The 116280-nt window shown below is 63.2% G+C and overlaps 12 protein-coding genes and 1 non-coding gene across 28 annotated transcripts; 7 read left to right on the top strand and 6 right to left on the bottom strand.

Annotated features, from left to right (window-relative positions):
- Nucleotides 1–7078: 7078 nt before the first annotated feature.
- On the top strand, nt 7079–15510 carry TALDO1 (transaldolase 1). The gene is made up of 8 exons (XM_036281066.1): nt 7079–7213; nt 10475–10598; nt 13564–13671; nt 13881–14012; nt 14477–14652; nt 14737–14934; nt 15078–15223; nt 15321–15510. The coding sequence occupies exons 1-8, from the start codon at nt 7117–7119 to the stop codon at nt 15351–15353; spliced, it is 1014 nt and encodes a 337-aa protein (XP_036136959.1). The 5' UTR covers nt 7079–7116; the 3' UTR covers nt 15354–15510.
- Nucleotides 15511–15974: 464 nt separating this feature from the next.
- GATD1 (glutamine amidotransferase like class 1 domain containing 1) lies at nt 15975–23461 on the bottom strand. Of its 2 annotated transcripts, XM_036281067.1 has the most exons (8): nt 23380–23461; nt 21690–21766; nt 21037–21142; nt 20661–20768; nt 19519–19613; nt 18648–18741; nt 18306–18417; nt 15975–18178 (listed from the first exon to the last, which is right to left on the bottom strand). In XM_036281067.1, the coding sequence occupies exons 1-8, from the start codon at nt 23441–23443 to the stop codon at nt 18172–18174; spliced, it is 663 nt and encodes a 220-aa protein (XP_036136960.1). In that variant the 5' UTR covers nt 23444–23461; the 3' UTR covers nt 15975–18171. The 2 variants fall into 2 exon arrangements, with proteins under 2 accessions (XP_036136960.1, XP_036136961.1); XM_036281068.1 differs by lacking the exon at nt 15975–18178 and having other exon boundaries at nt 18302–18417.
- Nucleotides 23462–30437: 6976 nt separating this feature from the next.
- On the bottom strand, nt 30438–33063 carry CEND1 (cell cycle exit and neuronal differentiation 1). Of its 2 annotated transcripts, none has more exons than XM_036281145.1 (2): nt 33002–33063; nt 30438–31677 (listed from the first exon to the last, which is right to left on the bottom strand). In XM_036281145.1, exon 2 carries the CDS (start codon nt 31589–31591, stop codon nt 31142–31144), a length of 450 nt encoding a protein of 149 aa, XP_036137038.1. In that variant the 5' UTR covers nt 31592–31677; nt 33002–33063; the 3' UTR covers nt 30438–31141. The 2 variants fall into 2 exon arrangements, with proteins under 2 accessions (XP_036137038.1, XP_036137037.1); XM_036281144.1 differs by having other exon boundaries at nt 32997–33057.
- Nucleotides 33064–33471: 408 nt separating this feature from the next.
- Nucleotides 33472–40833, bottom strand: SLC25A22 (solute carrier family 25 member 22). Of its 3 annotated transcripts, XM_036281170.1 has the most exons (11): nt 38656–38706; nt 37929–38008; nt 37594–37738; nt 37378–37503; nt 37117–37172; nt 36265–36355; nt 35693–35811; nt 35415–35589; nt 35177–35331; nt 35018–35093; nt 33472–34946 (listed from the first exon to the last, which is right to left on the bottom strand). In XM_036281170.1, the coding sequence occupies exons 3-11, from the start codon at nt 37611–37613 to the stop codon at nt 34793–34795; spliced, it is 972 nt and encodes a 323-aa protein (XP_036137063.1). In that variant the 5' UTR covers nt 37614–37738; nt 37929–38008; nt 38656–38706; the 3' UTR covers nt 33472–34792. The 3 variants fall into 3 exon arrangements, with proteins under 3 accessions (XP_036137063.1, XP_036137064.1, XP_036137065.1); XM_036281171.1 differs by lacking the exons at nt 37929–38008; nt 38656–38706 and adding an exon at nt 40796–40833; XM_036281172.1 differs by lacking the exon at nt 37929–38008 and having other exon boundaries at nt 38656–38670.
- Nucleotides 40834–41408: 575 nt separating this feature from the next.
- PIDD1 (p53-induced death domain protein 1) lies at nt 41409–46357 on the bottom strand. Its single transcript, XM_036281125.1, has 15 exons — nt 45998–46357; nt 45151–45564; nt 44589–44798; nt 44450–44504; nt 44100–44301; nt 43897–44022; nt 43622–43801; nt 43394–43541; nt 43146–43281; nt 42914–43064; nt 42713–42836; nt 42524–42642; nt 42336–42449; nt 42041–42246; nt 41409–41785 (listed from the first exon to the last, which is right to left on the bottom strand). Exons 1-15 carry the CDS (start codon nt 46290–46292, stop codon nt 41527–41529), a joined length of 2739 nt encoding a protein of 912 aa, XP_036137018.1. The 5' UTR covers nt 46293–46357; the 3' UTR covers nt 41409–41526.
- A 3374-nt stretch (nt 46358–49731) lies between these two features.
- Nucleotides 49732–51784, top strand: RPLP2 (ribosomal protein lateral stalk subunit P2). Of its 2 annotated transcripts, none has more exons than XM_036281108.1 (5): nt 49732–49816; nt 49997–50120; nt 50665–50713; nt 51471–51569; nt 51672–51784. In XM_036281108.1, exons 2-5 carry the CDS (start codon nt 49998–50000, stop codon nt 51743–51745), a joined length of 345 nt encoding a protein of 114 aa, XP_036137001.1. In that variant the 5' UTR covers nt 49732–49816; nt 49997; the 3' UTR covers nt 51746–51784. The 2 variants fall into 2 exon arrangements, with proteins under 2 accessions (XP_036137001.1, XP_036137000.1); XM_036281107.1 differs by having other exon boundaries at nt 49733–49816; nt 51669–51784.
- LOC118643211 lies at nt 50744–50875 on the top strand. The gene has a single exon (XR_004961966.1). It is a non-coding gene; the product is annotated as a small nucleolar RNA SNORA52 (small nucleolar RNA).
- A 4644-nt stretch (nt 51785–56428) lies between the features above and the next one.
- PNPLA2 (patatin like phospholipase domain containing 2) lies at nt 56429–62056 on the top strand. Its single transcript, XM_036281160.1, has 9 exons — nt 56429–56633; nt 58599–58831; nt 58913–58978; nt 59339–59548; nt 59869–59929; nt 60022–60186; nt 60813–60945; nt 61144–61266; nt 61352–62056. The coding sequence occupies exons 1-9, from the start codon at nt 56429–56431 to the stop codon at nt 61620–61622; spliced, it is 1467 nt and encodes a 488-aa protein (XP_036137053.1). The 3' UTR covers nt 61623–62056.
- Nucleotides 62057–63784: 1728 nt separating this feature from the next.
- Nucleotides 63785–68456, top strand: CRACR2B (calcium release activated channel regulator 2B). Its single transcript, XM_036281116.1, has 10 exons — nt 63785–63826; nt 65084–65259; nt 65336–65447; nt 65902–66079; nt 66517–66663; nt 66768–66858; nt 67006–67098; nt 67310–67476; nt 67711–67782; nt 68003–68456. Exons 2-10 carry the CDS (start codon nt 65110–65112, stop codon nt 68187–68189), a joined length of 1197 nt encoding a protein of 398 aa, XP_036137009.1. The 5' UTR covers nt 63785–63826; nt 65084–65109; the 3' UTR covers nt 68190–68456.
- Nucleotides 68457–69668: 1212 nt separating this feature from the next.
- On the top strand, nt 69669–74389 carry CD151 (CD151 molecule (Raph blood group)). Of its 3 annotated transcripts, XM_036281158.1 has the most exons (10): nt 69702–69763; nt 70257–70397; nt 70730–70795; nt 71622–71706; nt 71832–72023; nt 72361–72435; nt 72797–72901; nt 72997–73155; nt 73295–73381; nt 73471–74387. In XM_036281158.1, the coding sequence occupies exons 4-10, from the start codon at nt 71623–71625 to the stop codon at nt 73528–73530; spliced, it is 762 nt and encodes a 253-aa protein (XP_036137051.1). In that variant the 5' UTR covers nt 69702–69763; nt 70257–70397; nt 70730–70795; nt 71622; the 3' UTR covers nt 73531–74387. The 3 variants fall into 3 exon arrangements, with proteins under 3 accessions (XP_036137052.1, XP_036137050.1, XP_036137051.1); XM_036281159.1 differs by lacking the exon at nt 70257–70397 and having other exon boundaries at nt 69669–69763; nt 71570–71706; nt 73471–74389; XM_036281157.1 differs by lacking the exon at nt 70257–70397 and having other exon boundaries at nt 69669–69763.
- Nucleotides 74390–75335: 946 nt separating this feature from the next.
- Nucleotides 75336–77406, bottom strand: POLR2L (RNA polymerase II, I and III subunit L). The gene is made up of 2 exons (XM_036281148.1): nt 77276–77406; nt 75336–75595 (listed from the first exon to the last, which is right to left on the bottom strand). Exons 1-2 carry the CDS (start codon nt 77368–77370, stop codon nt 75487–75489), a joined length of 204 nt encoding a protein of 67 aa, XP_036137041.1. The 5' UTR covers nt 77371–77406; the 3' UTR covers nt 75336–75486.
- Nucleotides 77407–77662: 256 nt separating this feature from the next.
- On the top strand, nt 77663–97828 carry TSPAN4 (tetraspanin 4). Of its 4 annotated transcripts, none has more exons than XM_036281115.1 (9): nt 77663–77726; nt 82566–82663; nt 86167–86246; nt 94649–94840; nt 95309–95383; nt 96185–96286; nt 96382–96513; nt 96635–96718; nt 97388–97828. In XM_036281115.1, exons 3-9 carry the CDS (start codon nt 86184–86186, stop codon nt 97454–97456), a joined length of 717 nt encoding a protein of 238 aa, XP_036137008.1. In that variant the 5' UTR covers nt 77663–77726; nt 82566–82663; nt 86167–86183; the 3' UTR covers nt 97457–97828. The 4 variants fall into 4 exon arrangements, with proteins under 4 accessions (XP_036137008.1, XP_036137006.1, XP_036137007.1 ...); XM_036281113.1 differs by lacking the exon at nt 77663–77726 and adding an exon at nt 78987–79098; XM_036281114.1 differs by lacking the exon at nt 77663–77726 and adding an exon at nt 79391–79499.
- Nucleotides 97829–99980: 2152 nt separating this feature from the next.
- Nucleotides 99981–115875, bottom strand: CHID1 (chitinase domain containing 1). Of its 6 annotated transcripts, none has more exons than XM_036281121.1 (13): nt 115830–115875; nt 111283–111433; nt 110743–110892; nt 110419–110551; nt 109092–109136; nt 108549–108655; nt 108181–108242; nt 106813–106905; nt 104197–104298; nt 103548–103703; nt 100529–100609; nt 100308–100350; nt 99995–100153 (listed from the first exon to the last, which is right to left on the bottom strand). In XM_036281121.1, exons 2-13 carry the CDS (start codon nt 111400–111402, stop codon nt 100055–100057), a joined length of 1191 nt encoding a protein of 396 aa, XP_036137014.1. In that variant the 5' UTR covers nt 111403–111433; nt 115830–115875; the 3' UTR covers nt 99995–100054. The 6 variants fall into 6 exon arrangements, with proteins under 6 accessions (XP_036137016.1, XP_036137017.1, XP_036137014.1 ...); XM_036281118.1 differs by lacking the exon at nt 115830–115875 and adding an exon at nt 114519–115160; XM_036281119.1 differs by lacking the exon at nt 115830–115875 and adding an exon at nt 114846–115160.
- Nucleotides 115876–116280: the final 405 nt, after the last annotated feature.

Here is a 116280-nt window from a genome sequence, read left to right as displayed (position 1 = left end):
TTTGAAAAAACGTTTGTTCTCTTTTATTTTTTGTTTTGTTTTGTTGTTGTTTTTATCCTCACTTGAGGACATTTTTCGATATTTTGTTCAGATAGAGTGAGAGGGAGAGTGAGAGAGAGAAACATCGACATGAAAGCGACACATCGAGTGGTTGCCACCCGCACAACCAACCAGGGCCGGGGACAAACTGCAACCGAGGTACGTGCCCTTAGTGGGAACCGAACCCGGGTCTCTCTGGACCACAGGCCGACGCTCTAACCGCTGACCCAAACCGGCCAGGGCCGTTTGTTCTCTTTTAAAGAGATTAATGGAGAAAATATCCTTGGGTGAGGATTTTAAAATAATAATTTAGCCCTGGCCGGTTTGGCTCAGCGATTAGAGCGTCGGCCTGCGGACCAGAGAGTCCTGGGTTCGGTTCCCACTAAGGGCATGTACCTTGGTTGCAGTTTGTTCCCGGCCCTGCTTGGGGCCGTGTGGGTGGCAACCAGTCCATGTGTCTCTCTCACATCGATGTTTCTCTCTCTCTTCCCCCCCTCTCTCCCTCCGGCTTTGTCTGAAGATAAATGCAAAAAAATGTCCTCAGGTGAGGATATAAACACAAAACAAATAAAATAATAATTTATTTTCACAGACATATGCTGTTTCCATGTTGAATGCGGGCTCTCCAAAATGCCGCCCAGTGACTTGGTGCTGTGTGGCCGCACCTCCCTTGAGGGTCTTAGTGGGCCTCGGGGTGGGCGGGAAGGCCGGCATGTGAGGCTTTGGGGTCTGGACTAGGCCTGAGTGGGACGCGGCCCGCTGGAGACGTTTGTTTGGGGTGGTGGGCACCTCGGGGTGGGGAGTGAGTTTAGAGCCACTGGGCTTGTTGAGTCTTTACCTACAGTCCTTGGCGACGGTCAGGAAGGTCCGGAAGCCAGGGGGCAGTGCAGCCTTGCTTCCTGGATGTGTCCTGGTCTGCGGCCAGCGGCCAGTGGCCAGCGGCGTGGCGTGTGGATTTGCGCAGTGGCCCGTCACTGTCCCTGTGAAGGCATGGGTACGTGCGTGTCAGTATCTGGTGTTGCTCCTACTGGTCGATATCGACAGAGGGAACCCACGTAAGCAAGTCCTTTGGGCCCTCAGTGACTTGTAAGTGTGTAAAGGTGTCCCGAGGCCCCAAAGTCTGAGACTGGCTGGTGTGGAACCTACAGCAACAACCCCTGCGGGTCAGCAGGGCTGAGCCAGGCAGGGGACGAGCCAGGCAGGGGACGAGCCAGGCAGGGGGCGCTTGGAGGGGACCTGCAGGCCCCACGGTTCTCCAGCGGGCATTCAGACCTGGTCATCAGAAAAGGGCAAAGGGAAACACCTTTCACCTCTCGGAAGGCCAAAAGCAGGAAGCTGGCTGACGCCCCGGGTGGGGACAGGGGCCTGCTGAGCTGTGCAGGGGGTGGCCAGTGCCCCCCAGCACCCTCGTTTCTGAGGTGTACCCCAGGTCCCTCCTTCGGGGCTACGCTGGGGGCGTGGGGATGGGGAGAGGCCGAGGTGGGTGCCATGGGAGAGCCACGCTGGACGTAGACACAGTGTCCACTTAGAGCCGACGTGAGAAAAGTGCTGTGTGAAGATCACCCACAGGTCCATGAATGAAAACCATCGAACATGAGACAGAAAAATCAAATGTTAGAAGAACATACATTTTACAGGAGCTCCTGCAAACAAAGGCCTTTGAAGAGTTGTGTAGGGGCAGGGACAGGATCCAAAAGGGAGGGAATGTCTAAGCAAGGCCGGGGGAGAAGAGAGAAGGTCCAGAGGCTCTGAGAGCAAACAGTCAGCCCGCGACCTGGACGCCCAGTCCCGGGTCCCTGCCACTCATGTCCCACCTGCACCCCGAAGGCAACTGCCACCCTGGCCGGTTTGGCTCAGCCGTTGGAGCTCGGCCTGCGGTCCAGAGAGACGGGGTTCGGTTCCCGCTAAGGGCACGTCCCTCGGTTGCGGTTCAGTCCCCAGCCCTGGTCCGATCTTGCGAGAGGCCACCAGTCCACGTGTCTCTCTCACAGCGATGTTTCTCTCTCTCTCTCCCTTTCTCCCACTCTTTCTGAAGATAAATGGAAATATATCCTCAGGGGAAGATTAAAATAATAAAAAAATAAGTAAATGCAACTGCTATTCTGAATTTGGGGCTTATCCTTCCGACGAGCGTGCTCCCGCATCGCCGGCCGTGTTCTCCCCGCTGCTGCTCATAGCTGCCGTGTGTCTGTCTGTAAGCAGGACGGTCTGACGCTCTGCGCACCAGGAGGCTGAAGCAAGTCCCCACCCCAGGCTGCAAATCAGGCCCAGGCCATCACTGTCGTCCTCTCCAGAACTTCCCACCCTCCCAACTGAAACTGTCCCCCTTCAACGCGGAGTCCCATCCCAGCCCCAGGCACCTGCCACCGTCCTTCTGTCTCTGTGAGTTTGATGACTGTGAGCGGAGTCACACAGGGTCTGTCCTTCTGTGTCCGGCTTATTCACTCAGCACAACGCCCTAAGGTCCATCCCTGTTGTAGCAAGTGCCAGGGTGTCCTCCCTTTCCAAGGCTGCGGGATATTCTATTGTGTGGACTACAGGTCCGCACCAGTTCCAAAGTGTGGGTCCCCCACACCGAGCAGCTCCGTGACGCCAGCTGGGGGGTCTACAGTTCAGCTCAGACCCCACAGGTCAGGGGCTTGGCTCCACAGGACTGCCCCTCTGGAAGCCAGTCGCAAGTCCAGGGTCCCTCATGCTTCTCCCAAGCGCGTAGAGCGGAGGTTCCCATGACCGTCTCCCCAGCTTGGATTACTCTGCTAGAGCCGCTCACAGAACTTGGAAAACCAGTTTACTTACCAGGTTACTGATGTATTATGTTGGCTGGGAAGGACACCCCACACTCCCTCCGGCCTGGCTGGAAGGGCGCCCGCCAGGCGTCTGGACCCACCCTGGGCTGCTGAACTCCAGGGGGCAGACGCTCGAATGCACGTCACACCCCAAGGAGGCACCAGACCTCCATGGGAGCTGCCGCGGTCTGGGGACCCGAATCCACAGCAGTCACAAATGGAGGCCACCTCTGAGGAGGTGTGTTCCCCAGCGACCGGAACTGACCTGGACGGCCTTCTTCTCTACCATTAATTCTTATCTCGCTTCTCTCTTTTCCTTGGAAGGAGTGTGCCCTTTGCACGTCTCCTAATCTCTTGGGAAAGGGGGGACTTGTGGTTGCTGAATCTGTCATCAAGAACGTGAATCTAGCCCTGGCCAGTTTGGCTCAGCGGTTAGAGCGTTGACCTGCGGTCTGGAGAGACCCGGGTTTGGTTCCCGCTAAGGGCACGTACTTCGGTTGCAGTTTGTCCCCGGCCCTGGTTGGTCGTGCGGGTGGCAGCCACTCGATGTGTCCCTTCACATCGATGTTTCTCTCTCTCTCTCTCCCTTCCTCTCTCTCCCTCCCACTCTGTCTGTACAAAAAATGGAAAAATATCCTTGGGTGAGGAAAAAAAAAAAAAAAAAAAAAGAACGTGAATCTACGGAAGGTAAAAACGGCCTTGGTTTCATCGTCTGAGGTCTGAGTCTGGTGCACATTCATCACGTAGACCAGGAGGCTCCATTGGTCAAATTCTGGGTTGTTTTTGTTTCTTTACTGATTTTAGAGAGAGAGGAAGGGAGAGGGAGAGACAGACACTGATGAGAGAGAGCATCAGTTGGCCGCCTCCTGCACGCCCCCCATTGGGGATCACGCTACAACCCGGGCATGTGCCCTGACCGGGACTCGAACCTGCGACCTCTTGGTGCTGGGTCCATGCTCAACCACCGAGCCACACCGGCTGCACCTGCGACATGACCGTGCCCTCTGATCCCTCTGATGCGAGAGGACACCCAGGAGAGGTCCTTCCTGACATCGAGGGACAAAAAGGCTGAAGCCGGAAGACCTGACAGTTGATCAGCGACACTTTCAGGGAAAGATCGTCATCAAAAATGGGGGCTGGCCCTGGCTGGTGTGCTCGTTCAGTGGTTAGCGCGTCGGCCCATGAGCCACAGGGTTGTGGGTTCAATTCTCGATCAAGGGCACATACCTGGGTGGCAGGTTTGATCCCCAGTCAGGGCACATACAGGAGGAACCAATCGATGTTTCTCTCACATCGATGCTTTTTGCTCTCTCTCCTCCTTCCTCCCTTCGTCCCTCCCTTCCATTCTCTCTAAAAATCACTGGGAAAAATATCCTTGTGTGAAGATTTTTTTTTTTGGTCCAGAACCCGAGACTCTCTGGTGGGCAGGCCGATGCTCCAACCACTGAGCCAAACCGGCCAGGGCCTCGGGTGAGGATTAAAAAGGGGGGAGAGGGTGACGAAGACTGACTGAGACTTTATTTGATTTTTATTTATTTATTTATTTATTTATTTATTTATTTATTTATGTTTTATCCTCACCTGAGGACATTTTTCCATTTTTTTTGTTCAGATAGAGTGGGAAGGAGAGAGAGAGAGAGAGAAACATCGACGGGAAAGGGACACATCCAGTGGCTGCCACCCGCACGACCAACCAGGGCCGGGGACAAACTGCAACCAAGGTACATGCCCTTAGTGGGAACCGAACCCGGGTCTCTCTGGACCGCAGGCCGACGCTCTAACTGCTGAGCCAGACCGGCCAGGGCAAGACTTTATTTGATTTTTATGTGTGTGTGTGTATATATATATATATATATATATATATATATATATATATATTTTTTATCCTCACCCAAGGACATTTTTGCATCTACCTTCAGACAGACCAGGAGGGGGAGAGGGAGGAAAAGAGAGAGAAACATCGATGTGAGAGAGACACATCGACTGGCTGCCACCCACACGACCCCAACCGGGGCCAGAGAGAAACCGCAACCGAGGTACGTGCCCTTAGTGGAAACAGAACCCAGGACTCTCTGGTCCACGGGCTGACGCTCTAACCGCTGAGCCAAACTGGCCAGGGCTTAAATATGTTTTTATTTTTTCAGAGAGAGAGGAAGGGAGATAAAGAGAGAGAGAAACACTGGTTGCCTCCCCCACCGGGGATCAAACCTGCAACCTGGGTATGTGCTCTGACTGGAAACTGAACTTGTGACCTACCTGACAATGTTCAACCACCTGAGCCTGGGGAGCAGGGCCTGGCTGGGACTTGAAGCTCACGTGGTCTGTGGGAGGAGCTCAGGCAGTGGGTGGGGTTCCCACACTCAGCTCTTCACGCCCTTTGTCCTGTATGTACTTCTTCACCTGGCTCAACCCCCACCCTACACCTCCCCCCAGGGCCTATTATGCTAGCCCTGCTCAGCTCCCTTCCTCATTTTGATGGCCTCTGTCCAGTCACATTCTGAGGCCAAGCCCCAGCCCCTCTCTCACCCCCCCAGGCGCAGGAGGAACAGGTGGTTGAAACCACAAGCCACACCCAGGTTGGCCACATCTCACAGGCCCTCTCCTGGGTGCCAGCCTAATCCCTGCACCTCCTGCCCCCACTGCCCTCCTCCCCTCTCAGCTCCTGGACTTGCTTCCTTGGACCCCCCTGAAAAAGTGAAGTAGTCAGCAGAGCCCACCTGCCCCGTCTGTGCCTAGGTCTGCTGCTTGTCCCTCCCTTCACCCCTGACACCCTGGCCGGTGACAAAGACCACCCTTGCATGAGTGCCCTGGATCCCAGCCATTGTCCACCGGGGACCTGGCTGGGCACGCCCTTCTCTGCTACAGCCACAGATCCCTGATCCTTCCTCTCCACATAGTGGCCGACCCCCCAAAGTTCGGACAAGTTTGCACTGTCTCCACCCCCATCCTTGCCCCTCCCACCCACTGCAGCTGCCCTGGCAAGGTCAGCACTGAGGTCCACACCCAAGGCCCCACCCGGTTTGGTTCCCCCTCTCCCTGAGCTCCTCCCTGGCTCCAGGTCCAGACTCTCCTGGGCACCTGCCATACACACGTGTCTGACAGAGGCCTTGAGCCAGGAAGTAAAAAGAACTGCAGCCCGCACCGGTTTGGCTCAAAGCATCAGCGGGTGGACCAGAGAGTCTTGGGTTTGATTCCAGTCAAGGGCACGAACCTTGGTTGTGGTTGGGTCCCCGGCCCTGGTTGGGGTCATGCAGAAGGCAACCAATCGACGTGTGTGTGTGTCTCTCTCTCCATCCCACTCTGTCTGAAAATAAATGGAAAAATACCCTCGGGTGAGGATTTTAAATAAATAAATAAAATGAAATATCACTCCTTAAAAAAAAAAAAGCCCTGGCTGGTTTGGCTCAGCGGTTAGAGCATTGGCCAGAGGGACCTGGGTTTGTTCCCGTTAAGGGCAGGAACCTCGGTTGCAGTTTGTCCCCGGCCCCTGCGTGTGGGTGGCAACCAGTCGATGTGCCTCTCTGATCGATGTTTCTCTCTCTCTCTTCCTCCCTCTCTCCCTCCCCCACTCTATCTGAAGATAAGTGTAAAATTATCCTCGGGTGAGGATAAAAACAAAAACAAAAACGGCAAATGCAGTGACTGATTAGGTGCCGGCAGCCCCGGGACACCCTGTGCAGTTAGTGCTACTGAGCAGGTGCAGAAAGCGGAGTGGGGGGCGAGGAAGGACTGGCACATCCTTGAGGCTCTGGATCTGCAGGAGCCTCACCCCGGGCCCCTTCCCGGGCACCAGGCACGTCTGACCCCGGAGGGGGGCCAGGCCTGGGGGGCGCCCTGGACGCCTGCGGCCCCACGAGCGCCGGGGTGGGCAGGGATCAGACCCAGGCCCAGCTGCCCCACAGAGCAGCTGCCCAGTGGCCACAGGGCCTTTTCTCGTCTGGGGGTCGCGCTGCACAGCGCCCAGGCCGCGCCCAGGCGGGGCGCCGAAGCCTCCGGGCGGCCGGGAGCTCCTGCTCACTGTCAGCACAGCTCTGCGTTCCCAGGGCGGGCGGGGGCGGGGCGCGGCCCCGGGGTCCCGGCCGGCTGCAGGCTGCAGGCTGCAGGCTCCGTGCACAGCGGGGCCCGCCCTCCCCGCGCCGGCCGAGTCCCACCAACCAGCGTGTGGGCGGCCCGGGGGCGTGGCTTCCTCGCCTGGGCGGGGCCGCGCCGCCTGCCGCGCGGCTCCTGATTGGCCGGCGGCCGCGGGCTCGCGGGGCATTGTGGGCCGCCGCGCTGCCTGGGTGTCCTCGCCATGTCGGGCTCCCCGGTGAAGCGGCAAAGGATGGAGAGCGCGCTGGAGCAGCTGAAGCAGTTCACCACCGTGGTGGCCGACACGGGCGACTTCCACGGTGAGGCGCGCGGGCCCGGGGTGGACGCGGGCGGGGGCCAGCCGGGGGTTCGTGGAGGCGGAGACGGCCGCCCCGCTCGGGCCCCGCCGCCCCGCCGCCCCGCTGCCCCGCTGGCCCCGCTCGGGCCCCGCCGCCCCGCTCGGGGTCCGCTCGGGTCCCGCTCGGGGTCCGCTCGGGGTCCGCTCGGGGTCCGCTCGGGGTCCGCTCGGGGTCCGCTCGGGGTCCGCTCGGGGCGCTCGGGGTCCGCTCGGGGCACACGGGGCGCCGGGCGCGGCCGGCCGGGCGGGAGCGCGGGCGCCGGGAGCGGAGCGCACAGCCGAGCCCCGCCCCCGAGCCGAGGGCGCCTGCAGCGGGCGGACCGCCCGCGAGTCGGCGGGGTCGGGTGGCGGCGGCTCTGGGTTCGGGGTCCGAGGCACCGGAGCCCGCCCGCGGAGCCCGAGGTTGCACCGGGCGGTTTGGCTCAGCAGCGCCGAGCAGGACACGGCTGGGTGCCGGGCCCGAGGAGCGGACCTGCTCCGGCCCCGCCTGTTGCGCCCGCGGGCGGGACCGGGTGCGCCCGGCACCGCGGGTCGCGCTGGGGTCGTGATGCCCCCTGCGGGGCTGCGGGGGGTCGTTGCCCGGAGCCGGGGAGGCCCGGAAGTAGAGGGGGGCACGGCCGTCCGCGGCTCCCGGACCCCTGCGCAGGCGAGGGCAGCCTCCGCTCTGTTGCCGGAAAAATCCGACTTTCAGGAAAGTCAGGAAGTGGGTGTGCGCACGAGGAAGTGGCGTCCTCCCTTTTCTGCTTTCTCATGGTGACTTGAGAAACAGGGCTTCGTTCCTCTTGGGTAACAGTGAGTAAGACGGTTTCTTAAGTCAGGATTGTTTTTATCTAGCAGAAGAGCAGAGTGAGTAAGCACATTTGGGGGTGAGCTTGGGGCCAACCCCGGGCTGCCAGCAGTGTGTCAACTGTCTGACTAGCTGGGCTTCCACCTCGGGAGCCCAGGGCCCCTTCCCTTCCTGCCCTCGGCGGTCCAGACCTGCAGGCAGTGGCCGTCGTGGGCGGCTCAGGTCTGCCCGTGTCTGCTTTTCCCTCTTAGCTCTCAGTAATCTCACTTTGGCTCTGGTGACAGCCCTGGTCTGTGTCTCTGACACCTTCTGGGGAGTGCTTGCCTTTTTATTTTTTGTTAGAAATATCTAAACTCATGTACTGATATTTTTATTATTATTTTTAAAGCTTTTTTTCCTTCTTCTTCTTTTGTGAGGGAGGAAGATAGAAACATCGACGTGAAAGGGACACATGGATTGGTTGCCACCCACACGACCCAACCAGGGCCAGGGACAAACTGAAACCGAGGTACATGCCCTTAGCAGAACCGAACCCGGGACTTTCTGGTCTGTGGACTGACGCTCTAACTGCTGAGCCAAACCCGCCAGGGCATTATTTTTTAATGAATACAAACAACTTTATAAAAATACATTAGTTGAGCATCAACCCCGCACTAAGAGGTCATCAGTTCGACACCCAGTCAGGGCACATGCCCAAGTTGTGGGCCTGATCCCTAGTGGGGGGCCTGCAGGGGGCGGCCAGTTGATGTTTCTGTCTCTTTCTCCTTCTCACTTCCTCTCTCTTTAAAAAAATCAATAAAGAAAAAGATATATATACTAGTTGATAGTGTATGTCCATAAGTGTTAGTAGATAGGTAGTTGTGGGCCTCGGGTTCTGTGGTTGTTTTATGAAGTGAAGAGTCTCACCTTGGGGTTAGATCCTTACAGATTGTATCTGTAAATACAATCAAAGCCACGGTGCCCTGCCCAGCACAGTGCCCCTCCCGATTCTGCATTCACTTTAAGGGTTCCTGGCCCTGGCCAGTTTGGCTCGGCCGTTGGAGTCAACGGCCTGCGGTCTAGAGTCCCGGGTTCGGTTCCTGCTAGGGGCACGTACCCAAAAAAAAGGGGGCCCCTGGACCTGAAACCCATCTGTTGAATCTCAGGTGGGTCTGTTAACTTTGTTAAAAGTCAGCTCTAGCAGGGCTAATTTTCCACAACAAAAGGCACTGTCTTCATCGCATGGACTGTGGGTTTGCACACGTCTGTGTCCCACCCCAAAGCACTTTTTCTTAACCCGTTATTTTGAAATAGAGACACACAAGAAGTTGCAAAACTAGCCCGTAGAGTCCTATGAATCTTTAGCCCGGCGCCCTGCAGTGGTGACACCCTATGTGACCATAGCGTGAGGTCTGAACCAGGAACTCGGCATGGGCACTGATGACAGGCCGTTCTCCAGTGTTCACCATCCTCACCCTGCATGGGGCGGCCTTCTCTGCGGCAGGTGGATAGCGTGTAGGTTCTCGTGGGAAATCTCAGATTTTTCCCAGGACGTTTAGGACACAGCTGCCCCATGGCCACAGTGATCACCCTCGACTCCTGACAGCCACCCCCTCCCTGTCCCTGCCGGCCCCTAATCTGTTTCCTGTCTCTGTAGTTTTGTTGTCAGAGGGCACTTTGAAAATACTAATTTGGTCCAGCCGGTGTGGCTCAGTGGGTGAGTGTCAACCCTGCACCAAGAGGTCGCCGGTTTGATTCCCAGTCAGGGCACGTGCCCAGGTTGTGGGCCTGATCCCCAGGGGGGGGCATGCAGGAGGCGGCCAGTTGATGTTCTCTCTCATCGATATTTCTAGCGCGCTCTCATGCTCTCTCTCTCTCTCTCTCTCTCTCTCTCTCTCCCTCAGTCTCTAAAATCAATAAAGGGAAAAAAAAGAAAGAAAATATTAATTTGCCCAATAAACTTACTGAGGCAGCGAGTCCTCTGGCCACTCTATACTCCTCTGTCCTACTTAAACGGCTGGTCAGCGGGACCCCCAGTGGAGCTCCGCTGGCCTGGAATTCCTAGTGTGGTCCCCTCAGCAAGAACTGGCATGCCGAGGGTGTTTTGAAGAAAGCATCCGCCAGTCACCATGGCGTCGCTGTTGCTGGCGCTGTGGGGGCAGATGCGCCTGCTGCTGTTCTGAACCCCCAGCTGCCTCCCTCCCTCCCACGCACGTGAAGGGACCCCTGCAGGGCACTCTCCGCCTGGGGGCTAGTCTTGCTGGTGGCTTTAACACTGTGCACACGGTTGCTCCGTGGCCAGCCTTCCAGGACGGTGAGGGACGTGTGAAGTGGGGCTGTATCTCGGCTCGGAAAACGCCCTCGACTCTGTGCTTAGGGCTTGGAGGGGACCTGTCACAGGTCTCAGGGTGGAAGCAAGCCTCCACTTACTTTCCTTCTTTCCAAAACGACCTCTAGCCATCGACGAGTATAAGCCACAGGATGCCACCACCAACCCGTCCCTGATCCTGGCTGCTGCGCAGATGCCCGCCTACCAGGAGCTGGTGGAGGAGGCCATTGCCTACGGCAAGAGGCTGGGCGGGTGAGTGCGGGCAGGGACACCCCAAGCACGGCTGTGGGGCTGAGGGGCATCAGCAGGCCCGGACGGGCCCACTCATCTCCCTCACTGAGTTTCAGTTCTCAGATGTCTTATAATCAAGACAGCTGTGTTTTTTTAAATTCTCACCCAAGCCCTGGCCGGTTTTGCTCAGTGGTTAGAGCGTCAGCCTGAGGTCCAGGTTCCCACTAAGGGCACGTACCTCAGTTGCAGTTTGTCCCCGCCCCTGGTTGGGTCGTGCGGGTGGCAGCCACTTGATGTGTCCTTCACATTGATGTTTCTCTCTCTCTCTTCCTCTCTCTCCCTCCCACTCTGTCTGAACAAAAAATGGAAAAATGTCCTCGGGTGAGGATAAAAAATAAAAAAATTTTAAAAATAAAATAAAAACGTAAAGAAATAAATTCTCACCCAAGTCCTGGCTAGCTTAGCTCAGCGGTTAGAGCGTCGGCCTGTGAATCAAAGAGTCACAGTTTCGATTCTGGTCAGGAGCAAGTACCTTGGTTGCGGTTAATCCTTGGCCCTGGTTGGGGTTGTGCAGGAGGTGACTGGTCGATATGTCTCACATTAATGTTTCTCTCTGCGTGGATTTAAAATAAATTCTCACCTGAGGATATTTTTCTATGTATCTTCAGAGAGAGCAGAAGGGAGGGAGAGAGAGAAACACTGATGTGAGAAAGACACATCGACCAGTCACCTCCTGCAGGACCCCGACCAGGGCCAGGGACCAAACTGCAACCAAGGTACGTATCCTTGACCGGGATTGAACCCAAGACTCTTTGGTCCTCGGGCCACACTCCAACTGCTGAGCCAAACCGCGCCCGCGGACCCCGGCTTCCTTGTGTCGGGAATGGTCGGGTGCGGAGCGCCCGCGGACCCCAGCTCCCCTTTCATGTCAGATCCTCGCCCTGGCGGCCACTGTCCTGCTTTCTGTCACGTGGTGTCTTTTTTTTTTTTTTATCCTAACCCGAGGACATTTTTCCATTTTTTGTACAGATAGAGTGGGAGGGAGAGAGAGGAAGAGAGAGAGAGAGAGAAACATCGACGGGAAAGAGACACATCGAGTGGCTGCCATCCACATGACCAACCAGGGCCGGGGACAAACTGCAACCGAGGTACATGCCCCCAGCGGGAACCGAACCCGGGTCTCTCCAGACCACAGGTTGACGCTCTAACTGCTGAGCCAAACCGGCCAGGGCTGTCACGTGGTGTCTTTTAACAGCTTCATTGGAGTAAAATTCAGTCTTAGGGGCACAGCCCAGTTTGTTTGTTTGTTTATTGGGTTAGTCCTCACCCAGGCTATTTTTACACTAATTCTCAGACAGAGTGGGAGGGAAGAAGGGAGAGAGACCCATCAATTGGTTGCCTCCCACTTGTGCCCTGACCAGGACCGGGGATTGAACCTGCAACCCAGGTACATGACCTTGACCAGGAATTGAACCCATGACCCCTTGGTACACAGGCCAACACCTCTAACCACAGAACCACACCGGCCGGGACACAGCCTTTCTCGTGGTGAATTTACGCTGTGATGCAGCCTTTGCCGCAGCCCAGTTCCAGAACGTTGTCCCTGTGGCCGGTCCCTGCACCCTCCTCCTGGCCACCACACCAGTAGTGGCTTCCATTGGTTTACATTTTCTGGGTGTCATTTTACATTTCATCCGGGTGATCACACACAGCTGAGAACGTTGCCTTTGGGGAACAGTGGCTCTGGGCTGGGATGCTCAGGTGGCATGTGGGTGTCAGACCTGCTCTGAACCCCAAGTCTGCTCAGCCCCCCACCACACACACCTCCTCAGCTGGCTTTGCTGTCCCTTCCCTCACAGGTTGGGCTCTTGTCCCCATTGTATCCGCCCTCGTCAGCTGCCCCACGGTTCTGACCATGACACGCTACCTTCTGCGTGCAGGGGGCTGACAAGGACCCTCAGACAGCAGCCTGTCCCGGGGACAGCACTGGGCACTTCACTTGTCTGTGGGGCAGCTCCAAGGAGAGGACTGTTTTCACGTGTCCAGAGATGGAGGGGGGAGTGCTGCGTGCACTGATGTGTGCACTTGAAGATGGTCAGGGTGGGCCCTGGCCAGTCTGGCTCAGCGGTTAGAGCGTCGGCCTGCGGACCAGAGAGACCTGGTTTGGTTCCCACTAAGGGCACGCACCTCGGTTGCAATTTGTCCCCGGCCCTGGTTGGTTGTGCGGGTGGCAACCACTCGATGTGTCCCTTTCACATCGATGTTTCTCTGTCTTCCTCTCTCTCCCTCCCACTCTATCTGAGCAAAAAAATGGAGAAATGTCCTCGGGTGAGGAAAAAAAAAGATGGTCAAGGTGGGCCCAGCCTGTGCGGCTCAGTGGTTGAGTGTCAACCCAGCACCAAGAGGTCGCCAGTTCAATTCCCATCCAGGACATGCCCAAGTTGTGGGCCAGGTGCCCAATGGGGGGCATGCAGGAGGCAGCCAGTCAGTGTTCCCTCATCGATGTTTCTGTCTCTCTTCCTTCCTCTCTCTCTAAAATCAATAAAGAAAAAATAAATTTTTTAAAAAGATAGTTAAGGTAGTCAGTTTTCTGCTATGTGGGTTTTACTGTGACAAAAAGAATTTTTTATTTTTCATTCTCACCCAAGGACATTTTTGCATTTATCTTCAGATAGAGCGGGAGGGAGAGAAAGAGAAACATCTATGTGGGAGAGAGACATCGAGTGGCTGCCACCCACACGACCCCAACCAGGGCCGGGGACAGACGCAACTGAGGTACATGCCCTTAGTGGGAACCGAACCCGGGCCTCTCTGGTCCACGGGCTGATGCTTCAACTGCTGAGCCAAACTGGCCAGGGCACAAAAAGTATTTTTAAGAAAAAAGGAGTGAAAGGATTCTCTCAAAGGAGTAACAGAATTTGTTTTTTAGAATCCTGTGCACTCGACCCTAACAAATTGCAAACCCATTTTTACCCTTGAATTTCAGGTCACAGGAGGAACAGATTCAAAATGCCATTGATAAACTTTATGTGCTGTTTGGAGCAGAAATACTGAAGAAGATCCCAGGCCGTGTATCCACGGAAGTAGATGCGAGGTGAGGGCCGGGCCCACAGTCCCACCAGGCCAGGCGCCCCCGTGCAGCTCTCTGCCTCCCGCCGTGCTGGGTGGGCCCCTCGAAGGAAGGTGACCGGGAGCTGGGGCTTGTAGCTGCTCTGCGCTAGGGCACCCGCTGCCGGCTTGCTCTGTTTTTTGGGGGGCATCCTGGGGTGAGACTGCACTCACACGGGCCCCTGGCTCTTCCAGACTCTCCTTTGACAAGGACGCCATGGTGGCCCGAGCCAGGCACCTCATCGAGCTCTATAAGGACGCCGGGGTCAGCAAGGACCGGATCCTGATAAAGCTGTCGTCCACCTGGGAAGGGATCCAGGCTGGAAAGTGAGTGTCTCCCTGTCCAGAGGGGGAGCCCAAGGCCGAATCCCAAGATCCTGCTCAGTGACCCTCAGAAGCAAGTGCCCATGACACCCACAGGTGTGTCACCCCCGCCCTTGTTGGGCATGCTCACACCCACAGTTCACAGGCAGGTGGGTGTGCCAGGCACGCGCTCCGTGTGGAAGAGGAGGTGTGAGGAGTCCGACCCTCTGGTCTCGCTGGTGGCTGTGCGGGAATAGTTGTGTCTGGGGGGTCTTGTTTTTATTAATTTTAGAGAGAGAGAGAGAGACATCGATGAGAGAGAACATCGACTGGCTGCCTCCTGCATGCCCCCCACTGGGGATCGGGCCCGCAACCCGGGCATGTGCCCTGACTGCCCTGACTGGGAATTGAACCAGCGCCCCACACCGCCTGGGCCGCGGCAGCCTCTGTCCGCCTCGCACTGCACTGCACTGGGTCTCTGCCCACAGGGAGCTGGAGCAGCAGCACGGCATCCACTGCAACATGACGCTGCTCTTCTCCTTCGCCCAGGCCGTGGCCTGCGCTGAGGCGGGGGTGACGCTCATCTCCCCCTTCGTGGGGCGCATCCTGGATTGGCATGTGGCCAACACGGACAAGAAATCATACGAGCCCTCCGAGGACCCTGGTGAGTGGCCTTCAAGGTACCAGGTCAGGTCTGGGTGGGCAGGGCAGGGCAGGCCCAGTGGTGACTGCCTGGGCTGCCCTTCAGGTGTGAAGAGTGTCACCAAAATCTACAACTACTACAAGAAGTTCGGCTACAAGACCATCGTCATGGGCGCCTCTTTCCGGAACACGGGCGAGATCAAGGCGCTGGCAGGCTGCGACTTCCTCACCATCTCACCCAAGCTCCTCGGGGAGCTGCTCAAGGACAACAGCAAGCTGGTGCCTATGCTCTCGGCCAAAGCAGGTGAGGCCCAGCCCGAGGGAGTGGTGGCAGGGCTGGCCCAGACTCCACAGGTCCGCCTGCGCTGGACGGGCACAGGGCAGCGTGGCCTCGGGTGGGAGTTGTGGGTCTGGGCAGACGTGGAGGTCCCTGGCCTGTCCCCCCAGCCCAGGCCAGTGACCTGGAGAAGATCCACCTGGACGAGAAGGCCTTCCGCTGGCTGCACAACGAGGACCAGATGGCCGTGGAGAAGCTCTCGGACGGGATCCGCAAGTTCGCGGCTGACGCCGTGAAGCTGGAGCGGGTGCTGGCGGTGAGTGCCCCAGGGGGTAGGGCAGAGTTGCACCAGTGCATGGTGGGACCGCAGAGGGCAGCCTGACAAACACCTCCTGGCCCCTCCTGTCCTCTAGGACCAGATGTTCAGTGCTGAGAACGGGAAGTAGCCTGAGGCGGGCCACAGGGCGGTGCTGGCTTTGAACCTGGATCTAATCACACCTGCTAGTGGCCTCTTGCGTTTTTTTAACACTTGGAGGAGGAACCGTCTGTAGCTTTCTGATTTCACGTAAAACTGCCTGATCATTAAAGCAGCCTTGTTTCTGTGCTGGGCTTTGTTTCATGCTCTGTCCCCTAGCCTCCTGGCACTAGCTGTGCCAGCCGCTGCCCATCCTGGGCCCAGCCAAGACGGGGCTGGTCGAGGGCCCCGCTCACAGTGACATACCTTGGCACGAGCATCACGGTCCACTCGCCGCTGGGTGGGGACCCACTTGAGCTCGTGCCCAGATCCCTTGGATGGCCCCCAGGCCCATGTGGGCGGTGCTAGGGTTGGGGATGGGGATGGGGGGCCCCCTGGCTGCACACACGCCATTATCTGCTGCCTCCGGTGTAGACACTCAGGTGGAGGCACTGCCTGGAAGGCCTCCCTTCCACAGTCGGCCAGGCTCCTGTGGGTCAGTGGCGCCACCTGGTGGGCATAACAGGAGCACCAGCCACCCCAACCAGGGTGTTCTGGACACGCCCCGAGCCCTGTGCTGCTCTGTGAACAGATGCCTGTGGCACTGTGTGGACTTTGGGCACGATGCACAGGACTGGGAGGACTTGAGGTGGCCCCTCCCTTCCACAGGAACCAGCCTGTTCTTAGAATGGAGCAAGGCGGGGTGAGGACACTGGGTCTGGGTGACCGTGCCCAGGGGATCACAGGACTCTACCTGCCCAGCCTCCTGGTGTGAGGGCCGGGCTGGCCATTCCCTGTCTGTGGACAGAAACACGTGTCGGGGACTGGCCTGAGACACCGTCCTGGCCACGTTACACCTACGGGTCGGCAGGGGAGCTCCCTGAGCTGGCTGGCCTCCTTTCCCCACAGCTCTCAGGGACAGCGGGCACCATTTGCTCATCAAAGCAGCAGAGCCCAGGGCTGGCACTTCTGGAGTGGCCACCACCCTCCCCAGGGGCTCCAGGGACAGACCCAGCCCATCTAGGACACTAAGGGGGCTGCTGGGTGTCCAGGAGTGGTGGGCAGGGGCATTGCACCCACCCTGACCCCACCTCTACTGGGTGCCTCTTAGGAGTGTCTAGATGGTTCCAGCACTTAGGGGTGTGGCCACCAGCGTCCAGTTTTGGAAATTCCCCAAAAGGAGATATGTCCAGGTGCCTTGTTCCCACCACCAATGCACCGCTGGGCTTTCTGGGCATTCACACTCACACAGACACACACACGGCTGCTCTTTCATCTAGCATGTTTTCAAGGTCCACCCACACCCCCCGCGTTGTAGGATATTGTCAGGATTTCATTCTTTTAGGGCTAAATATCCCCTCAAGGTAGTGATGCTGCTAATGAGGCTCTGTTCACAGGGCTGCAGCTTTGTGCCCACTCATTCCCAAGAGGTGCCGCAGTGGATGTCATGGTCTTACACACCCCTGGGCACGTGGAGGGTCCCAGAAGGCACAGGTGGGGTCAAACCAAGCCCACCCCTGCCGCCTCCCAGCCCCTCACCTATGCCCCATACCTGGTGGGCTCAGGATAGAGCTGCCAAGGGGCAGTGCCTGCTGCAGAGCCCCAATCTGAGCAAGGAGACACGGCTGGTCAGAAGCCTTCAACAGATGTTATTCGACTCTTTATGGGTGATACAGGTAACGTCCCTAAGGGGACCTTTTAAGTGTGTGCAGACGGCCATCACCAGGTGGCAGCACCAGCAGACGCGAGGCTGGTAGCCAGGCCCAGTGGCTTTCCTGGGAAATTTCCTGAGGAGTGTGGAGTGTGAGCTGGGCCTAGGGACACGGTTTCTGTTCCCAGGGACTGGACACTTCAGACCCAGCAAGCCCAACTTGGGAGGGGGGCAAGGGAAGGTGGGGGACACAGAGGGCACCACCTGAAGGCCACAACCCCGTCAGGTACCCCAGGGAGGCTGAGGGTGGCCTGGGATGGCCACGTGGAGCCTCTGCAGGTGGCACTCCGTGTGATGTCCACCCCGCAGCCCTCAGCACAGCTGCAGACAGGGTGGGCAGTGTGGTCTAAGGAGCCCGTGCTTGAAGGTCAGTAGAGTCTCCCCCCATGTTAGGGAGGCAGCGCCACGGCCACATCTGCCCTGAGAGCCCCCATCTGGCACGGGGTCGCACCACACAAGCCATGCACAGGGCAAGGGTAAAGATCAGGGCAAGTTGGGGGCCAGGAGCTGTGACCATGGTTAAGATTCATTCCCCTTCACCTCTGACCCAAGTCAAAAGCACTGAGCAAGCTCCAGCCAGCTGGCCCCTCCCCACACAGCCCACCACCACCCGAGGGGCTGGGGGCAGCAGACCAGCCTGGGCTCAGCCCTCCCCACACAGGAACAGATTCTGCTACCTTGCCTGTCACTGCCCAACCAGCACCATCATCCTGGCTCCTGGGGAGGCTCGGCCTCTGCTCCCAGAGCTGGGTGCACAGGGACTGGCAGAGGGAGGCCCAGTGCTGGTCCGGGACCACAGAGGGGCCACAACCGCGCCCTGGAACACCCATGGCTGACTGCCAGCTCTAGTGGACTGCTCAACATGGAAACAGCCCCACCTGGTGGCCAATGCAGCACCCTCAGCTTCACACTCCCCAAGACCTGACACCCCTTGGGGCTGACCCCTGGAGGCTCCACAATCACACAGGTAAGAAGTCTCGCAGCAGCTGTCACAGAGGCAGGGTCCCCGGAGGCCTGAGGAGTCCAGCTGCCTCTGGGGACCCCTGGGCTGTCTGGAGGTGATGGCATCCACTGGCTGGCAGGCTCCGCGGGGACCATGTCACTTCCTGCAGTATGGACACCAGGCCGAGGCTCAGGCACCGGCACCAGCCTTCACAGGAGCCGGTCCCAAGCCAGAAACCCAGCCACTGCCTGCCCCTCACCCAGCCGCCCCCGCAGCCCTCTGCCCCTCACCGAGCACCGCAGAGGAAGAGCAGGGTCTGCACCGCAGGTGCCGTGGAGCGGGCGTTCTGACCCGTGACGAGGTGGCGGTCCAGCACGACATGTACTGCGCCTGGCTCGCTGGCTGCAGGAGACCCGGGCACAGGCCTCAGCCAGGCCACAGAGGGCACACCCCAGACCCACCCACACCCAGCTTGTTGGGGCTCTGAGCTCCAAGCACTCTGTGGTCAGCAGGCAGGTCCACCTGCCCAGGTCTCAGAGCCACTGGCAGAGGTCTGCTGACTTCTCAGCTCCAGGGAGTTGGCCTGGCCAGTGTGGCCCCCACCGGCACCTGCCAGCACCCGCCCAGCTCACCACTAAAGCAGGCGCCTGCATCCTTCACAAAGTCCTCCACGATCAGAGGCAGGTGGGCGAAGCCAGGTGCCCTGACGAGCTCGTACACAGAGGGCTGCAGGGACGGGGTTCGGAGTCAACAGACAGGTCCAAACCAGGCTGGGGCCGTGCCCTCCACGTGGGACTGGGGTGTATATCACTGCTCCATGACTCAACCTCAGGTGAGGCCCTCCCGCTGTGGGGCTCCCGGGGGCGACAAGCACTGGGGCACATGGGCAGCCAGGATGAGCTGAACCCTGAAGTGAGTGAAAGGCCTGCAGGTGGAACAGAGCCACGTGGCGTGGGGTGTGGGGGTCGGCTGAAGGGCGCTGCGCCACCCATGCTCACCTCCTGGCCAGTCCTCACCTGGACCCGAGCCGGGGACCAGGCCAGTGGCACCCAGCCCCCAGCAGCCAAGGATCAGTCATCGCCACAGGGGTCCTCCCCCGGGTCTGCTCCCTGCTGGCTGCAGCTCCCAGCCTGTCCTGGCTCCCCCAGCCAGCCAGGCCCTCTCCCTAACTCCAGGTCCCCCACCCAAGTGGAGCCCACCTCCTGGTCAGGTGCAGAAGCAAACTCACCCGACCCCACCCCACTCTTGCCCACATCCACAGCCAGCTCTGCAGACCTGGGCTTCGGGGTCTGGCGAGGCAGAGCCTCGCCCAGAGCCTGATGAGCCTGCCAGGATGTCAGCAGGGAGGGGAGGGAGGAAACAGCAGGTAACAGACAACTGCAGGCCTGGTGCCGTCGGGACAAGGGACTGTCGCCCCTGCCTGGGGTGGCCGTGGGCCTCTGCAGGGCCCAGCCATCGCTGTGCCTTCCGCCTGACTCCTGCCGGGCCCTGAGCTGCACTCACCCCCGTCACGCTGTAGCCTTGGAACACCCAGGGCCTATCCTCGCTGGCAGCGCAGCACAGGGCAGCAACACCGTGGCCGACAGCGCAGACGGGCTCTGAAAGCAGCAGGCAGGGGCTGAGGCCTGGTCCAGCCTGGCCCCTCTCCCAACACCCCCCGCAGCAGACCTCCCGGAGGCCGCTGTGCCCACTCCCGGGAAACAAACAGGGTTTCTAGCTCAGACCTCAAGTTCTGGCGGCTGAGAAACAAGCACAAGGTCGCAAGGGCGCAGCAGGGCTATTGGCCAGCTCAGGAGCACCTGGCACTCGCTGCCCCACCACCCTGCTCAGAAGGGCCTGCACCGCACTAGGCTCTCACGGCACCGAGTGGCTGCCCACCTAGAAACCCCCTCCTCCTGACTGCCCACCTAGAAACCCCCTCCTCCTGACTGCGGTGGGAAGGGCGCCCAGCCCTCCTGCCCCTCAGGGCCCCCGGGGGCGGTGCTCTAGGCCTGCTGAGCCCTTGCCTTGGCTCCAGGCCTCCCACCCAGAGGTTGCCTGGCACAAATGCGTTCCCACGGCTGAGGTGGCCAGGAACAATCGCTGCCTATCCGGTGGTGCTGGGGACAGGAGGCCCCGTTCTCACTGACAAAGAACACTGTGTGGAGCCTGGGTTTTTGTTTGCTGGCCCCTAATGGGCGTCCCACCCCCAGGCTGACCAGGGCAGCAGGCCAGGTCTCCAGAGTGGCCTTCCTCCCAGCCCCCTGCTGGCCTCGGTCCCAAGCCTGGACACTGTGCTTTCCCACCAGGAACAAAGCCAACATCCTGCCCGCTCACCTCTGAGGGGCCCAGGGCGCATAGCCCCAGCCCCAGAGGACAGGCAGAGGGCCCACAGGGGTGCTGACCAAAAGGGCGGGGGAGTGCCCACCCTCGTGTGTGTGTGTGTGTGTGTGTGTGTGTGTGTGTGTGATAGTGGAGTAAACTTGACCCTCACTGATCAGAATCACTGGGCTCTCGACATCTGAAGTGACCCAACTTTTCCAGCTCCAAGACCTAAATCCCGCACTCCAGTTACCTCCAACCACACCCCAGGACAGGCATCTTCCTGCCTCCCCTCCCTGCTGGTGGAGCCCTCACACACACTCCCAGGCCCAGGGGTCACCTACTGCTCTCGGAGCGGAAGTGCTGCAGGATCCGGGCCAGGGATCCACTACTGGCCAGGTCAGCCAGGGCCCCGGGACAGCTGGGAATCAGGAGGGCGTGGTACCTTGCACCTAGAGGAGAGCACAGGCAGTCATTCCTCTCTGCTCCAGCCACCAGACACCGTCCTCTGTCACCTTCTCCACACCAGCTAAGGCTCCCAAAGTTCCCAAAGCCCACGCATCATTCCTGCCTCCTCCCAGAGGGAGCTGGAGACTCTGGGCCCAGGAGGCAGGAATGGAGGTGACCAGGGTACTCCAGGAACAGTGAGGGAGTGCTGTGGAGGCCACAAACCCACCAGGAACCCCACATGCCTGCCCCTCCAAGGTCTGGGGCCCTCACCGTCAATAGACTCGAGCTTGGCGGGGTTGGCGTAGGCCTTGAGGCGGAAGTCCTGCACCCAGCGTGCATTGCTCTCGTCCACGTCCACGAAGTCCATGGCCTTGCCCTGCCCGAGCCCCAAGGCCAAAGGTCAGCCCAGGTCACCCCCTGCTGCTTCACAGGGATGCTCAGAAACGCTGACAGGACTGAGGACCAATGGCAGCCCCTCGAGGGCAAAGGTACCCAACCAGCTCATCCCCCTCATTAGAGCTCCACACACCAGCAGCTGATCTCAACCTGACCTGCCCCTCATGGGTGCTCAGGCTCCTGCCTATAAAGCAGCAGCATCCGTCCCGCCCACCAGGGGTGACACTGGAAACGTGGAAAGTGACAGACATCACATCACTGCTGTGACCCCAGGTCTCCTGCCTTCAGAGGGTTGCACACCCTCCTGGTGGAAGGTCTGCGCCATCCTTGATCCGTACAGACACTGACCCATAAAAACCAGGTCTCCCTGCCATGGGTGGCGCCAGAGCTCGATGGGGCCCTGGCCCCTCGGCCCAGGCCAGGTCCTCGGGGTCACAGCAGCCTTGGGCTCGCCACTTCTTCCAGGAGCAACAGCACTCCCCTGGCCTCCCCCCAGAAAGAGATGTGGGAGAGGCGGCTGGACTCACCCCAGGGGTGGCCACCTGCAGGTTAAAGGCAGCACTGGCCATCGTGAAGCAGTGGAGGAAGGACTGGGCCGACACTCCTGCAAGGGCACGTGGGGTGAGCGGGGGGCAACACAGCCCCCCCGCCCAAGGAGGCTGCCCAGACACCCCAGGGCTTCTCCTGGTGCCAGAACCACCCCGAGGAGCAGCCCCTCATCTCCCCTGGTGGGCTCTCCCCCCAGCCTGGCCCTGGCGGCCTTTCCAGGAGGCAAAGCACGTGTGTGGGTCCCTGGCACTCGGCTCATCGCTCACTGACCCAACAGGGACTGAGTTCCCCTGAGTTAGGCCAGGGAGGGCGGCAGGGAGCAAAGCTCCTGTCACAGGAAGGTGGGTGCATTCCGACCCTCATGGGCTGGGGCACCGTCTCAGCCTTTCCTCACAAGGGCTCCTGAATCCCAACAGCTCCCGGCCCTCTCCTGCCCACACCCAGTCTGGAAGGCTCCTGGCAGTGAGGGGCTGCGGACCCACCAGGGACGTCTACTTCTAAAGAGGCTTGACTCACATCCTTCCCCCTTTATTTTAATCCTGGGACCCAACCCCTAAACCTCATGTTCACCTTTATTTACACTTACAAATACACGTTCACTGAAAAAGCCCACACATTGAGCAAAAAGTCTTTTCAAATCACCCGCCTCTCCTTGCCTTCCCTGTTCCTCAAACCCTTGTTCTCCTGCCCCACCAACCTCATCCCAGGGCCCCTGAAGGGACCATGCAGGGCCCACTGGTCCTGCCCACCGAGCCTAGTGGCCTTTTCAGAGCTGTGCCCCCGCCCCATGGCTTCAAAATCTCCTCGTGGCGGCCAAGCCCGTGCGACCCCTCCTCCTTATTGCGCTCCAACCAGCCACCTATGGAAGTAACTCCCAACCTGTCCCCCCAGGGCTGAACCCCACTCTCAATGGCTCCTCGCACCTTTGAACTCCCCGCGAAGGCAGGAGTAGGACCCCAGCTCCTCCTGCCCTGTTCTAGGCACTCACCCTGTGACCCCATGACCCGCAGCTACACAAGAGCAGGCCAGGCTCCCCAGACTGACCCCAGGTCCCAACCCTGCTCCACCTGCCGGCGACGTGGCCCGGGGCTCATCACTTCCCTCTGCGACAAGGGAAGAGGACCCGGGAAGTGCTCAGCACGTCACCAGGTGCCCGTCTCGGCTCATTTCCCCCCTCTGCACCCCCAGGCCCCAGGGAGCGCTGGCAACATCGGAGCCACGGGCCCCCGCCCGCCGCCCCTGCGCCCCCCGCCCGGGCAGGCCCCCTGCGCCCCCCGTCCTCCCGGGTGTGTGCCAGGCCGGCCGGCACGGTGTGGGTGGGCACGGAAGGCAGGCCGGGCCCAAGGCCGCGCTGTCCGACCCCAGCCTGTCGGAGCGCCGCTGAGGACACCCGCTGCCCCACCACGGCCTCCGCGGGGACAGCGACGCCGGCCCAGGGCGCAGGGCGCCGCCCAGAACCCCGCCACGGACAGAAGCGCCCCGGAGCCCCGGCGCCGCAGCAGACGCCCCCCGGCGGCGCCCCAAACACGGCGCCCGGAGTGTGGCTGAACCGCTCGGGGCGGACGGGCCTCCCGCCGAGGGCGCGCTGGACACGCTGGACGCGGCCGGAGCGCTCGCCTCGCCCCCCGCGCGGCCCCCGGCGCCCGCCGTCCCCTTCGCGCGCCTCACCCTCCGCGGCGCCGCTGGCCACGAGGAGGCAGGCGGGCCGGCTCTGCAGCCGCTCGGACGCCATGGGCTCCACGGCCGTCGGCGCGGGCTGCGCGTGCGCGGAGCGTGCGTGCGTGCGTGCGTGCGTGCCCAGCCGGGAGACGCCGGTCACGCGCCGCGGCGGACAGGGGGCGGGGCCTGCAGCGCTGCTGGCGCACGCGCCGTCCGTCCTTCCGCCCCGCTGCGCGGTGTCCCGGCTCCTTGCCCGGCGCCCGCAGCGCGGTGGCCCGGGGCCCGCGGGAGCGAGTCTGGGGGTTGGCACGCTTCCTGTCTCCTCCCTCGTCCTTGCTCAGGCGCCGGGCGAGGGCAGAGTTGGGGGAGGAAGGAGAACCCGGAGGGAGACGCGTGCCCGCTGGACGAGGGGCCCCCGCCCTGTGCTTCCAGGCGTGGGGCGCGCGGTCCCCGAGAGCCCCGGTCCGCCCGGGATGCGGGCGACGAGCGGACCCAGGGGCTCCGTCTGGGGTGGGGGCTGGGCCGTGGGCTCAGGGGAGGAAACCGCACAGTGGTTCCGACGGCGAGGCAGCGGTGGGCGGGTGACAGGCCCGGCGGAGGCTGGACGCTCCGAGCGAGCGGAGCGCTTAGCAGAGACCAGGGCGGGGTCTGCAGGTGTCCCTGGAGGCCAGGTGCATGGGTGCCCCTCACCAGGATGCTTAGGGGAAGACCGAGCATCCAGGGTCACTGGGGTTCAGCTACGCCCCTGGAAGATGGGGGTGCTGACAGGTGAGGGAGGTCAGCAGTGCTCCTGGGCCACGCTGCAGTTTTACCACAGACTGTCCAGAGGCAGCTGCGTGGGCACCTACACGCGGGTCGTCGGTGGATGGCGGGTTCTCTTTAAGGCCTGGGCTGCAGCTTGGGCCTGAGCTGGGTTAGGAGGGTGGCCCTGCCCCTTGGCCCTTACAGTTCCCCTGAAGGGCCCCCCTGCTGCCAGTGTCGAGGGCGGCAGCAGGGTTCCCTGGAGGTCCCGCCAGCCTCTGCTGACCAGGCAACCCTTTGTCATGGGTGGGAACTGCCGAAGTGGGCGCGTCTAGGCCCCTGCACGGAACGCCCCTGCCTGCGCACACTGGCTCGCCCTCTGCCCAGTCCGGCGCACACTCCCTCAGGCCCTGACCACACCCCCCAACACAGCAGCACCTTGCCTCACCCACCATGCCAATCCATGGGTGTCAGACCCCGGAGCTGGAGGGGAGCCACAGCGTCCCCGGGTTGGTTCAGCCCCGCCTGCACTGCCCCAGGGTGCCCCTCAGGCACCAGAGCAGATCCTGGTGCGGAAGCCTGAGTCTCCAGGAGCCGCGTCTTCCCACCTGGGGACTCGTTAAGTCGTTAAGTCAAGTCCTTTCTCTGTCTCTAAGGAAGAGGGTGTCGGAGGAAGCCAGGCCGGCAGTAACCCTGGGGAGCCTGATGTGTGTTCTGCACCTGTGCTCACGGGCTGTGCACCCTCCTGTACACCTGGGATCTGGCAGGATGCCTGGTGGGTGGGTCTCACATCTGAGCAGGGGGAGCAGGCACCCAGACACCGAGTCCAGTCTCCTATGTGGGCATCATCTTTGGTCGATGTCTCGGCACATGATCCCCATCCAGGTCGGCATGTTTGGGTTGCCACTGGCCCCAGCGTGGCCAGGCCTGTGAAGGTGTGTTCCCATGGGGCATTCTGAGTGCTGCTGGACCTCCAGTGTCTTGGTCACCCCTGTTCCCCCTCGGCGACGCCCTCCTTTCCGGAACACACCTGGGCCATAGATAACCAGATACACCATGAGAGTCACTGGGATGCAGGGAGCCTCTATCTGCCCTGTCCCGGGGCCAAGTGTGAGGTTGGGGAGATAGGTGGGTGGAGGATGGCTGAAGACCTGGGAGTCACCGAGGTCTGGCCTAACATCCAGGGTGAGGATCTGGAGCAGTGAGTCACCACCTCTGCCCTGATGGAAGAAGAGGGGTTCTGACACCACCCCCAGCCCATGTCCATATCTGGGAGAGGATGGAGTCTCAAAGCATTAGCCAGCCCTGCTCCCCAGACATACTACAAGTGCATTCATGGGTGAGGTCTCCAAAGGAGTTGCACACTCTTGGGGGTTGGAGGGGTGCTAGAGAGGAAAACAAAAGTGACCCCCACACATGTGCCTTCTTCATCCCTGCACATGATGCCTGTGCCCTGTGGAGCCCACCTGTGACGTGATGCATCAACACAGGGATGGGGGGCCTAAGATGCTGGTGCTCAGAACACAAAGGCTGAGAGTGGAGGTCTCCAGGGAGTCCACCTGGAGCCCCGGTGGGAGCAGGGCTGCCTTGGACATGTCCCCGGAGACTGCTGCAAACCTGAGCTCCCGTTCCCCAGATGTCCTTGTCAGTCTGGTTTGTATTTATAGTGTGCATTTTTTTTTCCTGTTTTTTTTTGTTTTTTTTAATCCTCACCCAAGGACATTCTTCCAGTTATCTTCAGATAGAGTGGGAGGGAGAGAGAGATAGGAAAATATAACTGTCACAGAGACACATGGACTCTGCCTCCTGCATGACTCCGACCAGGGCCAGGGACAAACCACAACCAAGATACGTGCCCTTGACCAGAATCCAACCCGTGAGACCTTGGGCGACGCTCTAACCACTGAACCAAACCAGCAGGGCTATAGTGGGCATTTTATTTATTTATTCTAGAGAGAGAGGAAGGGGAAAGGAGAGATAGAAACATCAATGAAAGAGAACATCGATTGGCTGCCCCCTGCATGTTCCCCACTGGGGATTTGGCCTACAATGTGGGCATGTGCCGTGACCGGGAATCAAACCGGCAACCTCTTGGTGCATCGGTCTACGCTCATCCACTGAGCTACACCGGCTGGGCTATAGTGTGCATTTTTTATGCCCTGAGTCCTTTTTGTGTCGGGTATTTTGTTTAGACCTTAAAAGTAGTCTGTAGCCTCGCTGGGTGGCTCGGTTGGTTGGAGCATCCTTGCCGTACCCCAAAGGTTGTGGGTTTGATTACTGGTCAGGGCACATACCTAGGTTTTGGGTGCAATCCCTAGCCGGGGTGTGTAGAGGAGGAAACCAATCAATGTTTCATCTCACACTGATGTTCCTCTCTCTCTCTCTCTCTCTCTCTCTCTCTCTGCCTTCCTCTCCCTCTAACAAAAATAAAGGTTCCTGGGCATCCCTGAGAGCATTTTTCTTTTTTAAAAATATTTTTATTGATTTTTAGCGAGAAAGGAATGGAGAGGGAGAGCGAGCGAAACATAGATGTGAGAGCAGAACATTGGCTGCCTCCTGCATGCCCTGACCGGGGATTGAACCAGCAACCTTTTGGTGCACAGGGTGATGCCCAACCAACTAAGCCACACTGGCCAGGGCATGAGAGTGTTTTTCATGTCAGAAGGATCCCTACTCTATTCAGGTTGAGGGAATCACTGGAACAGGCTGAGCATCAGAGCCACACACACAGGGCCCAGGGCCTCAGCTCACAGATTCTAATGTGCCCGGGAGGAGACACCAGTAACAGTAATCGGGGAATTTAAAAGAAATGATGAAACAGGAGGTCATTACAGAACAATATCACAGCCCTGGCCAGTTTGACTCAGCGGTTAGAGCGTCAGCCTGCGGTCCGGAGAGACCCGGGTTCGGTTCCCGCTAAGGGGACGTACTTCGGTTGCAGTTCGTCCCCGGCCCTGGTTGGTCGTGTGGGTGGCAGCCACTCGATGTGTCCCTTCACGTCGATGTTTCTCTCTCTCTCTCCCTTCCTCTCTCTCCCTCCCACTCTATCTGTACAAAAAATGGAAAAATATCCTCCGGTGAGGATAAAAAAAAAAAGAACAATATCACAAAGCTGCAGGCATTAACGCAGTGTGGTCTTGACGCCATTTGCAATGTGTCAAAGGCTCACTGTGCAAAACACACACAGCAAGCCTACCGGTAAGTGCGAAGGAGCCATTCCACCGGAGAAAAATGGGCAAATATCACCCAAACGGCCCAGAATTTTGTGCAAAGGGGCGGGTCAAGTCAACGCCAGGGAAAACCAGGAGAGGACGCCGGCGCTGGCGCCATCCAAGACGCTCCGCCCCACTTGGTGTGACCAGGGTGAAGGCAGCGGCGCCCTCACGGCTGAGCCCCGGGCACGAGGCGGGCCGCACAGCGAGACACACCCCGCGTGGCCTGGCGGTGTCACCAGCAGGTGCACACCGAGACCTGTGAAAGCAGGATCTTGAGCAGACAGGTCCACAGTGTCACCTGGTACTAGTCACCACGGTGAAAAGGTGGCAGCAGCCCACGCGTCCGTGGATGGAGGGTGGACACACACTGTGGTCCATCCACACCGTGGAGGATTACTCAGCCTTGAAAAGGAAGCAAGTCCTGCCCTGGCCAGTTTGGCCCAGCGGTTGAGCGTCCGCCTGAGGACCAGAGACTCCCGGGTTCGGTTCCCGCTAGAGGCACGTACCACCAAACAAAAAAAAAGGAAGGAAATCCTGACACAGGCTCCAACGTGAAGAAAACCTGAGGCCATTGTGCTGGCTGAATTAAGACTGTGGCAAAAGGCACTGGCTGGTGAGGCTCAGTGGGTAGCGTGTCCACCGGAGCATCAGAGAGTCTCGGGTTCAATTCTCCATCAGGGTACATACCTGGGTTGCAGGTTCGATCCCAGGTTTTAGTCAGGGTGCGTATGGGAGGCAACCAATCCATGTGTCTCTCTCTCTCACACATCAGCGTTTCTCGCTCTCTCCCACTCCCTTCCACTCTCTAAAAAAATTAATCAGAAGAATATCCTCAGGTGAGGATTAACAACAACAACAAAAAAACTGTCACAGAGGGACACATTCTGTGTGGTTCCACTCATGAGGTCCCTAGAAGAGTCAGACCCATAGAGGCAGAAAGTAGGACCATGTGTGTCATGGTCTGGGGGAGGGGGTGGGACATTTGGGGACAGAAGTCAGTTTGGTAAAATGAAGAGTTCTGGAGATGATAGTCACACAACAATGTGAATGTCACTGAGCTGTGCACTTAAAAAATTAAAATAAAATGCCCAGCCAGTGTGGCTCAGTGGATTGAGTGTCGTCCCATGGACTGAGAGGTCCCGGTTCAATTCTTGGTCAGGGCACATGCCCGGGTTGTGGGCTCGATCCCTGGTGGGGGGGGGCGGGTGTAGGAGGCAGCCGAACAATGTTCCTCACATTGATGTTTGTCTCTCCCCCTTCCTCTCTCTAAAAACAAAAAAGAAAACAAATGCTTCTATTTTTTTCCCCTTTATTAATTTTAGAGAGAGAGGAAGTGAGAGGGAGAGAAACACTGATGAGAGGGAACACTGATTGGCCGCCTCCTGCATGCCCCCCCCTGGGGATCGGGCCCACAACCTGGGCATGTGCCCTGACCAGGAATCGAACCGATGACCTCTTGGTGCAGGGGTCCATGCTCAACCACTGACCGGCCAGGCAAGAATGCTTCTATTTAAGAAAAAAAAAAAAAGTTAAAATAAAATGGTAAATTTTATGTTCTGTGAATTTTACCACAATTTTAAAAAGGTGTGTGCAGGACCCAGCCCTGAGACACGGGGCGCAAAGGGCATCCCCAGGACTGTCATTACTGCTGTGTCTATAAAGTGGTAAAACACTGGAAACCGCCTCAACACCCCTTCGCAGGGAATCCACACACAGAAGGAGGCGGCGCCGTGGGTGGAATGTCGCAGCGTCCACAGGACCAGCCAGTCACGCCCACGAAGCCCAGCCTCACCTCTGCTCCCTCCCCAGGCTCCCAGAATGCCAGAGGGTTTCTGTTTGTTTTAGGGCGCCAGCCACAGAACAGAGAATGGGAGAGGGGCCTGGTGCAGGCAGAGAGCAGTGACTCCGGCCTGGCCAGCCGGCCGGGCTGAGTGGCCGCCTGGCTCCTGGGGGCGGGTGGGCGGTGCCAGGCCCACGTGGTCAGGCTCGGGCCAGGTGGCTCAGCGCAGCAGGAGTGGGCGAGCACAGCTGGTCAGGTGGAGGCTGCTGCACGGTGGCCTGGGCCAGGGTGCCCTGGCCGTTTGGGATGTCCACAAGGAACTTACCTGGACCTGAGATGTGGGTGCACTGGCAGGGTATGCCGCCCCGGGAGGGTGGGTACAGGGAGGAAAGATGTGCTCCGCTGGTCAGAAGGCTGGGGGTAGAGGGCCAGGGTGATAAAGCCAGCCGCATGCTTCTGGGGTCCAGCGGCCTTGCTCCCCCGCCTGGGCCTGACAGCCTGCCTGCAGCTGGGGACCCAGGCAGGCCTGGCCAGAGTGGGCACAGAGAGCTGTGGGTGGGAGGTGAAAATCCCCTGTGCCCAGCAGCCTCCTCTGTGCTGCCCCCCGCAGGGATGGGGAGCTCACTGCAAAGAGGGGTTTAGAAAAAGGGCCCCCCTGGCTGGAGAGGCCAGCCTGAGGAACAAGGCCCCGTTCCCCACCCCATGTCCTCGCTCTGCCCTGTGCGGCATGGCCAGCAGCCTGGGCCTGGCCGTGGCTGCCTGGGATGGGGCAGGCTAGAAGGGGCTGTGAGCAGAGCCCCTGGAATCAGGGCACAAAGGTAACAAGGGAGGGCCAGGGAGAACCCTGCTCTGGAAAGCTGAGGGGTGTGGACATGACCCTCACCCTGAGGGAGGCCTTTGACTCCCAGCCACGTGCAGGGGCAGAGGACACCAGCCCAACCTTCAGACAATAGTTTATTGTAGACTCAGGCCCAGGGTTCCAGTGGCCGGCCGGCCTGGGAAGGGCATGTCAGGTTCCCACAGTGCCCACCGCCACCCTCCAAGGCCTGCCCACTGCCACCTCGCCATGGGCTGGGCTGGGACCAGGTGTGCTAGGGAGGGGCCACACTGCTTGGTCTCCCTGCGGGCACAGCGGGGCAGTGGGCGCAGGTGACAGCCACCCACCAAGTGGTTCTACTCTACCTGTGTTATTGCATTTATACGCTTGTTAGACTCAAAGGACACTGGGTGAGGCAGGAGGGGCCGTCTCCAGGGGCATCTTTGGGGGCGAGGCAGACACAGCTGCAGGGCAGGTCCTGATATCCACCCCTCCCTGCCCCACCCCAGCTGCCCCCAGGACAACTGCCGGAGGATGGGGAGGGGCTCGGGACAGGAAGTGAGGTGGCTCCAGTCTCAGGAGCTCCCCTGGGGCCACGCTGGGTGGACTGTGGGAGCCCCTCCAAAGACTGGCCTTTGGGCTGTCTACCCAGCTAGGGTGTGGGCACAGGCAGAGGCGGCAAGGAGTCTCAGGGCAGCCCCGCGGCAGTGGCCCACCTGGGCAGACACCCCACCCCTCCGGCTGCAAGCAAAGAGCAGAAGAGGGGAAAGTGAAACAGCCACACCCTTTAATGTCCCCACACAGCTGGGCACAGTCAGAGGCCATCCTGGGCCCCTATCAGCCTTGGGGTTCCTTCCAGGACCACTGGGGCTCCCCGGGACAGTCTGGCACACTCAGGGTCCACCCCATCCACTACCCCCAGGTACCTTGACACTGAGCCCTCTGCCCACTGCCACAGCTCCAACCCATGCTGCTCAGAAACCCTGGGGCCCAGGCTCCTTCTGCCCAGAGCTTGGGAGGGGGGAAGTGCTGGGGGCCAGTGAAGGGGGCTTGGCTTCTACTGTCCGGGGCCTGTCCATCTCTCCCTCCGTGTATCTGTGGGGTGCTCGTATATATATTTCCTATGTATGTATGGATAGATAGTCGTGTGTGAATTCGCATGCGCAAGATCCCAAGTCTGTACGGGGAGTGGCTGGTCCCCCACTTGGGTACCAGCCATCATTTTTTCCGGGCCAGGAGGACCACACCAAGAATCAGGGCTGCAGCTGCCACAGCCATCCCCCCAGCCAGCAGCAGGGGGGTCAAGTTCTCAAAGGGGCAGGGACCTCGGCCCCCTGGACCCCCACTAGGGGCCTGGTCCTCCTCAGCCCCATCTCCAGGGCCCTTGGGCTCAGGGGTTGCATTGGGGCTGCTGGGGGCCACAGGGGCTGGCTTCAGGTTGCTGTGGTTGTTGAGAAGGGCAGGGTCTGCCTTGGCCGCGGTCTTCTTGGCAGGTGGCGGAGTGGGGGCCACTGGCAGCTCCGGCTTCTCCACTTGGGCCTCCTTCTTCCCAGGTTTGACTGAGGGGGCTTTTCCGTCCACAGCTGGGGTGCCTCTGACCTCTGCACCAGCCTGGGGCACCTTGGTGTCGGGCTTGGGGCTGCTGGCTGACTTCCCTCTGGACTCCATGATGACGGTGGTGGTGGGCTGTGTGGACAGGCAGGTGACCAGACCACAGTGGTTCAGGACAGCTCACCTCTGGGCATTACATGGGCCTGAAGGGAGACAGGAAGAGGCATTCCTGTCCAGCCCCTGCCGCCATGTCCCCATAGAGACACCACTCAGTCCCCTGCCCCCCCACTCCCCCCATCGCCCAAAAACCCCAGCACAGAATCCTCTTCCAGGACCCAGCCTCCACCTGTCCGTCTCCAGCCACTCCATGAGCAACCCTCCAATCACACAGGAAGGGGCTGTGGGCCCCGTCTGGGTTGGGGGCAGGGGAAAGAGACCAGCCAGAGGCCACAGTGTCCTTGTCTATAAAATGGTCTTGCCTACACATGTGCTGTGTCCATGACACGGGCCCCTTGTAGGGCGGCCCTGACAGGGGAGAGAGAGTCCACCCAGCCAGGAGGAGGTGTTCGGTCAGGGGAGATGGACAGCAGCCAGGGTGGGTCTGGGCAGAGAGGACCATGTATCCATCTCAGAAAGGGACTAGGTCCAAGTGGAGGTGGGCAGGGCAGGGTGCAAACCTGGAACTCGGTTCTCTGGTGCCAGCAGGGTGGGAGTGGGCCCAAGGCCACCAGGACCTGGATTTTAAAAACCTGAAGTATCTCCCAGGAGGGCAGTGACCGGCCTGTGCGTCCTGGCAGACCATCTGCCCTGGAGCCCACCCCCAACACTGGCCTCACCTGCTCCAGCTCAAGGGCACGATGTCCTTCCTGAGCCAGGGGCTGCACCTCTCTCGGGGGACAGAGGGGATCCCTGGAGTTAGCCTAGGGTGGGCACATGCCCTGTCAATCAGCCTCAGCATCTAGGCCAGGCGGAGGACGGGGTTCTAGGAAAAGCCTGGCCCCATCCTTGAGGTACAGGGTGGGGTGAAAGGGGCAGGACTGGGCACCTAGCCACCCACCTAGCCACCCTGGGCCTGAGTCGTCCCTCCCTGCAGACCTTGACACCACCTGTCTGCCTGGGAGGATGAGCAACCTCCACCTCGACCCCCGGGAGAGGGACCCTGGCAGCCCAAGTTCCTCACCCAGGCCAGGGGCACTAACCACACGGAAAGTCGCCTGAAGGTCACAGCATGACGGGGGTGTCCCAGAGAGGGCCCAAGGAGCCCCAGCAGCCCCTCACCCCCTGCCGTCCTGGAGCGCACGCAGCTGCCGGGAGTCAAGTGTGCAAAGGGCAGGTGGTCTGCTCCTCCCACCTACCCTCGGTTATTCTTAGTTCACACTGACGTCACCCAGCTGCCCCCTCCCCCTCCCCGGGGCTGCAGAGCCCGGGAGTGATGACCTTCAAGGCAGGGAACCGCCGCGAGCCCCGCGCCCCCATCGCGCCCCCATCGCGCCCCGGCCCCGGCCCGCGGAGCCCCCGCCACCTTACGCCGCTGCTCCCGGCGCTGCCACCTCGGCGCTGGGCGCTCTCCGCGGGGCCACGGCGGGCGGCGGGCAGCGGCTGCGGCTGCGGATGAGGACCGGAGTTTCCCACAATGCAGCGCTGCGGCGCAGGAGGTGGGGCGGGGGCGGGGCGGGGCCGAGTCCGCGCAGGCTCCGCCCTCCCTCCCCGCGCCGGGCCGACCCGGGGCGCTCTGGGGCCCGAACCCAGCTGCGCTTTAATCCCAACGGTGGTTTAGGGGCAGGCAGCGAGGGGCTCAGGCTGCCCTTCCCGCACCCCCAAATCCCCAGCGCGGGAGCCAGGGGGCGGCCCCCCACAGGAGCCCTCCAGGCCGGGGCGCCCTCAGCGGCGGGCACGCACGGGGCTGCAGGGGGAGCCAGTTAGCAGAGATGTGCCCTTCCCGCCCCTAACAGAGTCTCAGAGAGGAGGCTTCTACTTAGAATATTTATTTATCTCCTTACATGACAAGACAGAAAAAGTCACTTCTTAAAACTCCTCAAAAGAAAAAATATATAAATCTGTAAGCAGCAGCAGCAGCTTCCAAGGTACAGGTGTGACGGGTACAACCGTGAACTGGGGGCCAGACCTCAGCCCCAGGTAGTGTTGCTGGGAAAGGGCCTCCTGGGGGGGCCTGGGTGGTGGGGGACACAGCACCAGCACCAATCACCAACACGATCACGTAGCAGGGGGGCAGGCGACGGGAGCCTGCCTAATTCACAACGTGGGTGGGTCTGGACATCGAGAGGGCAGAGCTGTACAGCGAGGTCAGGGGCTTCGGGCAGAGGTCGGGAGCAGGGTGGGCCCTGAAGGGGCAGCTCTTGGCCCCCACCCCTGCGAACAGAGCAGGTGCCCCCAGGCTCCATATTGGTCTTCATGCTTGCTCTTCCCACTGGCCAATGTCAGACCTGGGGTGCAGGTCTCAGAAGAGGGGTCAGCTGCAGGTGCAGCAATAGGGGGCGTAGGGTGTGCACACACACACACACACACACACACACACACACACTCTGCCTGGCCATGTGGGAAGGGCAGCAGCACCCCCACAGCCCCATTCCAGAGGAGCCAGGCCAGCTTAAGGCTGGTGGGCACAACCAGTTACCCCCAGCATTGCCACGTGCACACAGACCTCACATACTCTGAGCCCCCCAGCTGGGGTAGGGCAGAGGGGCCCACCAGGAGGATTGCTGGGTCCCGCAGTTAGGAGGGTTTCCTGGGAATCAGACCTCAGCATGACCCCCCCACCTGGGATTCCTGGCTCAATATGGGGGGCAGGAGACCCTGATTCTCCTGCAAGGCTGGCCGAGGTGAGAACAGCAGCATGGGGGCTGGACCAATGGACGGAGGGTTGCTCAGAGCCACCGATGCTCAGTAAGTTAATAAATAGGTTTGCGCAGGGTCCCCTTTGTGGGCTAGGGGCTGCGCCTCAGGGATGGGCGGAGAGCCTGGAGGGGAGGGTCCATCGTGCCCAGGCCACACCTGGGAGCCCCCAGCTAGAGACCAGCTCTGTCCCTGGGGGTGTTCAGGCCAGGTTGCAGCTGGGACAAGGCTGGCTCCAGGAATGTAAAGATTTCTGTGATTTCTACATAAATAACACATTGATCCCACTGCTTGTGCAGGCAGGACCCCTCGGGGTCCACGTGTGTGGGCCCTGCACCCCTTCCTCTGCCTCCCCTAGCCACGTGGGGAGGAGTGGGAGAGACTTTCCCTTGCTCAGTCCTGGGTGTGCTGCCCAGCTCCAGTTCCACTCGAGTCCTGCTTGGTGTGGGCACGGGGGGCCCAGGCTCAGGGCTGGGGTTGCTGCAGGAGCCCCAGCAGGGTCTCTGCGATGCCCAGGAAGTAGACCACCTGAGCAATGCCAAACAGCGGAGCGATGACCAGGGCGCGGCAGTAGGCACCCTTTAGGAAGGCTGAGGGACCCTCATTCCGCAAGATCTTCCTGTGGACAAAGAGGGGTCAGAGCTGGTGCCAGCCTCCCCTGTCCCCCTTCTCCCGAGGGGCCTCACCCACCTGGCACAGTCCAGAAACCCTGAATAGGTGTCTTCATTGACCCCACGCTGCAGGGACTGGAGCCTCGTCTTCACCACTGCAGGGAGGTGTGGGGGTCAGTGTGGGGTCTGCTCACCTCCATCCCCACCCCCAGCCTGAGGCCCAGGCCCTCATACTGACCATCACAGGGGTTGACAGCCACGGCGGCCATACTCCCAGCCACACAGCCAGCCAGGAAAGACACGTAGAAGGGAGACTTCTCCCCAGATGCCGGCTGGCCCAGCTGGTTCAGGTTGGCAAAGAGGGGGAAGTAGACGATGGAGAAGGGTACGTCCCTGCAGGGGTGGTGGTGGTGACTGGGAGGTGGGGGACAGGTGGGCCTCCCCCTTCCCTCCTCCTACCCTCCTGCCCCTCCCACCTGAGCAGTGTGGCCCCCAGTCCCTTGTAGAGGCCAGCAATGCCACGGCTCCGGAGCAGGTCACGGGTCAGCTGGGTGGCTGTGGGCCTGGGGACGGCCGGAGCCTCCACTGAGGGCTGGGCGCCCCCCTGTGTTGAGAGCTGGGCCTGGGCAGCCAGTATCTTCTTCTGGGCGGCTGAGGAGAAAGGACAGGACCGCTGGCTCTCCCTCCAAGTGCAAGGTGAGGGCAGGGCGCTGGGGCCAGCCTGCGGCACCACCTGGCTCTCCACCCCCCTCACCGATGCGGCCGGCATCCTGAAGCTGGATCTTCAGCATCTCCATGGGGGTGGTCACGATGACCTGGCAGGTGCCGGCTCCGCACCCTGCCAGCATCTCCTTCAACAGCGTCAGCCTCTGCCTGTCACGGAGGGAGTGAGGCCACGGTCAAGAGTCAGAGGCCCCTCTGCCCAGGCAGCTGCCCACTGCCCGCTGTGAAGGGAGATGGGAGCAGTGGACGCAGACACAGCCCTGTGGGGGTACAGCACCCCCAGCCTCAGGTACCCCTCCAGGCCCGCCAGCAAGGGCCCTGAGCCCGGCAGACAGATGGCCCCAGTGACAGGAAAGCTGGGCACTGCCCCAAATCCCGGCCTACTAGGGGTGGCAGGCCCAGAGCCAAGGACCACTGTCGGGAGCCCCAGACACAGCATCTGCCTCAGTCCCCCCAGTGTGCGGCCGGGGGGAGGCAGGAGCACAGGACAGAGGAGTAAGAGGAGCAGCAGCAGGAACAGGAGGCCTGGCAAGGTCAAGGTGAGGGGCAGCAGGAGAGCAAGCCTTTGTCCTTGGTCTGGAGGCACAGACCTCTCCTCCTCACCCGTCCTTGGAGAGCTGATATCGGAAGAAGTCATTGGCTGCCAGCTTAATGGCCTTCTCGGGGGTGACAAGGGTCAGGTTCACAGCGGCTCCTGTGGGGAACAGAGGGTGGGGAGGCTCTCAGCCAGCACGGCTTCCCAGCTGGCAGAGCCCTACCCCAGCCAGTCCTTGGCACCTCTCTTGCCCTCTCACCCACATTGGTTCCAGGCGGGGGCGGGGACCAGGCAGGGACAGGGCAGAGCCTCTCCCTCCAGGCACTCTGCTCCTCTCCTCCAGTGACCCCCATCCCAGCCCGGTGGGCCTCCCTAGGAACACCGCCCGCGGGACAGAGGCGCTCACAGGGGCGGGGGGCACTGGGCGAGAAGGCACAAACGGACGAGGCTGCGTCGAGCCTGGGGGGCCGGAGCCAGGGGACCACAGCAAGCCCCTCTCGGCAGTCAGGGCTCAGGGCTGCACAGTATCCGGGTAAATCCGGGCTTGGGGGTTGTCTAAGCTGCTTTGCAGCAATGCCCCACCCCCTCCCAGTTTCCCAGCCAGGGTCCTGCCCGTCTCCTGAGGCAGAGGAGGAGGCTGCAGCCACTGTGGTAGAGACAGTGTCCTGCCATGCTCCCTGCTGGCAGTAGGTGGGGGTGGGGGGATGCCCAGCAAGACTGGGGTGCTGAGAACTGCCCCTCTCAGAAATCCCACCCTTGTCATCCAACTCCCCCAACACCAGCACCCAGGGCCCAGCTGATGCCCCCAGGGCAGGTACAGCCAGCCCGCGGGACATGTCCACACTCACACCAAACCCAGGCCTGCCGCCCCACACTATGGTGAGAGGGGGCTGCCAGGCCTGCCCCTTCCAGAGCCTCACCACGGTACATGCCGAAGTAGCCCTCAGAGCGGATGGTCTTGATGAGGCAGTCAGACCTGCAGCCAAGGGTGGGGTGAGATGGGGCAAGCCTGGGGCCCAGCAGGGGCTCCAATCCTGCTCCCAAGGAGCCGCTGCCCCCCGCCTGTCCTCTCCGTCCCCCCTTGTGTTAAACAGGGCGAGGGGCCACAGGAGTGGAGCTCAGGAGCCTGAGGCTCATCCCACCCCACCACAGGGCCCCAGCCCAGGCCGGCGGGCACTCACATGCTGGTGTACATGCGCTGGCCATTCTGCTGGTTCTGCAGCCTCGTCTTGGCCAGGTCGATGGGGAACACGCAGGTGACCCCGATCAGCCCGGCGATGCCGCCATTGATGAGCTTGGCTGGCAGACTGCAGGCAGAGGGGGGGTCAGGACCTGTGGCCACCGGGCAGGGGCAAGGGCAGGGTGGGGCCAGGATGAAGGCGGGGTGGCATTCCGACCTGATCTGCTTCTCAGCCATTTAACCGAGTTCGCCCAGGTAGGAGAGGCGGAGGGCAGAGCTGAGGTGGTGGAGGAGCAGCTGGGTGGGATGGCGTGGGGAGCGCTGTCCGCCGCTTGCTGGGAATTTCAGAACCACCTTCTGTCCTGGAAGGAAGAGCAGCCGAATCAGCGGGGGCGGGGCAAACCACTCAGGCACAGCAGAGGAGTAAGCTCCCGTGAAGGCCCCTCCCCACCACCCACGCGGGACAGCAACGCGTCCTGGGGATGCAGCGTGGGGGCGGCGCGGCCCCACGGGTTCCCCTCGAGGCCCCCACCGGCGGCGTCCTCCCAGCACCTCGCTCACGTTCCCGCTCACGTGCACACAGAGTGCCGTCTTTAAAGGGCCAGGCGCCTGGGGGGAGGCAGCAGCAGAGGCTGGAAGGAAGGGGACAGGGTGCCGGCTGGGTCAGTCACCTCGACCCAGGACTGGGCTGCAGCTACCCCCGCCCCCATCCTTGAGCCGAGGAAGGGGCTGGAGTCTCCTCACAGGCGGCTCCTCCACACTGGACCCCCAAGACACCCCTTTCCCTAGGACAAGCACCATTCCAACCCACGCTGTCCTGCCGCCACCCTCCTCTCCACCCCTCCCAGGGATTTCATTCCCAGGCAGACACACAAGAGGACAGGCCCACCAGGACCTCTGGAAGGTCCAGGGGTGTGTGGGGTAAAGGGGAGGGGCAGCGGGGAGGCAGACAGCAGACCTTCTGAGGCTCCTGTGGTAAATCCCCAGTAGGGGCAGGGCTCAGAGCCAGAGCCAACCCCAGGGGCCTCCCATGGGGGGCACAGCCAATAAAACTGAGCTGTGGGGGCCGCCCAGAATCCGCCTGTTACCAGCCCTTAGCACTGCCACCGAGACTCACCCAGCTGGCTCACACCCGGGGTCCCTCGGAGGACTGGTGACCTTCATCTTAGCTTTCCCAGGTCAGGCCCTCCCTTCCCACACAGCAAGACCCCCCCGCCCCCCATGCATGCCCTTGCAGCCTCAGCCTCCTTCCTGCTCTGGGTCTGCTGGGCCCGCTCACCGGGTCTGCTTGGCGTGCTCCGGGAGGTGCAGAACTCTCCTCTGAGACCACAGCCTCTGGGCTCAGAGATCTAGCCGCGGAGGGAGGTGCCAGCCACAGGGATTGGCCTCTGGGCGGGGAGGGGCGGGAGGGGCAGGAGGGGCGGGAGGGGGGCCACTTTCTCTTTCACTTTGGGCGTGTGAGGCTCCCTGCAGTTGTGGGAGAAGGGATGAAGACTGGCAGTTTCTGGGAGGCAGGACCAGGCCTCAGTGCCGCCTCAACCCACAGGACAGTGGGTCTGACTCAGGCTGACCAGGCCACCTATCCACAGGGATGCCAGCCCCTGGCCGCTGCGTCCCCAGCTGCCCTGTGGGTCCGCAGCTTGCAGGCTGGGTCTGTCTAGACCCCGGTTCCTTGAGGAAGGGGCCCCCTGTGCTCAGGCCCCCTGTGGGCCTCTGCTGAGGAATGGGTGCCGTGGGGTGGAGATGGGTCTGGGCCAGCTCGTGTCTGTGGGACCTGTGTGTCCACGGGAAAGGACAGGGAAGGAGTGGCTGTGTCTCAGAGGCCACTGGCTGCCAACACAGGCTGCTCCCCCGCAGGTCCAGAGGTCATGAGAACTGGCACTCCCAGAGCCCTCTGCCCTGCCAAGCACCCCACACCCCCTGCCAGCACACACACCAGGGCTCCAGTGCCTGGGATCTGCTTCTCTGCACCCCAACCTACAAAGAAGAGTCTGCCCTCTGAACTTCACCCCGAGCTCGCCCTCCCCACCCACACCACCCCACCCTCCAGGTGTACGCAGACCACAGCCATCTCTCTCTGCTGCCCCCCAACCCTAGAGGGGCAGGGACTGTATCCTAGCACCGAGGTCTAGCCCTGCCCTCTGGGGACTGAGTGCACCCTGACTCTTGAGCATCACCAGACCCCACCTCCTACCTGAGGTTAGGGGCACCTAGATGATGGGGGTCCCGGAAATCAGACGATCTATCTCAGGTGGGGGAGGCAGGCTCAGAGGCCTGGAGACCCCAAGCCTGAGAAGGCAGCTCTGGGGCCCCCTGTCCCCACAGGGTGAGCAGGGAAGACAGACAACGTGAGAGTGAGCTGGCTCTGTCTGGGGAAAACTGGAGAAGGATCTTCTACACCCTGAAACCCCCTTTTCCTGTCCTCATTCCGTGGTTCCCAACCAATGCTTATGCTTATGAGACAGCTGTAGAAGGCCCTGCCCTATACCCCGTGTTGCCATAGCAACCTGGCAGTTGTCCGGCGGTGTGGCTCAGTGGTTGAGCATGACCCGTGCACCAAGAGGTCGCCAGTTTGATTCCACGTCAGGATACATGCCCCGGTTGTGGGCCAGATTCCCAGTCGGGGGCATGCAGGAGGCAGCCAATCGATGTCCTCTCATTGATGTTTCTCTCTCCTCTCCCTCTAAAATCAATAAAGGATCAAAAGAAACTGGGCAGCCCCAGCCAGGCCCAGAACGAGGCCCTGGGCTGGCAATCTTGACTGTCCAAGCCAAGTACACCGATAGGCAGGCAAACAGACCTTCTTGTTTCCAGACCCTCGAAGTGAAATCTCCCACAAGCGAAGCCGCTGCACTCCTGAGTGTCAGGGTCTGGAACTGGCCGCTCGCTCCCCATTCCAGTTCCCCGTCGCTGCCCCTGAGGAGACGCTTTCTGCCCCGCCAGCGAGAGTAGCCCCACCCCGCGGCCAGAGGAGGCGGAGGTGGGGGCTGCGGCTCGGCTCAGGGGCCGGCTCAGCTCCCAGTCCTGCTAGACAGGTCGGAACCGGGGCCCAGCCAGCCAAGCTGTCCCCAGCTAGGCGATGGCGACGCCAGCCGCGCACGTGTCCACAGACGTCCGGCGGATTCCCACGTGTGCCCCCCCCCCCCCACGGCCTGGCCTCTGCACCCAGGGCTCTGGTCCCAAGCAACCACCCCGCGGGGACACGTGTGCGCGTGGAGCACGCCCGCCACCGCCGGGGCCGAGCACGGCCTCCCACACCCGGCAGGAGCGGATCCGAGCATCCGCCGGCCAGGGCCCCACCAGAGCCGCCTTCTCTGGGCAGTTGTCACCTCCCCGGGCCAGTTTCGGCGCCCCTCGCCCCCGCAGCCGCACGGCACTCGCGTGGGCTCCGTGCCAGGGAGCGGCCGGCGGGCACTCACCGAGCTCCGCCGCCTCCGCCGCGCTCACCTCCCTGTTGTGCCCGCCGCGCTCCCAGCAGCAAAAGTGCGTCCGCTCCGCACGGCGCCGCGCTCCGCCCCCGGCCCTCCGCAGCGCGCGGGCTCCGGCTCCCCCTCCCGGCCGGCGTGGCCACTGCTCCCGGGTGGGCCACAGCCCCGCGCCAGCCCGCACCCCGGCCCCCGGCCCGGCAGACCCCCGGTCTCTTCACATGGCGCCCCTGCACGGGCAGGACCCAGGGATTAGCCCTGTCGGGCCAGCAGGTGGCCGGCAGCGCTGGGACAAGGGTGTCCTACAGGAAGAGCGATCTGGCCACACAGTGCTGGAGGGGGCTGGACTGGGCCAGCCAAACAGGCTGCCGCACAACCCTGCACACAGGTGACTTTGTATCCAAGGTGCTGCAGACATTACTTTGTAGCCGTGGTTCCTCTACCTCCCAGGAAGATCAGGACCAACAAGAGGTGTTGGGCACATGCAAGGGCACAGAGGGTGGCACAGGGGCTCCCCCCACGTCCCCTGCACCCCCTCCCCTCCAGGGGCCAGGCCTCTGATCTCCACCCAGTAAACAAACCAAGCTCTGAAATAGCAGCCAGACAGTCATGTTTGTTACACTCTGGAGGTCACTGTACCCGTACACAGGGAAGACTTGAAAGTGGGGGCCTCTGAGCACTGGCCAAAGCACACATGGCACCAGCCCAGAGTCAGTGGTGTCTGTCTAGGCCTGGGCAGGCTCTGGTGACTGTGAAGTGGAAGGCCCAGGGGGGGCAAGGTCCCTGGAGGCCAAGCTTGTGCGACGGATGCCATCCTGATACTTGTGGCGGCCGAGCTCCAAGACAGCCCGCACTTCTTCGGCCACATCCCGCCGGTCACTCTGCTCCAGGGCCTGCACTAGGAGCCCCACAGCCCCGGGCTGCCCAGCCTGGCGCTCAGCCCAAGAGAACAGCATATGGCGGATCTGCCCATCTAGGTCGTCCCTGGGGAGATGGGGGCTCAGTGACTGAGGAGCCCCGCCCAGGACCACCCACCACACCCAGGGTCCAGCTCACCCTCCCAAGGTGAGTTTCCTGCTCCCTGGGCCAGGTGTGGCCAGACCATCCCTTTCCTGCCTGTCTGCACTGCCCCCACCTGGCCTGGAGGAACCTCAGCCAGCCTCAGCAGGGCCTTGCAGGCAGTAGGGGCCCAGGCCTGAGGCGGGCCCAGAGAGCAGCCAGCAGCTCCAAGGAACCCACCGGAACTCATGGCGGATGCGCTGCAGCTCCTGGTAGGACAGGCCCAGGTGCAGGGCCACAGCAGGCCAGTCAGGGCCCAGGCGCCCGGCCACATTCAGCAGGTTGCTCTGGGTCAGGAAGCCGGTCTCAGCATCACCCAGGTTCAGAGGTGCCAGGGAGGGGCTAGGCCCCCACGCTGGGCCCAGCCTCTCAAACCTCCGCAGTTTCTGTGGGGAGGAGATTGGGCAGTGAGCTCCGGCCTCTGTCCCCAGGTTCCAACCGGCCCTTCGCCTCCACCCCCCACCCCAGGTCACACCGGCAGCTTGATGGGCAGAGTGGCCATCCACAGGGTGTCCGCGCCCTTCCTCTGCCGGGCCGCCTCTGCCTCCTCAGGGACCTCCTCAGGCACGGCTCCTCGATAGAAGGACACCTGGGGCAGGAGGAGGCGTTTCAGCGCCCTGGCGCTGGCCCAGGCAGCCTGGGGGCCCTACCCCTTCAGCCCACCTGGCCCCTCACGGCCTGAGCCCGCCGGTCCAGGGTGGTGGTCACGTACACCTCCTTCACGTTCTTCAGGTGTGAGTAGAACACGAAGCACACTCTGCCCTGCACGCAGTCTGGGCGGTCTGGGGGTGGGGAGGGCTCAGCAGGGAGGCGGGGTGGACCCAGGGCCCACCTCCGGAGGCAGGGGCCTACCAGCGTCCACGTCGATGCCCCTCTCGAAGGCAGCAAAGAACTTCTCGCCCTCGAACATCTCCACCGTGTCTGAGGGCTCAGGGCCACGGTATCGCTCCAGCAGCCGCCGCAGGGTGGCATCCACCTGGGGGGCACTCGCGGGCTCAGAGCCCAACACCCGGCACCTCCACCCCACCCGGCCCCCCAGCTCCAGGTCCCCACCTTGTTCCGGGGCAGGCACTGCAGGAGGACCTGCTCGGGGTCCCGGCGCCTCTGCAGTGCTATGAGGTTCACGCGGTGCAGCCGCAGCCGCTCCCAGGCCTTCCTCGCCAGGCCCCCCACGCAGCTCTTGGTGGTGTACCAGAGCCAGTACCTGGGAGGGCTGGGGGTGAGGTGGGCTCTGCATGCGGGGAGGGTTGGGGAGCAGGCTGAGGAGGCTGGAGGGGACACTGACCAGGAGAAGTGTGTGACCTGGAAGCGAGCATACAGGTGGGTGAGCTCCAGTGCCACCTGAGCCGTGATGTCATCCCAGGTGGCTGCAGGAGGGGCCCGGTACAGCAGGTGCAGGCGGGAGCGGTCCAGACTCAGGCCTGGAGAAGGGTGGGGGCCACAGGCTGAGGCCTCCCCATTGGGGCTCCCCTTCTGACAACTGCCCTCACCTTCTGGCCACAAGTCCACGCATGCCACGTGGCTGCCTCTCACCTGTGATACCAGGGGGCAGAGGCAGCTGCACAGTGACTGGCCGGAGGAAGCTGGAGGGGCCGCTCTGGGTGAGGCACAGCAGGGGACTCACGGCCGCCTCGGGCTCCTCCAGCAGGGCCCGGAGCTCTCTGCCCGCCATCCGCACCACCTGGGGCAGACAGGCCACCGGAACGCTCACCTGTGCGCTGAGGCACCGCCCGCCACCCTGGGGGACTGCCCTGTCTGTACCTGCATTCGGACTTGGCGAGGCTCCTCGGTGGCTCCAGGGGGGAATGTGACCTTGACCCCAGGATGCCCCGAGGACCATAGCAATGTCCCCTCTGGAGGCACCAGGCAGGCATTGGACACAGGGCGTGAAACCACAAGGAACCATGAAAAGTGGGGAACCTGGCAGTGAGCCCAGAGCCGCTGGGCGTGGGGACAGGGTCAGAGGGAACAGGGTCAGAGGGCGTCGGGGTGAGGACGGAGCCCCGCGCCCCTCCCCAGGCCTAACGGGCCCTCACCTTCGGAGCTGCTTCTTCCAGGTGGGTTTCCAGGTCGCTCCAGCTGTCGTCACTCAGGGTCCTCACCACCACCTCACGGCAGCGTCGGGCCCGCGGGGGCACAAAGAGCAGCCACAGGCCCACCTCCTGCCAGGCAAGGGTGGTGTGAGCACGAAGGCCGTGCCTGGGCCCTCCATACCTGCCGCCACCCACTCTGGCCGTGCCTGCTGGAAGGCCACCCCATGGGGCTGCAGCTCCAGGACACCACTGAGCAGGGAGTCGTGGGGCCCCAGGGGGACGAGGCGCGGCTCGGGCAGCCACAGGCGGTAGTGGACGGTGAGAGAGGAGGCGGTGGCCCCAGCGGGAAACTGCAGGCGGACGCCACAGGCCAGGGTCACAGAGCAGCCTTGGGGGGTCACGAGGAAGCTGAGTGAGGACAGGGTGGGCATCAGGTCAGACACAGAGGCCTGTCTGTCTGAGCCTGGCACCCTGGAAGACCCTAGAGCACGGGTAAGGTGTCCGGCGTGGATAGGGTGGCAAGGTGGACAGCTGCTCCTCTAGCCCTACCCCTCACCTGTCCAAATCTGACGTCAGGAACAGTCTGGGCATTTCCAGGACCACGGGTATCCCTGTGGAAGGGCAGACAAGTTGTTAGGGTGGTGACGGTTCCTGTGTCCTCTCTGCGGTCTGCCCCTCCCCAGCAATCAGCTCACCTGGGGGACTGTGGGAGTCTGGCAGGGTCTCGCCCAAGGGGTTCCCCTGCAGGCGCACAAAGGGGGCGTCCAGCAGCTCGGGGGGCACTTCCCGGAGCTGGTTGTCCCTCAGGTCCAGCCGGATGAGCAGCGGGAGGCGGGCCAGGCCAGTGGGCACCGAGGCCAGGAGGTTGCTGTGCAGTACAAGGAGCCGCAGGGAACGCAGCCCCGCTGTGGGCAGGGCCGGCTTAGGACCAGCAGAGGACCACTCATGGCCACCCTGCCCTGGAGCACCAGGTCAGGCCGGGATGCTCGTGCCACGGCCCTCCAAGAAGCCCTTCCAGGCACTACCCATGGCTGCTCAGAGAGCCCAAGCAGTCTGAGCAGGGAGCCTTGAAGGCCAGGGAAGTGGGGGCCAACCAGGGCCACCTCGGAGGAGCCCAGGCTCAAAGGCAGGCCAAGCCTGTGCGTGCAGGGTCCTGGCGGAGGATGAGAGGGGCTGGCATGAGTGGAGGTTCAGCAGTGGCCGAGGGGCACTCTCCAGCTGTGCCCGTGAGCCACGGAGGGCATGGCTGGTACTCACCAAGGGAGGCCGGGAGGTTCTGCAGCCGGTTGGAGGCCAGATTGAGCTCCTCCAGGCTGCTCAGGCCTCCAATCTCAAGGGGCAGAGCGGTCAGGAGATTCTCAGAGAGATCAAGGCGCTGCAGGGTGGACAGGGCTCCCAGCGCCGTGGGCAGCGTTTGTAGGCGGTTGTGGGTCACGGAAAGGAAGGTGAGGGCGGAGAGGGCCCCCAGAGCCTCAGGCAGCTCTGAGAGGTGGTTGTGAGAGAGCAGGAGGGCACTCAGGCCGCACATCTGTGGGATGCAGGCTGGCAGTGTCTCCAGGCTGTTGAAGCTCAGATCCAGGTGGACCAAGCGAGCCAGGCCTCCCAGGCTGGCAGGGAGCGTGGTCAGGGAGCCGTGGAGGCAGGCACCCAGCGCATCCCAGCGCTGCCCACCTGGGAAGGTGAAAGGCAACTGTGGCTCTCAGTCCCAAGTCCCAGTGTGCCCTGCCTGGCAGGGAAGGAGCTGCATGCAGGGAGGCACAGACCTCCAGTTCTACCCCACGCGGACAAGGACATGCAGATGGAGATACTGGACAGACAGCAGCAGATGGAGGGAGGCAGGGACCTCATCTCAGCTGACAGCCATTACCCATGACCTGCCCCAGGAAAAACATGCACACTGGAGTCTGCTGGGGGACCCCACCGGGCAGCTCCAAGGTCCAGGAGCTGGGGCTCAGCCAGGGTCACACTGGGGGAAGAGAGTTGGGTACAGCTGTTCGGAGAATAGTGATGGGGGCTGGGACCAGGATTTGCCTTTGAGGACGAAGAGGCAGACGCAGGAGCTAGAGATGGGGGTGGGACAGAGCTGGGACCAGGTAGGGCTCACCTTTGAGGACCAGGGAGCGGAGGTGCGGCAGGCTCTTTGGCACCTGAGCCAGGGTGGCCTCCAGCAGCCGAGGGTCTTCGTGGCCACTCAGCTGCAGGAACTCCACCTCCAGCAGCTGAGGGGTCTGCTGGGCACACAGGTGCAGCAGCCTGTGGCAGCCCCCAGGGTACAGGTCCAAGCTCAGCCGATTTCCAGCCAGAAGTGGTGGCCTGGGATGCGCATCCACGGTATCTGTAGCATCCTCTGCAACACCTTCTGCAGCAGCCACCTGGGGCTCCTCCTCTGCTGCAGCCATCACCCACCGGCAGGCCTCGGGGGCCAGACATGTCCCAGCTTGCCAGGCAGGCCTGCTCAGGCAGGGCCCAGAGAGGCTGCAGAATCAGGGTGAGGAGAGGGTAGGAGTGAGGATGGACCCTCCTCCCAGTCAGGGGAACAGGGACTCTGGCTATAGGGAGCCCCTGCGCCAGGCCAGCTGGCCCACAGATCCCAGAGCCTAGGCTGGACAATCATTGATTAAATGGGGCTAGAGAATGGGACCCCAGGGCTGGAAGGGCAGCAAGCAGTGTGAGCCGTGTGTGCAGCAGAGCCTGGGAACCCGCTTGGGGGGGGGGAAGTGGGGGAGTTAGCATCCTAAAGCTGGAAATTTGGACAAGGGACTATAGTGGGGCAGGTCATCCTGGCTGTTCCCCCTCTTGTCCCACCCCCAACCTTCACACGCAACAGCTTTGACAGGAGGTCCCGGATGCTCATCTACCACGTGGGGGCGGTGTCCCAGGCAGTGGGTAACCGTGCCCAAGTTTGTCGGAGAAGTGAATGTGAGAGGGGAGACCTGGGGTCTGAGCTACTGCACCCCACTTCCTGACCCCTGGAGGAGGGCTCTTTCCGCGTCGTGTAGTTCATACCTCGGTCGCCAGCGGAGAGCGGCGCACGGCGCAGTCGGGGCTCAGCCGGCCTTAGGGCCGGTCCCGGCCCGGAGAGTGCATACTCCCCGCACCCCGCCGTCCCCGCTGCGCGTACCTGCGCTCCCTCCCGGCCGGCGCAGGTTCGGGTGCCGGCTCAGTGGGCGCTAAGCGGCCGAGCTCCCGCCGGCGCGCTTCCGGGCGGGCTGGGGATCCGGGCCCGCCCCCTCCGGGCCCCGCCCCTGGGGTCCGCAGGCCCAGGCCCCAGGGTCCCGCCCCGCCCCGCCCCGCCCCGTCTGCCCGCGGCTGGTCTGCAGCCCTGGAGACGGGGACGCCGGCCCCATCTGCTTCGCCCGGCGCCCAGCTCTCCCCAGCTTCCCGAGTGCGCGTCAGGCTGTGCGTCCTGCTTCCCCCACCGGGAAGCCCACGTTGCGCGCCACGAAACCCGCCCTTTCAGAGGTCTTGGCTCCAGGCTCTCTGTGCTCTGGGGCTATGCGTTCCAATCTCAGGCTCAGGCGGCCGGGGATTGGGGACTGACCACATCTGCTGCCTAACACCCACCCCTTGCCAGAAGTCAGCTCTGAGAGTGTGTCTGTCCTTCCCCAGCCAGCCCCAATGGTGTGCTCTCTGGCCTTGCAGGGACTGGACCCCAGCTCCAATGATCCTACTACAAGGGTGATCACTCTGGGCCAGGTGCTCCAGCAGTGGGCTTCCCACATGCTGCCACCTTCAACCTGTGTCTGCATCTCACAAGGGAAAGGTGGCTCCCAGAGACCACCTATCTGGTGGGTGCCCAAGCCAAGACCCTCAAACCAGGAAGCCTCCCCACCTGTGCTCATTCACCCCACTTCTTTCACCCGAGTAGGTGCTCTGTAAAGGGACAGAGGAACATGGAGTTCCGCCCGTCCTGCCTCATACCACATTGTGTGTGCCCTCTTTCTTCCTCCTCCCCAGCTACCGCCATCCCTCCCACCAGGATAGGCAGTTCCCATCATCGGATATTCAGCCTTAAAAGGAAGGAAATTCTGACACAGGCTCCATCATGGATAAACCTTGAGGACATTATGCTGAGTGATATGAGAGACACAGAGGGACAAATGCCATATGATTTCACTCACAGGAGGTCCCTAGAGGAGTCAGATTCAGAGACAAAGTAAAATACTGAGCCCCGCCCTGGCCGCTTTGGCTCAGCAGTTGGAGCATGTGAGCAAAGACCAAAGGGTTGTGGGTTCAATTTCCCCATCAAGGACACTACCCTGGGTCCACCAGGAGGCAACTAAATAGATGTGTTTCTCTCACGTCAATGTTTCTCTCTCCCTCCCTCCTTCCCTTCTTCGCTATCTAAAAATCAACGGGAAAATATCCTCTGGTGAGGATTAACAAAATAAATAAATAAATAAACATAAAAAATAAAAAAAGAACCCCATGAACTGTGGGAGGGGGAAATCGGGAGTTATTGTTTAACATAGTTCAATTTGGGAAGATAAAAAAAGTTTTGGAGCCTGGCCGGTTTGGCTCAGCAGTTGGAGCGTCGGCCTGCGGACCAGAGTCCCAGGTTCGGTTCCCGCTAGGGGCACGTACCAAAAAAACAAAACAAAAAGGTTCTGGAGATGATGGTGGTGATGGTTTTACAACAATGTAAACATACTAAATACCACTGAATTGGATAATTAAAGTGGTGAATTTTATGTATTGTTTTCCACTTAAAAAAAAAAAATCCGTCATCACACCTTGCCACTTCCCTATTGATTATAATGAAGTGCCATCCTTGCCAGGAGGGTTTCCCCTCTCTATCCCAGTTGTGTGACCTCGAGCAAGAAAACCTTACTGTGCCTGCCCCCATCTGTAGACCGGGAATGGCAGCGCGACTGTGTGGTCTGCCGTGTGGTTCGCGCACCAGCTCTGGGCGCACTGCAGCCGGCTGCTCAGCCCCTGGACTCATCTCGGCGGGGCCTTTGCATGTGCTCCCTCTGCCTGGTGCTCGCCCCGGGTTTTAGCAAGACGGGCTGGGCTCCTTTCCCTCTCTCAGCTATGCGTCCCTGCCCCTCCCTTCAGGGACTATCTCGGCCAGGGACAGCCTCGTTTTATTTGCTTTGCGGGTCGCCTCACTAAAACCTAAGTTGCGCGGAAGCAGGGCCGGGTCTATTCGCTCTCAGGACGCAGGTCTGCAGCAGCGTCCGGCCCGGAGCAGTGCATGAGTGACATGAGCTGACGTCCGCGTGCACGCTGAGGTCTGTTTCAGGCCGACAGTCAAGGGTCTGCACAGGAGCAGCCACTGGACCCAGACGGCTCGGCTCCGAGGCGTCGGTGCAGCTGGGCAAGGACGCCAACGACTACACCAGACACAACGTCTCTGCCCCGGAGGCCAGGACCTGGGGCCCACGTGTCGCCCCCGCAGGGAGCAGCGCACCCGCGCTTCCGGCAGCTGTTCTCCCGCGCTTCCGGCCGCTGTGCACCATGGGACTTGTAGTTTGCCAGCTGAGCGTTGGCCGCTCTCGCGAAGGGCTGTGTTCCGGGCGTGGCGGCCGCGAGGCATGTTGGGAGTTTGTAGGCCCCGCCCCGCCCCGCCTGGCATGCAGGGAACCCTGGAGGGAGAAACAGTCCGCTAGGGCTCGCGCACCGCTTCGTTCCTCTGCCCCAGGGGTTTCGGAGGACATTCGCCCCACAGTGCATAGGAAGGCGGCCGCAGAACTGCCCTTCGCCTTTGCTGGGGCGGCTGCTGGACGGCACGACGGCGTCCCTAGCGTCATCATTGACCGCCCTCTTCGTGACGTCACTCGCAGGCGCCCTCGCGGGGCCCGGCGCGTAGGTCCCGGAGGCTTCTGGGTAGCGGATTACCCCCGCCCCCCGCGCCTGCGCCTTCCTTTCCCTGCCTGACGCCGCCGAGGTCGCACGCGCGAGGTGTCTCCGCCGCCGCCGAGTGAGTGGAGCGACCCGGCTGGGCCGCTGGCCGGGCGGGGGCCTTAGGGGCCGGCAGGGCGCGGGGCGGGGCGCTGGGCGGCCTCGGGGGTTCCCCCGGGTCGGTCCACGCGCGGCCGCTCTCGGGCTGGGTGGGGGCGGGCGGCCTCCGGAGAACGCCACGGTTCTCCTCCTCGCTCAGGATGCGCTACGTTGCCTCCTACCTGCTGGCCGCCCTCGGGGGCAACGCCTCCCCCAGCGCCAAGGACATCAAGAAGATCCTGGACAGCGTGGGCATCGAGGCGGACGACGACCGGCTCAACAAGGTAGCCGCCCGCCGGCCCAGGCCGGTCCGGAACCGCGCACCCGGGTCTGCGCCCGACCATTCTCTTCCGGAAAGTGTGGTTGGGCGGGGGGCTCTCCTTTTGGGGGTCCTCATACAGCCCCAAGGAAGCAAAAGCCGCAGTGAGGCCAAGCCCCGACCAGCGTGGTTTAGAAGGACAATGCGAGTCTCGTGTCATCAGAAACCCCGCAGTGACCGCCTTTTCCTAAGAAACGTAGGGGGAAAGTGCCGTAAAGCCAAGTTGTAAAGAAACTGTTGTAAAGTGTTCGCCCAAGTTGCTCAAAACGTTGTTTTGACACGTGTTGGGTATAAACTCGGGTAAATTGCATCCGCTTCAGAAGTGTGTAAGTTAGCATTTGTAGCGGGTCTCGCTTCAGAGAACCCACGTGGAGGTGATAAGCGGGGCGCTGCGCCTCGGGGCCTGGGCGGTCCCTCCTGTCCCGTTCCCAGGCCGGCCCTGCGGGGGCCTCAGAAGGTGAGGTTCAGGCAGGGTCTCGCTAACTGCTGGCTGTGGTTTTCTACTCCAGGTCATCAGTGAGCTCAATGGAAAAAACATCGAAGATGTCATCGCTCAGGGTGAGAACGCGCAGGGGGCCTTCGTTTCCATGGTCCATCCTAATTCCTGTGGGTCAGTCTGTGGCCTGCCAGGTTTCGCTTGTGGACCAGAGCACCCCAGAAGTCTCCCCGCGCATGAGCACAGCTTCAGTGGGCTGGTGCCAGGGGCACTTCTGGACACTCTGAGGGATGGCGCTAGGGGGCGCCCGTGCTCTCCCTGGGCCTGGCTGCCCTGCCCACAGCGTGTAGGGAACTGGGCCTTTGTAAACAAGTTTTCCGTGTGCTCTCTGTAAGGGGGGTTGGTGTGAGGGATGACCACAGGCCCCTACTCCCTTTTGCTGGGCGGGTTGTTTTTTGGTGACATCAGGTTGGAGGTGATGGGAATTGTTTGGAAGTTGAACTGTTGGGGCAGCCATTCCTGTCCCTGGACACATGACAGGCCAGGGACAGAGCCAGCTCAGCAAAAAGCCTCATCTGAGCTCACTGCTGGGAATGAGTATCTGGAATCTGGGGCAGCAGGTTAGGTCCCTGCCTGGTTATAAACATGTTTGTTCAACTTGACCCCAGGGGGGGGGATGCCAAGGTCCAACTTCTTGTGCACCGATTCCTAGAAGCCAAGTTCCCAGATAAAGAGTTTCTGGTGAGGAGTGTGGCAGAGCCTCTTTTCTGGGACAGCAGGGGAGCCTGTCACCCTGGCACTCAGGGACAGGCCCCAGCACAGTCATTGGGCAGCAGGCTGAGCAGCTGTTCTGGTCTCACCTCCTTCTCTGGTTCCTAGGTATTGGCAAGCTGGCCAGCGTTCCAGCTGGCGGGGCTGTGGCTGTCTCAGCCGCCCCGGGGTCTGCAGCTCCTGCCGCTGGTTCTGCCCCAGCTGCAGGTGAGTGGAGGCTCAGGCAGCTGTGGCTGGGGGTGCCTGGGGGCATCTGGGAGCCTGGCCTGCATGGCTTCCTCACTCATCCTGGTCTTTCCCCCACAGCAGAGGAGAAGAAAGACGAGAAGAAGGAGGAGTCCGAGGAGTCGGATGACGACATGGGATTTGGCTTGTTTGATTAGAGTCTCATTGCCTACAAATAAAACCCTTTTTATGTAACTCTCGAGGGGCCCGTGAGCTTTTGTCAGAGCTTGGCCTTTGCACTTCCGCCTCAATGCAAAGCAGCTGTGGGGCTCCCGGGCGGAGGAGCTCCTGGTGTTGGGGGTTTGACGAGGAAGGGGTCTGGTGCAAAGGAGCACCTGGGGGGCACTTCCTGTGGGTCTTTGGTGTTGCCAAGCCTTGAGCAGGCTCAGGAAGGGACACAAGCCCTTTTGAGTATGGTCCTGGCTCTGGAGCCGCCACCCTTTCGCACAGTTCCTCATGTTGTGGTGACTCCCAACCATAAGATTATTTTCGTTGCTACTTCGTCACTGTAATTTTGCTACTGTTATGAATCCCTATGTTTTCTGATGGTCTTAGGCGACCCCTGTGAAAGGGTCATTTGACCCCCAAAGGGGTCGTGGACCACAGGTTGAGAGCTGCTGCTCTGGAGGATTTCTCAGGGAGACACCTTCAGGGGACATTTAGGGAAGGTTCAAGAACAACAGTGGGACAACCCTGGCCAAGTAGGTCAGCTGGTTAGAGCGTTGTCCCGAATCACCAGGGCAGTGGGCTTGATCCCACCATCGCACACACAAAAACCAACCAATGAATGCGCAAGTAAGTGGAGCAACAAATCCACGTTTCTCTTTCCTCCCGCCCTTCTTCCTCTCTAAAATCAACAAATACGTTTTTATATTAAATCTTCACCTGAGGATATTTTTCCGTTGATTTTTAGATAAAGTGGAAGGGAGAGGAAGAGAGAAACATTGGTTGCCTCCCACAGGACCCCAACTGGGGCCGGGGATCAAACCCAGATATGTGCCCTTGATGAACTAGAACCAACAACCCTTCAGTCCAAGTGCTGACGCCCTAACCGCTGAGCCAAACCAGCCAGGGCAATAAATATATATGTATATTTTTTGGTGGTATATGCCCCTAGCGGGAACCAAACCCAGGACTCTGGTCTGCAGGCTGACACTCATCTACTGAGCCTAACTGGCCAGGGCAATACATACATTTTTAAGCAACAGTGGTTAGTCTCCATTGCTCTGAGGTGGGCAGAGACCAGCCGTTTCCCTAAGACTGGCAGCATTCTTATTTTTTTAGCCTCATCCTCACCCGAGGACATTTTTGCATTTATGTTCAGATAGAGCAGGGAGGGAGGGAGAAACATCGATGTGAGGGACACATCGAGTGGCTGCTACCCACGACCTCAACCAGAGCTGAGGACAAACTGCAACCGAGGTACATGCCCTTAGCTGGAACCGAACCTGGGATTCTTCGGTCTGCGGGCTGACGCTCTAACCGCTGAGCCTAACTGGCCAGGGCTAGCATTCTTATTACACAGAAGAGGCCTGGGTGTGTGGTCCCTGGGTTCCCCAGTAGGGCCGGGGGTCCAGGTCCAGTGTTTGTTCAAGCAGTGCCCCTGGTCCACCTTAACCCCTGAGCAACTTGAGCAGTCAGATCCTGAGCCTCAGCTTCCCGTCTGATGAACCATCCCCTGCCTTGCTGGGCAGATGTGGAAGAAGTGCTTGTGGGTAGATGCGCTCACTTGGGCCATGTGCTCCCCAAAGTTTTGGGGTGGGCCTGTCTGTGGCCCCTCCCATTGCCCACCCAGGTCCTGTCCCTGGGCCTTCAGCCTCTGCCCTCAGTAGACACTCCCCTTCCCCACTCCAGTGGCCCTGGGTCAGCAACTGGCTGGGTTGTGTGCATCTCCTGGGTGAAGGACCGTCCCCAGTGGCCTGGAGTTCTATGGGGAAAGTAATACAGCCAGCCCTCGTTTCTCACAATTCATCAGTTCCAGACTCTACCGCGATAACCGAATCTCCACAGAGCAGATTCTTTCCATACAGTCGTCCCTCGCCACTCCGCGCTTCGACTTTCGCAGCCTCACTCTATCGTGGGTTTTTCGAATATAGTCTAGTATTTCGAAGCGTGAAATGGCAAGAGATGACTGTAAGTAGAACATAAGCCCTGGCTGGTTTGGCTTAATAGTCAGAGCATCAGCCCGCAGATCAGAGTCCTGGGTTTGATTCTAGCCAAGGGCACACACCTTGGTTGCAGTTTGTCCCCGGCCCCTGTTGGGTTTGGGGTCGTGCTGGGGGCAACCAAATCCATGTTTCTCTCTCTTCTTCCCTCCCTCGTGTTTTATCTGAAGATAAAAGAAAAATATCCTGGGGTAAGGATTTTTTAAAAAGTGGAACATAAGGCAGGTGGGGCCTCCCTCAGGTAGGGAGCCAGGACCTGAAGAGACCCCAGGGCAGGAATGAGCAAGGGGGTAAGGGAAGGAAGGCCAGAGGAGCAGGGATTAGGGTGGGACCTGGGCCTTGGTGGAGGGTGTAGAAGCCAAGCTGCTGGGTGGGTGGGACATGGGGCCATGAGAAGTGAGGACCACTTGCAGAGGTCCTAGCTGCAGGTGCCGAGGGGCAAGTTGCATGTGGGATGGGGACCTCTTGCCCCAGGCTGGGGTAGAAGGCCCCACAGAGAAGTGGACCCAGGGTCCAGGACAGAGGTCACAATGCTACCTTCAAACCCTGAAGAGTGGGGCCCTATGTAGGCCAGAGGACACCATGGGAGTAGTGGGTTGACAGCCGCCTGGCACAGTATCCGCACACCCGACACCAGGGGTTCTTCCACCCCAGCCAGGATTCCAGGAAGGGCCGCCCTGTCCCTGGCTGCAGAGCTGCTGTCCCAGAGGCCTGGAGGGAGGGACATGTACCCAAAACAGCTCCACTCTGGTGTGGAAATGGGGCAGAGGTCCCACTGCACTGGGCAGTGCCACCTCCAAGGTCCCACAGAAGCAGGCAGGACTAGAACCCCAGTCTTTCTTTGGAGCTGGTTGGGGGAGGACCTTTTTAAAAAAAAAAATTTTTTTTCTTTATTGATTTTTAGAGCGAGAGGAAGGGAGGAGAGAGAGAGAGAGAGAGAGAGAGAGAGAGAGAAACATCAATGAGCGAGAACACTGACTGGCTGCTTCCTACATGCCCCCCACAGGGGATTGGGCCCACAACCTGGCATATGCCCTGGTGGGGAATTGAACCGGTGACCCCGGGAGGACCTTCTTTAGCCCCTGGCTCAGCCTGCCCAGCCCAGCTTCCCTCTTTGTCACCCTGGTGAACCTCTGGACTTTCCAGGCTGGACTTATCTCCACTGTGCTACACTCGGCCCCAATGACTCAGTCACCAGGTGCCCTGATCATCCTGATGGGCCATACCCTCTGCACTGTGCCTGCATCTCTGCCCAGGCCCGGGTCCCACCCTAATTCATTCAGTGAGACCCCCTGCTTCTTTCCCAGTGCCCAGGCTCCCCTCCTCTCAAACCCACCCAGCCACCCAGGGCCTTTGCACATGCTGTTGGGCCGTCCTTTCTGAGTTAACTGTACCCACACGCTCGGTCACCTTGTTTCCTCCTTGTTTTGAGTTTATGTAAACATCCCCCCCCCTTCCTTCCCCAGTAGGACTAGGGCTGGGTTGACTGCTCTGCCCTGTGCTGGTCCCCCTTCCTGTCAGGCACACTGTTGATGCCAAGTATGGGTGCCTGGGAGCAGTGGCTGAGGACTGGACAGCATGACCCCAGACGGCTGGCCATGTCCTGGGGAGGCCCTGCTCCTACTTCTGGGCCTGGTGCTGGGCTGCCTGGTTTCTGAGCCAAGCTCCTGCCTGGGAAAGGACTCCATGAGCAAACAGATGCCCACTACTTCCCCACCAGCCCAGGGCCGAGGTGCAGGTCCAGTTCCAGCATCCCAACCAGGGTAAAAATGCGGAACAGGGGTGGGGCATGACATCACCCAGTGCTCCACCTGCTGGGACGATGGGTGGGGGCGGGGCAGGGTCTGAGTCATACCCCAGTAGACCTCGCAGCTTGAGGAGCTGGGGTGGGACGCAGGTAGAACCCATGTTAGTGCCCAGGTGCAGGGGCCTCGCTGGGACAGGGCTGGGGCATGGCCGTCAGGTGTGGTCCACCGTGCTCGTGTGAGCTCTTTTAAGTTGTTTGTGATTCACATCCAGCCCTGGAGATTTCTGGGTCAGTCTGTGGATGAGTGGGGGGTCCCTGGGGGTCCCTGGCTTGGGCAGTAGGTGTTGTAGACGGGCCTCAAGGGAGGAGGAGTGGGCTGCCCAGACACCAACGACCTCTCCTCGCCAATGTCCCGATTTGTACGAGGCTCCCAGGCCCACCGACTCCGGGCGGCCTGGGCCTGAGCTCACTCCCCCCCCCACACCCAAGCCACTGTGCACCCCCTCGCGCCGCCCAGGACGGGGGACAGGGAAGGCGGCGGTGCGCCGGGGGCCTGAGCGCCGTTGCTGCTGGGCCGAGGTGTCCGCAGCTCCGGGCCCAGGGCCCCGACAGCCGCGGAGGAAGGCGGCCGAGGGAGGCCTCGGAGCGGGGGGCGGGGCTTCAGGGAGGGGACGGGACTCCGGGGCCCCGAGGGCGCGGCCGTTCCCCGCGCGCCCAGATTGGGCCGCATGCGCCGGCCCACCCCGCTCCGGCTCCACCCACCGACCCCTAAAAACACCGTCTTGCCGCCGCCTGGCACAGCGTCGCCGCCGTCACTGGCGGTGACCCCGAGCGACGACGACCGCGGCCGAGCGGCCGGCAGAGCGAGCGGCGACCCCACGGCGCACGACCAGGCGGCCTCCGGGCGCCCGGACCGGCGGGCCGCCGCGATGTTCCCCAAGGAGGCCACGTTCCCCCGGGAGACGACGTGGAACATCTCGTTCGCGGGCTGCGGCTTCCTGGGCGTCTACCACGTCGGCGTGGCCTCCTGCCTGCGCGAGCACGCGCCCTTCCTGGTGGCCAACGCCACGCACATCTACGGCGCCTCGGCCGGGGCGCTCACGGCCACGGCGCTGGTCACCGGGGCCTGCCTGGGTGAGCGGCCGCCGCGGGCGCCGGGGCGGGGCCTGGCTGCCGGTGCTCGCGGGGACCCGGGCCGGCGCTGCCGGGCCCGGGCCGCGATCCGGACGCCGCGGGGCAGACGTTGGGGGCGGGCAGGTGCCACAGAATCGATTCCATTGGAAAGAGAAACTCACTCTTGGGCGGGGCCGTGAGAGTAGGGGGAGGGGCCTGAGCTGGCCTCCTGCCCCGGGCTTGGTGGCGGGCAAGGTGCTAGCGGTCACTGTGTCCTGGGGCTGCCGTGCCCGGGGCCTGCGAGGGGGTTGTCTCCGAAGAACACGCCTGGGCACTGCGGCTCGACGCTTCCCGAGGGCCCCGGGGCCTGGGCACAGCCAGCTCTCTCCCACCCTCTTCCTCCTGGCACCCCGCGCGCTGTGGGCCTGGGCCCTCGGCTGTGGCCCACTGTGTTGGCCCCTTCCAGGGGGGGCTGGGGTGTCTGAGGTCTGAGTGTACCGGGAAGACTCCTCCACTCGCATACTTCCTGCTGGTGCCTGCAAGTGGTGTTTACAGCTGGGTAGGTATTTCAGGAGTCCTGGGAATGCTGCCCAGCGCCCAGCCTGCTTGGGCAGCCAAGGTGACAGAGGGGTCACCCATGCCCCGCCCACCAGGAGCCTGTGCCGGGTTCTCCCCTGCCTCCTTCCTGTGACCTTTGCCCTGAGGAGGTGGGGAAGGAGCATGCCTCTGCATTCTTAGGACGGGGGACACACCACTGTGGCCCTGACCCCTCCCTCTCATGGAAGTCCAGACCAGTGCCCTCAGTCCCCAGGCTGGCCTCAGGACATACCTCGATCCCTGGTACCCAATTTCCAACATGGCTCCACAGCACCTCCCCGCTCCGCTCCCCAGGAGCCTTTCTCACTTGTGGTCTCAGGCAGCTGGAGCCCCCAGTGTGGCAGGTGCCAACCCCGCACTGCTCACCCCTGACCTGGGGTGGTCCTGGAGGAGGACATGGTCCTGGGCTCCTCAAGAAGGCCCTCCTGGCCCTGGCCGGTTTGGCTCAGCGGTTAGATCGTCCGCCTGCGGTCCGGAGAGACCCGGGTTCGGTTCCTGCTAGGGGCATGTACCTCGGTTGCAGTTTGTCCCCGGCCCTGGTTGGTCGTGCGGGTGGCAGCCACTCGATGTGTCCCTTTCGCGTCGATGTTTCCCTCTCTCTCTCTTCCTCTCTCTCCCTCCCACTCTGTCTGTACAAAAAATGGAAAAATGTCCTTGAATGAGGATAAAAAAAAAAAGAAGGCCCTCCTGTCCCCTGACCACTCCTGGGTCTGTTCCCACTCTGGTTTTGCCCTGGGCTGGCACCCATGGCCTCCAAAAGGAGTGTTGGGGGCTGCTTGCTTTTGGCTGGAGTGGGACAGTCGTGTTTTCCAGGAGTGTTGGGACCCCCCTATTTCCCACCTCGTGCTGGCGCCGAGCCTGTGGGAGCCCTGGGCTGCAGCTGGGTTTTGAGGGTGTGGATCTGGCCAAGTGGGTAAAGGCTGAGGCTGGTCAGGGTTGAGCCCCTGCCTATCTGCTTCCCAGGATGAGTGCCACATGAAGCCAGGCCTGGTGACTCATGGATCAGGGCAGACTGTTGGGAAACACGGGGCAGAGGGCAGGCCTGGCCCCAGCTGGCCAGCCCCACTGTCTGGCCCCCCAGGGGTGGTGGCCTGTGTGTCTCTCTCTTCAGGGACAGACAGGTGGCAAAATTCCCAATTCTGGGCCAGGCTGCCTTGTGCTTTTTTTTTTTGGTACATGCCCCTAGCGGGAACTGAACCCGGGACTCTCTGGTCCGCAGGTCCATGCTCAACCACTGAGCCAAACTGGCCAGGGGCCAGGCTGCCTTGTGGACACTGGGATTTCTTCAAGGTGGATGGGATGCCACAAGTTGGTGTGCCTTGGGGCACTGGGCATGGGTGTGCCAAGCCCAGGAGTGCTGGCCCCTGACCCTTGCCCCTCTTGCCCTAGGTGAGGCCGGTGCCAACATCATCGAGGTGTCCAAGGAGGCCCGGAAGCGGTTCCTGGGCCCGCTGCACCCCTCTTTCAACCTGGTGAAGACCATCCGTGGCTGCCTGATGAAGACCCTGCCGGCCGACTGCCACGAGCGTGCCAGTGGGCGTCTGGGCATCTCCCTGACCCGTGTCTCGGACGGCGAGAATGTCATCATATACCACTTCAACTCCAAAGATGAGCTCATCCAGGTGGGCCCTGCAGGGTTGCACAGGGGCACAGTTGAACCCTGGAGCCCCTGCTTACCACCCTTCTCTGGCCTTGCCCCACAGGCCAATGTCTGCAGCACCTTCATCCCCGTGTACTGTGGCCTCATCCCTCCGACCCTCCAGGGTGTAGTAAGTACCCTGGTGACACCTCCGGGGTGACAAGAGATCACTACTGTGAGCTGTGGGACAAGGGTGGATGAGGAAGCCATCTGGGTGCCCCAGCGCCTCACTCCTGCCAGTGCCTGTTGCTTCACTTCCCCCAAAGTTACTCAAGAGCCAGGCCAGCCAGTGCCATGGCCATGCACACTTCTTGTAGCCACCCACCCCCTAGTGTCTGGCTATTTCTTAGTACCCGGGGGGGGGGGGGGGGCCTATGGCCAGTGCCCAGTGGGTAAAAGGCCCAAACGAAACAGCCACTGGGTGGGGCCAGAGGGGCAGCCAGCTCACCCTGCAGGCCCTTCACCATGTGACCATGTGTCCCTGCCTCAGCGCTATGTGGATGGTGGCATCTCAGACAACCTGCCACTCTATGAGCTCAAGAATACCATCACGGTGTCCCCCTTCTCGGGCGAGAGTGACATCTGCCCCCAGGACAGCTCCACAAACATCCATGAGCTCCGGGTGACCAACACCAGCATCCAGTTCAACCTGCGCAACCTTTACCGCCTCTCCAAGGCCCTGTTCCCGCCCGAGCCCTTGGTGAGCCTGCCCTGCTGCGGCCGGGCCACACCGCCCCTCATTGCCTGGCACTGGGGGAGAACGCCCACATGACCTCTCCCGAGGGGCAGGGTCGGGTGGGGACCCAGAGGAGCTCATCGCAAGGCTGGGGAAGAAGTCTGTGGTCTGCACGATCTGTCCACTGGGGGGCAGCCTCTCCAGCCTCTGTCCAGCCCGGATCTTGTCCTGGGTCCCGGATCCCTTAGCTGAGTGGTGAGGAGAGGTGGGGTCTGCAGAGACAGCAGGGACGCAGAGCAGAACTGGGCGTGTCTGACTCCCCTGCTCCAATGTACCCCCCTCAGGTGCTGCGGGAGATGTGCAAGCAGGGCTACCGGGACGGCCTGCGCTTCCTGCGGAGGAATGGTGTGTGGGGCCCGGCCGGCGTGTGGGGGAGGGGGCTCTGCACCACCGTCCCCTCCCGCTGTACTGACCAATGTTCGGTCCTCCCCACCCAGGTCTCCTGAACAAGCCCAACCCCCTGCTCACATTACCCCCTGCCAAGCCCTCTGTCCACCACGGTGAGGACGAGGAGAAAGCTGTGATGGCACGAGTGGAGAGCCACTTGCATCCTCCCGCGGGAGATCACATCCTGGAGCATCTGCCTGCACGGCTCAATGAGGGTGCGTGGGGGGTGCAGTGCTCAATGAGGGTGCGTGGGGGGTGCAGTGCTCAGTGAGGGTGCGTGGGGGGTGCACGGCTCAGTGAGGGTGCGTGGGGGGTGCACGGCTCAGTGAGTGCGTGGGGGGTGCACGGCTCAGTGAGGGTGCGTGGGGGGTGCACGGCTCAGTGAGGGTGCGTGGGGGGTGCAGTGCTCAATGAGGGTGCGTGGGGGGTGCACAGCTCAGTGAGGGTGCGTGGGGGGTGCACAGCTCAGTGAGGGTGCGTGGGGGGTGCACGGCTCAGTGAGGGTGCGTGGGGGGTGCAGTGCTCAGTGAGGGTGCATGGCTCAGTAAGGGTGCGTGGGGGGTGCAGTGCTCAGTGAGGGTGCGTGGGGGGTGCAGTGCTCAGTGAGGGTGCGTGGGGGGTGCAGTGCTCAGTGAGGGTGCGTGGGGGGTGCAGTGCTCAGTGAGGGTGCGTGGGGGGTGCAGTGCTCAGTGGGGGTGCGTGGGGGGTGCAGTGCTCAGTGAGGGTGTTGGAGGAGTGCCTGGTTCAATGAGGGCAGAAAAGCATGGGGGCGTGGAGCAGAGCAGGGCTGGCCCCACCTCCTCCACCAGCAGTCAACCTCCCTCCTGCACCCGGCCCACAGCCCTGCTGGAGGCTTGTGTGGAGCCCAAGGACTTGCTGACCACACTCTCCAACATGCTTCCTGTGCGCCTGGCGACAGCGATGATGGTGCCCTACACTCTGCCCCTGGAGAGCGCGGTGTCCTTCACCATCCGGTACAGGATGGGGGCAGGGGCAGGAGAGGCGCTCAGACCAAACTTCACCACCATCCCTGAGTGGTGGTCACCCCAGGGAAGAGGCAGGTGGTTGGGGGAGGGCGTGGCGATGTCAGGGTACAGACAGGGCCAAGGGTGAGGGTGTGGGCATGCCGGTGGGCCATGGCCCCTGAGGCCCTGCCTTTCCCCCTGCCTCAGCTTGCTGGAGTGGCTGCCCGACGTCCCGGAGGACATCCGGTGGATGAAAGAGCAGACAGGCAGTATCTGCCAGTACCTGGTGATGCGTGCCAAGAGGAAGCTGGGCAGCCACCTGCCCTCCAGGTGAGCCCCCTGACGGCTGTGTTCATCTGGGGGGCCACAACCTCACTTTAATGCCCCCGCACTAAGGCCCCCCTCCCGCCTGCAGGCTGTCGGAGCAGATGGAGCTGCGCCGTGCCCAGTCACTGCCGTCTGTGCCACTGTCCTATGCTGCCTACTGCGAGGCACTGCCCGGCTGGATGCGAAACAACCTCTCCCTGGCGGACGCGCTGGCCAAGTGGGAGGAGTGCCAGCGCCAGCTGCTGCTCGGCCTCTTCTGCACCAACGTGGCCTTCCCGCCCGATGCCCTGCGCATGCGCGCTCCTGCCAGTCCCAGCCCTGCGCCTCCGCAGCACCCGCCCCGCTCGCCCCCTTGCTGAGCCCCCTTGCTCCAGCCTTCCCAGCCCCCTGGGGTCCCAGTGCTGAGGGCCAGGCCTCCCAGCTTCCCTGCCCCATGAGGCGGGGCCCTGGGGCCAACTGAGATCCCCCCCCCATTCTTAGTGGAGCGAGGAGATGGGGGCTCTCACAGCTGGGAGAACGGGCTTTGCTGTCCACTCCTCCACAAACCAGTAGGCCAGGTGTGGAGAACCCCTCCCCTAGCCGCAGAGGGCCCCTCACTTGTGCCCTAATCTCCCCCTCCCAGGCCCGCCCTCGGGCAGGGCAGAGCAGGGGACCCAGGCGGTGGTCAGTGCAGTATTACTCCTGAGAACTTTGCACCTGCTCCTCCCTGCGCATTTTTCACGTTTTGCTGAAGAATGTGTGTGAAGAATTATTTATTTTCGCTGAAGCAGATGTAATAAATACCACAGCTCAGCCCCTGCGTCCTCCTTGTACGTGACCCCCTCCAGCTGACCAACGTCAGTACAGCTTCGGGTCAGGGCTTCCAGGGGTCCCTTCTCCTGGAGCCTGGCAGTCAGGCCGGGGGCTCGCCCCTAAAGGCTCCCGCAGGCCTCCTGGGCTGCGGCCCACTCATCTGGCTGGGACATACATTTGCCCCCCACTTTGCCCTGAGGCCTGCTGGCTGACTCTTGGGTAGTTTTCCAAGGGCCAGTGGAAATACTTGAGACCAAGATCCTTGCTGAATAAAAAAGAAATGTTTACAAAAGGTGGTGTCTGCACCTCCACCCTGTGGCGGTGACACGGTGACACGGGGGCGGGGGCTGCTTTCTGGGCTGTGGAGTGTGAGGTTCCCCAGGGAGCGCGGGCCGGCTCCACGGGGGCGTTTGGCCCTTGTCTTTGTGAGGTGCTGGGCCTCCCTTTGTCATTGTGAGCCTCACTGGCCAGGTGCACACATGTTCTTGGTCCCCTGTCCCCCTCCTCATCTACAGGGTGCCCAGTCTGCCAAAACAAGGAGGGGTCTAGAATATTAGGGTGAGGTCTGGGCTGAAGGGGGCTTGTTTCTGGAGACACATGGTTTCCTGAAAGTGTCCTCTGCCCTGGGCAGTTGGAGGGAATTCAACCAGCCCTCACTGGTGACCAAAAGGGCCCAGGGGGTGAGGGGTGCTGGAACAGAGCCTGTTATTGGGTTAACTTCCCAGAGCCCTTAGCCCTGCCCCATTCAGCCCCACCTGCCTCCACTCCCCGCCCCACCCCCACCCCCATGCTGTGGTGACGGTGGCAGCCCCCAGCCAACAATAACGGTTGGTAGTGGGGACTGCGGGACTGGGCGAGCCGGCTGGGCAGGTCCCTGGTGCTCCTGTGTGCCAGGGGCCGTCCCCCTCGGTCTCAAGGTCCTGTCCTATCGGCCCAACCTGTTCTAGTTCAGCAGGATCCCAGGCCCCTGGAGGAGCAGAGGCCTCCGGCCCCCAGCACTGCCAGGGCCCCACCGTGAGGCCAGGCCCTCCAGGTGGGTGCAGGGGCCCGGCTGGGGCTGGGAGACCCTGGGGAAGAGGATGGGGTTTTCTCCCCAGCAGGAAGGTCACACGCAGACTCCACCCAGCTGCCTCCCTCAGCCATGCCCTGAGGTGGACAGTCCTGGCTGAGCCCCAACAGGAGCGCTGGGGTGGGGGGGCTGCTGAGGTGAGGACCTCCTGTCCCCACTCCATCACTCATCCTCACATCTGCGCAGGCATTTGTGCTGTTGACTTAGATGTCACTTTCTAGTAGGTTACACGGGTATTGTTTAAAAATGGGGCTGTAGAGGCAAGAAAGGAAAGCCACCCCACTTCTAGAGCTAACCACGGAAAATATTTCGGTGTGTTTCCTGCCTGGCGTCTTCCTATACACACTTTTTGGCGCCTTAAATCGGGATCCTCGGGACAGTGCCCCCTTCCTCACTTTGGTCCTGGTCGGGAAGGGTCCCCAGGTGCCTGGGTCATTGTCACCCCACCTCGCAAGGGGTGTCCGCGGGGACAGAGAGGCGGCTGCCAGGTTGAGGACCTGCAGGGAGTGAGACAAGAGCCGGGCTGCCGGGGCCACCCCGAGAGGCGGGGACAGGGCGACAGCAGCGGCGGCGCCCCGCCCGGGGCCGGCCCACGCCGGGGTCTCGGTGCCTGCCGAGCAGCAGGAGCCGATCCGTCCCGCGTCCCCGCCGCGTCGCCCTTTCCGGGAGGAGGGGCAGGTGCGGCGACGGCGCAGCTCCCAGGTAGGCGCCTTGCAGGCCCCGCCGCTCTCCTGGTCCCGTAGGGGGTGCCGACCCCGGCGCGTCGCGGTCAGGGACTCCGGGCCCCCACGGGGCGGGGCGCGGGCGGCCCTTCCTCCCTGCTCCCCGCGTCCGGCCTCAACGCAGCTTCCGCTGGGATGGACCTCTGGCCTCGGGGAGTCCGCAGTCCGCCGGTGGGGTGGCGCACCGCCGGGTGAGGCGACGCGAAGGGTGGGAGATGTCTCTGGCCCCTGCACCCTGCTGTCGCCCTTCCTCAGACCTGTCCTCTTTGGAGACCATGTCTCAGCCCCCAGGAATAGGGGTGGGTTGAGAACCACTGTTCTGAACTAAGAGGGAAGGACGTCATCCCAGGTGTGAGGGGTCGCCATGCTGGGGTTGGCCCTGGGAGATCCGGGAACAGGGCGTTATGGGAAGACAGGTGGCCCTGAATAGGAAGCGAGGTGCCCCAGCACCGGGGAGGGAGGCCCGTGGAGGCTCCTGGCCATGGAGGGGGCTAGTCCGGAGGAGGGAAAAGCCTAGTGCTGGGGGAGGGTCTGTTAAGCCTAGAATCTAGGGTATTCCTGACAAGGGCATGGAAGGCACCCCGTTTCAGGCCAGGACCCTGCACCTGCACCCCAGAGGGCCTGGAGCCCGGTGGGTGGGAGGGGCTGTGGCAGGGAGGGAGGAGCTTATCCAGCCTGCCAGCTGGCTGGAAGGGAGGGCCGCTGAGGCCCAGACTCGGGGGTTGAGGATTAGGCAGGATTGGCTGAGTGCTCCCACTGGCTCAGCCCGTCAACCCCGTCTCCATGTCCTCAACTCTGGGACCTGTTCCGCTCCTCCCCCCAGTGACCACTCCCTCACCCGAGCTCTCTGCCCTCAGCTGCCAGAAGCCCCCACTCCTCTGTCCACCACGAGGTCTTCCAGAGATTCCTCCCCTCCCAATGAGACTGTCCCCTTTCCAGCCCAGTCCTCTCTGGAGGGCTCCCTTCGGGGCCCATCGCCTCCAGCTCCCTTGCAGTCCACAGGCCCCGAGTGTGTATCAGCCCACCCAGGACACCTTGCTCTTGCAGCACCACGCTCAGACTGCCTCCCGGGTGCCTCTCCTCTCCGGACCTGTGCAGTGCCTTCTCCCATCTTCTTCTGCTCAGGCCTGGCCCCACATGGCTCGTTTAGCCCTCAGCCATCCTGGCCCCTCTCTGCCTCTCGTTCGTTCCCTCCTATGAGCTCTGCTCAGCCCCTGACTCCTCCTTGGCTTTACAGCACCCAACGGCCAAGACCCCACTTTCATGGCCAGCCCTGGGGAGGCCCAGGAGGAGGAAGGGGAGAAAGAGGGGGGTTCTGTGGGGCCATGGGCAGCCATGTTGGCACAGGCCCAGGAGCTGTTTCTGCTGTGTGACAAGGAGGCCAAGGGTTTCATCACGCGGCACGACCTGCAGGTGAGTCCCCAGTCCCAAGGGGCTGCCCGGCCCAGGGCTGACCTTGCTACTCAGCCCTGCATGTTTGTCTGGCCAGGGCTTGCAGAAAGACCTGCTCCTCACACCGGAACAGTTAGAGGCTGTGTTCGAAAGTCTGGACCAGGCCCACACAGGTTTCCTCACGGCCCGAGAGTTCTGTCTCGGCCTGGGTGAGCCCTTCCCTTGTCCCCAACCCTGACTCCCACTCGGTGGCCCTCCCCTGGCACACGTGGGGACTCTGTGGGACCCACAACCCACACAGACTGCAACTGGAGATCCTCCATCACCTCCCTCCGGAATCCACACCCATATCAGTACAAACAGGAGCCATGGAAGGCCCCACAGAAAGCCCCCAGCTGCTGTGGCATGTGTGGAGATGACCCTCCTGCCCTCCACCCCCCTCCCGTGCCAAACCCAGGTGGGGCGGGGGCCAGCTGTGCATTTTGGCTTGAGCCCGGCTGTCACCTCCCATTCCCAGGCCAACAATCAAACCAGAATAAGGAAGAAAAACAGGAAACTGGGCTCAGAGAAAGGGCAGGATATGTGTGTGTTGGGGGGCGGGGGGGAGGCTGAGCCAGGGTGGTAACTCATAGTCCTGGTAATCTCTATCTCCCGTGCCCACAGGAAAGTTTGTGGGGGTGGAGTCGGCCCAGAGCACACTGCCCTCCCGGGCCTCTGAGGAAACCTTTGAGTCTGGCTGGTCCGAGGTGCAAGGCACGGGGGGCTCCCTGGAAGAAGAGGAAGAGGAGGAGAGATTCTTTGCTGTGCTGGAGCAGCTGGGGGTGGCCCGGGTTCTGAGCGAGTGAGTCTGTGCTGGTCCCACTCCCAATTCCCTCCTCTACATGCTGGCTGTTCACACTGCCCTCATGTCTGCTCTGGGCAGGGTCCCCAAGCTGGGTCTGACTCTGCGGTTCCCTGTCAGCTGCCAATACCCGGGAGGGGCCGGGTGTGATTTCCCACACAATTTGCATTTTAGGAGGCAGCAGTCAGGGTTGCTGGGAGGAGGGACGGCGCCAGGCACATAACTTCGTACATCCAGGCACAGCCTTGCGTACACATGACCCCTTGCTGCCAAGCAGCCGGCTGCGCACATGCATGACCCCCGCAGGGGCGAAAGCACCCGCAAGACGGAGACCCTGAATTCGGCAAATGCTCCTGGCTTGTCTGGGGCTGCAGAGGTCACCTTCGGGGAGGGTGCGGTGTTCCCACTTCGGCTTCAGCCCGTACGCGACCTTCCAGGCAGCGGGCGGTGCGAATGCTCTGGATCCGGCTGCAGCGCGAGCGGCCGGAGCTGCTGGGATACTTCGAGGACGTTCTGATGCGTGCGTCGGCCTGCCTGGAGGAGGCGTCCCGAGAACGAGACGGCCTGGAGCAGGCGCTGCGGCGGTGAGGGCTGGGGACAGGGAGGGGGTCTGGGAAGCGGTAGGGGCAGGGCTGGGCTGTAGTGCCGGCAGGTACCATGCAGCTGCCTCACCACCGACCCCCCGAAGGCGGGAGAGCGAGCACGAGAGAGAGGTGCGGTGCCTGTACGAGGAGACTGAGCAGCAGCTCCGAGAGCAGCGCCAGCGCCTAAGGAACCAGGTGGGCCCGCGGCCCCGCCCCGCCTCCGCCCCGCCCAATCCCAGACGCGCGCGTCTCCCTGGCTCCGCCTTCTCGGAATTGGTCCCACCCCCGGCCCCTGCAATCTCCGTGGTCCGCGGAGGCTCAGGTGCCCCCCGCGCGTCCCAGGGCCTCCCCCGGGAGGAGCGCAGAGGCCGTCTGGAGCTGGAGCTGCAGAGTCGCGAGCAGGAGTTGGAACGCGCCGGCCTGCGGCAGCGGGAGGTGAGCGGCCACCGGCCCACACTGCTGGGGAAGGGTGCAGACCAGCCCCGCGCACGTCTTCATCCCCACGGTCACCAAGCACCCCTGGTATCCTTGACGTCCCCTGTGCGTCGGTGTTCCTAGCCTTGGAATTGTTAGGAGTCAGAGGCACACCACCATCCCGAGGAAGAGGGGGTTCCTCTGCAGCCTCGTTTCTCCCACAACCCCCTAGTTGGAACAGCAGCTGCAGACCCGGGCCACAGAGCAGCTGGAGGCGCAGGCGCAGAACGCCCAGCTGTGGCTGGCCAACGAGGCCTTGCGGGCACAGCTGGAGGGGGCGCAGGAGCAGCTCCGCAGACTGGAGGGCGACGTGCAGGGCCGCCAGGAGCAAACCTTACGGTGCCCAGGGGGTGGGGCTGGGGCGGGCCCTCAGAGGCGTGTCCCGAGGAGGGGGTGGGACCGGCAGCCGTGGGGAAGAGGGGGTCGCGCTTGCGGCTCCGATCTGGGCCACTCCCATCCGAACCCCAAGTCTCAGCCTGCTCCCCAGGGTCTGCGTGGGGCAGGGTCCGCTAAGAGGGCCATGGAGGGCCCCAGGAGTCTCCCTGCATTTAGGTCACTACCTCCCCTCCGCAGAGACGTGGTCGCGGTCTCAAGGAACATGCAGAAAGAGAAACTCAGCCTCCTGCGGCAGCTGGAGCTCCTCAGGTTCGGTCAGGCTCAAGCCATGCCGCTAGCTCCCAAACATCCCTGGCCACTGCCCGGCTTACGACAAGGAAGTCCTTCCTAGTATCTGCCCTTTCTCCCTCATACTGCAGCCCCAGCCAGACACCTTTCTCCTGGTCTGAGGGAGAGTCAGAGCCCACACTCCCTGCCTTAAAATGCTGCCTTCTGAGACCTCTCAGACTCCTTGGACTCCCTTCCCCAGGGAGCTGAACACCAGGCTACGAGACGAGAGGGATGCCTGTGACACCAAGCAGCTGGGCAGTGGCCCAAGGAAGTCTCTGGCCTCAGCCTGCCTGCCGGGGCCCGCCTGCTGCTGCTGCTGCTGCTGCAGCAGCAACTGGGCTCGACCTCCCAGACGTGGCTCAGGCCACTTTCCCAGTGCCCACTGACCAGCCCCAAGAGACTCATGGGCGTGACCTGGAGAAGCTGCCCTTTGAAAGTGACTCATCATGGCTGGGGCTGCCCATCCAGGCTGTGGGCTCTACCCATTGGGCTGCCTGGCCTGCCTGACTGCAGACATGAAGGAACTAACAAGGGGAGGTCAGGCTCTCTTGAACCCCACTTCTGGTTCTCATCCTGTCCCCATCCCATCAAACCCATCTCTGTCCGGCAGAAAACCCTCCTCCTCCAAGTAAACTCCACTGACTGCACTGCAACCTCCTGGACCCCCTGTGTGTGTGTGTGGGAGCGCAGGCATCAGGTGTGCAGGGTATATGCACGACACAGGTCCACAGCCCTGAGGTGCTGGGGCTGTGTGTCCCTGTTTATACCTGTGGGTGTCCCTGCATCTCTGGTCAGACCCTAAGTCCTCACAGCCCATAAAAAACGCGAAGTCCCATGGACTGCTCTGTAGGGACAAGGAGATTGAGACCCATTGTCTCACCAGGGAGCATTGGGTGGGGTTTCCATCCCAATCCAGACTCAGTTGACCATCTCTGCCCCATGCCAGAATTCACACAGCTCTGGGTGAACCACCAGAGTCAAGCAGTCCTGCATGGAGCTTCCTGGGGTAGGCCTGGAGCCACCTCTCATGCCCAGGGGCACTGCCTGGGGAGCGGAGAGCTGCCAGTCAGCCAAGGCTGGGCTGGGAGGAGTGCTGCCCACTGTCCCTGGAGAGCTGCCCCAACTGATGGGGCGACTCAGACCCCACCTGCGGCTGGGGATGAGCCTAGTTGGGGAGTCTCCCCTCCTTACCCTGTCTACCCCTCCTCTCAGCTTCCCAGTCTAGTGGGTAAGCAGGACTTTCTCCCTCGAGTCTTTGACCACTGCCAGGCCCAGATGCCCTCCAGACGGGAGTATCTCACAGGGACCCCAGCCCCCCCGCCCCAGGCCAGCGTCTGCTGACCCTGCAGCCCCTGGGTGGTCCCTGGATTGGGAGGAGAGAATTGGGAATTGGGCCTGGAGGACGAGTTATTGGACAGAGTCCAAGGCCTTGGCTGGGCTAGCAGCCTCCCCCAACTCCTTCGCCCCTAGCCCAGCTCCTCCGTGTTCTGCGGGTGTAGGCTGGACTGGGGAGGCCCCGGGACTGCAGCTCCCTCGGCCTGCACAGCCCGGTAGGGACTCTGAGTTGCCTGCGTAGGGCTGGTATCCCGCGCGCTCGCACGAAGTAAATAGACCTGCCGGGCGTGGGCGGGGCCTGCCACCTTTGGGCGGGGCCCGGGTGTCCGGGTTTGTGGGCTGTGGGCTGGGCCTGCGGACCGGGGCGTGGTTTGCGGACTGTGGGCGGGGCCTGCGGACCGGGGCGTGGTTTGGGGGCTGTGGGCGGGGCCCGGGGCCCGGGGCGGGGCTTGTAAGGCACGGGCGGGGCCTGCGGACCGGGGCGGGGTTTGCGGACGATGGGCGGGGCCCGGGAGCCGGGGCGGGTTCGAAGGCGGGCCGGTGCACCTCCCTCGCGGGCCTCCCCAGGGCCGTGCATTCGCGGCGTCGGGAGCCGCCGTCCCCGCCCGACTTGGATTTGTGGCCGGTGAGTGCGCCGCCTGGCCAGGCCGGCCAGGGGGAGCCGAGTGTCCCGAGGTCCTGCGCGGCGCGGCCTCGGAGGCCGGGCCGCAGGCTCCGGAGGCCTTTTCCGGAGGGAGTCGGAGACCAGGAGGCTGGGCGGGCGGAGGGTACGCAGGGCGAGGGCGGAGTGCCTCCGGGTCTTCAGACCGGCCTGGCGGTCCCTTCGGGCCAAGGGCCCCCCTGAGCATCGCTCTCATTGTTCCTGGACGCGGGTCCCCTGCCCTCCGCCTGCAGATCCGCCCACCACCGGTGCAAGTGGGTGGGCGGGCGGCGCCGGTGACTTCATCGCGGTGACGCGGATTCCTCGCTGGGCCTGGCTGGAGTCCCTGGTACCCCTCCTTAGGGCGCGGGCCTCCGAGGGCCCAGTTGAGTTGCAGGGGACTGGGGTGGGGCAGCTCTGTTCCCGGCCGCAGGAACTATTTCTGGCCGGCCTTTCCCTGGGGGTTCACATCCGCCAGGTTCTCCGGGAAAAGGGGGGCCGTGTGCGGCTGCGGGGGCTGGATCTGCGTCTGGAATCGGCCTCTCTAGAAGGCCTGGGACCACAGCAGGCCCAGGGGCACGTCTGCCGAGGGTGGGGTCTCCACACCTCCAGCTGCGTGGTAGGGTCTGCGCCTTTATTTCTTCCCGGGAAGCTGCTTGGCAGGGCAAGGAGCCCTGACGCTCTGGGGCTAAGTCCTAGGGTGGAGTGCTTGGAGGAGGCGTGAGGTTCCTGGCAGGATCGGACTGTCCAGAAATGTCCTCCACTCTGCCCCTCCCTGGCTCAGACCAAAATACAGGGCCAGGCTGCTCCCTTGCTGCTGCTGGGAGTGCCGCTGCCTGGCCTGGAGGCCCGGCTCAGGTCCACTGCCTGGGGCAGCCAGTCACCGGAGGGGCGGCAGGATCCTGTCCGTGCACCGTGGGTGAGACCTGTGACCTGTCTCTGCCCTTCTAGTGGAGCCTCCTGGGGATCTTCTGTCTACTGTCTAGCTGTCTTAGAGGAGCCACGCCTGCCAGCCAGGTGCGTGCTGGGTGGGGCAGTGGAAGCCCAGTTGTCTGGTGATGCTGTGTCTGGAAAAGTGGCCCCAGGCACTGCCTTCTTCGTCCCCTGCCCTCCCCTCCCCTCCCCAGAGCAGGCTGGCTGTCCCTGACTGGGCTGCCCCCGAGGAGGACAGTCTGTAGCTGCACTGCTCCCTGGGGTTAGTGTGACTGTCCCCTTTCCAGTAACAAGGGGACCCTAGGTCTGGGGGGTATGTGTGCCCACCTGTACCCTCCACAGCTCCACTCTTGCTGGGAGGAAGGAAGGTCTGCCCTTTAACAGTAGCCCCAGGAGCTTCCCTAAAGCCACATGGCCAGTAAGGGGCAGGCCAGTCTGGCTCTGAGTGGCCTCCTCCCCTCTAGCAGCCAGTAGGTTCCTGCCAGCCTGTGACATGGGGCCTGGGGAATGCTGGGGTGGGGGTTGGGGGGGCGGGCCTGCATGAGCTCATCACAAGGTGTTTGCTGGGGCTTCCTACCCTGGCTGCCAGTGCCCGTGAGTCAGCCGGTGATGGCTGGGGGTCCTCTGTGCTCCCTGTGCCGTGGGATCTGGTCCGGGAAGCCAGGCCCTCAGCCTCCCAGGGCTGTGGGCCCACGCATCTGCGCTGGTGGCAGTGGGGTGGGGGCTCCTGAGCTACCCTCCTAGGACATGACCTGGTTCCCTTGGACACTCTCCCAGGGCCTTTCCCCAGGGCCAGTGGTTGCTTGGGCCTTGGTATCCACTCCTTTTGTCCCCACTGGTGTCTGGCTGTTCTCCCAGTCAGGTCCTGGTGTTGGGGGCTATCTGACCTCCCCCTGCCTCCCAACCCCAGGATGGGCGAGTTCAACGAGAAGAAGTCAACATGCGGCACCGTTTGCCTCAAGTACCTGCTCTTCACCTTCAACTGCTGCTTCTGGGTGAGGAGCTGGTACCTGCCTTCCCCTGACCCGTCTTCTCCACATGTCATCCCATCCCTAGTCCTTGAAAGGAGTCCTGGTTTTGGGCTCACATATGGTAACTGGCCGGTGTGCCCTGCCCACAGCTGGCTGGTCTGGCCGTCATGGCCGTGGGTATCTGGACCCTGGCCCTGAAGAGTGACTACATCAGCCTGCTGGCCTCAGGCACCTACCTAGCCACAGCCTACATCCTGGTGGTGGCCGGCATTGTCGTCATGGTGACTGGTATCCTGGGCTGCTGTGCCACCTTCAAGGAGCGGCGGAACCTGCTGCGCCTGGTTAGCAGGGCTGGCACTGGGGGCAGGGGTACCTGGGTGGGGGCTCCCCACTCGGCTGTCTGGGGCTGGCTCTGGGGCCAAGACTGGGGAAGAAGGGACAGATGGGGGTCGAGTTGCCGCTGCAGGACAGTCTCTGCTGTGCTCACCCGGGGCGGGGGCCCTTCCACTGCCCAGCCCCTCTGTGAGCCTCCAGGGAGGGGAAGCCCTCCTTTGCTGTCGGGAGCCCTCGTTCTGTGGCCACTTGGGAGCTGAGGTGGGGACGCTGTTGAGTGTAGACACTAGGGATTCTCGTGGAAGGGGTGTCTGGTCCCTGCTCACTCGTCCTCCCCTCGCCCAGTACTTCATCCTGCTTCTCATCATCTTCCTGCTGGAGATCCTTGCTGGCATCCTTGCCTACGTCTACTACCAGCAGGTGAGGAGCCGGGGCAGGCCACGTGGGGACATGCACACACACACACACACACAGATACCCCCTAACTCCAGAGCTGACCATTGTGCCATCAGGCCCTGGGGATGAAGGCTGGGTCGTAGGGGTAGGGTACACTGTAGGGGTTCATGGAGGAAAGGTGTTCCTAGGATCTGGAGCTCTCTCCATGCCCCTCCCCCTCCCCATGGCTACCGGGGTGACTCTCCGAGCCCACCCGACCCCCACCCCAGCCAGTGTTTCAGCCTGGCCCTTTCTCCCCTGGGAGCCCTCCCCATACCTGTCCCAGCACCTGCCCCCTTGGAGGGGCTTACACGGTGGCTGAAGTTATTACCACCTTGCCCCCCAGCTGAACACGGAGCTCAAGGAGAACCTGAAGGACACCATGACCAAGCAGTACCACCAGCCAGGCCACGAGGGTGTGACCAGAGCTGTGGACAAGCTGCAACAGGAGGTGGGTGGGTGGCGCAGGGAGGGGCCTTTCTGGGACCTCTGAAGGCGGCCGCAGAGGGGGTGGGCAGGGACTCAGCCCCCCGCGTTCTCCTCCAGTTCCACTGCTGTGGCAGCAACAACTCCCAGGACTGGCAGGACAGTGAGTGGATCCACTCCAGGGAAGCAGATGGCCGCCTGGTCCCTGACAGCTGCTGCAAGACCGTGGTGACCCACTGTGGTCGGCGGGACCATGCCTCCAACATCTACAAGGTGGAGGTAGGTGTGCAGGGCCTGGGCTCCCTGTGAGGGATGGGGTGCTGGTGTGGTCACACCACACCCAGGAGGGGCCTGTGGCTGTGGCAGAGGGGGCTGGAGGACTTGCCTGCCTTCAGTGCCCCCACGCCCCCTCTGCCAGGGCGGCTGCATCACCAAGCTGGAGACCTTCATCCAGGAGCACCTGAGGGTCATCGGGGCCGTGGGCATTGGCATCGCCTGTGTACAGGTGCGGGCCTTGGGCAGGGTGGGCGCTGGCGGGGGCAGGGACACAAAGTGCTGGTAGCTGTGGCCCACTCACGCCAGCTTCATGCCTAGGTGTTTGGCATGATCTTCACGTGCTGCCTGTACAAGAGCCTGAAGCTGGAGCACTACTGACCCTGCCCACGCCGGCCCGGGGCAGGTGCTGCAGCTTCTCGTCGAGTGACTGCTGAGACTACTGATGGCCAGGGAGCTAGGGCCCTGGACGCCTCTCCCACCCCTCTTCCCCTCTCCCCCTCTGCCAGGGAGGTGGTGTGTCCCCACCACTGTGCCATCACCATGCCCTCTGGGGCCCCTCCCCCCAGAGAGAGCTTCAAGTGCCTTTTGCTACACACCTAAGTCCCGAGGCGGGTGCCCTGCAGTCAGGGAGGGGCAGCACTGCTGCCCACACGGGGGTCCTGGTCTGGCTGGTGGGGTGGGGGGATTGTGTTCTGCCAATAAAGCACCCCCCTCCCGCAGGCCACCTCCCTTGGGGTGGGTCATGGCACCTCAGGGTGCTCCCTGATGCCTGTGCTTAGTTGGAGGGGTTAGTTGGGTGGGGAGTGGGCAGAAATGGGCCTGGTTGGCCTACTGGAGGGTGCTCCCAGTCCCTTGGACACACCCCAGATGGTGGTCAGCGCAGGTGAGGAGCTCCATGTGCTCCCCACCAGGCCAGTGCCCTGTCCCCAGGGTCCCTGCCGCCCTGCTCTGCTGAGCCCGCTCTCTCCACTGCTCACTGTTACTCCAAAGGTCACGTTCACTGTTGTCCCCCTCCCCCCAGGGCAGGGGTCCGGGGAGGTTTCACTCACTGCTGTATTACAAACGCCGAGAACTGCCCCTGCCACCCGCAGGAGCGCAATAAACGTTTGTGGGACAGACAGGTGAACCTACTATGTCACCGAGGCGGTCCTGGTCCTGAGCCACTTCTAGCAAGTGGCAGACCCACCCACGCACTGCCAGCCGAAGGAGAGCAGGGGGCCGAGTCCTGGGGGCCCAGGGCAGCGAGGCACGAGCCCAGAGCTGACAGGACTTGAGGGGCAACGGCAGGAACAGCTGAGTGTGGGCCTCAAGGCAGAACCTCACACATTCTAGGAAGATGGTGGTGCAGCTGTGACCCAGGTGGGAGATGTGAGGTCTGGAGTCTGGCAGGATGTGTGCTGTTAATGAGAGCCAGGCTTGGCCACTGTGCCCCTCCACCTGGGTGCCTGCCCAGCTCCTGTCCCCAAGGCTCAAACTGTCAGCATCCTGGGCAGACCCTATCTTGGACATCCGGGGATCAGGGCCATCTGGGCAGCAGGGCTGGAGAAGGCTGCCTCTTCCTCCAAGTTGCACTTCTGCACCCTGCAGGCCAGAGGGCGCCAGGGCCCTACTGACCCTGCCAGGTGACCACAGCTCTTCCCTGGCCCACAGGACCAAAGGCTAATGCCCAGGGTACTGGAGCTCAGCCAGCCCTGACACCAGCGGAGCTTCCTCAGGGCCACCTGGGACCTGCTGTGAGGGTCTCAGGCCTGGCTGTGGAGGCCAGACGCTGCCCCTGCCCTCTGCAGGAACCTGTGCAGGGGGAGGGGCCTACTGAGCTTGGGCGGAGCCTGGAAGGTCCTGACAGCAGGACCCTCAGGATGGGCAGCTGTGACCATAGCAGGCACTCTACTCAGGGCCCAGAAAACCTAGTTCTTTAAATCCTGGGAGAGAGGGTGTGGGGACCTCTGCTCAACCTAAAGAGCACCTAGGACATGGGGGTGGGGACTCAGTGCCCCGGTGTTCTTGCTGCCTATCTTTGTGGGGCTGTGGGAACACCCCACTCCGAAGGAAGACACTTCAGGCTGAGGGGCTCCCATGGGGGTGGCTCTCCCTCCTGCGGGGCAGTGAGGGCCCCACATTCAACCCCATGAGCCTCAGGCATGAACAAAACACAGGTACATGGGTGGCGGTGGGTCCCATAAAGCCAGACCTCCTTATGATTCTGCAAAGACCTTTACTGGATGATTCCAAAGCAGAAGATGAAGGTCCACACAGCTGTGGGCAGGCACTGCTTCCGGCTACCCACACTTCTGCGAAAGAGACTCTGGCCAGATACTGCCATGGTGCACATGGTCACTTCTCCAGGGGCACGTAGTTCAGCAGCTTCTCGATCAGGTCCACGTGGGCCAGCAGCATGCGGCGGCAGCAGTAGCGCTTCAGTCCCAGTGCGTCCAAGGCATCCCTGCGGGCAGGAGAGGGCAGGCTGAGGCCCGTTCATCCCAGCCTCATTGGGCTGCTGTGCAATCTCCCCTCAGCTCTGCCCCACGTCAGGGAGGGAGATGTCTCTCCAGGGAGCCACCTCACATATTTCCCAAACCCATCAGAGCCTCCGCTCCCTTTCCCTGGGACCCAGCCCATTCACCCTCGAGGCCTCCAGAAAATTCTCACACATTGGCCCCAATGTAGAGACGGAAGCTTGGGAACCAGAAGACCAGGCTGAGAGGTCCCTGCTTGTGGCACTGCAGGGAGGGGTCTTGTGCAGCCCACCCGCTGTTCCCACACTCTGGTCACCCTAGCAGCCTCTGGCCCAGTGAAAACAGTCGGCCCATGCATATCTTCTCTGTTCATCCCTGCACCGAGACACCGAGAGCCTTGGCATGCTGGCACGCCCCAGGGGTTCAAACGTGATTAAGACGAGGTCCAAGGGTGAGAACAGAGTGGCACAGGCTCAGGCAGGCTTGATGGTGAGGAGCAAGCACAGAAAATAGACACCGCAAAAGCCTCAAGACGCCCTGGCTCGCTTGGCTCAGTGGTTAGAGCGTCAGCCTGCAGACTAAAGGGTCCCAAATTCGACTGATACCCAGTCAAGGGCACAAACCTAGGTTGCAGGTTTGATCCCCAGCCCTGGTCAGGGTGCGTGTGGGAGGCAACCAATGTATGTGAGAGACACACTGATATTTCTCTCTCTCTCCCCTTCCACATTTTCTGAAAATCAATGGAAAAAATACTCTCTAGTGAGAAGGAAAAAAAAAGCGTCAGGATGACAGCTACGTGGTCATGAAGCTGTCCTACGTCCGAAAAGACAAGTGGGCTTGCAGGACACGGGGGTGGGGCCAACGGCAAAGACGAGAGGTTAGGGAGAGGTTAGGAGAGGAGGCTGAGGGCTCACAGGCGGGGGAAACGCGCCGCGACTGGTCAGAGGACACCTAGAACCCCCAACACCAAAGGTGGAGGCCCAACCCCCCGCCTCTCCCCAAACTGCGGGGGGTGCGGGGCAACACTCTCCCAAGAGCACCGCTGGAAGGGGCTCGGACCGAAAGCCCACGCAGGGTCACCTGGAATCGGAGGTGCGAGCCGCACGCGCCTGCTCGGCCGACCAGGACCACTGCGCCCCTCCCCCCCGCCCCGCAGGCCGGCACCCTCACCCCTCCCCGCAGGCCGGCACCCTCACACCCCTCCCCGCAGGCCGGCACCCTCACCTCCGCCCCGCAGGCCGGCACCCTCACACCCCTCCCCGCAGGCCGGCACCCTCACCCCTCCCCGCAGGTCGGCACCCTCACCTCCGCCCCGCAGGCCGGCACCCTCACCCCTCCCCGCAGGCCGGCACCCTCACCCCCTCCCCGCAGGCCGGCACCCTCACCCCTCCCCGCAGGCCGGCACCCTCACCCCCTCCCCGCAGGCCGGCACCCTCACCCCTCCCCGCAGGCCGGCACCCTCACCCCTCCCCGCAGGCCGGCACCCTCACCCCTCCCCGCAGGCCGGCACCCTCACCCCCCCGCCCCGCAGGCCGGCACCCTCACCCCTCCCCGCAGGCCGGCACCCCCACCCCCCCTCCCGGCCCGTCTCCACGCCCGGCCCAGGCCCGCGGGGCGGCCCGGGACGCTGCCCACCCCCAGGAGGCCCGCGCGGCCCGGAGCCTCACCCCTCGGTGTACTCGGCCTGCAGCAGCCCCAGGTAGGCCTCCCACTTGTTGCCGACGATCTTGCCGCACGTGAAGCAGCGCACGGGGATGATCATGGCCGCAGCAGCTCAGCGACTGCGCTCCGGGCCCGCGGCGCTCCGGCTTCAGTCACCGCCCCGCCCCGGGCGCATCCATGGCGCGGGGGTGGCCGCCCCGCTCGGCTGCCCCCCGCCCGCTCTGCCCGCCCCCACGCCGTGGACGTTCGCCTCCCGTGGTAGCGAGCTTCCTCCGCACGTGCGGGGGGTCCCGGGCCCGCGCGGTCACGGCAGCAGCGGCGGACGCCCCCTGTTCGCAGCGTTGGTACGTCCCGGCCTACGGCGCCCGAGCAGGGCCGTAAGAGCTCAGCGGCGCGGTTCGCGTTTCTCGTGTCCGCATGACTGACAGCTGCGCGGCGGGCGGACGGCGCGCTCAGGTACCGCGTCCGCCCCGGGGATGCGGCCGGAGTCCCGCCGCCCGCGGTGCCCGAGCCGGGACCAGACCCAGGCCCGGGCCGAGAGAACTGGCGCGGAGTTCGAGCCCCGAGCGCTTAGCCCCGAGCCGAGCCGCAGCAACAAGTGGCGGGGCGACCCCGCGGCGGGGCGGAGGGGCTGGCCCGCGGCCACGGGCGGTCTCCCCGCAGTCCCTCCTGGCCCGGCCGGCAAGGGGGTCGCCTGCCCGGAGCCCCTGCCCGCAGGTGCCCGGGGCTGTCTGCGGCTGAGGTCTGGGGTCCCCTCGGGTGCCGCCCGGCCCGCGCGCCCGCACCGCGTCGGCCCCGGCCGGGCAGTTACCTGCGGCCGGCAGCGGTCGGCCGAGTGGCGCGCTCAGCGGCGGCTCCTCCCCGCCCGCGCCGCGTCAGTCCGCTTCGGCCCGCGTCCCTCCTCCCTTCTCCCCGGGGAAGGGGCTGGGAGCGAGGGGCCGGGCCGGGTCTGCATCCGCCCCTGGACCGGCTGTGCTGGGTCCCCGCGATCTGGGGACGTCGGACCTCACTTCGGAGGACCGGAGCAGGGCGGAGAGGGTGGTCAGGGAGGGCGTCGCGGAAGAGGCGCCTTTTGAGTTGAACCTTGAGGAACACGGGATTTCGCTAGGGGCGAGCCTGAGTGTGTGAACGAGGGCAGGGCCTGGCAAAGGGAACTCTTGGGTGGAGGCCTGGAAATGGTACCTGCAGGGTAGCTCAAGGAGACAGGTTTGGGCCAGGGCCAGGGTAGGTGATGGAGCCAGAGGGGATGGGGCAGGACCCATGGAAGATTTGAAGGGAGGGGAGACTGTGTCTGGAAATGGGATGGGGGGGCCCCATGATCCTGGCGCTGGGGCTGGGGCTAGACTTGGTGCAGGGAAGGCTCCCTGCAGGAGGTGAGCTTTGGGCTGTGGGAGCTGGGTTCTGCAAAGTGGCACCTGTGGCTTAGGGTGTGGGCAGGCTCACTGGCCTGGGGCATCTGGATCTTCTGTTGGGACCCAGGTGTTGGACCCACGCTGTCAGACCTTAGTTGGGGAGCAGGAAGATTGAGGGTCCTCTGGGTCCTGGGTAGAGCTGGCCAGAGCTACTGCCTGCCTGGAGTTTGTGCCTCCACTTTTCCTGGGCCCTGGACAGCTTCCCCAATGGCATTTGCCATCCCCCACCCTGCCACGTGCAGAGCCACGAGCTAAAGCCACTTCCCTTCCCTGACACCCTCTACCTCCCTCCCACTGACTGGACGCACATCCTGTCCCTGGCCAGATGGGCAGGATAGGGGGCCTTGAGTCACGGTGGCCTGGGGTCAGACTCAGGCTCAGCTACAGATGCTGCCACAGCTGCAGAGGCTGCGGAGGTGAGAGGGAGACCGGGAGGGCATCTGGGATGTCAGCGGGGCGGACCTTGGGAGGGTTGGGAGCAGAAGGCTTCCTGGAGCAGGGGCTCAGGGCCTGTCCCACCAGTGCTCCTGCCCAGAGCAGTTGTTTACTCTGCTGAGGCAGGGGAGCTGCCTCCCGCCCCATCCCGACCAGAGCCAAGTTGACATTCCTGGAATTCTGAGAACTGTATGTAGATTTGGGGGCCCAGGCAGGTCTTCTTCCTGAGCTCCTCCCTCCAGCTCCCTGATTTCCCAGGAGAGGGTATGGCGAGCAGAGTGGCTGCCCCAACACACATGTGCCCAGAGGCCCCTTGGGGCACTCAGTCCGCCCAGTTCAACACTGCCCAGGCTGGACCACAGGACCCTGGGGAGCTTCAGAGGTCAGCCCCCCGCCCCCCCACGGTGGCCGTGGTGTGTGTGTGTGTGTGTGTGTGTGTGTGTGTAAGTGTACGCCCTGGTGGGGGGAGCAGGCTGAGGAGAGAGCCCGGCTCTCTTCAGTGTGGCCAGAGCCCAGGGCACTGGTGGGATGGGACAGGACTCTGCCTGCCTGCTGGGGGAGCTGGGGGCCCTTGCTCATGCCTCAGTGTGGAGTGTCAGCACAGATGTGGCCCAGGCCTCCGGGGAGGCCTGAGATGGAGGTGCAGGTTTCCCAAGAACGGGTGTCCTGCCCCAGCAATGGGGGGCATGGGGAGGGAGAGCTATGCTCACATGTGGTCTGGAACTCATGAGCCGTGTTTCCTGCCAGAAAGGGTCACTTCAGAGCAGGCAGGGGACCCGGGGAATCAGAAATGGAAGTTTTAGCTGCTGACTGGCCCTGAGCATTGTCCTGGAAACAGGCCCCACCCACTGGCCCTTGGTCACAGCGCCAGTTCCTCCAGGGTTGGAACCAGAAGCTGAGCAGAGGGAGGTCCTGACCGCGGCTTCCCTCGCTTGGTAGAAGTGTGCTCACACAGGACGTGCCCAGTGGGGAGTGTCCGTGAACAGACATGCTTGCACCCCTCTCCAGTCAGATGGGGTCACCCTCCTGGGCCCCGGGGACTGGCGATTCCTGAGCTCAGGTGTGCTTGAGCCTGGACTGCCCCTACCTAGTCACCAGCTGGGCACACCTAGGCCCGTGGCCTTGGAGAGCATCACTGTCTGCCAGCCTAGCCCGGCAGCCTGGGCCTGATGTGGGCTCCCTGAGGGTACTGCTCTGCCAGGTGGTACAGGGGCATTCACTGACGTAGGGTGGGCATACACTGGGCACCTGAGGCGCGGTGCTCCCAGGGCCTCGGTAGGTGAGAAGGCACCCCCCCTAGGGTCCTAATTGTGTCCCCTCTACCCTACATCCTTGTGGCCTCCTATAGAGGAAGACCTGAGGGTGGGGTGGGGGGAGGATAGGGAATGGGGAGGGCCCTGAGCTTGGGTTGGCCTGGGTGGGCCCAGGAGGAGAATGGAGACTCTTGGTGGCCCTTGCAGGGGGACCCCTCCCTTGGAGCGGCTGTCTTTCAGCCCCTGAGGCTCCGGTTTGTGTCTGGGAGATGGCCCTGCCTGGGCCCCTGGACCCTGAGTGTGGAGGGGGTCCAGCCTGGTGTTCGCATGCCCCTCCCCCAGGCTGGGGACCTGGGTGGGCGCTGGGCCTGCAGGGCCGAAGCAGCAGCAGGAAGCAACACCACAGGCCTGTTTGTGTTGGCGGAGCCTCCCAGCTCCTCAAAGCCGCCCCAGAGCTGCCTGGCCTGCCCGCCACCCTGAGCTGCCCCTGCTGGGCTGTGTGCTCCAGCCAGACTGCTGCTGCCCCTCCACTGGGGCTCAGGGTGGGCCCCTGGCCGGCAGTCGCCCTCTGTCGCCCCAGGCCTCCAAGTCCACGGTGGGCACGCTCTGTCTGTGCGTTCGGACAGGTCCGTTTTGAGTGGCCCTTGGGATAGCCAGGTAGGTGCCCGTGGCATCTGTGTGGCTCACACTGCCCTAGGCCCCTAGCTGCCCCCCACCATGGGGCCCAGCCCCAGCTGGCAGGCTGGTGTCTGTCTTGGGCTCTCACTCAGCCCAATCCCTGCTGCCTGCCCTGTGCCCCCTGTTCTGGGGGACACAGGCCTGCAGGTCCCTGCGCTCAAAAGGAAGCCCAGAGTGGGAAGTGGGCAAGGAGGCCTCGCGGAGGAGGACGCTGGGCCGGGGTGAGGGAGGGAGCCAGTCCTGGTCTTGCATTCATGCCCGACTGCAGGGTTGTGTCTGGGGTGCCCAGGGTGGGGTGAGGGCTGGAAGGGCTGAAGGTCTTTCACAGAGGGTTGGGGGGCTGCCTTGGATGGGGGCTGGGAGTGGGGCCCGGCCGTCATCTCCTCCTGGTGTTGGCCACGTCCCGATATGTGGGGGTCTAGGAGGGTGGTAGGGCCCCCTGTAAGGTCTGCCAGGAGGCACGCCCCATGCCTGGCGGCGGGGGCTTGCAGACCCAGGCTCCGGCCTGTGCAGGTGGTAAGAGAGACGCAGGTTCTAGCTTCTGATATGTTGCTGTGGGCTTAAGGCCCCGCAGCCCTGGGGAGGGGGTTCATCAAAGAGAGTGGGAAGGGCGGATTCCCCGTTGCTTTCGATTCTTTACTGCGCTTGACCCTCCTCCAAGGACAGTTCATCTCCAGGCACAGCAATTGCCGTTGGCTGGGGTGGGAGGTCCCAAGCCCTTGGCCCCGGCACATCCGCTCCTCACTGTGGAGGGTGCTGTTCATACCCCCTGTGAGGTTGACGGAGGGGCCTCAGGTTGCTTGCAGGGAGGAGCTGGGACTGACCTTCGAGGAGCCTGTCCAGCCCAGATGGGACTGGCAGTGGGCACCTGCCAGGGTGGCCTTCCCAGCCTTTGCAGCCCCTCATGTCCTCAGGCTGCTTGGAAGGCCACCTGCCCCCATCCCCAGGCTGATGGAGCCGCTGGTCTGAGGGGGAGGGGTGGGGGGTGTGCTGGGGTGCCCTCTCCCCATGCTGCCTGGCTGGCGGGGAGGACAGAACCCCTGGAAGTGCTGGGGGTAGACGAAGGGCCTCAGGAATCTGTGGGGAAAGCATGAGGTTGGTGGCATTTGGAGCCAAGGAGGGGGTGGGGTGCAGGGCATCTCGGGGGAGTGGACAACAGGCTGGTCTCGAGGGCCTGGGACCTTGGGGGACACGTCATTACGAGCCAAGCCTGTGTGTGAGTCCATGCGTCTGGATACACGTGTGCTCTGCATGTGTGTCCCCTGGCACACGCACTGTCTGTGCCCGTGTGTGCTAGCCTGCTTTCTTGCCTGGGCGTCTCAGGAGGCCAAGTGACCAGAGGTTGGGGAAAGCAGCCCCCCTGTTTGGGGCTGTTGGTCAGCCTCTCCCCCTCCCCTGGAAGGACCTGGTCCAAGTAGAGGCTATTCCTCATCTCCTTGGGCCGGCCTGGTCTCTGAGAGCCCCGATGTGGGTGCGAACCAGATGCGGCCTTCACGCTGTCTGTCTCCCCTCCACAGAGCTCCGTCTGCCTTGGTGGTGTTGACTGCTCGCCCTCCGGCTAGCTCGCCTTCAGGGACTCTGCGCACCGCCTGACTCCTTCCTGTGGCAAGCTCAGGTACATGTCGGCCTGGCCAGGCAGTGGGGGCAGACCTGGCTGCCTCCTAGGCTCACCTGTGCCTGGTCCGGGGTCCCTGCTGCGGACGCTCTCCTGGGCCGGGGCCAGGCTGTGTTACCTGACCCTGCCTCCTGAGTTCGCTTGTTGGGGCCCCACCTGTTGGAGGAAGGGGACTCCTGTGGGGGAGGGGCTGGACTTTGGGGACAGGGTCACTGGGAGAACCCCCACCCGGCCACAGTCTTGATGCACCTGTGTCCACATTCCACCTGACCCTAGGTTGAATTTTCTGGTTTCTTTTTCTTTTTTTTAAATTTTTATTCCTCACCTGAGGATATTTTCTCATTTATCATGAGATAGAGGGGGAAGCAGGGGTAGAGAGACAGAAATGTCAACGTGATAGAGCCATACTGACTGGCTGCCTCCCGCACAACCTGACCAGGGCCAGGGCCGAGCTGCAACCGAGGTTCGTGCCCTTGACGGGAATTGAACCCGTGACTCCTTGGTCCACAGGCCGACGCTCTAGCCCCTGAGCCAAACCGGCCAGGGTGAGTTTTCTGGTTTCATCTATCAGACGGACCTGCCTACCTGGACTGACGGGCACTGATTTTGTGGATGGGAGTGGGGGGGTGGCAGGACTTTGGGGGATACTGGGACAGCAGTGGCTGAGTGAGATGGAACTGGGGGCATCCAGGCTGCTGGGCCCAGTGTGGGAACCCAAGCCTGAGTCCCAGCGTGATGAAGGTGTGGAGAGGTGAGCCCCACGGGAGCCCGGCCACTACCCAGCCCCGGCCACCGGGACCCCATTCTTGTCCTTGGAGGCCCTGCCCTGGGACCAGGCCCATCCCCCTCACCTCTGGCCCCAGTGTCTTCAGGGAAGACAAAGGTGAGGAGCCAGGCCTGAGTTTTTCCGACTCTGGGCTGCAGGGGCCCAGTGTGGGAGTGGCCGACTGTGACCCCAGCACGGGGGTCGGTGTCTGTTAGGGTCTGTGTGGTCAGTCTTGGCTTCTTGGGTGGTCAGGAGGCCCTCTTGGTCAGCTCTGGCCCCTCCCCCAGCCCTCCTGGCCCACGACTGTGTACCGAGCACACTCTCACACGCTGGCGTGTGCAAGGACCCCCGCGATCTTAGCTTGGACACGTAGGCTGGTTGAGTTAGACCAAGGGGAGGGTGGCCAGAGGCCACTAGGGCTCCCTGGGACCTCCAGGGGTCACTGGAGGCCACTTGCTCCCTAAGCAGAGATGTGGACAGTGGTGTCTGCAGGGCCCTGGTTGGGGCGCTCCACTGCCTGCTTCTCCCCTGGGCCCTGGTGCCTGGTCACTGTCGTGTCCTTTTCCTGGGGCCCAGACATGCCAAAGAACACTCGGGGAGACAAGGTCGAGGGCCATGGGAAGCCCCAGGGGGGCCAGCAGTGTGGGCTGGGGCTCTCCTGTCCCCTCCCCACCAGGGCCAGCCCCCACACTGCCCAGGGCCTTGAGCTGCAGTTCTCCACAGAGCCCCGGGGATGCAGCAGAGGGCTGGTCCTAGGTCTGGGTGGGGAGCCCAGATGTCCAGATGGTCCTGCTCAGCTGTAGTCCCCCACCTGCCACCCCATACCACTCAATGTCTCAGACTGTCACCCCTTCCCCTCTGTCTTCCTCTCCTCTTATCCCCTGTCCCCCCTCCCTTCCAGTCCCCCCGCCTCCTCCCTCCCACTCCTCTCCCCTCTGAGCTCTGCTGCTCAGCTCTCCGGGACCCTAAGGGAGGCCTTTCCAGGACTGTCCCATGGGGAGGTGGACATGGCCAGTGGGCTTCCGTGGTGACCAGGTAGGCCTTGGCCACAGTCTCAACCTCAGGGTGCAGGGCACATCTCTCTCCAAGGGGGCCACCCTCTCCAAGGCTAGGCTCTCCTGCCTGAGGTCCAAGGGAGGGGGGTGCGGGCCTGGCAGGGAGTGGCATTGGGGGCACATGCTCCCCGACTCCACAGGGCCCAGAGACGTCGCGGTCCCTACCAGTGGTGTGGGCATCTGTCCCATCTGGGCTTGTGGGTGTGTCTGCACATTCCCTGTGCACAGGACACGTGTGCAGGTCACTTTGGGTGTATGCCAGCCTGGCTTGGGTACGGACGTTTCTGGGGTCTGACTCCCAGCCTGGGCTGGTGCAAAAAGCAATGTGGGGCCCTTTGTTAAAAAAGTATCAAGAATTTCAGTGGTGCAGCAGGGCTTCCAACCCGCCAGCCCACCCTGGGTGCTGCCAGGGGTTGATATCTAGGCCAGGAGTGGGCTGCCCACCTTCCATGGAGCCTGTCTTTGGGTCTCCAGTGGTTACTCCTGAGCTGGTGTTTACGTCTGAACACTTCCCTGACCTGCCTTGCAGTGACCCAGCCTGCCCTCCCGGCACCCAGGGCTCCCCGGAGCACCCTCCCAGCTTCCCCTCTCTTGCCCGGCTCCTATCAGGGGCTTGTCTTTTAAATCGAAGCCCAACCTCCCCAACTACCGTCTCCCTCAGGTTGGGTGCCCCAGGCTGACCCCTGTCTCCATAGACGTCCCTCCCCACTCAAGCTATGAACTGCAGGAGCTCTGGGGTCCCGGTGCTGCCCCCTGCCAGCCCAGCAGGAGGTGGGGTTGCTGCTCGCAGAGTGCGAACCCCAAGGACTGGTGGGCTCCACTCCCCGGCGCCACGCTGTACCTCGCTTTGTTCCCTGGGCCGGGCCAAGGCCAGAGCCGCCCCCAAGTCGCCACCGGACTGAGACTGGGCCAGTTTTATTTGCATAGCGCTGCACAGGTCGGGGGTGGTGGGAGGTGTCCGAGCGCGGCCAGGCCCCGGGTCGCGTGCAGGGCGCCCTCGGGGAAAGGCCGGGGCGTCGTTAGGGGCTGAGACACGCCTGGGGCTGGCCCCCCGCTCAGCGCCCAGCTCCGCCCAACTGGTCCCCGGCCCACCCGAGCACCTTCCTCCCGCGAGGGGCGGGGCAGGGGCGTGGCCCCGGGGCTGGGATTGGCGGGCGCGGCCGAGCGGTGGGATTTGCCTGGCGGCTCGCGGGAGGGGAGGGGTCGCGGAGGCGGGGCGGGTGCAGATTGGCGGGTGCGCGCGGGGCGGGGCTGCGGAGCGGGCGCGGGGCTGCGGCGGGCAGGTGTCCGCACCGCCGCGGGGCTGAGCCGGGCGGCTCGCGGGGCCGGGGGCCGGGGGCGCGCGGGCTGGGCGGCCCGCCGGCGGGATGCGGCGCTCAGGGGCGGCGGGCGCGGGGCGCTGAGCCGCGGCGGCCCGGGCGCGATGCGCCGCTCCAGCACGGACGAGTCCACGTACCGGCGCAGCCCGTCGCCGGAGGGCAAGGAGCCGGGCCCCGCGCGCGGCGGCCCCTTCCGGCGCTACAGCAGCCTGTACGGGCGCGGGGACGGCGGGCGCGCGGGCGGCCCCTTCTTCGGGCTGCACGCCAGCCCGGGTCCCAAGGCGGCCCAGGCGCGCTGCCCGCCGCCCAAGGGCACCAAGTACGTGGTCTTCTACCTGGACCTGTCCTTCATCTTCCTCCTAGAGCTGAAGCGCTGCGGCATGGCGCGCGGCTGCCTGCAGGGCGTCAAGTACCTCATGTTCGCCTTCAACCTGCTCTTCTGGGTGAGTGGGGCGCTGGGGCGCTGGGCCCCGGGGTCCCGGGCCGGGCCGGGGAGAGCCCCAAGTGCTGCGCCTGCTGGAATGGGGGTGGGACGCGTGGGTCGCAGATGCGGGGGACCCCGGGTCGCTGCTCTGGCCGATGATGGGGTTCCCCTAGGAGAGAGAGGAGGCAGAGTCCTTTACCCCCTGAGCAGTTGCCCCGTGTCCTCTCCCCCCTTCCTGAGATGGGATGTACCCCACATGTGGGTGTCCAGGAGGGCTGCCTGGGGCACTGAGACACACCTGCCAGGGGTCCCAGTCCTGGTCTGTGTCCTGGGGCTGGGCCTCTGCTCTGTCCCCTTCTCTCCCTCCCTGCAGCCTGAGTAGTTCTTTCTTTACCTTTGCACCCCCCGCCCAGTGGGCCGACCCCCCAGGACAGGGCCCTGCCTGCTGAAGGGCTCTCGGGCCGAGGTAGCCCCCTAGTCTCCAGAGGGGCTGTGCAAGGGACAGGGAGGTGTGTGCCTTGTGAGCCCTCGGGCTGGGTCCGGGCAGGACCGTGGGGCGAGGTGGGCCCCGGTGAGTACATGTGGGTGTCTGGCCTTCTGCCGCCGCCCCGCCAGCAGGCTGTGTGTGGGGGCTTCCATAACTTTGCTGAGTGGGCTGGGTTTGCTCACACAGGAGGTGCCTGTGTCCAGTGGCAGAAGTGCTTGGGGTTCTCGGTGGCCCCTTCCCTCAGACGGGGCAGAGCTGCCACCCAGGCTCATACCGCAGGGACAGCGCTGGGTTGTGGCCGAGGCCGGTGCCAGCACCTGACCAGGTCGGTGCCAGCCTGGCCAGGCCTAGGCTCCACCGGCTGGGCTGGGGGAGGCTTGTTGGAGAAAGGATGCCAAGGTCACTCCCTGCTCTGTCATTCATTCCTGAGCCAACCCTTCCACAACTGAGCGTAAGGAGGTGTGGCTTCAGCTCTGCCAGGCTGTGGACTCCAGCAGGAGGCTCATTTGCATGGGGTCCGGTTAAGGCCAGATGCCTGGAAACCCAAGTCTACCTTTTTGTAGTCCCTTCTGCCCTGGGCCCTGGCTTTTCCTCTTCTCTCCATTTCCGGGGGGTGGTCAGGGGTCCCTGGGAGGGGCAGCTAGCCTGGGCCAAGTGGGGAGTGGGACCCGGAGGCTCCTGCTTCCAGAGAGGGTCACCCCAAAACTTTGCTCTCTGCAAGGGGCTTCTGGGAGGGGGAGGCCCAGGCCCGGAGGGGAGCACTCTGGAGGCTGGGGGGCTGCAGAGAGGTGGGTGCAGCTGCCACTCTGAGCGGGCATGGGGAGGGGTGGGGGACATTGACCAGCTGCAGTGGGCATGAACATGGTTGGTGCTAATGGCTGCAGGTGACAGTGTGACCAGAGCTGGCAGCCAGAGGTGTCACCGTGGTGGGCAGTGTAGGTTGTGCAGTGGGGGCAGGGCAGCCCTGCCATCCTGGTGGCTCCTAGAGGAGCGAGTGCTGGGGGCCCTGGGAAGGGTGGGGCAGGGGTCCAGGGTGCAGGTACAGATGGGGAAGGTGAGGGGTTCCCAGCGTGCCTGGGAGAGGTTGAGGGGAGGCGGGGGTGAGGGGCCCACCTCGTGCACCTGCTCGGAGGTTGTGGTGCACTGACTTCTCCAGCTTCCTCGCACCCTGGTGTTGGCTGTCCTCTACCCAACCCCTTCTGGAACCCCTTTCCTTCAGGATTCACCCCAGTTCTCCCAGAGGCTGACCCCACAAGCCCCCCGACCCCTGGGCTCATAGGCACCTGCCCCCCTGTCCCCCTGAAGCAGAGCCATCCCCACCTCGCCTTGTGTAGGGCTGTGCCCCTGGTCCTGGGGGCCCCTGGCGAGACCACAGTGCTCGTGAGGGTGGTGCAGGGCCCAGCTCCAGAGATAAGTGGCTGATTTGTGGCCCTGTTGGATGGGGGCTCTGGGTGGGGTCTGGAGGACAGGGCTGAGGCCTCCAGCCATCTGAGGGGGTAGGAAAGTCTTGTCACCCGTCTGACCTGGGGCTCATGTGCCCACTCATCCCAGGGGAAACAGGCCCGCCTGTTGTCATCAGCGCTTGGAGCCAGACGCCTGGGGCTGGGAGCCCGAAAGCCGAGGCACAGAGGGGCTGGTGACTGACCCCAGGCCCGCCTACCCTCCTGCAGCAGACGGGCCTCACTGGGCAGGGACAGCCCCTTTGGGGACAGTCGCCCTCCTCTGAGGTGTGCAGTGGTGGTGGGCAGCCTAGGGTCAGGGTCCCTGAGACAGGGCCAGGGTTGTGTTCTGGGGACCCAGTCTTGGTGGTGAGGGCCTCGTGCAGGGCCTGGAGTGGGTGCAGGGTACCACGTGATGCCCAGCTGGGGTTGGGGGGACTGCAGCCCCTGGGGAGCCACTGGGTTAGGCCCCTGACAGACGGATGGGGACCCTGGGCTGGGCATGTCGATAGGCTCTGGTGGCAGCACCCACAGCTCCGTCCCCAGGCAGAGCCCCCCCCCCCCCTTGCGGCGGGCATGGCTGGGCTTTTCTGAATAAAGCAAGGCTGGGACCTAAGACTGGGGTAGTCGTGTGCCCGATGGGTCGGGGTGGCAGCAGTTTGTCAGGCTCCAGGGAGCTCTGTACTCAGAGGGGCTCCGTGGGCTCCGAGGGTCTCTCGAGTCCAGCCCGCCGGCAGGGCGAGGAGGGTGAGGAGGGCGAGAGGGCAGAGGCAGCCCGCCAGACCTCTGTGTGGGTCTGGACATGAATCCGAGGAAGAGCAGGCTGCAGGCTGGGTGGGGCTGGTCTGGGACAGAGCCATGTGGCGGGGCTGCTGAGGGGCCTTAGGGGTCAGGCGGTTGTGCGGAGGGTCGGTTCCAGGTCCCAGCAGCAGCTCCCTTCCTTGGCCGTGGTCCCGGTCTCTGGTCAGCGGGACAATGCTGGACTGTGTTTCCTCCGTGGTACCCTGTGGCTCAAGCCTGGGAGGTACTGCCTCACTCCCCACTCCCAAGCAGCCCTGCTGGGGTCCTCATCTGTCCCCCACTTGCCCCTCATTCCCCCCTCCCTGGATACTGGTCAGTAAGGCCACCCCCCAGATGGGCAGGGCCAGGGGTCTCCGAGCCTTGGGAGTACCGGGGGCTCTCAGGGTTGGCAGTGAGAAAACAGGGCTGGGGGGGACTGGGGGCTCCCTGATGTTTAAGGAAATTCACTCCAGGTGGCTGGCGTGGCTCAGTGGACTGGTGTCGTCCCGTGGACTGAGAGGTCCCGATTCAGTTCCCGGTGGGAGAACGTGCCCGGAGTTCGGGCTCGATTCCCCGGTGGGGGGCGTGAAGGACACAGCCGACCGATGTTTCTCTCTCACATCGATGTTTCTATCTCTCTCTCCCTTCCTCTCTCTAAGAAATCAATGAAAACAAAAAATTTATAAAATTAATTCCAGCCAATTGTGTAGATTAAAAATTTTTTTTGCCCTGGCCGGTTTGGCTCGGCGGTTGGAGCATCGGCCCGTGGACCAGAGAGTCCTGGGTTAGGTTTCCGCTAGGGGCACATACCAAAAAAAAAGAACTTTTTTTTTGTTTATTGATTTTAGAGAGATGGATAGAAACATCGATGAGCGAGAACATCGATTAGCCACCTCCTGCATGCCCCCCACTGGGGATCAGGCCCACAACCTGGGCACGTGCCCTGACCGGGAATCGAACCGGTGACCTCCCGGTGTGTGGGTCAACGCTAACTCCTGAACCACACTGGCCGGGCAGCCAATGGTATAGATTTGAAGTGAACAGTGTGCAGTTGTCACTCCAGTAACAACATTGAGCCAAGGTGGGGGAATCCCAGCCCCTTTACTCAGTCCCCCGGCCCCACCTTAGGCGGCGGCAGACCCGATTTTCAGCACAGTGAACACATTTCGCCATCCTTGAACTGTGTATAGATGGTGCCGTCCACCATGCCCAGCCCCCACCCCGAGTCAGTGCTGCCTGGCAGCTGAGGGGCTTCTGGGCACAGACTTAGCCCCTGCAGGCACCCAGCCCTCCACCCCATTCCAAGGACATGGCCCACTGCCCGGCCATCTGCCACGCTGAACTGTGTGGCCAGAGGGGCATTGGCAGAGGGCCTGCTGGCACCTACCCCACCGTAGGCCTGGAGGTGGTGGCATCACCAACCGTGCCCCAGGCCAGCCTGAAGAAGACCCAGAGAAGGGGAGCGACAGCAGGAGGGGTTGCAGCCGGGGACAGGTGGAGGCAGGGTGCGTGCCCCAGGTGCGTGGGGGAGAGGGAGGCCTCAGTTGATGGCGGGGCTAGGGTGGGGGACCCTCTCCTGCTCCTGCGTCCACCTGGGCTTCTGCCTGCCTGGGGGGTGGGTATGCATGGGGCTGGGGAGGTGCAGAGTGGGCATCGGTAAGCTTGGAGGGGTCCTGGATCCTCAGCTGCACCATCTTGGCCACTCTGCCCAGGGAGGGACTGGCGCTCCGGCCTGCGGGGACCTCAGCCCCATTAGTCCTGCGTCTGATGTTCTGTGTCTGGGTGTAACGGGCCCATTTTCTCCTGCACTTGGAGGCTGTGATTTTCCTGCCTGAATGTTTTAAAAGCTTCAGACGCAGAAACATTTCAGGATCATGGGATGTCACTGAGCACGTGCACTTGGTGGGTGTGTCTGTGATGGTGGCCCCGAGGGTGTCCACATGGGCAGCCCGGAGGCCCTGGGGGTGACGGCAGCGCCGTGCGTCAGCCACCTGTGAGGCCTGTGGAGCGTTGTCAGGGACGCTGCCCGTGAGGGGCGCCTGTGACCATGTGGCCGTGTCTGCATCACAGGGTGTGTGACGGCCTGGGTGACGGGCAGCGGGGTCTCTCCTCAGGGTGGAGTTGTTTTTTTTTATCCTCACCCGAGGACATTTTTCCATTTTTTGTTCAGATAGAGTGGGAGGGAGAGAGAGAGAGAGAAACATTGACATGAAAGCGACACATCGAGTGGCTGCCACCCGCATGACTAACCAGGACCGGGGACAAACTGCAACCGAGGTACGTGCCCTTAGCGGGAACTGAACCCAGGTCTCTCTGGACCGCAGGCCGCCACTCTAACCGCTGTGCCAAACCGTCCAGGGTGGGTGGAGTGTTAATTAAGGAAATGCGAGTCCACCAGGGCTGGCTGTGGGCCCTGGGTGGCCCTCCGTGCACCTCCCACAGGCCCCAGCAGGCAGCCGACGAATCCCCACCACCTGGAAGGCAGACCACAGGCAGTCTGGGTTTTACTTATTTATTTTAGTACGTTAAAATAATTTTTTTCTTTATTGATTTTAGAGAGAGAAGAAGGGAGAGGGAGGGAGAGAGATAAAAACATCGATGAGACAGAACATTGATTGGCCGCCTCCTGCACGCCCCCTACTGGGGATCAAGCCCACAACCCGGGCATGTGCCCTGACCGGGAATTGAACTGGGACCTCTCAGTCCAGGGGACGACGCTCAATCCCCTGAGCCACACGGGCCGGTGGCAGTTTGTGTTTTAAATAACAGCTCCAGCCCTGGGCGGTTTGGCTCAGCGGTTAGAGCGTCGGCCTGCGGTCCGGAGAGACCCGGGTTCGGTTCCCGCTAAGGGCACGTACCTCGGTTGCAGTTTGTCCCCGGCCCTGGTTGGTCGTGCGGGTGGCAGCCACTCGATGTGTCCCTTTCACGTCAATGTTTCTTTTTCTCTCTTCCTCTGTCTCCTTCCCACTCTGCCTGAACAAAAAATGGAAAAATGTCCTCGGGTGAGGATAAAAAAAAAAAAGTAACAGCTCCAGCACCTCCTCTCTGCTCAGGGACCTTCCCCAAGGGGCAGCCCACCCGCCGTGGCTGGGCCTGGGTCTCAGCCCTGAATTGTGACCCTGTGATACCCAGAGCTGTGACCTGGTGAGGGGCCAGGGGTCAGTGGACCCCAGCGGGTCACAGTGTCCTCTGTCCAGAGAGGGCCTGACACCCAGTGTCCTCCACAGAGAGGCGGCCCGCCCTCCCTGCCCGGGTCCCGCCCCTGCCCAGTGTGGGTCTGTGTGGCGTTATTTCTGGGCACAGTGCCCCAGTGGGGTTCCTTGGAGATCCCACGAGATCCAGAGGCCATGGTGGTGAGGCGCCGTGGGCATCCCGACCGGCATGGGGTGAAGGAGGGGCGCAGCCCGGCAGGCAGGCGGGAGAAGTGAATGTCGCCGCTCACCCTGCCCCGTCTGTGCCCCTGATGCCAGAAGTGGGGCCCCCCAAAGGCAGGCTCAGGGCGCGCTGGGCACTGGTGGCCCGGCCCCACCCCTCCAGGGCCTCGCCTGCGGTCAGCACCACGGACAGCCCCACCCCTGGCTGGTGGGGCCTGCCTCCATCCCACCCTGCAGGTGGGGGGCACAGCCTCCCTACACACACACAGCCTGCCCCACCCTGGGGTTGTGCCCAAACCCAGCTCTGAAGTGTGTGCGTGCCTAGGGTGCTTGTGTTGGGTGTGTGCCAGGCTGTGAGGGACCCGCTGCTGAGTGGGGGTAGGGGGCACAGATGCCAGGTGATAGAGGGTCCTGGATGGCCCCCCGGACTCCTGGCCTCGAGCTGGTCACGGCACCAAGTTTGATCAGGAGACACACTGAGCTGGACACTGTGCAGAGACCTTGCAGGTTCTGATCCTGGCTGTGGCAGGGGCACTTGTCACACATGGTGGCCCTTCTGGGAACCCCCAGGGCTCGGTGGTCAGTGCTGGGGCCGGTCAGCCTCTGCACCAGGGTCCCTCTGACCTGGTACCTAGAAGCACAGGGCCCGGGCACTTCCTGCCCCTGGTTGGTTCCCCCGTTGGCCGCTCCGCTGCCACCCTCCTGCGGGAGGGGCGCAGCCAGGCGCTGTGTCCCCAGAGCAGGGATGGAGGAGCCAGCTGGCCACTGGGCACAGGTTCCCAGGCCCCGCCCTGAGGCAGCATTGTCAGAAAAGGTGTTCATGGATTGTAGACAGTCCTTGTTTTCGGGGCGAGGTGTGGTTTTCCCTGGGCTGACTGGCCCCCCATAGGCGGGTAGACATTCCACGTGGGGCCCTCTTGCTCAGCCTGGACAAGGCCCCGAGGGACCCCAGACACCGCAGGAGGCCTGGGCGAGCGGCACCCCGCACCTGTAATCATGGTCTCCTGCCAGCCAGCGGGGTTAATGCACTGGGTACCCTCGAGGGAGTTCTGGAGACAAGCCCAGCCGCCTTGCCACCCCACCCTGGGCAAGGTGACTCTGGGGGGCAGGGTCTCAGGGCCCACAGGGCCTGCCTGAGTTGTGGGGTCTCTGTCAGGGTCCAGGCTCCAGGCCTGGGGAGCAGGGTGGGGATGTGTGGTCACCTCCTTAGGGCTGGCTGGGCAGGCCGCATTTGTCTGGGAAATGGGGTACGAGTCTGGCTTGGGAGGCTTCTGTGGGGGGGATGTGGGGCTCTTGGTGGCCTTGGGCAAGTAGTACTGTGTCCCTTGGAGTCTGGTGGCCCCGCCTGTCCTGGGTGTGCAGGGTGAGCACTCTGAGGGGTAGGGTGTTGTGCCCGGGACTGCCCTGCGGGCCCACCCATGGGGGCCAAGGCCAGACTGCCAGGAAGCTCCTGGGCCCTGGTGGGGTGCAGGGCCCCACGCCTGTCCATTCCTAGCCTGGCCTTCCCCAGAGCCATCAGCTGTCGGCTGATGTCTGGTCAGCATTTGTGGGGGCTGCCGGCACAGCCTCTGTGTCTTCCTGAGCCGGCCCAGAGCCCAAGGCCTCAGTGTCTGGGGTGGCGGCTGGAGCCACAGCCCTCTGGCCGGCCCTGGTCTCCCCTGCTCCCCAGGCTGGGCGTCCTCGTTAGCAGGCTAGGCCAAGAGCTCTCTCTGGGTCGTCACTGCCTGGCCTCTCCCCCTTCTTCCTTTTATGTTAATTGATTTTTGTAGTAATGAGCAATTGTGAATTCAGTAAGCGCCAGTGGTTGAGGGCGGGGGTGGCGGGGGCGGTGGGGCCGGGGAACGGGCTCTCTATGCTGGCCAGCACTCTGGGGACCCCCGGGGACAGCTGAGGACGCCCAGAGGGCTCACAAGACGGCCGCCACATGGGGCCTGGTGTTGGAAGCCAGATTTCAGGAGGAGCGAGTGTGTAGGGTCCTGCTGGGGTCTCTAAGGGGGTCTCCCTGGGCTGTTCAGATCCGGAGTGGCCTTGGGGTTGGACCCATCACCAAGGCGACAGGGACGGGTGAGGTGCAGGCTGCATTCTGGGGGTGCTTCATGAGGGTGGCGTTCAGGGGATGCCCTGGGACCCCTTCTCCATTATGATAGTGTCTGCAGACCACCTCCCACACCCCAGCATGACCGAGGCGTGGGGTCCTGCAGACCCTGTGGCCATGGGTCGGGGTGTTGGGACAGGACTGGGAGGGTGCACAGCCCCGGGTCAGCAGGTGGGCGAGGGTGCAGGGGGGTTTGCCCTGGACACCCGCTGGCTGCTGCCTAACCGCCCCCCGCCCCCGGCCCAGCTGGGAGGCTGCGGCATCCTGGGCGTGGGCATCTGGCTGGCCGCCACGCAGGGGAACTTCGCCACCTTGTCGTCCTCCTTCCCGTCCCTGTCGGCCGCCAACCTGCTCATCGTCACGGGCACCTTCGTCATGGCCATCGGCTTCGTGGGGTGCATCGGGGCCATCAAGGAGAACACGTGCCTCCTGCTCACCGTGAGTGGGGGCAGGGGGCTCCGGGGTCCCGCACATGGGCGCCGCCTGCGGGTGGTGGGTGTCCGGGGCGGGGGCTGCTGTCAGGGACAGTGCGGAGCTCGTGGGGGCCTCCCTGGACAGGACAGGGACGCGTGTGCACGCATGTCCACCGCCACACCGGTGTGCACGTGCGTGAGGCAGGGCTGCTGCTGCTTCCAGAAACCCCTTTCCTAACTCCCCCCCCGCTCCTGTCCCAGGCCCCCGGCCCTGGGACCCTTTGTTAGACGCTCCCAGCCTGGCCTTGGCCTTGGCGATGGGTTTAAAGGCAGGACGTGTTCATCGTCCTGTCCTCGGGAATGTTGATCCCAGAAGATTCAGAAGGGAGCGGCCCGGCCCTTGGAAGGTGGAGGGCTCCGGGGTTTGGGGTGATCGGGCATGGAGGGTTGGGCAGGGAGGCTGAGGCCCGTGTCCGGCTCCCCCCCCCCGCAGTTCTTTGTGCTGCTGCTGCTGGTGTTCCTGCTGGAGGCCACCATCGCCATCCTCTTCTTTGCCTACACGGACAAGGTACGGCCCCTCTGCCCACCCAGCTCCGGGTGGGGGGGCTCCATGCCAGTGGGGGCCACAGCAGGGTTGGTGTGCCCGCAAACGCTGGCTGTCTGCGGCCCCTTCGTCCGACCCCGGGCCCTCCCGGCAGGTTTGTGGCCTGCTCAGGGGAGCTCCGGGCTCCTGCTGCCCTGCGCTGTGTGCAGTCGACTGGGAGAGACTCCCACCTCCCGGTGTTTGTTCAGTTGTTCGTTTGTTCACTGACGTCAGTAAGGGCTCGTTTACTCGTTTGGCCCTGGGGTTATAACCCGAGACTGTGCTATTTCTTGCTCGTCTACTTTGCTGCGGGGGCTCTCTGGGCTGGCTCCTGGCTTCTAGGCATGCCTTCCATGCACTTTTTTGGGGAACACTTTTTGTTTTCTGGCACCAGAAGATGCCCCAGGCCCGTCCTGGGCATTCCCTGCCTAGCAGGGACCGGCCATTTCTCCCAGGAGCCCTGGTCCTTTCCCGGGGGAGGGAAGGTCTCAGGGAGCGAGCTGAGGGTGCTCGGTGCTCCTTGCGCTGGGGTGTGGGAGCCGCAAGGCCCTGGCGAGAGCGCGGCCGTGCCGGAGCGGGTGTGCGGACAGCCTGGGGCACCTGTCCTCAGTGTCTGTGCGCTGGCCGAGTCCCTGCAGCTGTGACTGACCCAGTGCCCAGACCACAGGGCCAGGCGGATGGCGAGGCAGAGGCCTGGGTCTCCAGGGGAGGGAACAGGGCAGGCATGGGGATCTGCACGGGAGGCCTGGCCGGCCGGGGGGCCCTGCTGACCCACTGCACCTGCAGATCGACAGGTATGCACAGCAAGATCTGAAGAAGGGTCTGCACCTGTACGGCACCCCTGGCAACGTGGGCCTCACCAACGCCTGGAGCATCATCCAGACCGATGTGAGGAGGGGCAGGAGGGGTGGGGCGCGGCCAGGCCTGTGGGCAGAGGGCGTGGTGCGTGCCCCCAGCCAGGTCCTAGCCGGTTGCTCCCACAGTTCCGCTGCTGTGGCGTCTCCAACTACACGGACTGGTTCGAAGTCTACAACGCCACACGTGTGCCCGACTCCTGCTGCCTGGAGTTTAGCGAGAGCTGCGGGCTGCACGCACCTGGCACCTGGTGGAAGGCGGTGAGCCCGCGCCTGACCCGCCCGCCCGCCCGCTGGGCCCCGGGCCTGGGGGTGGAGGGTCAGCCTTGCCTGCCTGCCGGGGTGGATGCCGGCCCATGACACCCGCGGGCTCTTCCTGCAGCCGTGTTACGAGACGGTGAAGGTGTGGCTCCAGGAGAACCTGCTGGCCGTGGGCATCTTCGGGCTGTGCACGGCGCTGGTGCAGGTATGCGGGCGGGGCGGGGCCGCCCTGCCAGGGATAGACGGGCTGCCCTGGGCTCCGGAGCGAAGCCTCCGCTTCTAGTGGTCGGGGCACAGCCTGGACACCTCAGCCCAGGGCAGCCCAGCCGGTGGTGGGTGGTGGTCACAGGACTGCCCAGTGGAGAGTGAGGGTGGGCAGCCCCGCGCTGACTGGCAGGTCCAGCTGGGGGGGCCTCTGCTCCCCTGGCCCCCATGGAGTCCTGAGCATCAGGAGCTGAGCTGAGTCAGTAAACTTGGTCACTGGGGCAGCCACCGTTCCTGGGGTTCGTAGACAAGTGGGGGTGGGAGCAGAGCAGGTGGGCATGCAGCAGTGGATGAATGGGCAAGGGGCAGGGTGCTGGGCCCCTGGCAAGTGCGGGGGGGGGGGGGGGCTGTGGCCCAAGGCCAGGCCATGCCCAGGGGAGGTGGGTCTGGGGCTGAGCCCTAGGAGTCCCCGAGGTGCCCCATGTGGTGGGCAGGCCCTGCCCCGAGGCAGAGGGGGTATGGCTGCCATGGACCTGAATTGCCAAGGATGGGGAGCCACCCCCAGAGAAGGTGTCGGCCCTGGGGTGGGGTCCAGGGGTGTCTGCAGGCAGGATGCTCTGGGTTCGTGGCTCGGTGGAGCGGTCTGCCCAGCCCCTTCGTGTCCCTGCAGATCCTGGGCCTGACCTTCGCCATGACCATGTACTGCCAGGTGGTGAAGGCCGACACCTACTGTTCCTAGCCCGCCCGCTCCTGCCGCTGTGCTTCCTGCCAGCAGAGGCCGCCCTTGGGGAGCCTGGTCCCACTGCAGCCTCTGCGCCTGGCCTGGGGGGCGGGGGGCAGAGCCCAGGACCCGGCCAGGCTGCTGAGCTCCCTGGTAGAGGGCCGCTGAGCGCTGGCCACGCGGGGGCGGGGGGGCTTCTGACGCCCTTTAATTCTCACCCTTGTGTCCTCCAGAGCAGCGCTTTCCCGAGACCCCGTGCAGGGCAGGGGTTGGCCACACGGGCTGGGTGGGGTGAGGGACCCCCCTCTGGCCCTGGTGCTTGGGCGGGGCTGGAGCCGTCGTCCACATTCCACAGGGGCCAGGGCTCGCTCTGGTGCATCTAATAAAGTGTGTGGGCAGTAGCCCGTGTTGGTTCCTGCCCCGACCCCACGGGGGTCTCACGCGTGGGCCCACGCGCGGCCATGGGCTCCTCCCCAGTGGGGCTGGTGCCTGGAGGGAGGTTCCAGGACCCAGGCCGGACAGAGGGGCGTGTTCACTTCAGTACAGCTGCAAACACTCCATTAAGTCAGCTCCAAGAGCCCTGCCGGCCTGGGTCAGTGGTTAGAGCATCAGCCCAAAGACCAAAGGGTCTTGGGTTCGAGTCCCAGCCAAGGGCACGTACCTAGGTTGCAGGTTCGATCCCCAGTCCCAGTTGTGGTTGTGTGGGAGGCAACCCATCAATATTTCTGTCTTCCTCTCCCTCCTGCCCTCCTTTCCACTGTCTCAAAATCAACGGAAATCCTCTGGAGGACTGAGGATTCTCACGCACACGTGCGTGCACACACATGTGCACACACACGAGCATGCACATGAGAACATGCACACATGTGCACACACATGAGAATGCACACACACAAACATGCATGTGCGCGCACACACAGGCGCACACTCGCTCCACCAAGTGGCACAGAGGCTCCAGGAACCACTGTCTCCCTGCTCAGCCCACGTGTCTCCATCCCTCCCCTCCCCGTGCCCCCTCCCCTGACACGGGGTGTCCTCTGCAAGTGGGTTCAGCTCCTTGCTCCCAGCTACCTGAGCCTGTCCTGGGAGCTGCGCCCTGAGAGTCACTCCCAGTGACTGCAGGCGGAGTGGGCTGTGGAGCCGCCGCCAGGGGAGCCCGCTCTCGGAGGCCAGGCGTCGTGCGCACAGGGCTGCGCGGTGAGGGCCTCGAGCTGTGGGGCGTTCGACGCCCCCAGACCCCAGTCATCACCCCACTTCCAGCCTCATTCCTGCCTGCTCCGTGGTCCTGTCGCTGTTCTCGCGGGGCAGGCCCACCTGGGGATGCCGGGCGAGCGTGAAGGCCCTGCCCCAGTTCCGCCGAGCCCCATGCCCTCCTCCCTTCGTGGGAGTCGGCACGCCGGGCGCAGAGGACCGGAAGTGAGAGCAGGCACACTCCCAGCAAAGCTGCCTCCATTCAGCACCACCTGCACCCAGTGCCCTGTGCCCACCCCCAGGAGCGTCTCAGCTTCCTGGGGGACCCTGACCTCTCCCCACTGGTTTGCTCGCCTGTGTGGCCTTGCAGACACGGACCTGTCACTCACAGCCTCCTTCGTGGCCCTGCAGACGCCGTGTCCAGCCCTGACCCGATCCTCCGTGGCCCTGAGCTGACCAGGGTCCCCTGGGACACAGGCCCGTCCTCCAGCGCAGGTCCCAGCTGCGGCGGCCGGCGCCTCCGCGTAGTTCCCAGCTCCTCTTTCTCCCCATGTGGGGTCCCTGGGGGTCTGGCCCCAAGACACAGCTCCCCACCCCTGCGCTGGTCCCCGTCTTCCAAATCCCAAGCCAAGGAGCCTCCCCCACACACCCAGCACCCCGAATCCCACTTTGGCCCCCACTCCTGTAGACTTACAAGTGCACCAGACCCAGTGCCCCCCCCCCCCCCCCCGCGAGGCCTGAGCGCCGGGCTGGCCCTGCCCACAGCCAGGGTGCTGGCGTGCAGCCAAGGGCCAGGGGACAAGCTGGCTCGGGGAGCGGTGTGCTGTGCCGGTCAGCGCCCCCCCCCCCCCCCCGAGACAGGCGCACACCCACCCACAGCGGCTGGCATGGACTTCCCACACATGGAGAGCGGGGTCCTTTCCCAGGGCAGGTCCCTCAGCGGCTTCATGGAGGGGATGGGGGCCCAGCCAGACCTTGAACCCAAGGGCACTGACCCCCTTTCATGCCCACAGTGACAGAGGGGAACACGGCCCCAGCCCCTTGGCTCCTCACAATCCAAGTGTTTCATCCTGGGAGCGCGGCTGCGCCCCTGGGAGCCAGAACTGGCCAGTGTGCTGTCGTTCCAGTGACCAGAGCCCAAGGGCTCCGGGGGTCCTGTTGCCGCTGCGGAGTCCAGGGCCCAGGTCCTCTGGGGCAGGTCGTGGCTCCAAGCCACTTTCTGCAGGCCACACCCTTGCCATGGACGCGGTGGGCCGCTGGCAGCCTGGCAGGCTCTCCTGCGGACACTGCTGAGGAGGGAGGTCCCAGGACCAGTCTGTCCCCACCCAAGGACGGCACCAGACAAGGCCAGGAAGACAGAAAAGTCTGTATTTCACACGCCACGAGCCACTCCGCCGTGGAACCACGTCCGCCGTGGAGCTGGGCCTAGAGCAGGTCGTAGAAGTAGTCCAGGCCCTGGCCCAGCTCCCAGATGGACAGCCCGACGCCCAGCTCCCTGGCCAGCTCCAGCCGCACCTGCACAGACTGCGGGCAGAGAGAAGCGGCCTCAGCCTCTCGGCCCCAGGGCAGCCCAGCGGCCCCGCCCCCTGAGACCACCCAGCCTGAGCCCCTTGGCTCCAGAGGTAAAGTCAGCCTGGCTGAGGGAGGGGTTGCTGGGGAGGGCTGGGTCCACACGCACCTTCAGCGTCGGGTAGAAGATGATGTGCCTCCCACCTCGGCTTCTGCAAAAGACAGTGGGACGCCTGCCTCCTGCCCTGGTTCTCCCTCCCACCTCCCCGGCCCGGGTCTGACTTCTGGGCCAGGCCCTACCTGTCCCTCCCACCTCCCCGGCCCAGGTCTGACTTCTGGGCCAGGCCAGGTGGGGCCAGACCCTCCGCCCAGGGCCTCGGCCTCACTCACTTCTTATACTGGAAAAAGTGCTCCGCGGCCCGGCTGTCCCACACGATCCGTGGCCGGTGCTCCTTCAGCGTCTGGATGTACCTGGGGAGGCCGGGGCGTGGGTGTGAGCACCCTCCCATGCCGGCCTGCACCCAGCCACCGGGAGGCCTCGCCCAGGACAACTGAGCACTGGACGGGGTGCAGTGGCTGTCCCAGCAGGGCAGGGCCGCCCAGAGGAAGAGGGCAGTGGGGACCCGGGGAAGGAGACAAGAGGAGCCCAGCCCTTCCAGAATGTAATGCCAGAGGCTCACAGGGCTCGGGCCACGTGGTGGGGGGCTCACAGGTTTGTGGCCGTGCCCATTACCCTGCTCTGTGCGCCTGTGTCTGCAGAGTGAATCACTATCAATCAGCGATGTCCCTAGGTGCACCTGGATGGGGGGACGTCCCTCCTGACCCCCCACAGCCCTGCACACGCTCCACGCAGACCCCTCATTCTGGTCAGAGGTGCAGACCCCAGGGAAGGCGCTGGGGTGGGCCAGCCGTGCCGTAGGGCAGATTTGTCATGATGGAGCTGGTCACAAGGGACCCTCACAGGAGCAGCAGGTGGGGCTGGGTCAGGGGTGTGCAGAGGGGAGCCCTCCCTGGGCCCCAGGGCTCCCCACACAGCGAGCACCAGGACCCACCAGATCTGGAGGACGACCTCCCTCCACGGTGCAGGGCACGGCCCAGCCTTGGGCGCAGAGAGGAAGGGGCTGGGGAGGGTCTAAGCCAGGCAGGGAGAGCCCCTCAGGTCTACCCTCACCCACCCTGGTCCACCTCTGGGGCCACCACCCAACCACGCGCCCTAGACGCAGATGGGACCCTGGCCTGTTCTGACGGCCCGGACCTCACTGCCTGCCTGCCACAGCCTGCTCTCGGGGGCCCTCAGACCCTCTGCAGGCCGGAGTGGGCGCCGGCCCCCTTGCCCTTGGACAGGAGAGTGCAGCCTCGTCAGCACTGCCGGGCTCGGGCTCGGTTATTTATTCTGGCCCCAAGGGAGGCACTGCTGGGCCGGAAGCATCTGCTCCTGCCCAGGCGAGGCTGGGGTGCAGCCCTGGGAGGGCAGCTGGTCCCTGACATGCAGCTCGGCCACCCCTGGGCCCCGCGACCCACCCTCCACCCAGCTGCTTCCCTCAGACCCACTGAAGCCGGTGCCCCTCGGCCCCCTCCCTGTCAGTGGGGGCACATGTGGGAGGGGACAGGACACAGCCTCTGTCACTGGCTGGGGGCCAGCCAGAACCCTCAAGCACCTGAGGGGCTCTGGGGCCCCCTCTACACACACGTGCAGATGCCCCCGGGGTCAGAGCTCCTTCCCACGGCCCCTGGTCCGAGCCCGGAACGGCTGGGCTGGTGCATGGGGCCGTGTGGTGCCCTCAGTCCTCTGCCCACACGAGCGGGCGGGACCCCCACAGCTCCACAGTGAGCACGGCTGCTGGGCCCGTGGCTGGAGAGCGGGTTCCGGCCCCTCGCCCTCAGCTGGTGCTAGAGATGGACTGTCCCCGATCCCCGCGCCAGAGTCAGGCCCGCAGACTGACTGGCGTGACCAAAGTAACCGTGAGGCCACTAGGGTGGGTCCTCGGCCGATGTGACAAGTCCTTAGAAGCAGAGCTCTGGACGCAGACACACAGAGGAAGGACGCTGCGGGGACATGGAGAGGACGGCCGTGCACATGCCAAGGAGAGGGGCGGGGAGGAGCCAGCCCTGAGACACCTGGGCCCGGACCTCCAGCCTCCAGGGCGGGACAGTAAAGGCCTGTGGTTCCAGCACCATTGGTGGTGTTTGTGCAGTGGCCTGAGCTAAGACGGTGGTCCCTCAAGGCCAACACCCCTGCAGGCCTTGTGGGGACAGAGCCGGAATGGGGGGAGGGGACCTTCCGGAAGAGCTGGGGTGGGGGAGGGGCCGTGCACAGGAGCAGAGCAGCCGACCAGAAGGTGGACAGTACACACAGGGCTCTGAGCAGAGATCCCCAAGAACAGAGCCGCAGAGCACCCAGACCGGTCTCTGGATGCTTCACTGACAGCACCCAGTCGTGAGAAAAGTGTGGCTCACATGGCTCCCAGGGAACGGACGGTCACCTGGAACCCAGGCTCGGCACCTCCCGTGCAGCAAAACGCACACTGGCGCCTGACCCAGAGCGCAGGCCTGCAGAGCGCCGTGGCCGGACCCCGGGAAGGAGCCACGGCTGACGGGACCCAGAGCGACCGACGCGTGCAGAGTTCACCGGTGACAAGAGAAGGAAAGACCCAAACCAGCCCCGGGGCCCATGGTGGACGGGACGTGGCAGGAAACGGTCACTGACCGTGAAGACGCAACAGAACCCGGAAGGGGCATGGAGGGAGAGGGGTCCCAGGAAGCGCTGTGCGCCAGGGGCCTGGGACAACCCACTGAGCTGACAGTACACCTGAGGGCCTGAAGGCGAGAGGGACAGGGAGCTACCTGAGGAACTGGCCAAAACCTCTGCAAATCTGACAGAATGTAAACTCCCACAGAGCCAAGTGCAGGAAGAAGACCCCACGCAGGCCCCTTCCAGGCCACATGGCAGGAGCTGGGCAGCCCGCACAGGGCAGGGCTCCGCCCCACCCACCCCATGGACACGCAGCAGGAGCTGACATGGTGACAGCTCAGGAGGACTGGGGACGTCGACCACCGAGTTCCAGACCCAGCAGCCAGATCTTCCCCAAAAGAAGCAGAACAAAGCTGAACAGAATTCAACACCGACAGAGCCTCACAGCCTCACAGAGAGAAACAAACAGGACAGAGACAGAGCCTCCAGAGGGAGCTTGGGGTCCCACCCGCGCCAGCCCCATGTGCCATCTGCAGTGAAGGTTGCCCACCCGCCTGCTGACGGGGGGCACCAGGGGTGTCCCAGCTTGGGCGGTGCCGGCCTGGCCCCCCACCCCGAGGATCAGTGGTCAGACCCTGCCAGGGCTTCTCCCCTGCCCTGCCCATCACCCCCGGGAGACATGCCGACTGATGGAGGAGGGCCTGGGGCACCGCTCACCTGGTCCCGATGACGGGCTCTCGGGCGTCCCTGGAGGCCGAGTAGTCCATGCCGTAGAAGTTGAGCCCCAGGAGGATCTTGCTCCGCCACTTGGACTTGGGGTCCAGGAGCTGGACACAGGCCCGCACCCAGGACAGCGGCGCATTGGGGCCAGGCCTGCAAGGCGAGGGAGGAGGGGTTTCCGTGGCAGGCAGAGGCCCGGCCATCCACTGTGGGCCTCCAAGCTGGGCAGTGGTCTGCGCACAGCGGGGAGGAGGGCGCAGCCTCCCTGCTGGACATGCTGCCCGAGCCTCTTCGCCTGGGCCACCAGGGGCGGAGCCCACAGCTCAGGTTGAGGCCGAGGTGGACAGGCAGCAGCAGGCAGTGGTGTGACACTGTCTCCTTGGCAACGTGGCGGGCCCAGTGTCAGTGGCCACCACGCCCTGGAGGTGCGGCTGGACACCCTGGGGGGTATTCCCATGGGGGCTGTCCGCTGCCATCTGTCACATGACCCCAAGATAAAAAGGCTGCCAAATGCAGGGCCAACTTGGGCTTCGGAGCACAGGCCGGCCCTCTGCATCCCTGGACCCGGCAGCCGCCAGCAGTGTGGTCCAGGTCAGGCCAGCGACTGTGCCCCAAGCCAGAGCTCACGGGCCCGGCGCCCACTCACTGCTGTGCGGTGGGGTAGTCGTAGGTCATGAGGCTGAATCCATCCAGCACGGGGCCCAGCTGCTCCAGCTCCTTGTGTGTGAACATGCCCAGCTGGTCCGTCCTGCAGGCGACAAGCACAGCCTGCTGGCCCCCAGCCGGCCCCCAGCCCACACCTGGGCCCTACGAAGACAGAGCGGCTGGTTGTCGGGCCTCCCAGCCCTGCCCCCCTCCCCTCCACTCCGGGACCCCAGCTCACTCCCTGGAAAACCCAGTGCTCGGTTACGGTTACGAGGGACAGCCTGCAGCTTGGTCCGGGCCACACGCCAGGAGCAGGGTAGGCTGTGAGGTCCGCTGGGTCACCTCTAGGGCCTTGTCCACCCCCAAGACCCCCAACCAGTGACAGACGGGAAGCCGGCCCACACCTGCTCCCCACATGCCCTGTCACCCAGGCCCCCCCACCAGCTGTCACCTGCCTCCCTAGCCCTCTGCTCAGCATGAGCCCACCTGCCGCACAGAGAGATCTACGAGGACTGTTGGCCTGCAGGCCCCTCGGCTCCAGCCTGGCCTCTAACTCGCTGCACACACTGCCACCCGCAAGCTGGCCCACACCCACAGGTGGCTCGTGCCCCTGCCCCTCACCAGCCCCAGGGGAGTGAGAATGGGCTTCTGTGCAGAGGGACAACCCAGAAAGACCTTCCTGACCATGGGGTGCCCGCCTGCCAAGAACCACAGGAAGCCCAGGGGTGGCAGAGGGAACCGGGAGAGGGAGCCGCCCACATCGAGATGGACCTCCACTCTGAGGACGCCTGACACGGCACTGGCAGCAGGGGTGGCCGTGGGCTGGGCTGGGCAGGTCCTGTGCCGGGGGTCAGCCCCCAGGGACCCAGGAGCTGCAGCGCAGGCTGGGCTCTGATCGAACCAGCTCCCTGCTGCGGGCTGGCGTCTCCAGCGCTGCGTGAAACTGAGCAAACCCTCTGTGTGCACGGGGGTGGGGTGGGGCAGTGGTGGCTCCAGGGAGCGGCTGTGACCTTGGGAGCGGGCTCAAGGTCAGCACTGTTGGGAGGGCCCCAGACACAGCACAGCAGACTGGCCCCGTCCCCGCAGGCACCTCTGCACTCAGACCCTCCCAGAGCAGACTGTGAGGTGGACCCAGCTCCAGCTTCAGATGCGATGCAGCAATCAGGAGCCGCTCCCAGGGCACTGCTCACCTGGCCGCCCAGAGGCATGCTGCCAGCACGCACCTGGCTGCCGGGAGGGGGGTGGGGGTGGGGGGTTTGGTCCCCGGTCCCTCCCTCTGGTACCCCCAGGCCACCCCCCCAGCTCACACATCCACTTACTGCCTAGGTACCAAGAACTGGTCAGAGAGGGTGCCAGGGAAAGGGCCCTCCAAGCCCAAAGGTCGGTCCCTCCAGGGGTGCCCACCCAGTCCCCCTCTGCACACCCCGTAAGTCTGCTCTCTGCCCCAGCCAGAAGCAGTGAGGCTGCAGGTAAGCGAACAGCCCACCCGGGGAGGGGCTGCAGGCAGGGTCCCAGCTCTGAGCACAGCTCGGGCAGACCCCCAGCCTGAGGAGCTGCCCCGAAACCATCCGAGAGAGTGGAGACACAGGGGACAGGCGCTGGGGTCTGCAGCCAAGCCCGCGCCATGACTCAGGGTGTCTGCCGCCCAGCTGCCCCGCCCAGCTGCCCCGAGCAGCGGTTCCTCTTCCCTTCCCGGCCTGGCCCCGACCCCGGAAGCCACAGGACCCCAGGCCTAGATGGAGCCCCAGCTGCCAACCTCATCACACGTGTGTGCTATATACATGAACATACATGTAGTCGTGTGGAGGCAGCACACGGGGCCCAGCTGTGCTTGTTCCAGGCGAGCACCACCGGCCCCCTCCGGGAGGGTGCGGGCTGTGGACACAGGTCTGAAATCCGCCTGCGGAGTGCCCAGCCCCACTGCAGCCGCCCACCAAACGGGGACCTGGAAGTGTGGGGAGAGGAGCCAGGCAGGGGCCACTGTCCAGGCTGTGCAAAGGGCCCCAGGCCTCCGGTGACCAGCGGTGGGCACTGTGGGGCATGAGCACTAAGTGCAGGCAGCAGCCAGGCACGCTGTCCCCAGAGAACATGCCTGCTGTGAGGGCACTGTCTCAGATGCCTGCAGGCTCCTCGAGTCTCCACTGGGTCTCCGTGGACGTCAGCAGCCCAAGGTGCATCTAACCTGGTGCCCTCGGGAGCGCCAGGCCAGGCAGAGCCCCCAGTCAGTCCTGCCTGGGCCTCTGTGGCCCCTCTACCCGGCTGCCCTTGGCCTCGATGTCGTGCCTTGGTCAGGGTGGACATAACTGCTCTGCCTGGACCCTCCACTACCCCATCCGCTTCCGGAACAGCAGTCTGGAACTGGGGCACAGGAGCCCCAACACAGCCCTGAGCTCCCGAGGGCCCAGGAGCTCCAGGGCCTCACCAGGGAGTGAACGGAAGTGCGCCTGAGGCTTCCTTCCTCAAACCGAGACTCAACATGTCTGCACATGTGTCGGCAGGGACTCAGCCTTGGTCTCAACTGCTGACTTGGTCCCCAGGCCGTTTCCACACCTGTGTGGGCAGCAGCCACAGCATCGACCTGGGAGGGCCCCCAGCCCCGAGTGAGTGCAGCACTTACCCAGGGGTGACGGACGGTGGGATGACCAGAATGAGCAGCAGCCGGGCCTGGTGCAGCGCCTCGGCCATGTGGGTGAGCATGTGGACGAGGCCCCTGAGGAGACGTGCGAGGTCAGACCAGGAGACACCACCGAGACCAGGATCTGTGGGCTGGGCAGGGCCCCTCGCGGCTCTTCCTGCCCTGGAGGCACAGGGGCCCCAGCCCCGCAGGCACGGGCCGTGTGCTCCTCCCGGCGGCCCGGGCACCCTCGCAGCCTCCTGGGGTCGGCGAGGGCTGCCTGGAACCCAGGCTGCAGCAGCACAGCTCTCGCAGGCTCCATCCCTCCCCCAGTGGGCCCAGGGCTACCAGGGCTACCAGGGCGGCAGCGGACGGGAGCCTTTCAGAAGCACCTGCTGGCATGGGGTCCGCCCCCTGTGCCCACCCCACTCGGGGCAGAGGGGCCTGCCTGCTACACCTGCTCCTGGTACTTCTGCCTCTGAGCCTCAGGTAGGGGTCCCATCCCCCCTGCCCCTGGAAGACGGGGCCTTGTGGGCTCTGCTTTCAAGTGGGCAGAGGCCAGCCTACAGCTTCAGAACAGAGGGGACAGTGGGGCTCTGAGGATGACGCCCGGAGCCCCAGCCCGGTGCCCTCCTGGGGAGGGAGGCGAGGGGAGCAGGGTTCAGGCCGGGTAGATCCCTGCAGGCAGAAAGGAAGGGCAGCCTCGGTGGGGTGCTCAGCTTAGAGCTGCTCGACAGGCCAAGGTTGTGGGTTTGGTTCCTCTCAGTGCACATGCAAGAACCAACCAATGATCTACAGACGAGTGAAATGACAGACCAATGTTCTTCTTTCTCTAAAAAGCCAGTAAGTTAAAAACAAGTAAACAGTAAGAGGGAGAGGACAGCCAGGTCCAGAACTGGCTGCTGCTGGCTGAGGGCCTACGGGCTGCACCCCTCTGTGGAGCTGCGTTCCGATGCCCAGGCAGGGGCTTGGTCCCTCCTGTCCTCTGTGGGGCTGGCCCCATGTCCCCACGGGCCAGGGTGACTCTCCTCCACTCCTGCCTTGCCGGTCACTCTGGCCCAGGGGAGCATGGCCTGAGATCCTCACGGGACGGGTGGCCTGGGCAGCTGACTCCCTTCCCAGAGGACCCAAGGCTGTCCAACCGAAGGCCCTGGCCAGCCTCTCCTCTCGTCCCCAGACAGGCTCCACCTGCTCAGCAGCACCCCCTGCTGGTGAGCAAGCTGACTTCTGGCAGCGCTGGGGGTCCTCTGGAGTCTCCTCCCCCTTCACCATCAGAGAGCAGGTGGCAGGGCTCCTCCCTAGTGGGCTCTTCCCGACCCTCCCTCCCTCCCTCCCTCCGCAGTCTCCACCAGGACCCCTGGGGCCACTCACACATGCTTCTGGCTCAGCAGCTGGCTCCAGACCTCCACCACGAAGCCGTCCAAGTGCTGGCTCTGGAAGGACCGGGCAGTGAGGACAGTGACCAGGAGGGGAGGAGGGCAGGCGACGTGGAGCAGGTACCTGCGCCCACCCAGCAAGGTCACGCCCGAGGCTAGTGCCTCTCTGAGGGGCAGTGGGGGTCCCCTCAGAGCCCAGGGCTCTCTTGTGTGCTGTCCAATCATGTCCTCTTCACCCCCACCCCTGCAGGTCCGAGGGGCATCCCACCCATGAGGCCCAGCACTGGACCGCTGGGCAAGGCCCTAGGGAAGGCCCCGCCCTGAGGACCTCTGGAGAGAGGCGGCCCGTGGAGCAGGCCTCACCTTAGCGACCTGGACCATGGTCTTGCTGAGCTCCTCTATCTCGTCCTCACTGTCCCAGACGCTCCGGAAGTCCTCAGGGGTCCAGTCCTCAAATAGGAGCCGCGGCACTGGGGGGACAGGCCCACACACGCACGGTGACCCTCCTGCACTTGGCTCCACCAGGGTGGCCGTGGGCCTCCGGAGTAGAGTGACCACAGAGCCGGGCACCCAGCGCTCATCCCAGCAGCTCATGGCCTGGCGAGGGGGGTTTGGGGAAGGGTGGAGACGATGACACCTGTGTCCTCACACCCTGGTCCTGGCTGCCCAGACATGCCCTCCCGGCTCCTGCTAAACCACCTTCCGCCCATGGTGCCCCTTTATGGCCAAACGCAGCCTCTTCCAGGAACCCCTGTGGCTCCCTGCTCCCAGCCTGCCACCTGCTCCCAGCCCCCACGAACCCCACTGTGCTTAGGGACACTGTCCCTCCCTGCCAGCTGTGAGCTCCGGGACGGGGCTGGGCAGGGTTGGCCTCAGGGCTGCTCTGCCCCCACCCCCTGCACTCACCTATACGCAGGCCTTTGGACTGCTTCCTGACAGCTCGCATCCACCCTGCAGGCATGAAAAGGACAGTCAATTCGGGTACACAGCCCCCAGCGGCCCCAAGAAGTGTGTTCAGCCGCACAATGGGGGAGCGAAGGGGAGGCTGAGGGAGAGAACGCGGGGCCTTTCTCCCCTGCAGAGCAGCCTGGGCCGGGCAGCTCAGACCCTGGGGCTGCTACTTGGAGCTGAGGGGTGTCTGGAGGGCCACGCCCCAATGCTGACCCCCGGATTCAGGGAGCTGCTCTGGGTCTTGAGTCTCTATAGCTGGCTGACACGTGTCCTCTATGAAAACGGAGTGGGGACAGCCACGTAAACTCGGGCGCAGTCCCACAAATGCGCTGTCAGGACACTGGGCCCTCGCTCCTCCCCGACCTGCCTCATCCAGTTCTGTGACGGCCACGCGGGGAGTGAGTCCGACAGCACCCGGGAGGCCGAGTGCGTCCTCAGGGACTGTCAGCTCCTGGGGAGGTCTCTCCCTGCCGTCTCCTGGTCAGCGGCGCCGGGACGGCCCAGCTCAGTCCCTGGCTGAACAGAGAGGGCCGCTCTGCCTGGGGCTCTGCCTGAGGAGGGCGACGCTGACGGCACCTCCCGGCTCCTTTCAGACTCGGTTTCAGAGCAGCTGACCCGCCTCCCAGACACCCCTCCTGGACCTCATGGGGAACCACCAAGGGGGATGGGGTGCAGGCCAATCCCGTCAGTCCTCACACTCACACACTCAGACACCCCCACACTCACACTCCCACAGACTCAGTCATACTGAGACTCCCACTCTGACTCCCACTCACACACACTCAGTTGCACACACTCAGATTCCCATACACTCCCACACATACGCACTCACACACATACTGAGACTCACACACAGACACACCCCCTCATACAGACTCCCATACACTCAGACACACACACTCAGACACACACACACACTCAGACTCCCATACACTCCCACACACATACTGAGACTCACACACAGACACACCCCCTCATACAGGCTCCCATACACTCAGACACATACACGCAGACTCACACACTGAGACTCCCACACAGACACACACCCTCATACAGACTCCCATACACTCACACACATACTCATACAGACTCCCACTCACTCAGACTTCCACACACACACACACACACAGACTCACACACATACTGAGACTCGCACATACACTCATACAGACTCCCACACTCACACACATTCTCAGGCTCACGCTCACACTATGAAACACGCCCGCTCTCTCTCACACCCCCACTGGGCCCGGGAATGAGCAGACGAGCAGCACGTGAGAACCTTGGTCCACGTCGTGGAGGCCTGTGACCTCGAACATCTCGCGGCCACGCCTCTTCAGCTGCAGCCACACGGGCGAGATCTGCGTGAACTTGCCCCCGAAGACTTTGGCGATGTCATAACCATGGCTGTTCCACTGGCAGAGGACAGAGGGCTCAGGAGCTGCCTGTGGACCAGGCGCCGCAGGCCCAGCCAGGTGCACAGCCCCCGAGGACCCATGCGACTCCCGCTGCCCCCACGGCAACAGTGGCCTGGGGAGACGACAGAGGGGACCCCAGCCACCACCCTGCCCTTGGGACAACCCGTCCACACCAGGGCCCAGCTTACCGGAGTGACGTAGCCCAGGACGTCGCCAGCAAAGTTCCTTTCCCGGGCCTTTGCCGAGCAGTAGCTGCGATGCTCAAGAACCACATCCTCAGCTCTGGGGTCCGTCACCACCAGACCTCGGTCTTGGACGGGCTTCTCTGAAAACTGCGTCTGGGACGAAAGGAGCAGGGAGGTGCCGTCAGCGTCCGCCCTCCTCAGGCAGGAGAGCCCCGGGCAGAGCGGCCCTCTCCATTCAGCCAGGGACTGTGCTGGGCCGTCTCGGTGCCACTGACCAGGACACGGCAGGCAGAGGCCTCCCCGGGAGCTGACAGTCCCCGAGGACGAGGATGCGCTCGGCCTCCCGGGCATGCTGTCTGGCTCACTGACCTCAGGAGGGATGCTGGTGCTGACACAGGTCAGGGGACTGGCCCGGGGGCAGGCACACCCTCAGTTCCAGTGCCGGAGGCCGAGACCATCAGCCAGAGCGCGGGGCCAGGCCCCCCAGCCACGTGGGCAGGAGCCCCAGAGGAAGAGGCACAATGGGCCAGGCCCCACCCTTACCTTCTCCAGCAGTGTCTTGGAGGCGGCCTTTTTGGCATCTGACTTTGACAGGGTGGTGTGGACAGAGCCACAGGCCAGAGCAAGCCAGAGCACACGGAAGAGCGCCGTCATGGCAGGCATGTCACAGGGTCCGACCTCAGGGTCCAGGCGGCTGCAGAGAGAGCAGAGCATGTGGAGACCACCAGCAGTGTGGGGCATCCCTTCTACTGACCCGGGTCCTTGACACTGGGCTGGGCATCGTTGGCCCCAGGACACAGCCCTGCCCTGGACCAGCCCCAGTGGCTGGAGTCCGGCTTCCAGCACTGCTGGGCCCTGGCTTCCCTCACAACCAGAGGGTCTTCCCTGCTTCCGGGCCACACTGACCGCTGCCAGCCATCTAGGAGAATGTTGGCTCTTCCTCCCCATCAACCCAGCCAGAGGGCTTTCCAGCCAGTAACAGAGCCATGGAACTGTGCGTCCTGTTCACATCAGCTCGGAGTGGGGAGGCTTCTCCAGCTACGTGAGCAACGGTGGAAATTACATAAGAAAACGTCAACAGAGCTTAGTATATGAGAACACGGAACTTTCATTTGGGAAACAGAAAGCCAATGTAAAGAAATAAAAAGCCAGCCCTGGCCAGTTTTGCTCAGCAGTTAGAATATCGGCCCGTGGACTAAAGAGTTGCGGGTTTGATTCTGGTCAGGGGTACGTACCTCAGTTGTGGCTTGTTCCCGGCCCTGGTCAGGGTCATGCGGGAGGCAACCAGTGGATGTGTCCCTCTCACATTGATATTTCTCTCTCCCCCCTACTCTACTGAAGATAAATGGAAAAATACCCTTGAGTGAAGATAAAAAAACAAACAAAAAACCGAGCCAGAATAAAAGTTCTCAACATCCTTGGCAGTGAATTTCTATCCACTGTCTATGCATAACACGCAAACAACTTCTACAAATCAGAAAGATACCCCATTAAAAACTGCCCAAACTAAGTAAGGGATGTAGACAGGAGTAATAGACACCCTGAGCCCCTGATGTGGCCCCTCGGCTTCTGCAGAAACCAGAGGAATGGACACTGGGTGTTTGCAAGGACTACACTGAGTAGGTCCCTGGGCAGCACCGCCCCCACCCCCAACCAAGCCATTTCTAGGAGCTCAAGCTGGAGAAGCCTTTCTGGGTGACGCTTCCCAACACGTTTCCTGTCTTCAGATTCCACCCTGGAAACTTCCCCACCCACTTGGAAGACACAGGAGGACGTTTGTGGCACAGAACAGCCTGCAGCTCCTCCTGCTGGGACAGGGACAGGCATGTGCCGGATGTACCCGCTGGCACAAATGTTAGGAAATGCACTCAGACAGCACGGTCCTGGCTTTATTCAAAGCTCCCGTGTTCACCCATAGACAACAGCATGGGACGGGGTTACTGAACAAGGCATGAGCCGGCTGTCTGACCCGCGGGTCATGCCAGGTCCTCCCTGGCTTTACCTGCACTGGACTTTGACTAGCTGCGCAGTCACGTGCCCTTGCCCCCCCCCCCCCCCCCGATTTCACCCTCTTGGTTTTCCTTTAGGGCAGCTGAGCACAGGCAGCCCAGCCTGGCTGTCGTCCCTGACCAGGCTTTAGGATGTGTACGCGTGGCCCGGCCAGTGTGGCTAAGGTGGTTGGAGCGCTGTCTCCTACACGCAAAGCTCATGGGTTTTATTCCTGGGCAGGACATACGCCCTGGTTGTGGGTTTGATTTGGTTGGGGTGTGCATGGGAGGTAGCTGATCTGTTTCACTCTCTCCCCACAATTAATAAAAAGTACGTCTTCAGGTGAGGATTAAAAAAAAGACGTGCAGGTGTAAAGGGCATGTCAGCCGAGTGGGCCCTCCTATGTGCTCCCTCCTGCCCAGCCCAGGGCCCTGTCCTCTGACCAGTGGGTGGGCACACGCATTCCTGGCCAGGCAGGTTGTGCCCTGTCAGGTGCAGGAACAGCCAAATGCTCCAAACCCCTTTGTCTGCTTGTTTTCAGAGTTGCATAGGTCACCCCAGGCAGTGTCCATGCACCTGATACACCCAGAGCACACTTGCAGAACAGGGCCCTGGAGCGAGCAGCCTGGGATACAAAAGGCCTGACTCCCTGACTTCTGGGAAGAGAAGAGACATGGAGCGGCCCCGAGGGCAGCACTGGGGGGTGGGGGGCAGGACCCACTCGTCACCCTCAGCCCCTTCCCCTCCCCACCAACCCCTCCATGGTGACACTTTCTAGCATCAGCAAGGACTGCAGCCTCTGCACCCTCTCCAGCCCAGCCCAGCATCTAGCTGCCACAGTGGTGAGCCTGGACTCCTTGGGCACAGCCCCAGGTCTGGGAAGGGCCCTGAGTGGGAGAGGCTCTGGCCATGGCAAGGGCAGGCTGCCCAGAATTACCCATCACTAGTCAGACAGAGACTGCAGCTGCCATGCTGTGAGGGGCCAGCTCCTGGCAGCCCAGCCACCATGAGGCTGGAGGGACCGGAACACAGTGCTTACACATGCCACAGAGCTGAGACGAGGGTCATGCACACAGGAGGGACCTGCTAGCAGGAGCCACATGGAGCAGTGGGAGGGGGAGCCCACTCTGCCAAGCACCAGCTTTGGCCCCAGGCCCTCAGGACCCCTCCATGACCACAGGCTCTCTTTGACTCCAGGGTAGAGGTGTGGGTCGCTGAGGATGGGAAGGAATGAGACACAAAGCAGATGTTCCCACAGCAGTAACCTGGGAACTTGAGGGTGCCCTTCCCATCCACCAGCCATGGCCTGCTGCCCCTCTGGCTATTCTGCACATGGGTGGACAGAGACCCCTCTGCCTGACTATTGACCTGTGATGGGGAAGGATGAGAGGAAAGGGTGGAGCCAATGTGGAGGAAGACAGGCCCTGCTGGATTCTGTACGGGGGTGGGGTGGGGGGGAGGACCAGACTGAGCTGGAGGCCTGGCCGGGCACTGTGACAGGCCGCCTGTGCCCAGGGGGCTAGCTCAGGGCTGAGGCGGTGGCACCAGGCAGAAGCACTTGGGAGTGTTGGGCTGATTCCTAAAGCAGAGAACTTTCCAGACCCACTGCCTGGCTCTGGGGACCTAACGTGTGAGCTGTCTGGTGTGTGGGGTGCTCCAGCTGGGCGAGGCCCTGTCTGGGCATATTCATGGCTCCCCACTGGGCACTGCAGGGAGATGTGCACCAGGCCTCTCTACCCAAGGCATGGTGCTCCTGCCAGTCGACTGCTGGGCCCCCACACACCAATGACCTTTGCGTGGAATGGCCCTGGCCAGGGGGTGTGCCACGTAGTAACCACTGCTACTCCATGCTTGTGATCACCCAGAGAAGTCGTCAGGGACCCAAACCGAAGAGCTGCTGGAGGAGAGACCAGAGACCTGCTTTCGCTGGGGGCCCACCCTCAGAGGCTCAAAGCCCCCGGCAGGACTGTTCCAGCCCTGGGACCAAAGGACAGTGAGTCCCTGCGGTGACGGTCAAGTGTGTTTCACTGGAAACCACGCAGGAGGGCTGCCACAGCCCGGCTCCCGCGCACACTAAGTGTGGGCACGTGCTGCACGTATACAGTGAAGGCGCTGACCAGAGCTCCTGCTGTGACACCCTCCGATTGTTTCTCTTCTACGTCACTTTCGAGACACTGGTTTTCACCGGTGACGTTGGTCTCACTCTTCCGTGATGTGCAATTTGAGAAATGCGGAGCGACGTGCCCCGAGTGTCTGTCACGGACACCCGGCTGGACCCTTAGCCGACCTGGTCTTTAACGGAACGGCAAGTGTGCCGGTCACTCCTTGCAGGCCTGGCCCGTGGGCGCAAGTTCTGGGGCCAACCGCGTCCCCGCGCCGAGGCGCGCGCTCCTGGAAGTGCCGGCGGCCGGAGGCGGGCGCAGCCCCCGGTGACATCTGCGGACCGCGCTGCGTCGGCGGCGTGGGTTCGCCCCAGTTCCGCACGCTCGGCGCCTTCGGTCGGTCGTCAGGCCCTCACGGAGGCGGCGGGCGGAGGTGGCCACGCGCTACACCGACGCCAGGGCGACGGGCACAAGGGCGCCAGAGGTCCGGTTCTGCCACCGACCACGGTTCCCCGACCCCTCTGGGCTCAGCTCTGGTGACCTGGGAAGCGAGGGGCGGCGAGTCATCCTCGGGCGGGGAAAGTCTCCCCGTTCGGGACTAGGGCGGAGCGAGGCGGGGTCCGGCCGGTGCACCCCAACCAGCACGGGGCGGCTTCCCCGGGGCTCAGCGCCGGCGCCGCTCTCCCGGCCTCGGCGCCGGCCCACAGCCACCGGCCACGCGGCGCCGTGCTCTCCACTCAGGATGCTGCCCGCGCACGCTCGTCCACAGGGCCCACGCGCGCGCCGCCGGTCTCACGCACTGCGCCTCGGCCGCACGCTGCCCGCTGCCCGCCGCCCACGTCGCCCGCAGACACCCGGCTCGTCCTCGCCCGCTCCACACCGCTCGCCCTCGCGCCCACATCGCGGAAGGAACCGAGGCCGTGCGGGGCGGAGGGGCAGGCGTCGGGACGCGGGGCGCGGGGCGCGGGCACTGCCCCGGCCGGCCGCCGCGGGGCTCACCTTCCTGTCCCGGAGGCCGGCCGGACCACCCTCCACACGGCCGGAAGACGCCCGCCAGCACCGCCGGAAGTCCCGCCCCAGGACGCCCGCGCGCGCCGTCGCCGTGCCACGCCAGTTCCGCGCCGCCGCCGCCGCCGCCACGCACGGCACGCTGGGGCGGGGCCTAGGGGCGGGGCCGAGGGGAGGAACCTGGTTCGGGGCGGGGCCTAGCGACGGGCCGAAGGGGAGGTGCCCGAGCGGGGGGCGGGGCCTCTCTACGAGACGGGGGCGGGGCCAAGGACCACCAAGGGGCGGGGCCGAGGAGAATCCAGGCCCGAACGTGGCCGGGACCCGAGGGCCGGAGGACAGAGAAGATGGACGGCGCGCGGATCCCGCGTCCTCCGTGGGGTAGTGAGCGCCCCCGAGCCGGGTGTTCCGCGGATCCTGGGCTCTCCGGGGAACCTGACAGCCT

Source organism: Molossus molossus, unplaced genomic scaffold (genome assembly GCF_014108415.1).
Source record: "Molossus molossus isolate mMolMol1 unplaced genomic scaffold, mMolMol1.p scaffold_m16_p_31, whole genome shotgun sequence".
NCBI classification, from domain to species: Eukaryota; Metazoa; Chordata; class Mammalia; order Chiroptera; family Molossidae; genus Molossus; species Molossus molossus.
This window is presented reverse-complemented; position numbering and strand designations above follow the sequence as displayed.

Excerpts from the sequence above, each read along its gene's own strand:
- POLR2L (XM_036281148.1), bottom strand. The coding sequence starts at position 77,370 with ATGATCATCCCCGTGCGCTGCTTCACGTGCGGCAAGATCGTCGGCAAC. Across the intron at positions 75,596-77,275 it reads CAGGCCGAGTACACCGAGGG|GGATGCCTTGGACGCACTGG; the intron begins GTGAGGCTCCGG and ends TCCTGCCCGCAG.
- CEND1 (XM_036281145.1), bottom strand. The coding sequence starts at position 31,591 with ATGGAGTCCAGAGGGAAGTCAGCCAGCAGCCCCAAGCCCGACACCAAG.
- SLC25A22 (XM_036281171.1), bottom strand. The coding sequence starts at position 37,613 with ATGGCTGAGAAGCAGATCAG. Across the intron at positions 37,504-37,593 it reads ATGGCTGAGAAGCAGATCAG|TCTGCCAGCCAAGCTCATCA; the intron begins GTCGGAATGCCA and ends CTCTGCCTGCAG. Across the intron at positions 35,590-35,692 it reads TCAGGATGCCGGCCGCATCG|CCGCCCAGAAGAAGATACTG; the intron begins GTGAGGGGGGTG and ends CTTTCTCCTCAG.
- PNPLA2 (XM_036281160.1), top strand. The coding sequence starts at position 56,429 with ATGTTCCCCAAGGAGGCCACGTTCCCCCGGGAGACGACGTGGAACATC. Across the intron at positions 60,946-61,143 it reads GCGGTGTCCTTCACCATCCG|CTTGCTGGAGTGGCTGCCCG; the intron begins GTACAGGATGGG and ends CCCCTGCCTCAG. Across the intron at positions 61,267-61,351 it reads GGCAGCCACCTGCCCTCCAG|GCTGTCGGAGCAGATGGAGC; the intron begins GTGAGCCCCCTG and ends TCCCGCCTGCAG.
- RPLP2 (XM_036281107.1), top strand. The coding sequence starts at position 49,998 with ATGCGCTACGTTGCCTCCTACCTGCTGGCCGCCCTCGGGGGCAACGCC. Across the intron at positions 50,121-50,664 it reads ACGACGACCGGCTCAACAAG|GTCATCAGTGAGCTCAATGG; the intron begins GTAGCCGCCCGC and ends TTTCTACTCCAG. Across the intron at positions 51,570-51,668 it reads TGGTTCTGCCCCAGCTGCAG|CAGAGGAGAAGAAAGACGAG; the intron begins GTGAGTGGAGGC and ends TTTCCCCCACAG.
- TSPAN4 (XM_036281112.1), top strand. The coding sequence starts at position 85,908 with ATGCGCCGCTCCAGCACGGACGAGTCCACGTACCGGCGCAGCCCGTCG. Across the intron at positions 96,514-96,634 it reads CTGGCACCTGGTGGAAGGCG|CCGTGTTACGAGACGGTGAA; the intron begins GTGAGCCCGCGC and ends CTCTTCCTGCAG. Across the intron at positions 96,719-97,387 it reads TGTGCACGGCGCTGGTGCAG|ATCCTGGGCCTGACCTTCGC; the intron begins GTATGCGGGCGG and ends GTGTCCCTGCAG.
- CD151 (XM_036281159.1), top strand. The coding sequence starts at position 71,623 with ATGGGCGAGTTCAACGAGAAGAAGTCAACATGCGGCACCGTTTGCCTC. Across the intron at positions 72,902-72,996 it reads TGGACAAGCTGCAACAGGAG|TTCCACTGCTGTGGCAGCAA; the intron begins GTGGGTGGGTGG and ends GTTCTCCTCCAG. Across the intron at positions 73,382-73,470 it reads TTGGCATCGCCTGTGTACAG|GTGTTTGGCATGATCTTCAC; the intron begins GTGCGGGCCTTG and ends CTTCATGCCTAG.
- CRACR2B (XM_036281116.1), top strand. The coding sequence starts at position 65,110 with ATGGCCAGCCCTGGGGAGGCCCAGGAGGAGGAAGGGGAGAAAGAGGGG. Across the intron at positions 66,664-66,767 it reads CTGGAGCAGGCGCTGCGGCG|GCGGGAGAGCGAGCACGAGA; the intron begins GTGAGGGCTGGG and ends GACCCCCCGAAG. Across the intron at positions 66,859-67,005 it reads GCCAGCGCCTAAGGAACCAG|GGCCTCCCCCGGGAGGAGCG; the intron begins GTGGGCCCGCGG and ends CGCGCGTCCCAG.
- CHID1 (XM_036281121.1), bottom strand. The coding sequence starts at position 111,402 with ATGCCTGCCATGACGGCGCTCTTCCGTGTGCTCTGGCTTGCTCTGGCC. Across the intron at positions 106,906-108,180 it reads CTGCTGAGCCAGAAGCATGT|GGGCCTCGTCCACATGCTCA; the intron begins GTGAGTGGCCCC and ends ACGTCTCCTCAG. Across the intron at positions 100,351-100,528 it reads CACTTTTTCCAGTATAAGAA|AAGCCGAGGTGGGAGGCACA; the intron begins GTGAGTGAGGCC and ends TGTCTTTTGCAG.
- GATD1 (XM_036281067.1), bottom strand. The coding sequence starts at position 23,443 with ATGGCGTCCGAGCGGCTGCAGAGCCGGCCCGCCTGCCTCCTCGTGGCC. Across the intron at positions 20,769-21,036 it reads CAAGCTCGAGTCTATTGACG|GTGCAAGGTACCACGCCCTC; the intron begins GTGAGGGCCCCA and ends GCTCTCCTCTAG. Across the intron at positions 18,418-18,647 it reads TGCAGGCGCCTGCTTTAGTG|CCAGCGAGCCAGGCGCAGTA; the intron begins GTGAGCTGGGCG and ends GGTCTCCTGCAG.
- PIDD1 (XM_036281125.1), bottom strand. The coding sequence starts at position 46,292 with ATGGCTGCAGCAGAGGAGGAGCCCCAGGTGGCTGCTGCAGAAGGTGTT. Across the intron at positions 45,565-45,997 it reads CCGCTCCCTGGTCCTCAAAG|GTGGGCAGCGCTGGGATGCG; the intron begins GTGAGCCCTACC and ends TCACCTTCCCAG. Across the intron at positions 44,505-44,588 it reads AGACTCCCACAGTCCCCCAG|GGATACCCGTGGTCCTGGAA; the intron begins GTGAGCTGATTG and ends GCCCTTCCACAG.
- TALDO1 (XM_036281066.1), top strand. The coding sequence starts at position 7,117 with ATGTCGGGCTCCCCGGTGAAGCGGCAAAGGATGGAGAGCGCGCTGGAG. Across the intron at positions 13,672-13,880 it reads TCCACGGAAGTAGATGCGAG|ACTCTCCTTTGACAAGGACG; the intron begins GTGAGGGCCGGG and ends TGGCTCTTCCAG. Across the intron at positions 15,224-15,320 it reads AGCTGGAGCGGGTGCTGGCG|GACCAGATGTTCAGTGCTGA; the intron begins GTGAGTGCCCCA and ends CCTGTCCTCTAG.